The sequence below is a fragment of the Caloenas nicobarica genome, chromosome Z (assembly GCF_036013445.1).
Source record: "Caloenas nicobarica isolate bCalNic1 chromosome Z, bCalNic1.hap1, whole genome shotgun sequence".
NCBI lineage: Eukaryota > Metazoa > Chordata > Aves > Columbiformes > Columbidae > Caloenas > Caloenas nicobarica.
The window spans coordinates 22781240-22925418 of NC_088284.1; the positions used below are offsets into that span (position 1 = coordinate 22781240).

At 41.6% G+C, this 144179-nt stretch overlaps 1 protein-coding gene across 1 annotated transcript; it reads right to left on the reverse strand.

The window, feature by feature from the left end:
• Window positions 1–32444: 32444 nt before the first annotated feature.
• PLCXD3 (phosphatidylinositol specific phospholipase C X domain containing 3) lies at window positions 32445–116431 on the reverse strand. The gene is made up of 3 exons (XM_065657283.1): window positions 116329–116431; window positions 56560–57268; window positions 32445–32601 (listed from the first exon to the last, which is right to left on the reverse strand). The coding sequence occupies exons 1-3, from the start codon at window positions 116429–116431 to the stop codon at window positions 32445–32447; spliced, it is 969 nt and encodes a 322-aa protein (XP_065513355.1).
• Window positions 116432–144179: the final 27748 nt, after the last annotated feature.

Genomic DNA, 144179 nt, shown 5'->3' on the forward strand with positions numbered 1-144179 from the left:
ATGTAAAGCGAGAGAATACATCCATGCAAAACAGACACCGCAATGACAAGCAGAAACCAAGGAAGAAGTTTGCCCTAAAAAATAATCAAAGTCTGGAACAGAACCCAAACCTCCCAAATACCTGATGTGCATCCCACACAGAGGGCAATGCTGCATTGAATCCCCATTCACTCCAGCAGACTGGCAGAAATGTTTCAAGATGTCAGAGTCTGCAAAATATATTTCCTACTTTGTTGAGACCCAAGGACTTATATTTCTTTGAAAAAGAAAAACAACTCAGAGCTTCCTGGATAGCTTCATTTTCCACTTGCCTTTGCAGGTTTTGTTTTGATTTTATTCTTTTGTTTTAATTCTGAGTTTGGCCAAGGAAGTGTTGCTAAACAACTTGAGGACACAATTAGCAAACTGATGTTCTGCTAGATCCTTATTATATCGTGTGAAGTTGTCATAACAAATCAAAATAGTCATCACTCTGGCTCCACAGTTGCTGCTGGGTGGGATTTGCAAAGTTCAGTGAAAAATACTGTCTTCCATCTTCCAGAGGGTATCTCCTGACCCTCAACACTTCCAGCTCACTGAGGGCAGCCCCTTCAGCCTCTGCAGCCCCAGTGGGGCCTCAAACAGGAGATGCCTGGCTTCTCCCAGTCTTGCAGAAACAAACGACAGCTGTGAGGTGCAAATCAGTGTAACACTATAATGCAAATGGCTAAAAGCATGTAGCTGCGAAACTACTTTTACACTTGTTCTTAACAGGAAAACAAAGAGTTCCTAAAGAGGTCTATAAATTTTAAAACTATTACAAGGAAAAGGGACTTCACACAGTCTACAAGCAGTGTGTGCCATTCATAATCAGAGAACAAGCTAACAGAGAAGCACCACAGTCAGCATTAATGGAAATGTCAGATGAAGACTGGCACGGGTAGACTTCGCACTTCAGTCAGGGCTTGAGGACAGTCTAAGTACATCCATGGTGAATCCTTAGATGGGGTTTCATGTGAACTTAACTCAGTTGCCTGAGGCTGATGTGCCACAGCAGCAAAGAGCACTGCTTGGGCCAACTCACATTTTGGCAAAGCTGCATGCAACTGCTGATGTGCCTCAACAGGCTGTCAGCTCACAGAGCGTCTGAACCACAAAGATGGCACTCACGTAACCAATATAACTAGAGAAAGGAGCTTTTCCCAAGTGTGGCAGATCACCTTGTGACACTGCAAGATGGCTCTGCATTTATTTTCCTCAGTTCCTCACAGGCTTTGTCTATAGAGTGATCTCTTTCTCTTCTGCCCTGGCTGGAGATCAGCACTTGCATATGTGCATCCTTCCCTTATAACATAGGATGTGTTAGGGCATCTGAACAGCACGTGATATCTAGTGCTGACACTCCATTTCATGTTGAATTTCAGTCCTCACAGTCAGCTACTCACAAGGTTTCCTTATGACCTTTTAAAAGCATGAGAAATCAAATAAGTCTGTTTAGGGAAATAAGCACTTGAAAATTTGGTCAGCAATATGGCAAGCAATTGCTCCTGCAAACAATTGTGCCTTCTGAGACAGAGTTTCACATGGAAAGCCTGATATAGCCTGTCAGAGTTCAAGGAGCATCTGGGCGATGCTCTTAGTCATATGATTAGTTTTAGGTAGTCCTGTAAGGACCAGGGAGTTGGACTTGATGTTCCTTATGGGTCCATTCCTACTTGAGACTCTCCGTCATTCTACAGAAAAGCATGAGCATCAAAAGATGCTCTCCCTCTGGAGGGCAGTCCTGCAGGGCTTCACACCCATGTGATGCTGTGCCTTGCCAAGTCTCTGGTCTCAAGCACTGGTGCAGTATTCCCCAAAGGCTGAAGCACTATCACTGGAATCAAACTGGGAACAACGAGGAGAAAGGCCAGTGTACAGATGCTTGCCATTTCATAGCACTCAGACTTTGGGAGTGTCTACGTACATACCCATGATCTCAGTTTCACTGTTTTTACAAGGAATATTTCTGCCATAAAACAAACATAACATCCTTCATCTCTGCTACAATGTGTTTATAAAAGGTCATTTTTCAAAGAATGAGGAAATGTTATCTTGAAGGGAGCAGAGAAATCCAATGGGTATTCTGCCTGAGATTGCAGCATTTCTATCTGGGTTTCACAAGGTCACATCTCATCTATTTCATCCAATATCTAATTCCTCCTAATCAGAAAAACCTTGTTATCCTCCCAAGTCAACCTCTAACCCTGATCTGAGAGAAGTTTATGTTCTCACCCCAAAGCTCTGCTCAAGGTAGAAACTCTAGAACTGTGAAGTGGAAAAAGTAGAAGGAAGGGGGCAAACACTACAACATTTTCTGAGAGATAAGCAGAACAAAAGTCAAACAGGTCTTCAGTTTAAGTCACATCCCTTGGTGCTTTCCAGATCCCCTAGGTGCAGAGACAGAGAAGACTATTCACCCTGTCCCATAAAGTTCACGACAGTGGACTGTTACCACCTACCTACAGTTCTTGGATGATAACTAGAAAGAGTTTACTGAAATGCACCCCTCATCTCACAGACCTTGCAGATATGGCTTCAGCTGTCTGCTCTCTGACAAAGTCAGGAGTTTCAAGAGCACAAACTGATCCTATTCACTAGACTTTTTTTTCCCCCTCAAAATCTTCCAGAAAACAAAATGCAAGAGAAATCTATCATCCCTTTGTGGCAGATTAAAATTTAATATCAGGCTGGGCTTGAAGGAAAATACGCTTTGCATTTAATTCAAGAGTTCACTGAAGTATTTTTCCTCTTCTTTAAACTTTTATCACCCTATATGCCTTCCATAAGAAGACATATTGAAACAAAAAAATCAAGACACCTTCAAGCACGAAAGACCATCTGAGTGGCTTCAATGATGAGCTGCTTTGACATACCCTGTGGCAATTAGAAAAGTGAACCATAAAATATCTTATTTGCTCCGTCTGTCACTGGGCCATCTGATGACAAGGGTGGCACTGCCCCGGCACGGCACGGCGGTGGCGAGCAGCCTTGCCTGCAGCCAGGCACACCGGGAAACCCGCGCCCCTGCTGCCTCCCTGGCTGCCACCACTGGTCTGAAGGAGGTGTGGGATCAACGAGCAGAGGAAGAGGCTGTGGGAAGAGGGGGTTGCATCAGCACAGAGGATGCTGTGAAACAGCAGCACCTGCGGAGAAAAACAATTTCTGTTCAAGGATTGTGTTAGTGGATTCAGATTTTCTGCTGTGGGATTTGAAAGCGCTGAGTTGCAGCTGCCCTCTCGGGCTGCTTTGCCGAACAGTCAAGTATTCCCTTTCTTCTATAGAATTTGCTGCTCCTTAACCTTAATTAACGAGCTGGAAGTATTTGGTGCATCAGCAGTAGCCCAGGACTCAGGACTTCATTGTGGTTGCGGTCAGCACCAAGGTCACTCAGGGGCAACAGCAAGCAAAACCAGCCACTGCTTCTGAAGACATGTGCAGGTGCCTTTGCTCCTCTTCAGGCACAGTTCAGGGTGTTTAGCTCTGAAAAGCACGTTAACGGCTTGCATCATAGGAAGACCCAGCACAAGCCTTATTTTCTGAGCCTCAGCCCTGCTTTCTGTGAGGTGTTTGTATCCCATAGTTGAGCAGGTATTCTAGACAAAAGACGGGAGAAAATACATGTAATTTTGCAGCTGTATCAGTGCTCGATGTAGATGGCTGCACCGTGAATACCTGTGAGCATACCTGGAGTTCAGGAGGCAGAGGTTTGTACCAGAGCTGATTTCCCCCGTATTTACCAGGGCTACTTCTTCCCATCAGCAGCAAGGGAGCCAGGATGCACATCGCACGCCAGCAGGCTTTAGAAACTCCCAGAGAACCAATTCTCAAAAGCTGACCTAAGTCATGGAAAGTACATGGGAAAAAGGCTTTGTTCCAGGCCACTGGAAACACACTTTGTCACGGCAGGAGGCATCTGCTGTACTGGGCTTTCTTGTACTGGGAGGGAAGGTCTAGTATTGTGTATAGATAAGGCAAACACTAGAAATTGAAGTTTTCCTTTACAAGTTCCACAGACTGATTTCAATTTGCTTCCAGTCAGTTTGCTAGCAGGTCTCAACTTCCTACAAGAGATAACACGGTGCTGAAAATGCTGAAGGCAGGAAGATAATATCCTGCCTGATAGTAAAAAGTATAGAAAAAGCTTCAAAAGGAACAGTGTGAAGCAATAAGGATCCCTGATAATGAACAGTACTTGCAATCAAAAAAAAAAAGTTTGATAATCATCAGTCAAATCATCTGGTGATCACCTCATTTGATTAAACTATTGGTCAAAAGCCAGCCACAGAGAAGAGGTGAAGGGAACTGAGTGGATCCCTCATCACTACTCCTATCCCAGTGCTTCCTCTGTGCAAAAAGAGATGATCCTGACTCTGCTGTTTTCTCTGGGGCCTTTCAAAGTACTGGGATGATTTCCCTTTCTCAGCAGAATCTAAACCATCACAGTGAGCCTTGTCCTTTACTGGACTGGGATTAGTTTCCCTGGGGTAGAATCATCCCACCGCCTCTGCGTATGTGGTGCTGTGGTCTTCCCTTTTCTGCAATACAGCCTTGGCAACCTTTCACCTAAATGAACCTCAGCCAACACTGTTGTGCTGGGCTTGAGTGTTTGACAGTGTTGTAATTTCAAATGTATATACACATTATATATGCTTTTATATATTACATACATGTATTTAAAATATAGCAGATCTGAATGTACAGATTGCACCAGCTTCTCCTTTTGTTCTTTCATTTGCCTGCGTAGATATAAATCCCAGCATGTGCTGGAGAAATCCAAAGGCTTTGTGTGGTTGGTGCTGGAGGAGACTGACACAATGAGGATTTACCAGTGCAAGGCTTTGTCTATCAGCTCAGGCTCAGAGTAACTCCTGTACCATGGCTGGCAGTGGATGGAGGGCAGAAGAGACTCTTTTTAGCTTACCTACCGTTGCCCATGGCTGTGGGGTTTCATCCTCTCTCAGATATTTCTCAAGTTGGCAAAGTTCAGCCCAAGGGAAAGTCAAAGGTTGATGCCAGTTTGGCACTCATCAAAGTCCATTTGGCCAATGCTTTGTCCCCAGCCTGGCACATTTATGGGGAGAGAGCCATAGAGCCCAGCCCAGGAATGACCACCCTACTGCGAACTGCACCCCTTGCTGCTGGAAACAGATCCTGGGGATGGGTTTGAGAGCAGAAATATTCTGTGTGTGTGTGTGTTTCTTCCTGACTGTGTTGGTGCCTGGCTTTCTGTCTGATACAGAATGAGAAAAGAAACAAGAGTGGCATATCTCACATTATTTAGGCAAGTTTATGTAGCATATTAATACTAAGGAGAGAAATGAACAAAACCTAAGAAGGAAAAAGGATTTCCTTCACTGTTCTGTATATTTTTCACATCATAAAGACCTTGTGCTACATGAAAGCACAGTCCTGCAAGCACTGATACTTCTGAATGACTTTATACCCCCAAACAGGCTTCTTGAGGGTCTTAAATTTAAAGCAATTCATTCGTGGAATTGCAAAATCATTAGCTAAATTCCTTCAGTTTTTCTGCATGCAAACTTCAACACTAGGGAGCACCAACAGACAAAGTTTTTTAGCTTTTATGTATTGAAAGACAAAGCTTTTCTATATTGAAATCAAACTACAAACAAAAAATACAGAGTACATTTAACGCTGACAAAATAAATATTTTAAACTGCGATTTTTTTAAAACTGCCCACTGAGAAAATATACAAATCAGGAGTAATGAGGCAAGAGATTTAATTTATTTGATCCGTAGGCAAGGTCTGTAAATTGATACCAATCAAGAGCTCTGCTGGTTCATCTCTGCAACTCATGGATTATTTTTTTGCAAGTTTCTGTATGATTGGTCACTTTATCATGGTTAAAAAAGCTAAACTCCAGCACCAAATGAGTCTTTCTCCACCAGATATGAACCTTGTAGGTCAAATCCAAAGTACATTTTAGCTGAGAAAACAAACAGCTTGGTTTTTTTCCATGGCAAATCAGGATCAGAGGTTCCTGACCGTGTTTGTCAGTGACTCAGAGGCAAACGGAGAAAATTCAGAGCTGTAGCTCAAATCCCAGTCTACACAGCAGAACCGACTGATCAGAGATAGTTGCTAACAACTCACCCCGCATGTCTTCCATTCCTCGTCATCTTGCCAGAAGCAGAACTGTGTGTCCTCCTTAGCCTCTCTTTCTGTCTGAGTTGGACACAAAACATCAGCATTGCTGTCACGTCTGTGCAGAGTGAGGTGACATTAAGGACGATGTCACACTGTGCTGTGAAACTCTCTGGCTGTTCTGGTCTTAGCTGTGTGCCACATCGTCCAGGTTCCACGGGGATGTTCAGGACCCTCAGGACATTTAAATGAAGGCAAGGCTCAAGTTAACACAACCTCAACTCCTAAATGTCTTTGTAGATACAGACCAATGTGCATAATAAACTGATCATTAATGTAAGATTTCACATCTCATCTTCTGCTTCTGGCACTAGAAGATGGGATTAGCCTTGATTATTCAGTGACTCAGGAGCTGTACAAGTTGCAGCTCTTCCCTGTCTTTGTTTTCCCCATCAACCAGGACGTGCGCTCATGACAGAGAGAATTTGGAAAGTTGCCCTCACATACATCACACCAATTCCCTCACAACAGAGGAGGTTTGACTGGAGACCAGCCTACAGCCACTGCTCACCAGGGGCTCTCCTCCATGGCTGGAGCCATGACTACAAGCAAACTCTCTAAGCAAATATGCACATGCCGTAGCTGTCAAAAGACACAAGATGCAAAGCCCTACACACAGCTCTGATGCAGTGGATGATGGCACACTGAGCTCTCTTACAAAAACTCTTACGGTTATTGTGTAGAAACTAAACTGCATTCATCTAGCCTGCCATGGTATCCCAGTTCCAGTTGGATTAAGGATTTTCCCTTCCCTGATGGCATGTTATTTCATATCTTGTTGTTCCCAATAGTCATATCACTGAAGTGAATGTGTTCTAAATATCAAGAGAGGTAAGTGTATTCAGCAGGAAAACTCCAGTTCACTTGTGCATTGCAATAACATTTAAGGTGACATTCCTGACCATGCGCAGAGGTATGGCTTCTGCACATTGGTGATGCTGGGACAGCCCAGGACACCGCTCCCCAGCTCGGGCACTGTGTGTTTGAAGGTAATAGGGATTGGGCAGAAGTGGGGCAGCTGAGATGAAATTCAGCTGATGTTTGATGGGGGGCAGATGTGCAGGAACAGGGCCCAGAGCCATGAGGGGTCCCAAGGTCTCTGTTGCAACTCTGCTGTGCTTTGACCTGTGGTATTTCTGTGCGAACCTGAAAATCAAACCATGGGTCTTGTCAGTTGAGATGCAAATGCTCAAAATCAGTGTTCATGAACACTGTCAGTCTGTAAAGTTCTTCTGACTAGCTGGTACATACACAGCCCAGACTCTTTGCCTCTTCATTGCAGGGCAATGCTGACTGCTAAAGAGCTGAAGATCAGCCTCAGCTTTGCACAGAGCCCTGCTGTATCTGACAAGACTGCTTGCCCTGCAGGGTCCCAGAGGCAGCAAACCCAGCTTCAGCAAACTGGGGCATGAACAGCAAGGTGCACATGCAGGCAAGCTTACCTCTGCTCATTTGGACTCACGTCCTGAAATATCCGTGTATCTATTGACATACCTGCTTGCAGTGAAGCTGAGCATCAGCTACCAGCACTTGCTAACAGTCAGTCTTCTCCAAAGGAAGTGTTGGATGAATCATACTGCGTCTTTCCAAGGACACAGTCTCCCCTTGCTTGCAACCATCCCAATAGGAAACAGGGAGATGGGCTCAGCCCAACCTTGCAGAAGCCTTTGTCTTGCCCAGGCCACCTTGTGTCCCCATCCCAGCAGCAGAACCAGAAGTTGGCCCTGGAGGCAGACAGTGCTCGGACACATCAGCTGTAGCAGGACCGTGCTTTTTTCCCAGGATCCAGCACTGCTGAACCTTCATTTCAGGAAAGGCATAAGAGAACACAAGGCAGCCCTGACCTGAAGCTAAGGAACTCTGTCATGACTGCATTGCTATAAACAGTTTCAACACCATTTAGCTCAGCTGAGATATTTTTGTTTCATGCTAGTGCAAGTGGGAAATGTCGAACTTTAATGTGCTTGCACTGATTGACAGGCTCACGAGGTGAACCAAAGATATCCCACTATCAATCTAAGACAGCTTTTAAAACTGAGCTTAGCGTAGTCAGTCCTTCTTTAGAGACTTAATGAGTTTAACGATCATCCCAGTAGGCCAATTCTTACAGAAATAAACCCAGAGGATGGAAAGTGAATTCAGGTAGGTTTCAGCCACTTAAGCCAGTCCCACTGAAGACAAAAGATGATTTATGGTCTACCTGTTCTGCAGATAAACAGGAGACCCAAGGCACTTCTGTAATTATGCATGTGCTCTCCTTTGGAAGCAGTGGCTATTTTATACCACAGCCAAATAAAGGAAACGCAAGAGGCATCTGTGCTTTGTTTATAGCTCCATTAGCCTTTCTTGAACTGTAAATTACTTGGCAGTGGCTGAGACAAAAGGGAAAGACAGGGCTGGATGCCAGGGGAAAAGTTTGAAGTTCACAGCCACTGCCTAAAGTTACAGTCCCTTTGAATAGATACCCCATAATTATGAAACTCACTAGTGGAAATTGATACATTTAGTACATGTTTAATTGTAGAACAGACTACTGTAAAATACAGTTTTTATACATAAGTGCTTGAAAACATTTCAGCTATGACCATTTTCCATGGCAGTCTTCACCCTTGTCTCCTTCTTGTTCTTCATCAGGCAGTAAATAGAAAAGAGAATAGACAAATAAGTTTGGGCTCTGCCTAGCACACTTGAAATTCTCAGTGAGATGGGTTAGGCACAATAAATTGTACTTTTCTCCTATTTCCACCCCCGTGTTTAACCACAATGACAACACTAGGAGAACATAAAGGCTCAGCCTGCAAGGGCCAGTAGCAGGAAGCATAGTGCTGTAATGGCATCTGGAGCATTATCAGTAGCACAGTTGTGAGTAATTACATTAATTGCCTTTAATTACACTCTGTGACCTGAAACAGGCTGCTTCCAAGAAACATGACACACTACCAATCAGGATGGATTTAGAAAGTGACTTGAACAAGTATATGGTTAGACCTTTCTAAAGAGAGCAGTAGCTGGAATGACAGATGTGTTCATGCATATTTTTGTGCTTGTTTTACAGGTCACCCACAACACAAGTAGAGGAGCAAGCAGCAGGTCTTTCTTCACATAGGAAACCCTATACAAATTATTCCCGGAAAAAAGGGCAAATCTGGAAATGGTGCTTTGCTTTCCTTTTCCTGGGACTAAACATAAGCTCTACCTTATTCCATTAGTGTCTCTACCCCTATAGAAAGGCTTTAGAGGCAACAGATTACACCACAGTTCCTGCTGGATGGCAATATCTTTGTCATGGGCATAATGTGAGTCGTAAGTTACCACAGCTTTCCACAATTCCTGAAAGGAATTTTGTCTCAAATACAACTCTGTCCCCTTTTTAATGACAGTTCTGCAAACATGAATAAACATTTACAGGCATGCATTTTTGCGGTGAGGCCATTCTGTCTAATTCTGGACAGAATTTACTAGTGAAATCCAAAAGTCAGTGGAGGAGTTGCATTAGAAAGCCATGGTTTCAGCTCTTCATTCAAGCCTTGAGATGGACCTAAACTCCCTGCCCAGCATCCCACCAGCAGAGCTGGGAGCTGTGGCTGTAGTTTTATCTAATGGTGGTTTGCAGGACCACATGTGCCTCCGTGGCAGGCAGACAGTCTCACAAGATGGCTCTGCTGACAGAGCCGAGATGACTGTTTCTCTGTCACTCCCCATATCCTACAGTGGGGTGGAGTTGGTGGTGGTGTTGCCATGCCATCTTTGCATCGCTCTCCTGCAATTACTGGAGCTGTGATCTTCTCCATGACTCAGAATGTTTTATTCATGATCCATCTATGGTAAGACAAAGCACAGGGGGTTGATGATACTGAAACTCCTTTGCATGCTAATGGCTAGGTTTTCAGCTGTGTGTCTCTAATTCTCATGCCTCATGCTGGCATTTGTGTGTCTGAAGGAGAGTTGCATGCCAGACTTGCTGCATGTGCATTTACCTGCTTGTGACCTGCATGCAGAGCACAGCTGGCCGTGCAAATTCTATGTGGGTGCCTCTGTATCCAAGAATAACTGTGTGTGAACACCTGTATGAAGATGGGAGAAAAAGTGTAAGCTATGTCATCTGGCCCAGACAGTCATTCTACCAGACACCCTCATTCTCGCCCTTCCCACTGAGCTCCTTCAGAGGGTGTGTTGAGACCCTCAGACTGACCCAATGCCCAGCTCAGCCACATCTGGAAACCTTAGTCTCCTGAGCTGCACAATAAATCCTTCCATATCCAGAAGAATAAAGGTGGATCTCCATTATGCCTACGTGATCTCTACTCAGGCTGCTAAGTCCTCTATAGCAGATGTCGGTGGAAGCCCGCACAGCTAGACTGATAAAGAGGGAAAAACAGCTCTTCCCTTGCTACCCACTGTGGATGTCCACAAAGTCACAGGCTGTCCCTTCCCCCAGCCAAGGTGTCGGTAGGTCCTTAGAGACTCATTTTTGAGTTTATGAGCTCCAGCCTTACCTCTATTAACACATTTTGAGGCATTCAAGAGGTGGATCCAGTAGGTCATACTGTGATTTTGTTGTAAGTCTGCCTGTCACACTTTGGAATTGTCTTAAAAACGTACTGTAGAAAGTATATGTGCATATTTACACGTGAGAGAACCTGGCGGCTATGTGCAATGGTTGACAAATCCAACAGCCAACTGATAGCTCTACCAGGGTCCACATGATTCTTCTGACCTCCTAGTTTGCAAGCAGGAGGAGAATAAAAGAACTTCAAATTCCCTAAGCCAACATTTATAAGTAACAGATTTGGCTTTCAAATACCTTTTAAAAACAGCAAAATCACTCTGGAAAGCAGCAGTGAGTCTCTGACTCCCTCAACTGTCTTTGAAAATCCCAGCCTAAGGTCTTGCTCCTGTTCCCATTGAAGTAATTAAATTAATGAAATTTCAGATAGGGCAGCAGAGGGAACCATAGTCCAGACAACCAAACACAAGGTTAGGAACTAGAAATTACAACACCCAGTCCCATGCCTTCTTTTCTATGGATTATGCCAAGTCATGTACTTTTCTTGCCCTTTTCGTCATCTGTTTTTAGACTCAGGGGTTTATTCACCTAATTAAAAAAATAGATTTTTTCACCTCTAAATCCACTACGCAATCTTCAAGTCATTAATTTTCTTGGATAAAGACATTGCTGACAATCAGCTCTGCTTCTCATCACACGTTGCAGCACAGCTGAGTGCAGCCTGAACTCCCCTTTCTGCTCCCTGCCAGCTGCACAAAGTCACACTGGAGAGAGACAACAGCGCTGTGCAGAGGGGAGAAAAAGTACCGGAAGGGTTTTTGTTCTGTACTTGTGAGCCACAAGGATGTAGGATGCAAGAAGGCTGCTGATGGAGGAAGCTGGTGAAGATGCAAGCCCACACCGATTTAACTCTGGAAGGATGACCCATGACTAACACATCACACTTAGGTCCCCGGTGCACCGGTATTGCTAACTGCAGGCATTTTGAGGCTTTCTTTCCCACCTACAATTTCTCCACTAAATCCTCTTGTTCTCAGTGCTTGGGCACAAACAGCCCTGGCTCCCAGTTTCTGTATACGTTGCCAGCACATGACCACCCCAGCTGTGATGCTCCTCTTTACCTGTCCAGTTTACAGAAATTACTTGCCGCCACTGTCCTCCACTGGTCCTATTCTCTCCATTCATCCCATCCATCCATCTATCTATCCATCCATCCATCCATCCCTACATCCACTCACGCACCCTACGTGCACAGAGGCTTGGCAGCACTCCAGGCTGCCCTGGTTATGGTTTCTCTACCACAGGCTGCTCCAGACTGCCAATGTATCCCTCCCCACTGAGGCATCACAAGCTTCTTCACAGCCAACTAGATGGGCACTGGAGTTCCGGTGACGATGACAGGAATATTCCAAGATCACAGCTTTGGCTGTACAATTTCCCACTTCAACGTTTGAAGTCAGTCTTGGTGAAAGAACCTGGAGTGAATTAAACAATTAGCTTATCATCAGCATATTGCAGTTGCCATACCACTGTACATTACATGAACACTTGCTTAACAACACCTTTACCCTATAAAGATACTCATAATGAGAGGCTTTTCAGCACTGCTAATGATGGTGGGCCCTGTGAAGAAAGCTGACTGTACCACTGCAGTAATTTAGCCCAAGGGAACCTGTAAAAACAAATTAAGCAACATATATCAGAGATTTGCCTTCTTTTTTCTCCCATTCACCCGAGCCAAAAAGGTCATGCAAAATATCTTTCATTTCATTAAAGGCAATTTAAGTCATTAATGTCCAGCTGACACTGTAGTGTTAATTCTGCCTTGCAAAGGTGAGAAAATGGCCAGTAACCTGAATTATTTAAGCTGCATGGAAACAGCATGGTGCAATTACAATGCTACAGCCATGGTTACCTCCATCTCTAGGTATAAACGGGCTATTTCTGCAGTTAAAAATTAGAAAATGTCAAACTTAAAGCAAGGTCATAAACACAGCATTGGTAAGAACAGTAAAGGACTCTTAATTTTGAAATTCTTCTGGTATTTCATGATCATAGTGGCCGGAGCTTTTTAAAATTGAAAAAAAAAAAAAGCGCAAGTCAGGTGAGAAGCTTCCCTTAGATGAAATGTCAGAGATTCAATGAGTGTAACAGAAGGTGAGTATGCTGAGAAGGGATTAGTGCCGCGACTAGAGCTGGAAGTTTGGAGAAGAAGATGGTAGCAAAGAGGACCGTGTTCTCTTATGATCAAGCTCATGGAGGGATTATAATTGTTTTTGAACAAGATATCTAAATTAAAAAATTAGGGTTTTGGTATCACCACATCAACACAGATTCATTTTTCTTATGAATGAGCGAGGGGAGATTCAGCTTCACTGGCAGGAATCTGGTTTTGTTGTTTTGATTATTATAAAGGTCTTGTGGAAGAATTGGAACAGTTGAGGAAAATAAGGATCTGTTGCCTAAAAAAAAGATAATTACCCAGAGTGCGGACTATCTAATTAGACATGATCCAGCTGATATCTCATAGCAGCTGTGCATAAGGACTTTCCATTTCTAGAATCCTCACAATCTGACTAAAATGAAAGATGGTGTGAGCGAGAGGCAGCTTTTAGGGTTACTAAATTAAATAAAGAAGAACAGTACTGAAAATGTATATGGTGGATTTGTAGGACACATTCGGCTACAGGTGAAGCAAAGGAACAGTGCTGTACAACAGAGAACTTGTGCTGAATGCTCTTCCAAGGGAAATCGCGACTTAGTTAATACAAATGTTGCCTCATGTATATGTGCATATATTTGTTTATTATAGCTAGCTTACTGGTTTTTGCTTAACACAAGGCGAGACTGCTGAAGAGGTGCTACTAAAATATTGATTTAATTTTTTAAATATCACTTCAAGCCTAATTGCACTGTTCATTTCATAATTTACAAACATGAGCAACAACTGACCTTTTTCAAGTCCTCAGGGATAACCATGAAAACTGGATTTGTATTAATTAATCCACAGCAGAACCTTCGTATCTTCATTCAGGTGAGTGATTTGCAGTTGCACCATCAACCCTTGCAAGGGGAAGCAAACGTTGCCATTTAATGCTTTAATGTATTCAGTGCTAAATTCAGGCTAACCTAAGCTGAGACTGCATGGATCAGAGTTGCAGTAAGAATTACTGTGGTTTATAATTCATGACAATATAACTTTTAGGTCACAACACTGCTGAATCAAGCAGCAGAGCCTTACAAAGCAAGTCATATGATCCTTAACGGTGGCTGACACTGGAAATAATATTCTGCACACTCACAGGGCAACAGTTATGGACTTTAGGACAAAACAAGCATGTCTCATGTTACATGTGTTTGGCTCCTTAATGTAGATTTTATAGGTTGTTAAGCCACTGTAAAGCACTCATCTTGATTTAAGTCTTGAATTGTTCAAAGTATCACACAAACACATTTCAATGTTTGACTAATGGCACTAAGGTAAATTGTCCCTACAGCCTCACAGCTGCCCACATTCCACATTCATTGTTTGTTTTCCAATAGCCCATTTTCTCCTGATTTGGTCCTTGAGCAACAGCATGAAAAGAATTACCAGAGACTGATGCAACCCAGATCCTCTAAACCCTATCAAACTTTAAGCCTAGGAGTAGCACACCAATGTTTGAGGAATGGTGAGCTAGCAAAGTCCTTTGGTGTGCTATCTCAGTGGAGGTAGGGGATGGAGATCCACGGGACAGCAAAGATGCAAGTGTTGGTGTGTTAGAAACCACGGAAGCACCCAAGAAGATTCACGTAGGAATTAGGGCTTCTCCCCTAAAAGAGATAGTGGGATCAACAGACCAACTGAAGTGCACCTACACCAATGGACACAGCATGAGCAACAAACAAGAGGAGCTGGAAGCCACTATGCAGAGCTAAAACAACAACAGTTGCAATCACAGAAACATGACGGGGTGACTCGCACAATTACAGTGTTGCAATTGATGGCTACAAGCTCTTCAGAGGGGATAGGAAAGGAAGCAGAGGAGCTGGGTTAGCCCTGTATGTTAGGGAGTGTTTTGACCTCCTAGAGCTTGACAATAGTGATGAAAGGGTTGCATGCTTATAGGTAAGAGTCAAGCGAAAGGCCAACAAGACAGCTATCCTGGTGGGAGCCTGTTGTACATCACCCAAGCAGGATGAAGAGGTAGAAGAAATATTCTATAAGCAGCTGGGAAAAGTCTCACAATCGCTAGCCCTTGTTCTCATGGAGAACTTCAACCTACCAGATGTCTGCTGGAAATACAACATAGCAGAAAGGAAACAGTCTAGGAAGTTTCTGGAGTGTACAGAAGACAAGTTCCTGACACAGCTGGTCAGTGAGCCAACTAGGGAAGACACCCCACTGGACCTGTTGTTTGTGAACAGATAGGGACTTTGTGGGGGGCTTGTTGGAGGCCATCTTGGGCACAGTGATCATGAAATGATTCAATTCTCACAGAAGTAAGGAAGGCAGTCAGTAGAACTGTTACCTTGGACTTCTTTGGCCTGTTTGGGAACCTGGTTGACTGAGTCCCTTGGAGGCAGCTCTGAAGGACAAAGGAATCTAAGAAGGCTGGTCATTCTTCAAGAAGGAAATCTGAAAGGTGCAGGAGCAGGCTGTTCCCTGTGCCAAAAGATGAGTCAGTGAGGAAGAAGACCAGCCTGGGTGAACAGAGTGCTACAGCTGGAAGTCAGGAAAAAAATGACCTTTGGAAGAAGGGGCAGGCCACTTGGGAGGACTACAAGGTTGTCATGAGGTTATGCCTGGAGAAAGAAGAACCAAAGCCCTACTAGAACTTAATCTGGCAACTGCTGTAAAAGAAAATAAAAATGTTTCTATAAATAGATTACCAACAGAAGGAGGGCTAAGGAGAATCTCTGTTCTTTATTGGATGCGGAAGGAAACATAGTGACAGAGGATGAGGGAAAGGCTGAGGTACTAAATGCCTTCTTTGCCTCAGTCTTTAATAGTAAGCCCAGTTGTGCTCCAGGTACACAGTCCCCTGAGCCTGAAGACACAGACAGGGAGCAGAATGAAGCCCCAATAATCCAAAAAGGAATGGTCAGTGTCCTGCTATACCACTTAGACATGCACAAGTCTATGGGACCAGATGAGGTCTACCCAAGGGTACTGAGGCAGCTGGCAGAGGTGCTCACCAAGTCACTTTCAAGCATTTATCAGCAGTCCTGGCTAACTGTGGAGGTCCCAGTTGACTGGAAGTTGGCAAATGTGACACCCATCTACAAGAAGGGCTGGATGGAGGATCTGGGGAACTGCAGACCTGTCAGTCTGACCTTGGTGCTGGGGAAGATTATAGAGCAGATTATCCTGAGCGCCATCACACAGCACAGCCAAGTGATCGGGCTCAGTCAGCATGGGTTTATAAAAGGCAGGTCCTGCTTGATCAATCTGATCTCCTTCTGTGACAAGGTGACCTGCTTCGTGGGTGAGGGAAAGGCTGTGGATGTTGTGTACCTAGACCTCAGTAAAGCCTTTGACACCGTATCCCACAGCATTCTCCTAGAGAAGCTGGCAGATCATGGCCTGGATGGGTGTACTCTGCGATGGATAAAGAACTGGCTGGATGGCTGGGCCCAAATAATTTGTTGAATGGAGTCAAATCCAGTTGACAGAGAGTCACAAGTGACGTTCCCCAGGGCTCAGTACTGGGGCCAGTTCTGTTTAATATCTTTATCCACAACATGGATGAGGGGATTGAATGCACCTTTAGTACGTTTGCAGATGACACGAAGTTGGGTGGGAGTGTTCATCTGCTCAAGGGTGTGAAGGCTCTGCCGAGGGGTCTGGACCAGCTGGATTGATGGGTTGAGGCCAGTTGTTTGAGGTTCAACAAGGCCAAGTGCCGGGTCCTGCACTTAGGTCACAACAACCTCATGCAAGGCTACAGGTTTGGGAAAGAGTGGCTAGAAAGCTGCCTGGTGGAGAAGGATCTGGAGATATTGGTCAACAGTCAGCTGAATGTGAACCAGCATTGTTCCCAAGTGGCCAAGAAGGTCAACAGCATCCTGGTTTGTATTAGGAATAGTGTGGCCAGCAGGACTAGAGAAGCGATAGTGCCACTGTACTCAGCACTAATGAGGCCTCACCTCGAATCCTGTGCTCAGTTTTGGGCCCCTCACTACAAGAAAGACGAGGTACTGGAGAGAGTTCAGGAAGGACAACAGAGATGGTGATGAAGGGGTCTGGAGCACAAGTCTGACGAGGAGCAGCTGAGGGAACTGGGGCAGTTCAGCCTGGAGAAAAGGAGGCTGAGGGGAGATCTTATTGCTTTCTAAAGCTACCTGAAAGGAGGTTGTAGCACGGAGGGTGTTGATCTCTTCTCCCAAGTAGTAATAGATGGGGTGAGAGGAAATGGCCTCAAGTTGCACGAGAGGAGATTTAGATTGGATATTAGGAACAATTTCTTAATCAGGAGTGTTAGCAAGCATTGGAACAGGCTGCCCAGGGAAGTGGTAGAGTCACTATCCCTGGAGATGTTTAAAAGACATGTAGGTTAGGTGCTTAGGGTCATGTTTTAGTGGTGGACTTTGCAGTGTTGGGTTAACAGTTGGACCCAATGATCTTAAAGTTCTTTTCCAACCTAAGTGATTGTATGCTTCTATGTTTCTCTGATTCCATGATTCCCAGGGGGCTGGATTCAGTATGACTGAATATTAAGGAGAGACAAACATGGAGGAGAGCCAGGCAATAAGCTGGTATATGTATCTGCTTCTTTAGTAACATCAACGGGACAACATGGATTCAGAGTAACCAAGAATTTCTTCCTTAAATCCTGAGACTTATCCAAGCCCCAGGTCTGGTCTGAAGAAGCAGCTTATTTCAGAGTCCTATGTCTCATTAATTTCCTGCAAACTCTTCTTTCTTTCATCAATATGCAAATACACTCAGAATTGCATAGTTCATCACCTTCAAAGTAACGGCGTAAATGTAGCTTGCAGACAGTGTTTTAAATAAAGTATTATGTCTGCCATCTGGACACACAGCTGCAACACAGATGCACCTGGACGTGTTATGGATCCCTGCTTATATTCTGACATGGCTGGGAACTATCATAGAGGTTTTACCCATACAGAGAGTCAGCTGCGCCTTTGAAGGAAAACTTTGAGATACAGCAAAGAAATGGATGAGCTGTTTCCATCTATCATAAAAATGCAATTAACAGGATCCCAAGTAACACAGCTTAGATACAACAGTCAGACAGATGAAGAAAATGCTGTTGTTTAAGAACAGCTTGAAGATAAAGAAGCTGTCAGTCATATTGTAGTTTAAAAGGGAATCCTTTGTGACATGATGTAGCAGAGGTCACCTTCTCCAGTGGCTGGGAAGGATGTTTCTGCTCACCCATGGGCAGCTGGGCACATGCTGGACTCAAAGCCTCCCACCACCACCGTTGCCAACTGCTTGCAAAATCCACAGAGAATCTTTCATACACAAAGCTTTACACTTCTGCCAAGTGAATATAAAGAGCTAACAAATTAGACCTCCAGTATCTTACTCTCCCTTTGTAGAGGTATAAATGTCAGGCAAGCTCCATGGTAGTGTTCATGGGGAGCTGCCTGGGGCTGGAGCCCAAGGGTCCTGCACTGCAAAAGTATTTGGCTAAAATGATAGAGGTTAGCAATTTTGTGTTGAAAAATCATATGTTTCAGGAAACAAACTTCAAAAGGGAGAAAAAGTTTTAAAAAAAGAAAAAAGAAAACAAACCCAAAAAACCAAACACAACAAAAGCAAACCCACAGGCAAGTATCTAAAATATAAAAACATAGGACAATTCCTCTTCGGGGGACGTCCTCTGTCTCCCCTTTAAGTGCATGTTCATAGGCAAGTGCTCATGCATACAAATGTGTGATGTTTAGAGGGCAGAATGACTCTTTCTGTTTTTCTCGGAGGATAAAAATATATAGATTTACTGACAAATCTTTGTAAACACAATTTGGCTCAGCTCCTTTACATGGTTTCTCAAAAAAATTGATGAAGTTCTTGCAACTCAGTATCATAAATTCTCAATGCATCGATATAGCACTCAGATCATTAATGCTACATTATTTACCACTTGCTTTGAAGTAGGAGAGAACATGTGCAGACCTGTAAATAAATCCAATTTACATTTTTAGAAAAGCTATTTCTGAGCATGCACTGAATCCCACAAGACACACAAGACCAGAAGTTACCACTGATATTTCACTCCCAACACCTCCTTCCACTCTCCTGATTTGATTGATGCAAGAAAAGATCTAATAGGAGCTCCAGGACATTGGTATTAAACACCAGTGGTAAATGGTATCATGTTTTTGTCTACGATGGTCAAGAATGAGGAAAAAACAGTTCCTTGCAGCAGTAGCAGGTCAACCATTTAGTCTGATCTGAAAAGTGAGACATTCCGGTCCAGTTCTCTATTCTTCTGGACAATGCTATGGGACTAAAAGTTACTACAAAATTGTCAGTGTAATTCTCCAAGCTATTTATTTAATTCTTCTAGAAGGTCAAGAGCTTTTTCTGAATGTCTAGAAAAAGGGCAAATTAAAAAAAAAAAGTAATAATTTTTTTAGTAACATGTATACAAGTTCTCACATCAGTAAATTGGTCTTCTAAATTAAGCTCCTTTTTTACTATAAAATTCGTATTTATTTAATCCAAAATCCAATCTTATCTGCACAAACAGAACATCAGGGGAAAAGCTCCTGAGAGTTTTGCTGTTTTAAATGTTATGATCACAGGCAAATTAACACACTTTACACATATTGGTTCACTGCAGCTTTTGCACAACTGAAACTTTCAACATACGGGAAGAGCAGCCATGGAAGTTGAAAAGCTGCTTCACCATGAATTGTAGATTTACATTTCTTATTGTCAAGTCCTGTTAGCAAGACCTTAGTAGCCAGGCTTTAGGAAAAAGAAAGCAGAAGGAAGATGACAAATATTTGATAGCAGCAGCAGCCATGTTTACTCCCTTCACCAGCAAATGGCCTTACCTGGCTCCAGGGAGGATAGGGTTACATTTGCTTTCATCTCCTCATATTTCTGGTTTTAAATCAACAATTTGTCACTGTTAGGCTAAACTGCAGCCAGGTTTTATAAAACCAGAACCATTCAGTTTCACACAGAAAGCTGAGATCCTACCTGATGTGCTTTCCTCTAGACAGAGCGGTAGGCTAGCCCAGGGCACCAGCTCTTAATGAATCATTGCCAACAAATCTCAAAGGCTAAATTTGTTGTATCTTAAGTACTCCATAACAGCCGTCTGGGTGGTCCCCGCTCCTCTTCTGGAGTAAATGCAAGGAGCCTTAGTCCTCACTAAAAGAGCAAGTGTACTTCCAGGACTAGCTGGCCATGTGTGTTATAACAGCCCCCATTAATTTTCACTAGTCTTGAGATACACCAGCTTTGCCTTGCTGTATTTCAAAGAGGAGACAGCTAACTCCCTCAACCATTCCCTCGCTTTCAACTTCGATTTTGATATATGCAAGCTAATATCCCAGTGTTCAGACTATATAGTTGGTGCTCATGGGAGTACTGTGGGATTTTGCATGCAGCTTTTCAAAAGTTCTCCCTCCCTTCCCTGTTACCTGCAGACCAATCATGTAGAAAAAGGTTCGGCCACTTTAGCTTGCACATTTAACTGTGCTAGTAAGGAGAATACAGATTACCTGATTTTCTTGCAGAGTACATTGTCTGCACAAACAGATGTAGAGAGTAATAATCCTCATGTTACAAAAAAGCACATGATCTGGCCATATTCAATCTTTAGTAACACAGTAATTCAAGCAGGCAACAGACACATCTCTAAAATATTTGATTAATTGGAGCACTGCTATTTTGTGCAAGTCCATGAGTAGGATTACCTATTTGTATAACTATGTAGTTAATCATCCAAAAGCATTCAATGTGGAAGCTTGGTTTTAATTTGGAAAAGGCTATTGTGGTCTTTATTTCACTGGACATTGAGCATGAAGACACAATAGCTTGTTAGATTGGACTATAGAGACAAGGCACGCAGGTCAGTTTGGTACTAGACCCTGTGACGAGCTGTGACTACAGCTGATGAAGTACTCCTGGATCTCCACTCTGCTGTGAATTATATGCACAAATCTTTAGCCCACAAAAATCCTATTACACAAATGCATGTTGGGTGAATAGCCAGGCAGTCTTATGAAAATATGTAGATCAAATAGATGAAAAAAAAAGCATATCAAGATATTTTCCTCCAAGATAATGCTTTTAGCATCTGATAATCCTGTCTAGCCAAGGGTATTAGGAAGGATTAAATATGGAAATAGATGAACCTGAATTATTCCATGATCCTATGATAACAAATCAGTGGGGTGCTCAAGGATGAGCTATCCAAGCAGAGTTTACCTTCACATCCATAGAACAAGAATTAACTTTTTTCCTATTCATCACTAGACAAGTGTTATCAGATTTTGATTTGTGTGAAAGATTATACTTTATTTACAAGTCAAAAGTAATAACTTGCCTTCCTGTTATGAAACAACAGCTCCTAAGCACCCTCCCAGGCCTCAGCTGTTTGCAGTTTAGGAACTCTCTGAGATTAATCCACTGCCTGTGTATTAAGTAACCTTCAACAAATTTCTTTTTCATGAGCTTGCCTAGTCTCCCTTTGGGCTGATGAAAACATTCAACACCCACACCAGCATCCCTCAGCAAGGAGCTCCTTGGTGTAACTACATAGTAGGTGAAAAACCTCTAATTTGTGTGCACCTCCTCATATCAGCCTCTTCTCCAGTCTGAAGAGTCCTGACCTAGTTTTTCCTAAGGTGGAAGTTAGCCACAACTTTTCTCACCCTTGTTGCCATTCTGAGTCTTTTTCAGATTTGTCGCATGCTCCTTAACGCTGGGTAACCAAACTTGAGGTGGAGATGCTGCTTAGACCAACACAGTCCACAACGATGTGCTCTGGTTTGTTCCTGTTTGTTTTTCCATGATCCTTACTGTGATTTTCTTTTTTGACCACCAAAGCAAATGAATTTGATTGATCCATTATTTACAGTGCTGACGCTAACAGTCCAAGGGTCGAGAGGTAAACAGATGACATACACACATTTCCCAATAGCCTGGAGAATAGGCTACAGCCATTCCCTGTCTGTGTTCACTGCTAATTGCGTCTCTAATTTCGGTTAAAATATAGAATCAGACACTTATTCTGGAAACAATCCAATGCCAATGGTATTATTAAAACATATTGCCCACTTTGGAAACTTGCAGTGACTCTATATGAGCTACAAGGCTTGAGCATGTAAAAGTATGTCCAATGTGCTTTATTTCTGCCCACTTCTCATGCTTTCTATTTTTTAGTATTGTAATTATAGGAAGAGCAGAGGTGATTTTTGTAAGGCAGCATATGCATGACACAGTGGAAAAGGTGTTCACTCAGTATTTGGGTCAAGTGTTTTAATGAGCAGGGCCAAAGTCTTCCCATTACTGTAGGGAAATAAAAGATGATTTGCTATCAAGAAACCAACCCTCAAAAACCTTTTGCAAGACCTTCGGTGGGTCTGGTCAGAAGACTGTCATGTTGATGAGCACAGCACTACAGAAGGATGAAAGCGCTAAACCCTGGCTGGCACTGATGCTCTCACCCACAGCAGGGCGTCCACAGGCTAGATCTGCACTGAGGCAGGCAGGGCTTGGACCTGTGAGAATAACCAATTCATTCCGGAGTCACCCAGTAACATAATGCACTCTCCTCCTGGATTTGAATACAAGCTAACTGATGGGTTTCACATTTTTTTCTGAGTTGCTAGAAAAGCAAAACCAGAGGACTTAAACAACTGGCTAATAATAGACTTTTGTACTACAAGGTAAGACCTATACTGGCTGTTCCATCCATGTGGTACTGGACATATCTAAAATATAACTTAGTTCATGCCCTCCAATTCTTCCTTGCAAATTGTCCAAGTTCTATTTTAAGGTGTTTCTGAGTTTCAGAAATATGACAGCTACTTGGGGAATAGCAAGTGGTTTGGTCAGACAATAGCTTTGCTAATGCAGATGACGAACTGCACAGGAACAAGAAAACAGAATATATCTGCGTAGATCATGCGGCACTAATGAGCAAGGACATGTGCATCATGCAAATCAAGCATAGGCGTTTTTAAAGCTCTTTTCCTTTCAATTTGAACTCTGTGAAGGAGCAATGGCACTCCTGGAGCCCTGTGAGCTCCTCTGTGCTTGCTGCTCATTGTTTAGTCTGAATATTTTTCTATTTCCATGTCTCAGTCTGGCTGGAATATACTTATTTGAAGGTGAAGGTGCTCAGGTATGTCTTTCAGGCCATATTAACTGGCCTGAATCTGTGTAATCAACTGGTCAGTGTGTCTACATCTTCATGTCTCAGAGAAAGAAAACACCTAGAGCATTTGCTGTTGCATTTTACGAAAAAACAGACTCAGTCCCCTCCCATCTGATGCCTTCTGAGGCAGTAATTCTCCTTAGGTGAACAAAGAGCCCCTGTTTTTAGGTTTTCCCACTTACTCATTGAATCTCCCCAACAACCCCACATGACATCCTGTTTGGAGCCATCCTGTGAAATTCATCCCCATGCTTGGGTCCCTTCCAGCACATCATCTCTTTTTGTCGTTTGTGCCACCCCTGCCACACTCCTCTCCACCAGCACAGGAGGGAAATTCTCCCTGTCTCCCAAGAGCTGCAAATTTTATTCTAGCTGCCCTCCTTTCTGCACAAGTTTGCTAGCTATTAACGACTATAAGAAAACTGGGTATCACTTCCATCATTTTAAAGGAGAGGTGGAAGCTTTGTTAATCGAGACTGATACAAATTAAAGCTTAGATTTTCTAACTGTAAAATAATTTCTACTTTGTTCACATTCAAACATGAGAAAATATTAAAAGCTGAGTAAGGTCCCCAGCTCTAAGCACCAAGGAATAAAGTTTCCTGAAGTAAGTGACTTTTTTGGCATGTGGGAACTTGGCAGCAAAAATCAACAAGTTTTCCTCTCTATAATTCAATAATTACGTTCTCCAAAGCTGAAAAAAATTACTTAAAAGCCAGAAAGACATCCCTTTTCTGCTCGTCTATGAAGAAAAAGTATATGCACATTTTTTTGGGCCTTTTGGTCCTAAAAAAAGAAGATACTTTGATAATGATAAAATTTTTAAAAAATCCTACTCAAATCCTTAACTCTAGATAAAACTATTTTCATTTAGTAAATTACTTTCCATAGATTTCAGCGTTCATATAGATTTTCTTTGGGATCCCACATATTTAACTCCATTTTATTAACGAGACTTCTTTATGAGCTATGTTGCTGATTTTATATATGTTAATTCACTCTCATAATCTTCAAGAAAAAGCACAAAAAACCTCAAAAAATTCTTTTCATAAATAAGAAATGCCTTTTTCTGTTTCGTCACAAAATAAATGGTGAAATAACAATTGACAGAAATGTATATTGAAACAGACATTTGTTTACCCATGTGTATAGCTTACCCTACTGTTTAGCAAAGACATAGCAATAGTAATGCGCTGTCTCACTAAGCTGCTAAACCAGGTCTTAATGGTTACCTGTAAGGATTAACTTGTCTTTAGACAACAAAAGGCTACAATTAAAAAAGGGAAAGCAAGACTAAAATTCATTATTTAAATCACTGTTTTGTACTTGAAGATTTAAACCTCATTAAGATCAGTTATTTAAGTTACTTTGATTTCAATCAATACATTCACAATTTGATTATTTTTTCCTCAGAAAAGTCACAGTTCCTGGGAGAAAAACAAAAATAAATGAAGAATGCCAGAAACTGCAGTTAGGGCACTAAGGAGCAAGAAACTGGGCCAAAAATGTGGAAGTCCCACTTATCGTTTATACTCTGCCCATGCCCACAAACTACTTATTTCCATAAAAACCATTTAAAATTGACCTTCCAAGAGAATAGTTGCATTTTGATTGAACTCTCTTATCACATTGAAAACACATAAAACTTTTTTTTTCCTCCCCTCCTCTCAAATCCAGGGGGTTAATACACAGTTACACTCTGGAATCAGTACCATTTACTGAATACTTGTCACACCTAGTATTACATACGATTTCTTACAGGCATCAGCATCTCAGCCCTTGTATCATCAGACCACTATATTAGTTAGGACAGAGGTAACCCATATGTGGAATAAAGTAGCTATGGCAACAGCAGAGAAAAGTTGGCCTGTTGATTCTTCTACTGGAGCAGTTTAGAAAAAACCAAAACAAATCAAACCAAACGAAACCAAACCAAAACAAACAATAACAACAACAACAACAACACAACAGAGAAAAGAAACACTTTTTCAATTAGGAAAATTCATTCCGTGTACTGAGCAACCCATACTCTCCTGTTGGCAAGGCGATACTTGTGGGATAGGAATAGGAGGGGAGACATTTTACACCGCAGGCAAATTAAATTCACAGGTTTCTGCAGGGAGGCACTGAGAGAGAGGCCTCCCTGGCATTGCTCATCTTCCATGGCATCTTCTTCTGCAACCCTGGCAACCTGCACCTGGCTCCTTGACTTCAAAGTGGGCCCAGTGAGGGGACATGAAGGGTACGGGAGCAGAGCACTTGGGTTGGGGTTGCCTGTGAATTGGTAGGAGAGGTGAGCAAAAAAGGTCTGTCCTGGAAAACAACACTTCTGGCTTCACCAGAAAGAAAAAATTTGGATTGTAAACTCTCAGCTGTTGCCACGCAGAAAGCTTTTAGCTTCTAACACAGCATGGCAGGATGCTGCAAAGCCCAGCCTTGCTGGCTGTGCTCCTGGGTGCAGAGGGCTCTTGGTGCAGGCCTTGTCTGCATCCCCCTCTGAGGAGCTGGTCCCCGAACTCCACGGGAAGCACCAGGCAGATGATGGAGGAAACTTACCTGCTGGCTGCCATATCCTGGAGCCAGGCTTGAGGCAGCAGCTACTGTGTTCCAGCAGCACCTGCAGGCAAGCTGAGTTTGCATCAGCGGTGGGTGCTCCTCACCATGCCTACGTGACCTGCAGGCAGCACTGCTGAGAGGGCCCAGGGGAGCAATGGAACAGGCCAACATTTCAGAGGCTTAGTCCTTCTTTCCGTCTCCCTCCTTCTTACAAAATACCACCAATGGCAGAGTCAGCACCATGGGTCATATGCTTTGGTGCTTGAGGCCAACTGGGGCTGGAGAGAGCTGTGGGGGAAAGAGGCACCCAAGAGCCTGCCGTGTCTCTGGCAGCACAAACACATCACAGTGTCCTGTGGGGTTCACGGGTGGGAACAGTAATCTTGCTGTGATGACCTCATGGGGCAGTTGACATGTGTCCATAATATAACAGCACAGCCTGGGTCTAACATTCGTCTCCATTCCGTATCTCAAAACTCTGTTTAAGAAGCCTCCTACATGTAAAGTCTTGAATGCAGCAATGAAGCTATAACACATGAATACAGGTACCAGAGCTTTATTAGATGTTTCACTGGATACAAAGAAACTGGATTTTATATAACTCTTTCATTACATTAAATACACATTCTTGTCATAAAAATTCACATTTGCTATACAGAACTGTAGGCATTTTTTACACAACATTTATTAAAGTACCATTGAATAGATCCTAAAAAGAGAAGGTGCAGCTCTGTGAACCTTTGTGGGCACAACACACGCGGAGCTTCATGTCTCAATATTACCCAGTCATCCTCCCCACCAAAATGGAGAAAAGTCATTCAAATGCATTAATGCTCACTGGGAATAATAAGGCTTCTGTACAGAGATCCTGAACAGTGTCAAGAGGCAGTGTGGCAAAAATATCCTAATCATCACCTATATGATCCTAAAGTTACTGATGACTGAGACAGTCATAAACTTGACAACTGTCCTGGCAAGCCCAGATATTTCTTCTTTTTAAAATTATATTTTTAACCATGTATTTTTTTATTTTCAGTAATAATAACTACACATAAACCCAGGATTCTGCTTTAAGGATCCCAGCTTTACAGCAAAACTGATTTCAGCTACTCAAGGAATCTCTCCCAAACAAGCTGACTTTTGTAGGACCCAGAGCTGAGGGAAGAGACTAGTACATGTAATCTCACTGAAAAAAAACGCCTAAGTGTACCTCCATCTGAGGAGATGCTCATTGGCATATCATCCAACCTGGTTTTAATTTGGAGGGAGAAAGTTTATAACTGAATTCTCATTGGCCAAGGTGAAGCCCATCCAAGAGGATGTGTGTACCTAACTTGGAGTGTAGAGATAAACCATCCAAGGACATCACATGTAGGACACTGCCATCTTTTAGTCTGTACTTAACATCTTGTAAGAACTTGTGGATTGCTATGGTGTACTGAGGATGACAAACAAATGATACTCACTTTGAGCAGTATTGCTCACAGCTGGCAGTTAAAGGGATACGTATGCAGAAGTTAAGATAAAGAGCAGTGAGTAGATGCCAAAGAGAAGAGTGGGAAGATGCTGCATTTTAACTAGACAAAGATAACAGAAAAGGGTCCAAAATCAGACTTCTGCCTTCACTCCATCACTGTTCAGGTGGGACTGACTGAAGCTGACCCCACACCAAACTTACCATAGGGCAGGCAAGCACTGCCTACTCCAGTTCAACCTGCCAGGCACAAGGTAGACCCTGCTGGGTTGAGTATGTCTTTCAGAATTACCCTTGGCATCAGGCAGAGGCATCTCAGACAGAAACCATGGAAGGAGAGCTAGATCCTGTTGCAGGAATGCTAGAGGGGTGATACCTGTGGGCAATGCAGAGATTCCTTAATAGAGCACTAGGTCCTGCAAGCCACTGGGAAATTATTATGGCTTTTTTAATTAAAGCTGCCACGGCTCCTGAAAGCAGAATGATGCCAATGGGCAGGCCAGGCCAGGCTGCTCAGCCTCTAACATTTCTCATTTTTACATAAGGATTTTTACAGTCTAACCTAGACTGCAGTAGAATTCAAAGCTCTTCCTGTGAATTTACAGCTATTAATAAGTTCCAGCATAGTACATGAGCATTATTGCATAGCATCCAGGCACTTCCCCAAAGCCAGGGGATCGCCGCCCTCCTATCGTGATTGTATCCCAGAAGATTAATTTTAGGCCATTCAATTACATGATCACAATACCCCCTTGCATCAGCAGGAGCTGTGTACACACAGAAGTGATTTGATCTGCATCACACTGGAAACCATGTCTTTGCCACCTTGTACAATCAAGGCAGTCCATCGGCAAACATCCTGTTCTTTATTTACCAATATGTAAGTGAGCTCTAAGTAACTTCAAGTTTAACTCCTTAGCGCTGAAAAGTGAGGAAGTCAGCCCTGGACAATCCTCAGTAACGTTTGAAATCAGAACTGATAATTATGGGATTTAAACGATACTATGTGAATGCATTAAGGCAGGTTACATAACTGCCCTTTTCCTTTAGGATTATTATTTCCTTGTACATTGTAGACAATCCATACTCCCACACACACACATACCTACAAAACAGCAGCACAGTAGAAACTAAATAGATCACTGAACTCCAACATACTTGTAATCAATACATTGCACATACTATACAGCATATTTTAACATCATTATTGATTAAACATATACAAATCTGAACAACATTGTACGTAACACATAAGCTACCACTGAGATATGGCAAATACATCATATACACTATCAGCTTTTACTTCACTGAAAAGGAGTTTAGAAGTTTAAAATGGTGTTAACTGAACTCTTGGAATCACCATATACCCTACCCAGTTGCTAATATCTAGTGCTCCATATACTATATTCAGCATAAACAGCACTGGAGCTGTGTTTTCAGGGCACTCCACCTTTTTCAATATTGTGGAGTTTAGCTCCACAATTTTAAGTTTCCTTTTCAACACAGCATATACTTACTACACAGTGACTATCTGCTCCCTCACATCCCCAGATAAAGGCTTAGTAACTACTTTGAAGTTAGCAGAAATGGTCTAGATTTGTATCAGTATGACAAAAAGACTTAGCCCAGCATACAGGATCATACATTCCCTCTCACACACGTATGCATATACATATATATATATACACACACACATGTGTATGTTTAAAAGAATGGCTTGAAATAGCAGGACCTACAAAACCAGTAATGTAACCAACAGCTAAGGAATGCAAATAACCCACTGATTTTCAAACTAGGCTCCTGTGATCTGACTCTGTCTTACCCCTCTCCACACAAACCAGGAATCAGATCATGGGACCAGCTGCTATTTGGTCCAAATCACTGCAGTTTGACTCAGTATTGAACGAAGAGATCTCAGCTTGTGTAAACTGAAAAATGGAGCCAGGCAGGTTTACACCAGCTGAGACACTGCATTTGTTGTGCAGCACAGTCACATTTTTTCAAGTATGAGTGAGAAGAATGGATGGAGTACCAAGTGAAAAACATCAGAAAACAACACTACTTCATGAGTATACAATTAACATAGTGAGGTAGAAAATGAGCACAGGAAGAAAAAAATGTTTTGGTGGAGAATGGCTTGACAGTTTGAGTAAATAATGCCTATGAAGATCAATAGTGTAGACAGGTATTTTTCCTCTGATGGGCTGATTACAGTCACCTAACCTCCCAAGCAAAATTATTTATAATACATGTGTAGAAACCTCTCAAACTAATCAGGTCGGAACAACTCACCTGACCCAATCCCGCAAGCATATTTCTGGTTGAAATCAAAGAGAGTTTTAGCTGCATATGGGTGGCAAAACTGGGTTCTCAAATGGTCCAGTTGTGCTGCATAGTCCTTTCTGGCTTGTTCTTTTCTGGTGAGATCCCCCAAATAATATCAACAGGGAGTACATCCCTATCAGGACTTAAAGTCTTGGGGCCTCGCAGATGAAATCGCCAGAAAAGCATGGATAGTATGTCCCCATACACTCTTTTTTTGTTTTAGTAATTAAGGCAAGTTTGTTTACCTGTCCCTAACATAAAGTGCTGTGCTTCTTCAACAGAAAGGAGATCAACAGCTAAACAAAAACATAATTTTTCTGACCAAAATTTAACATTTTGCTGAGTTTCTCCATTAATGAAGAAACTATTTGATTTGTCTATTACCCTTCTTGTCAGAGGATTTTTTTTTTTGCTTTATTTTCCAGCACCCAAATGACAACTAGAATATAACTGACACTAAGCAAACATTTCGTAACAATGCTAACAAGCTCAAGATAGCTTTATATTTATTCATATGTAGAGGCACACACAGATACACTTTTCTTAAGTACAGGAGAACATCTGCTTTGAGTACACCTCTGTGTAAGCAAAAAGCTCAGTGTGTCCGCTGTGTGTTTGAGCAAGGGGTCCCAGGAGGAACTTGGTGTTGTTGATGCTCACAGATTCAACAGAATTTCAATCAGAATTAAAAACAAAATGACAAAAAAACCAAAACAAAACCAAACCAAAACAAAAAATCAGTTTTTTTCTACCCAAGGATTCAGGTCACTTTGCTATATTAAAAACATGGTTAACTCTTTTGACCACTTTAAGTAGCTGAAGGATGACAGGGAGAATCTGGAAGCAAGCAAATCCAGCTCAACGGAAGAAATAAAAGAACATTTCACACCACATCACCAATAAATAAGCAAACATTTCAATGTTTCTACGTGGGACACCCACATAGGGTGGGTTAAAAACATCCCATATGCTCACATTTCATTCTATGTGTATGTTACATGAATTTTGCTGCCTGTGGAAACTGGAAACGGAGTGCATCAACCCACCCCATATCTGGCTTACTCATGGATGAAAGCACTAGAGTCCTACCCCTTTTTCAATGCAAAGAGTGGCTGTGACTCTTGGTAAATTTTGGGAACAGTTTGGGTAAACTTTTAGTGCTGTAAAAAACCTAACTGGCTTCGATGACAGATTTCAGTGGGGATGAATCTTACAGTCCTAACCTATATAGATGAAAACTGCTACTGGAGGAGGTATCATAACTTCATAACACCTGCACAGATTTTTTCAACCAAATTTCTAACAGACCAGTCCAGAAACCCAAGTATCATTATGCAAGTGTGCATGGATGTCTTTGTATCATATACATACACCTAAATGTGTCATTATACTACATATATACTTAAATGTTTCTTTATAGTACACACACACACTTTTTCCAAGGCACCCTCTCAGTACAAAATAGCAGCAAGTGTTCATTTTATTCCACTTCTTCTTAAACTAAAAACATCAAAAGCCCTACCATCCCCTGTAACTTACCTGTTTGATAAAATAATTTTTGTTTTTCTAAACTCTGATGGTAGATTGTATTCCTTATCATCTGACAGAAAATAACAAAGGACCATATGATGCCATTCTCTCTTCTCACTCAACCAAAAGTTCTAGTTATATCAATGGAAAATTGAGATTAGTCTTATCCCCTAGAGCCCTGCAATATTGTAGGACATTATAGCATCTATTATTTTGCGCAAGTGAAATATTTTGCTTTCCAAAGTTGTGTGCCAATGCATTAATGTGCCCAGTAGATATGACTGATTATATTGAATCCAGTTAGGTGTTATACAGTGGCAATGTTATCATTTTATAAATCACTAAGTTTTCCATGTATTTGAGTTTTATATATGTTTCATCAAAAGTAGGATGATTCTGCTGCTAGAACAGTGCCATTCAGTAGATTTCCAGTCTTGTGTTCTGCAGTATTATATCCCATAAACAATTTAAGAACTGTATTGTTATTAGCTAGAAATTGCTCTACTACACTCTTTAGTACAGCAATTTTTCACTGATGGAACTGGCACTGATTTTCTTGTAATCAGCAGAGAAACATTGTGTTCATAGCTGCCTTAAAGAGAACCTCAGACTGCATCTATTTTTTTTTAAGTGCAGTTTTAGTCTTGCAGAAAGCAGGCTTCCACTATGGGACAAAATCCTGCCCACCTTACGGTACACACAGTTTACTGATCCTATGCCAAATCCATGCTAAAGACAGGAAATTTTCCTATTAAATTCAGTGGATGTTGGATCAGGCTCTTACAGAAGATTAATCCCAGGGGGAAGTCATGCTCCAGGCTGGCCTAACTTTGTTCCTGCTAGAACCAGGGAAAATATGCACTGGCAGCTCCTAGTACAGAATTAGGCCAGCACCACATATCTGCTGACTTGACCTGGGGCAGAGACATTGGAAAACCCCATTCTGAGAACGAAAAGCAAACAGGTCTGCTCTGTGCAAGCTATGTAATACATCATGTTGACTGTCCACTGATTACATGTGTGTTAGAGGCATGACTGGATTTACTTCACAACAGCATTTCAACCTGTAGCTCACTGATAAATGTGATCAGTTAAACCACCTAACAGATGAAGTTTAGTGGCTTAAAAGTTTTGGGCCAGATATATTGTCCTCAGTCTCTCAGTGTAATGCTCAGATCATCGGGAATCCTGCTGTAGGCAGGCAGAGGACAATACACATCCCATTGCAGTTCATAACCATAGAAGACACATGAATTGCATTTGGTAACTCGCGGAAAACATGTAAATGGCCTTCTTTTATCAAACACTGTAAACATGTTTAGTTTTGCTTTTCACATGAAACACAAATGTAAAAAATGATCGTAATTGATTAAAACATTTCCCCGATGCCCACCCACTAAAGCCCTAAACACCTCAGCGTGTTATAGGAAGATCAGTGTTTTACAAGATAATTCTTTTAAAATGCAATTTTTTTTTTAATTCTAAATATCGCAACAACACATATAGTACTATCAAGTAGTGTCATCTTCACCTTCATCCAGCGCGTAGTTGAGCTTTATGACTGTGCTGATAAAGTCACCAAGTTCTACAAAATCTGCAGTGATAATATTCACACCACTTTCTCCTGGTTTCTGAGTTCGGACCCATTGCATCATTGCAGGAAGAGCCCTAAGGAGAAAACAGGAACAATAATTACTTATAAAGCAGCAAGACAAATACATCAAGGCAGGATTTACCAATAGTTACTCTCATTGATCTTACTTGGTTTCTAAGGGAACCATGTGAGAAAGGACACAGGTTACTGCTCAGGCTTTCTGAAAACCCTTCTTTTGATAATTTTCATTCTCTGTGGAAATAATATGTTGATTGCATTTCAGCTTCTCAGTAGAGAAGAATGAAAGGAAGATCCTACGGGCTCACAGTAAATATTGATCTTGCCTAGGGACAAGAGTGTGGACCAGATACCTTTTCAGTGTCATCCAGCCATATGACTCCATGGAAATTGTTTACGGAGAAAGAAGTAACAGACAACTCAAGTCATTTGCAAAGCATATTTGACACATTCAAGGAAATACTGAAAATAATATTTTGGAGGACACTGGAGCAACCATGATTCCTACAGTACAAGTATAGCACATACTGAATACCTTTTCTTTCCAAGTACTAATATCCCAGCCTTGAATTATATTTAATCATAAACCAATGGTTAGTAACTGAAACAAAAAGCACCACAATTATATTGACTCTTTTCTGAGATGGCGTATTTTTACTATCTCAGACCTTTAGCATAGGAATACTGGGGTGTAGAAGATGTCCACCTAACTCGGTTTGTGAGTATAAACAATTTCTTTTTGACACCACGAAAATATAAACTAATTATCACGAGAAATATCTATGGGAAAATGAAGGACTCCCCAGTCCTACTCAGGAAGTCAAGCAGCAAGATCCAGTTTTCAGAAGACAGAAGTTAACAGAGTTCCAAAAAATAAGGTACAGATTTTTCAGAGAGAGGGTATTTTTCAGAGAAAGGGTAATTGTCCATTGGAACAAACTCCCAATGACTCCGACAAACTCTGCAGCACTTGGAGTCCTTAAATCAAGCCTAGATGACATTCCAAAAATACACTCTCAGTCAACCTCAAGATGCTGAGATAAATAAAAGAATCTACAGACTGGACAGGGCTGCAGCCATTTTAGATGAATGTCATGTTCTCCTTTTGCTCTAAAAATCTGTAAATCTGTGATTCCCCCTCAGCCAGCATGTTGAACAGCCTCCTTCACAGAGGCAGGGTGCATGTAACATGTTGATGTGACAGTGATTTAAATCAAGCTGAACATGCTGAACTTCAATCTGCTCCCAAAAGATTTAGGGAAACAGATCTAAAGAAAACAGATCTATTAGGAGACACAGATTGTAGTTGTCGGTAGCCACCAGAATCAGTCATTTTAAAAAACAGTTTAGTACGGAAAGAAACCAAGCAGTTATAATTAGCTCCCTCTAAGATTATACATGAGGATGCACAACACTAAGGTTTTGCTTCAGGAAAACATGCTTAAATCCATTGTAAGATCCACTCTTAAGCCCAGCAACACATTTATTTCACTCATTGATTCGAGATGACTGAAACACACGTAGGTATGCGCACCAGCTCGTAAAACTAAGCTTAAGCACTCTGCCATATAAGAACTCAGCCAGAATCTTTAGATTTAAGTTTATGTAATCCTGAAAAGTTACGCTCCGTGGAACTGTAACAGGCACAGGTCAGGTGTTAAGTATCAGGCAATGCCTGGAGTGTTTGAAAACATCTGCAAGCAAATAGAACCAGCACAGATCTCAGCAGAACAGCAGCGACTACCAATGTCATAAAACACAGCTCAGGGCAGTTGAAAACTCTACTGCATCTTCACATGCAAGAGATATTGCTGAACACTGGACAAAGACACAAGACTGGACTTCTAAGATGGCAGCATGTTGCCTTTGTCTTTCATATCATCCTATTTAAACTCAAAGAGTTTAAAGGTGAACTGATTGATTGCAGGCAGACACACATTTTTTCGTCCCTCCTTCTGCATAAGTTGATATCCTTGATATTTTACTCTCCCTTGAGGCATAATTAACTTCTTTTGGTGTCCTTTCTTTGTTCTGAAGCTGGTTCTGATGTGGTTGTGTCTCCAGACCACAGAGTTTTCTGTCTATATATTTAGCCATGTAGACTGAAACGCTGGTTTCTTTTTCCTGCTAAGCCACCTTTTAACAGATAGAGCACTAATAAAAAGGAGGCATGACTATCTTAAACTCAGTTTGCCCTGCCATTTCATCTCCAGTTAGACTTGGTAGTTAAATGGGTTATTTACATTTTACTGCTATTTCACACAGGACATAGTTTCACATCCCTTTGCTTATACATAAATTGTTAGATAAAGTCATAGAAATATTTTTTTTTCACGAGATGAGAGAGCATTCAAAGATAAGTCAAAAAGTGAACCAGATTATCCAATAAAAAGCTTATTTGCACAGCAAAGACAAATAACACAATCCTAAACAAACAAACAGACAAACAAAAAACCTGAACAAAAGATTCCACTCACATTTAATATTTGATCCAGGCTACGCAACTCCGCTTATGATAGAAATTCACAGAAAAAACCCATACAGATAACTTTCTTCCCATAGTGCCATCTTGAAAGTGGATTACATCAATAGCTGTAAGAAACTATGTTGCTCAGTTTTAGTACAAATACCCCACAATAATTATCAGAATAAGCTTGCTTTAACATTCCTCAGGGTGCCTTTGTGGTAGCAGCACAAACCTTGTTCCCCCTTCCTTGTAATTTCCAGTCTCTGCATGCCTCAAACTAGTAATTGTTCTCATTAAGGGTTTTAGTCAGAGGAACACAAACCATGCTGTGTGGCAGCCACCTACATGACTGTGCTCACAGAAACCCAGTACATGCCATGGTCTTTGTAGATATTATTGCAATGTTGATAAGAAATTATTTTGCACATGAGTATGTGCCAGCCTCTCAGCTTGTAAACCCCAATAGCATCACCGCCTCTGTGTTAGCAGGTCCTGGCTCTCCTATGGAGGATGTTGATGTCTGTGCTTAAGGGTCTCACTGGAGCTCTGGCACCAATGGTTCAGATCCCAGCTCTGTAAGGGCTGAGGACAGCTCAGCCAAGTAAGTATGAGCCACATGTGTACATACTCAAGGTTAGTAATCTTCGCTGTTACCCCACTGACTACTGCGGTGTAGTCATACTGCAACTACCTCCACAGCTCCATTTTGCTACTGTAATGAGTTTTCCTAATAAAAGTATCATGCTGATAATAATGACAGTAATGCCATCATTAAAATTGCATGTAGGACAGGCTCTAGATCTCTTGAGGGCAAACTCAAGTCTTCTAGCCCTGCCGTGCCTCAGCTGCCTCCACTGTAAATGATGCAGTGAAAGCTGCATGAGTTGAGCAGGAGTCCTGCTGGCCTCAGAAATGGGCTGTGAGGTTTCAGTGCCATGAATAAATGTTCTGAAGGGCATACAAGAGGAAAACTCCTACGCTAATGCACTACAAATGAAGAAGCAGGCAGCTGGAAAAGCTGACAGATGCAGAATACTGTCAGCCTTTTAAAACTCACTGAAGCCAGCTTCATCCCACAGCTGTGCAGCCCAGACCTTGCAGCCACAATCCCAGTTCTTGGAAGGAATCATTTCTACTCCCTAGGGGTTACAGAGGCCACCAAGTAATGCTCATCCACGTACCCAGAAGGGTGCTGCCTGCCTTAGCCTACAGCCAAAGAGGAGAGAGGGTGTGTTTGTCAGCAAAACCTGTGCGGGGAGAAAGAGAGGAGTCTCCTCTTCTTGCCCCACAACCTGGGGCACTGTTTTCATCCTGCTGCAGCTCCACCAACCTGGGTCAGGGCTGGCCTGATCTGACACTGCCAGGCCAGTGAAGCATTGCCACACAAACCAGCACCTGAAGTCAACTCCTTTTTCCATGCCCCTGGCAGGAGGGGAGGGCTAGCTAGCTGCAAGAGCAGGGTAGGGAGGAGAAAGACACAGAACTGGAGATCCTGAGTGGTGGTGAAGGAGGCGAAAAGTGTATTGCCTGGGCCTGACTATGTATTGGAATCAGTAAACATGGCGAAAAATTTTCTGTCCTGGGGGAATATAGAGAATGTACCATTTATTCTCACTGCCTGGGAATTATGGTGTACCAGGCTGCTGCCCCTCACTCACAGGAGAGCAAGAGAACAGGCAGAGCAAAATGATGTGACCAGACACAATGTAGAAGGACCTTTTGGGAAGGACTGTGGACCAGCCCCAACCCACCACCATCGCACGTGGGCACCAGGGGCCAGATCCAGCCCACCACCCCTGCTGCCAACCAGCCTCCTGGGGGGCTCTCAGACCCACGAAAAGGTCTGCATGAGAAGGGGGACAGCAGAGGAGATCTGGGCAGTAGGGACCTACCTATGCTGTGCAATGCAGTGTCATGCAGATATAGTTTATTTGGCTATATTTCTTCTGAGACCAAAGCTTTTATCTCTAGGTGGTACCTCACTAGGTCAGTAGGGGTATTAATCATTTGAGCGTGGCTTAGGTATCAGGATGGCTTATATCAAATATGCAAGCATGCCCTACATCACTTTTTCCAGCCTTTTTTTGTTGAGGAGCCATATACCTTCTCATATATCATTGCTACAGTGATTTTAATTTACAGTCCAGTAAAATCTAGGCTCAGCTTTGACAGTAATTACCTCTATTTTCCCTGTTCTGTTTGCTTGCTCATATAAACAGGAATGTGCGCAGATTTCTTTTTAAGCTTTTCACTTCTTCCAGTAACCCTTTTCCAATGCATTAAAGAACTCAGCTGAGAAACACTGCCCTAAACTACAAAACATGCATAGCCCTTTTCAAAACTATTGAATATTAAAGACCTTTTCTTTAATCTAACAAAGACCTTAAGTGCACTCGTATTGAATTTTGTTTAAAAAATAATAATTAAACATTCAAGTAGCTTCAGTTCTAGTAGCAAAACTGTGAGTCCCGTTATGATCTTCCCGAAAGAAAATATGACCCACCTAATTGTGTTAAAATTTGCTTTAAAAAATTTGCTCTTAGGCTATTTTAGTTCTGAAAGAAGGGTGGTTGATTTTTTTTTTTTTTAATGCCTGAGTCATCAAATCCTGACAACGTGACAGAAGACTAATGACAGCAGTGCTCCAAGACAGGACCTCCTGTGGCGAAACAGCCGTTCCTCTATGCAGAGCTTTCAAAGGAAAGGAGAAAAAAGCAGCTTCATAAACACAAAAAACCAAAAGGGCTGCTCACTGTTTAATGAGAGTTTGATCACTCAAGGCAGAGAACAAGTTTACTTCTGGAGTGCAGGGAGCCAGTACAACCTAATCTCGAGTGAGAAACTAGTCTCATTGACACAGTGCAATGCCGTCAAGCATTAAGTGCCCATTACCAGTAACACCAGCGAGAACAGGTCCACTTGCTCAGGGCAAAGTGACATATGGCTTTTCTTTCCTCTCCAGCAAGGCACACAGCCTACTTCCCTGCAACCTTCTGCAAACGGGTGTTACTGTTAAAGAAAAACTGCACTCCTCTGTAGGAGGATGGACTTACACAAGCCTGAACCCGAACCCCTATACTCTTTAACTTCCCTCCCACCCTACATCAGATTTTACCCACGTTTGGAAGAACGCTGATTAATTCTGGAGCTGTAATTCAGCACATGCTGACTTTGGCTTTTCAAGGATGCTGAGAATTCATCGCTCCAGTGGGAGCAGTGGATGTCTCATGTGTCACCGAATCATAAAAATCATGACTGGGAAGGACCTTGAAAAGTTGTTCAAGTTCATCCAGGTCATCCTGGGTAAAATCAGCTACACAAAGATCAACTATAGAAACCACTCCTGGCAAATGTTCAATTTAATCAGTTCTTACAAGCCTCTAGTGATGGATATGCCACAACCCTCCTCTATATTCACAGTATCCCTACATAAATATCCTTGTACATCCTCATTCACTTCAGCTGGAGTACCCACAAATAGATGCCACCAAAAATAATGGCATTAAGGTGTGCTACTCAAGAGTGTTCACCATGTCCTCACCCTGTTTCTGCTAAAGGTTTATTGTTCATCAGTAAATAGTCTTCCCTGCAGAATATGAAACTTAGGTACCATTCCATAGTCTGCCATTCTACCATAATCCTCTTCTCTGGCAAAACTAGTTTGAAAAGTCCTCCTCTTTTATGTGCCAGACATTTATTTCTGCCCCCTGATCAAAATTTAGTATTCTCTCAATTGTGCTAATAGACCTGTGGGGACAAAATTAAAAGCAGCACATGGAAATGGTCTGGATTAATGGAAACAAACAATCCATTTTTGCTCCCCCTCTGTCCCAAATGGCCCCAGTTCATTGATGAGATTTAATTTACATGAGGACCTCACAAAATGATGAATTGGCACAACCAGAGGACAAATGAGGTTAAGCACAGAGGTTTACATGAGCTCATCATGGACAGGCTGAGAAGTAATTCCTTGTATTCACTTCCTTAGCCCTCAGATCCACTCTAGGTAGCAGTAGTGCCATCATAAAATTGGCACTACAAAGGCCAGACTGGCTAGAAGCAGAAAAATTTGGGCAGCACTGTGGAAATTTCTTTATTAATAATCTCGAAGGCACACAGGTGAGAATTCCTTTCCCCAGATCCCAAATGTATGTTCCACTGCCCACAAGCCATCATGTTGCAAGAACTAAGTATATTAACATCCAACAGGCCTGCATTTATTTTTCTGAAATGCTTATCTATAATTCAGTCTTCTCCAATTGCTTTATACAGTTTAGAAACACATCTAATCAGGTAACACAGACTACCGTGCTGGGGTCAGATGAATATTTTAATGTAATTGATCATAGCACTGTAGTCTGTGGAGACACCATGGGCCACATGTCTTCACTCTCCTATTGAGCTGTTGTTGGCTTTCTGGGTTTCGTTTTTAAGGGGAGGCAGAAATTAGCTCAGAAAGGCCTTTCCTGCCCTCCCTTCAAAGAACATTTCAGCTGAATTTATTGAACCTACACCTCTATGCTTGTACAAACAAACCGCAATGGAATATTTTAATAGCATTAAATGATAGTTCTGGAGGTGATTAACATGCAACATTCAATTTTTTTCCCTGATTCTGTGGTTTTAGTCATTGCACCTAGAGCATTAACTAACAGCACAAGGAATGCAGACAGATGGGAAAGGACTCAGTGGGCCCTGTATTATAAAATATCATATTAATGACGCAATTCTACTATTTTGGCTACTGGCTTGGTCAACGCAGCAGGAAGTGGGAAATGCCAGAGCTAAAAGCTTAACCAGCTACCACACAAAGTGAGACATTTAGCTTTTACATACAACTGAAGAAGGCCTTGTAACACACGTAGTTACGCCAGTATGGACAAATACATGGCAGTCCATGGACGAACAGGAAAACCACTGCCTGCCATGAGGATGCCTATGTTCAAAGCCTGGCTTTTTTCAGCGATCCAGTAGATTCAGTTAGACAAGTTTATCAACTGCTTTTTTAATCAGTTATCTCTTTGCAGATCATCTGGGGAGAAACATCTCCCATTTTCATAACAGTGTTGCAACTCTTAAGCTATGAGAACTTAAAGAGAGATCTAAGTGCTGTTCAGACATTATTCCTTTCAAGCTTTTGTGGTCCGAACAGAGATAAGCCTGAACACTCATTTACATAGGTGCCTGCATATGTTTACCTGTTTGAGACAGTCACTCCTGGTCCCACTTACAGAGAGAAATCTGACTGTTCAAGAAATGCCAATAAATTCGCAGAAATGACAGTAAGCATGGACTATGGAAACAGGAAGAGGAATTTACTCCTCATTGTGGAACAATGAAAATCTCTGCTTTCCAAAAGAAAATATCAGTCACCAGTTGAAGGAGTATCTATGGGATTGGGGATTCCCCCCCCCCCCCATTTTTCATACACTCATTACATTTGAATCACTGTATTAAAACAATTCAAAACAGGTGTTAGAGTTGACTGCAGAGCAGGAGCTGCTTTGTTCAGGTGTATATTGTAGCCAGTACCAGACCATTCTCTGCCAAGGTTTCCTCCAGCAAACTTGGCGAAGGGCATTGTTTTCTCCAAGCGCTGCCACTATGTGTGGCCACTATGTGGGACCTTTCAAAGAGCTCTCCTGCTGAGGAGCTTGGCAGAGGACTCCAGGTACAGAGCTGCCCAGCTGCCCCCCATAGTTCACCATTTGACTTGCTGCTGATGGCTCAGCTTCTTGTTATAAAACTCAAATTCTTAAGCATGTAACATTTTAATGATGTAAGAAAGAAAAGAGATTAAAAGCCAATTAATTAAGAAACAACAACAACAATCCAAACAAACAAAAACCAAAAACCAACAAACAAAAACAAAACAAAAAATAACAACAAAAAGAAAAAAAAACAACAGGTTGTGCATTGAGGAAATACTCTGAAATTTAGTGTGGAAAACAATGAAATAGGGTTTATCAGAGCAAACAACAACAAGTGATTTTTACCAGTGTTTAGCCCTGCCCAGAACCTTGGAACACAGATGAATTAGCGTAATGATTCTGGAGGAAAAACAACCAACCAACCAAACGAAAAAAACCCAATCAACCAACCAACCAACCAACCAACCAAAAAACAAAAAAACACCACACCACAAACAAATAAAACCAAACCACAACATTTTGTGTAACTACAAAAGTTAGTAAAAAGGTATGTATCACTATCAGGGAAAGCAGAGCAGCTACATGGAAGGAAGAGTTAATTTAAGAAACTTCTGGCTGACAGCACTATCACTCCACTATATAACCTGTGACAGAATTTCACACATCGTTGCACAGTTTCCACTGAAATAGATACCATAATAAATCTAAATTACTCAAATAGGTAAAATATGGAATTTTTTTTTAGTCTAATATCATAGCCTGCAAAATTAATGTTTTCTCCCTGCAGATGCTTTGAAATTAAACTAAATCTCACCTATATTTGAATCCCTTGCTACAGAATACAGAGCAAAGCAATTTCCACTTTCTTTCAGATAAACAGCTCTAAATGGTCGTAATTGTTTTGTTCCATTAACTGGAGAGATAAAGTCAGAGCCTGCAGTAGTAGAGAACAGACAACCAAAGTAAACAAAACTGCATGCAGCTGTTTGCCATAGTATCTTGCTTAGTATATTCCACAATGCATTATTCAGACAGACATACTGTAGAATAATTCATATCGAATATATAACATTGAAAAATGCAAGGAAAATAACCATACTCAAATCAGAGAAAGTCACAGTAAAGAGATCGGCATTCCTAGGAATTTAACACTTTGATTCTTCAGAGAAGGTGGAAATCTGCTTCATTTGTGAAACATCACCAAGTAGATTACAATGCAACAATCCACCTAACAAAGTTTAAATGAAAAATTATAACAAAAATAATTGCCTTTGAAAAAAGGTACAGGGAAATAGTCATTTTTCAGCACTGCTGCTATCTGGACAACAAAAAGAAGCTGAGACTATAGTAAGAGCTTCAGGCTCCACATCCAAGTAATAGAAATTGGGCATAATTACATTTCTGATTTGAATGATGTTGTGACTAGAACAAGTCAGGAAATGAGATGGTGTGGGACAAAATTGTATTGGAACATACAGTTTTCCAGTTAATTAAAAAAATTAGATGTCTAGTTAGTGATCAACATAGCCAATTAAGTATTCTTTTCTTACTTTTTTTCTTTTAAAATTTAAATAGTTTTAAATTAGGTGTCACTTTAAAATAAAGTTAGTTTGAAACTGTCAGAGCACTTCAATATTTCTAAAACATTAAGTTAGAAAATAACAAGATGAAATGTTTTCCTACATACTTTCCTCAAATACAGTTAGTCATCAAGTTTGACCCAATTTCACGAAGAGTATGAATAGTGCTCACAAATGTCTTTTTCCAGCAAATTTCTGTTTAGCACCAAAATTCCTCTCTGCTGTAACTCTACCCATCTGAGGCATCACATCTTCTGCCTCGTGTTGTCATTTCTTTTTATTATATTAGCAACTACCTTTTTTCATGGACTGAACTTCCTCCACCTCTTTCTCCACCAAGCCTTTCTGTGTCAAGCTAGTTTTAAAATTTCCCTTGCAAGGTCTGTATCAAAGAGATACACAACACTGAGGATCCCTATTGCAGTGCTGCTGTCATTGCCACCTGGGGTTTTGCCCCCCGACATCCCAGCCCGGCACCCGGGTCACAGGCTGCAGGAGTCTACAGTTGTCACACACCCTCCAGCTCCTCCACAACAACTGCTTCATCTCACCAGAGAGGGAGACTAAACTGCTGATTATCCTTTATACATTTTCTGGCTTCTAGCTCTGGCCTCACACAGCTAAACCAGCTTTGTTAACCAGCTGGATCCCAGAGGCAATATCCTCCTAAAGAGCATCCTGGGCATTGCTGCGAGTCATTTACTAGGAGCAGCCTTCCCTGAGCTTCCACTTGTTTTCCTCACAACCCAGTATTAAAAAGCCCAAAGCATTCGTACGATAAACCCTGTATTATACCAATTATAATTATGCCAAATACAGTACTCAGGAGGTACTACGGAATAATCACTGCTGTTTCACAGTGAGAAATATTTGTTCTGGCTACAGCCTGGAGTCAAGTTCACCAGGCTATCTTCCTGCCAAGGTGGTCCCATGTCAGGAGGATTTGTCCAGCTAACACAGACATCTCTGGCTCCTCAGTAACCTGTGGGGCTACGAACAACTACTACAAGGGCACCATCCCTGGGTGGTGGTTTCTCACACACCTTGAGACCAGACTGCTCCGGGTGCTCCTGCGTGCAGCCTGGGAGCAGCTACACCATGCGGTGCTGTCCTCCCATCTCCACTGACAAAGCAACCGGCATGGACAAGACCATGCACAGCTGCCTCTGCAAAGGCAGGCTAGCAGCCGTGCTGTCCTGCCATAGAAGGAGACCTGGGAGGAATCTGCCAACTAAGGATCTCTGTTCCTTTTTCAAAAGCTGATAGAGCTCATCTTAAAAGCAATCGGCTTTCTCGCTCCTGCTTTTCCAGCTGTAAGACTGTTGGAAAACTCCACTGCTCTGATGCCAAGAAGCCCTTCTCTCACTTCCAGCCTAAATTTATTTAGTCAGTGTATAACTGTTGCTCTTGTGACAACACTGGCCTTTAGCCTAAACTGTTCTTTTCCCTCCCTGGTGTGTATTGCCCTGTGATATTTATAGACAGTAATCACATAGCCTCTCAGGCTTCATTGTGCTAGGATAAACAAGACAAGCTCTCTCGATGTCTTCAGTGATTCATTCCCTGATTATCCTAGTTAGCAGTCACTCCCTGCATCTATTCCAATTTTAATCTACTCCCCAGAACACAGATGATCAGAATTCCACACGATATCCAAAAAGACACCCTATTCACACCTTGGGCAGTAACACCACCACCAGACACTGCTCTGTTTCCCAAGTGCTTTCCACTGATGGCTCAGCTTTAGCCAGCCATGAGTGATATCCAGCATCTGCCTTGCCTGGCTTCCCCAGCTGATGAGATCTCACCTTAGCAGAGAATGCTCCCATTGTTACAAGCCTGCCTTTTACACCACGGAATTCCAGCTCACTTCTAAATACTGCAGGCATCCAGTTCTCACTGTGTATTACCACTCAGCTTTCCTCTTTTATGATGATAGCCTCTTACTTTTTGTTATCAGCAAACTTCACCAGCAGTCTCCTACAGCTGAATACAAGGTCCTTTATGGAACTGTTAAAGACAACCAGGCTCTTTGAGGAATGCTACCATTACCTTCTCTTCAGTCAGGTTCTTCAAAGCAGTCTCAACTCCATTTTCAGTTCCCAAATTCCATTTTGGTTTATAATATCCTAATTAACATTTTACCACCTGCGTGACAGAAATACCAAAATTTTCCTGTAAAATTTCCATAGAATTAGTTACAAAAACAAGTGAAGATTGTTCAACACCATCCACCTTTGGCAAAACCCCATCAGCATTTGTCCTACTAACCATTAAACTGTTATCTCTATTTATCACTTCTTTCCAGTTAAGCTCTTCAGTCTCACCTTCTCCTGAAAGCTTGTGGGGCCTCAGACCATTCCCCTGCCATTTCTAGATATGAGCATTATGTTTGCTGATCTCCATTCTAAACCACTGTCTTCACAGGTCTGCTTTGATGTGTGCAATGCTCATGCCAGCCCTTCGGCAATTCTGCTACAGAATTATGCAGATCACTCTCTGCTTGAACGTATTCACTTTACAAATATCACAAAGAAGGCTCCAAGAGTAATTCTGACAATTCAACATTGGATGAAAAAATAACTTCCAAGCTCCGCACTGAATATAGCAGAACTTAACACGAAGATAGGCAGGATTAATACAGTTATTTTCACCAGCTCGCAAGGGTCTATCATTAAGGTAGCAGTGGCATAGTTTACTTAACACACTGTTCAAAGGAATCCACTGGAAAGAATAAAATTTGCTTGTTTCACTCTGGTAGATATTTCTGCTGACCTTTGAGCCATCCTTTTTAGCATAAATTACTGGCAGATATTGTAATTGAATGCTAACAGTGATCTTTTCTTTTAACTCAATCTTACAGCCAGCAGTCTCAAAATGTCTAGATGATACCATCAACAGCAACATAACATGACTTACGGCAAAATTCAGATCAGCTGTAAAGCTGAGTCAGACTCTCCCACATCGCATGGTCCCAAATCCCTGACTCCAGACCACACCTACCATCATGCTGTCTGCTTTGACTTCAAATCATTTAAATTTTAAAAAAGGGCAGTTGAACTGTTTCACTGTTGGTGAAAATAATGAGGTTGAACTTTCTTAGAGAAAAATTAAAAACAAGTTCTGACTCATTTTGCCTGCAAAAAAGTAAAGGTCCTGGAAATGTGCCACAGTATGACCTAGACTATAGTGTCTCCCTGAAAAACTCTATCATCTGCAGTGCTTATTACCATGCACACATTTGAATTTTTGTTGTTAATAATACTGCTACTTTGCTTCACCAGTGGTATTCACCCCATAGCTAGTGGATAAAACTGTAATTTCCAATAATCATAAGCAAAATTAAAATGGACATTAGGAATGAGAGAAAAAGTATGATGTCTGCAGACTGTCACTTGATCAACAGTGCCACTGAGGGGCGAGTAAAGGCTGGGTACTTTGGTACCAGGCACCCATTGTGGTATTAAACAGATCTGTTCTGAAACAAAGAACTGCTGTTCTGTGAGAAACTCCAGCATTTCAAAATGTGATTTTGTTTCAAATTAGAAAGTAAGTACAAAATGTTAGCCTTTCCTATCAAGTTCAAGACCTATTTCTGAATACAAAAATGAAAAGCTACGAACACAGAAACAGGATTTAATATTGCAATTAACACTGTAACAGAAATCTGAAGACAGAATTAAAAGTAGTACAAAGTTGAAATGTTTTGACATAAACTATTTTGCTAAAATAGACTTCTCCCTGTAGAAAAACACTGAAAGACGCATTCCTGAAAAAAAGAAGTAGACTTTAAAATACATTTGTTTTTCAATAAAAAGCTGCACCAATGGGAAAAAGAACAAATGGGTTTGTAACTGCTGGGATGGAACAATTTACACAAACATGCACTTGCTGCCACACGTAACAAAATGAGCAACTGTAGACCAAACTCTTGAAAAAGGAAATAAAATATTAACCAAAATACCACTGATGTGATCTCAAATTAGCTTTAAAAACAAAAATGTTTTGATGATTTGGAGAGCTCTTACTGGTTATGATAAGCACTAAAAATAAGCAGACATTGTGAGAAGTCTCATGCTTCCAGTAATACTGGTAACTTCTGAATTGATCTCATATTTTATTTAAAGAGACCTCCACACTGATGAACTAGGGTTGCATATACCACAAATGAAACAAACCACATCAAAGACCACCAGGGAGAAGGTAAATTAAAAAATGCATTATATAGCTTGTAAAAATATAGCAAGGGATTGCAGTGGATGCATCAATAATAAACTACAATCCTCCTGAAATGAAGCCAGGATAGGTATTTGTTTAAGACATGCCATAACAAAGAAGTCACAGAATCATTGAATAGTTTGGGTTGGAAAGGACCTTCAAAGTTCATCTAAGGCTAAGCCCCCTGCAATGAGCAGGGACATCTTCAACTAGATCAGGTTGCTCAGAGCCCCGTCCAGCCTGGCCTTGAATGTCTCCAGGGACGGGGCATCTACCATTTCTCTGGACAGCCTGGGCCCGTGTTTCACCACCCTCATTGTAAAAAATTTCTTCCTCATGTCTAGCCTGAATGTCTCCTCCTTTAGTTTAAAACCATTATGCTTTGTCCTATCGTAACAGGCCCAGCTAAAAAGTCTGTCTCCATCTTTCTTATAGTTTCATTTTCAGTACTGAAAGGCCGCAATAAGGTCTCCCTGGAGCCCTCTCTTCTCCAGGGTGAACAACTCCAACTGTCTCAGCCTGTCCTCACAGCAGAGCTGTTCCAGCCCTCTGACCATTTCTGTGGCTCCTCTGGCCCCTCTCCAACAGGTCCATGTCTTTCCTGTGCTGAGGGCTCCAGAGCTGGACACAGGACTCCAGGTGGGGTCTCACCAGAGCAGAGCAGAGGGGCAGAATCACCTCCCTCAACCTGCTGGCCACGTTACTTTTGATGCAGCTTAGGATACAATTGGCCTTCTGGGCTTCAAGCGCACATTGCCGGCTCATGTCCAGTATTTCATACACCAGCATTCTCAAGTCCTTCTCAGCAGGGCTGCTCTCAATTCCTTCATCCCCCAGCCTGTATTGGTACTGGGGGCTGCCCTGACTCAGGTGCAGGAGCTTACATTTGGCCTTGTTGAAACCCATTAGGTTCACATGGGTCCACTTCGAGCTTGTCGAAGTCCCTCTGGATGGCATCCCACTCCTCAGGTGTGTCAATTGCACCACTCAGCTTGCTGTCATCTGCAAGCTTGCCAACGGTGCACTCAATCCCACTGTCTATGCCATTGATGAAGATACTAATCAGTACTGGTCCCAGTACAGACCCCTGAGGGACACCACTTGTCACCAGTGTTCGTCCAGACATCATGCCATTGACCATTACCCTCTGGATGTGATCATCCAACCAGTTCACAGAATCACAGAATGGTTGGGGTTGGAAGGAACCTCTGGAGATCATCTAGTCCAACCTACCTGCTAAAGCACATTCACCCAGAGCAGATCGCACAGGAATGTGTCCAGACAGGTTTTGAATGTCTCCAGAGAAGGAGACTCCACAACCTCTCTGGGCAGCCTGTTCCAGTGCTCTGGCACCCACAAAGTAAAGAAGTTTTTCTTCATATTCAGATGGAACCTCCTGTGCTTCAGCCTGTGCCTGTTGCCCCTCATCCTATCATTGGGCACCACTGAAAGGAGTCTGGTCGCATCTTCTTGACATCCACCCTTGAGATATTTATAAGCACTGATGAGATCCCTTCTCAGCCTTCTCTTCTCCAGGCTGAACAGACCCAGATCTCTCAGTCTCTCCTCACAAGAAAGATGCTCCAGACTCCTGATCACCTTTGTAGCCCACCACTGGACTCCCTCCAGTAATTCCTTGTCCTTCTTAAACTGGGGAGCCCAGAACTGGATGCAGTACTCCAGATGCAGCCTCAGCAGGGCAGAGTAGAGAGGGAGGATAACTTCCCTCAACCTGCTGGTCACATTCTTCTAATGCACCCCACAATACCATTGGACTTCCTGGCCACAAGGGCACATTGTTGACTCATGGTCAACCTGTTGTCGACCAGAACTCCCAAGTCCTTCTCTGCAGAGCTGCTTTCCAGCACATCTGCCCCTAACCTGTACTGGTGCCTGGGATTATTCCTCATCCACTGAACAGTACACTCATCAAATCCATCTCTCTCCAATTTAGAGAGAAAGATGTTGTGGGGGACCATGTCAAAGGCTTTACAGAACTCCAGATAGATGACATCTGAAGCCCTTCCTTTTTCCACTGATGTAATCACTCCATCGTAGAAGGCCACTAGGTGGGTCAGGCAGGACTTGCCTTTGGTGAAGCGTGCTGGCTGTCTCGAATCACCTCCCTGAACTTCATGTGCCTTGGCATAGCTTTTGGGAGGATCTGATCCATGATCTTCCCAGGCACAGTGGGGAAGCTGACAGTCAGTAGTTCCCAGGGTCCTCCTTTACCCTTACTCAAGCAACATAGTACAACACCATATATGCAGGAATTATGTGGATTATGGCATTGCCTCATACCTGCATTGAACACTGGAAAAGGAGATAAGCCAGTTTCAGGCTTCAGAGTGTGTAAATCCAAGTAGGAAGGGAATAAAAGCCCATAGCTATCCATCTTTGCTGTACAGCAGCAAAATTAAGGAGCCCATCACTCAAGATCTGATTTCATTCTTGATTTACTACATAACAGTGCTTGTGGCACAACTGAGAGTGTCACAGTACTGTTTGAAAGATGAAGCTAGGCGGGTTTCGATACCACACCAACAAACAAATGATTATAAGGTTTCTCCTTAGTGCTATTGCTCAGAAAACAAAAATTTTCAGTGAGAAAGTGCCTGCACCTCACCATGGCTCCTACTACAGTCTAACTGCTCAGCCTCCTTCATATCTTAATGCTATTTTATGATACAATACATTATGGATGACAGTTGACTAATTACAAAACTCTCAGATCAACTGCTACAATATAAAAATCTTGCCGGAGGCCCAATCCCATTGTATGATCATTCAGTGCCTTGAAGACATGTTTTTTATTATTTTTCTTAGTGTGAGAGACAAATACTGAAAGACATTTTACTCTGATAGGCTGTGCTACATTGAAACAACTCTACAGCCTGGGACAACATAGACAAACTCTTACTATACTCTCTGACTACATGAAATCTATATCCCAGCCACCAAAAAAAAAGAAAACAAAAACGTAATCAATCCTGAAAGAAAATGGAATTATAAAACATTTGCTTAGGAATGAAGTTGTAGATAAAAGATCAATTAAATTAGGTTAACCATTTTCAGGCTTTAAGAACAAAAGAAATCAAAATAAGCTTTATATTGTGTCAAACCAGCATCTTTCACAATGACCTTTGCTTCCTATGAAAGAATTGCATTGCATCCCACAGACATTACCGCATTCCTAAGGAACAAACTTTATCATCTGTTTTAATAGAAGGAAAACATGGGCCTTTTTATAGCCTATGCAAGTTCTGCATCATGCAGAAGGTGCTACATCACCAAGACCTTTCGCCTGGCTCCTTCCCTATTTACAAACCCTTTTCCACTCCCGCTGTTCCAGCCATTCCTTTCGTACAAATGTGGCACCATGGTGCCAGGATCCCTTACTGCTTTCTCTGCATGCTCCGCCCTTGTACAAATCTGGCTATAGCACGTATACCTAACTGCTTATTCACCCCACAAAAGCTACTCGTTTGTAAGCATGGGAAATCATTTAACAAAATTAATTGCAGGCTCAAGGTACCTTCTGACAATGGATCCTGGTGGCTTTCTGTAGCTAAGGCTTCCTTAGCCTAACACCCAAGTGGAGACAGCCACTGCCGAAGTTGGGATAGGCAGGTGGCTTGTTGAGGGAAGGTGTGGATGCATTCTCTCTAGATTACAACTGAAAACCTCTAAGGCCTTGGAGGATGAGAATTGCCAAAACCCATCAGGAATGATACAGCATGTGCAACAGGGTTTTAAGAACCGGCATGATTTTTTTTACGATTTCCATCCACTTCCTACCACTCCTGGGCCACAGAGCAGCTACAGGAGACTAACAATTCGAACTTCTAAACATATAGTGACTGCATGTTAGTTAGTCCAGAACTGCCTAGTTCTCTGCTTGAAAACTGGCAAGGATGTGTCTATACATCTACTTACTCATACAGTCCTGAAGGCAATGGTTTGCAGCATGCAAGTGCTAATACAATGTAGACACACGGATGCTGTCATACCTGCTGAATTTGTATTTGCCTCAGTTTGTATTAAATGACTGAGTATTACACAAAGTCATTACCAGCTCAAAAGCCACTTTGTGAGTAAATCTGGTAAGGCTTGTTTGTGTAAATCCCTGTGCTCATTTTGTACCTTATAAATGAAGAGGAGAATGACCAACTCATCAAGGAATCGTTCCCTTCACAATGAGGTAAAAGCAGCTAGGCAGACGCAGCATGAACAAATCCATTTCCCCAGGCTCAGCACTTGTTAGCATCTATTAGCTGTAGAGTTTCCTTAGTGATCTAAGTAATGTCAGAAAGATCAAAGAAAACCCAAGTGACTTAATGAGCCATTTGTTATTTCACTACAGCAGCCATGCAGACTGAAGCATGACATTTTTGAGACAGACATTAGTGACAGCTCACAGCAGCAGGGCTGGAGGGACAAACATTTCCTTTTCATTATGAAAAACAATTGCTGCTTTCTCTATACGCAGGGTCAGATTGACCTGAGTGTGATGATGGGCTCGCATAAAATGTCTTTACAAGTAGTCACAGAGCCTATACTGTAACTGCAAGCAGGTGTTTTAGTGCCTAACATGAAAGTTACAAGCAGCCCAAATAGAGGAAAAGATTGTGAGACACTCCCACCTCCTCCACAAGAAAACACCACACCAACTACCCTAAACCAACACCCCAAAGCCAAGCCCCCAGTAATGCTGGTGGTCACAGAGCTGGTGATCACCATGCAAACTTCCTCTCTGGACTAAATCCCACAGGCTACGAATATGTATGTAGATACATACTTTTCCCTAACTAAGCATTAAAAATCCTGTGCCCTTGTATTTTGTGGCATTTTAATACCATTCCAGGCTCATGACCAAAGCCATCAGACACAACCACGCAGCACTTCCCAAGGGAACGCTAAACTAAAGTCCTTGTGCAGACAGATGCTCCGATGATGAAACGCCACTAACACACCTGCTCGCAAAATCAGTCTGAACATACACAGCGCATTCGGCATTTTATCGTGCAAGTCTGTTGATGTGCAGATAGATGCTTCAAATGAAACCAAGGCCTCCCTGTGCTGCTCTGTGTGGAAATATGGAGATTGCCTCTCAGGTGGAAAAGACTAGAAAAGAAATAAGGATAGTTTGAGGAAGAATAGGTATACTAAGGATTTGGCTGGATTGTTCATGGTACTTTCAAACTCTGTAGAAAAACAGAATGACAGCTTGAGCCTTCTCGGGTCAGATCCACCCCAAAACAAACAAACAAACCAACCAACCCAAACAAACAAAAACCAAAACCACCACCACAACAAAAACACACCACACGAACACACGGAACAGCCACCTCCAAAGTCAAACGCAGTGAGGGACAAGCGTGCTTGTATCACACACATCAGTGAGGGACCACACTTGCCTCTGGGCAGTTAAAGAACTCACACATCCCCTGTGCTGCTACGGCCCGAAACCCAAACCAGCTTGTCAGAGCCTGCTGCTCCCCTGCAACCCGTAAGGGAGGCAGACATCAGGTTACAAGCAGGAAGGATGTCCAGACAATTAGCAAAACACGGTTGTCACAGTTGCCATCTCTGTTGTTGTTTTTCTTCTTCACATAAAATGGCTTAAGAATGGCATAAGTCAGGACCAAACAGGGATCAAAAACATCATAAAATCCCACTCCTCCAGCAACACAGAAACTCTTAAAAATTCAGCTGGCTGAGATACAATCTGGAGAAGGACTGTACTCTCAGTAACTGACTAAAAAATCCCACTTCTTGCAACTTCAGGGAATATTTTTCATATAATACCCACCTATTCCCTACTTAGATCTGACTCCATTTAGTTTATGACTGGACTCAAAGAAAGCTTTTTTTCCAGACAGCTTCTATAGTCTATTTACCACACCTTTTGTTAACAGTCTGGCTGCTTTGCCTCCACTTCAAAGGTTCATTCTCATGTGCGGGATTTTTTTTTTTTTCTTTTTTTAAAAATCTGCTTTGGTTGCTAAGGGGTAAGATTTACCATGGCAGGCAAGGATTTAGTTTCATGTGAGCTACAGGGAACATTATCCTTGGAGTTTAATTTGGAAATCAAGTGACAACTGGTTGGGTGTTTGTTTTCTGTTTCTCAAAAACTTTAAAAGTAACACAGGATTTTTGCATACTCTGAGGAGATCTATTCTCCTCCATTATAATTCAGCCTCAAAGGCAACAAAGAGAATATCATGCTTGCCTCCAGTGTCAGAAATAAAATTAGTAATTTCACCACAAATCAGAAAACAAACTAGATTATTATGAAGAACAGCTCTACACTCATCAAAAGGTTGTTCCACAACTGCCTTTCAGATATACTAAAGGCAGCAGCCTCACTGTGAAGTTAATTCAATAAGCAGGGGGAACGTAATTCATTTGATATGTACTGTTTGCTAATCAAAGAGTATTTCTTGGCATCTAAACTGTGCATGACAGAACGTTAAGCCTGAAAACATATTGTTAGTCCTCAAAGTATTTCATCAAATCCAAGAAACATAATGTGCATGCATGCAAGTGATTCTTCTCATTCAAGTAATGAAGATGAAAGCTGTGTTATAAAGTTTTGTAACTGTGAGCTGTGGTTCTAGGAAGAGCTTATGAGAAATTGCTTTTCCTTCTTGTATTTGTGCAGAATAGAAAGCTTGATGACTTATGATTTCTCCTTCTTTCAAATTATTGTCCCACAGAGCATTACCCGTGACGACAGCAGCAAAGCCTGTGAGCAAGCATTATGACTGAAAAACAGTTCTGGTGTACCTTCTACGGAATTCAGTCTTAGGAGCAGGAATTTTTTTTTTTTAATTTTTTTTTTTTTTTTTTAATCAAGGTTACCAGGGCCCTCCCATCCTGCATATCTGTGCTATGGGGAACAGGTTGAGAAATAACATCTCTTACCCTTCTGAAATGTAGCTCTTTAGGAGACTGCTCTATTGCAGTTTGAACATGTGGATCTCTACCACCAGAAGCAGCCACAATTAAAAGTTATTAAACCAACCACCTTGGCTATGGAGGATTATTTCACTGTGCTGTCTCACGGCATGAGCTACAAAGCAGCAGAAAGGAGCGTGCGCTGCCGCACGCTGTCTGCTTGCAGGTTTCCTGCTCTGACAGATGCTGCAGCTGAGAGAAGCAAGGTTTTCTGTCTAAGGTGGCCACTGTTCTTCAAATCCTAAATAATCTCATGACTAAAAAACAACATCAGAGACCAAAACCTGGTATGTTTTATTGGATCCGAAAGGATCTAAACTTTATTCTATTTTCAGAACTGAGTCAATATTTAAATGAAAATGGCCACCGTGCAGAGGGGGGGTGGGGAAGAGAAGGCTACAGATTTTATTTGAAAATGCCAAAGGAACATATCTTAAGTGTAATATTTAACTTAGGGGAAAAAAGTGCCACACACCAGAATTTTAAAAATTTAACCTTATTCCACATTTGCATTCAGATCTTTCCAAATTCAATGTGAGGGAAAAATCACACCCAAGAATGGTTACAAAACAGCTGCTAAAAGCAAGATACTGCATTTTTAATGCAAAGCTCTTTGCCAACATTTATTAATAAACAGAAAATCATATAAAATGTATAAATCTGGCAGCAGCAACTGGCAACAAAAGCATCTATGTTATCTACCTGGACACAATAATGGGATTTGATCTTTGTATTTATTCAGAAGAAGACAGAATAATCTTTTTAGAAATAATTAAGAGATGGTTCAAAGTAGCAAACAGCACAGCTGCAATATATGCCCCAGTTCCTTTAGTATGGATTACATACTTTTAAGTTACTGAAACATTAATGCCGCGAGACTGAAGAGAATTCTCTAAATTCTACTAACTGTGCTGCAATCTTTAATTGCTCATCTATTTATTTTTAACAGGATCATCATGACATGAGGAGCAATTCTGAGTATTCTTGATGTTTACATTTTGGGCAATTAATATACAAGTTCAGTTTCTACATAGATTAACACATATTCCTAACCTGTGTCTTCCTGCAGTATATTTCTGTAATAAAAATACGAATAAAAAACCCAAAATTAGATGCCACACTTGGAAGACTAAGTAATAGCTTAGGAGATTATTTTAAAGGTCTATTCCTTTTGCAATATTTGAAAGGGTTATGCAAAAAAAAAAAGAAAGTATTTGTGCAGCAGATATGATTTCACACTTGTGGCTCATGAAAAAACTCAGTTGTAATTTGGAAAAACAACATTTCCAGGTACTCCAGCCCAATTATTTACTGATATTTCAAGTTAGTTATGATCTTAAAATTTGCTGTAGAGAAAGGCATACTAACAGTTCAAAGGCTCAAGTTATTCAGAGCTCAGCCAAACATATCCAGAATCCATTTGAAGTTTTTATTTTTCCAAACAGCTTCGATGAAGTACATTATGAACCAGAGAAGTAGAAAAAGACTTCTAATGGCTATTTTACCAATGCAGCAAGTTTTAAGAAGAACCTTGGTAGTTTCTTGATTGTGCTACTTCATATTCTAAAGAACACTCAGAAGGATGTTTACCAGGGAAAACAAATCCCTGAAAAACAAGGTGAGTGTTTAGCAGTAAAATCCATCAACAAAATAGTATTTCAGTTCAGAGAAGTGCTCTTCAGACTCACCAGAAAGAGAGATCCCTAGTCCAGTGGAGCCTATCAAAATATATATATACGGAGGATATACAAACAGCTGCAAGTGCAGTCGCACAAGAACTTCTGAATCATATTCCACTGCTTATAAAACCTTCTGTGCCAGTGTTTTACCATTTCGGGTGAAGTTTTTCTTCGTTTTTTCAAATTAACAGTTGCTTGGGAAAGCTGCCATAAAAATTGCTCAACTTTTCTCAAAAATGAAGCACATTTTCTTTGCAGGGTATAACGTCACAGGCACTGTGTCATTTGTCTCATAGAAGGGGACAGTGTTCCCAATAGACCTTCCCGGCACAGACACACCCGTGCAGAGAGCAGATCATTAGCAGGCCATTGATCCCTATTATAAACTGTTTGCACTCTGCAACTTTTCTGTTCTTTTAAAAGGAAAAAAATAGCTCCTGTGTCTTGGCATCAAATTTCAGGTTTCCTACCAACCTGTCAAGGGCATAGTCACACATATATGCCTTTAAGCTGAAAATTGGCTGTGATTTATCAAAGTCAGAATGGTATAAATAATGCAAGTCTTGCAGAGATGGCTTTTTTTGTAACATAACAACTAATGGCCTGTCAACACAGCATTCCCTTTACAGAACCTCAACGACGGCCTGCAGTCTCTTTCCTGAAGGTGTGTTAGGAGGCAAATTCACTTTAATGGTGTCGTGATATCTTTTATATAAAGTGTGATGGTATGCAAAGAGAAAAGTCATGTATCTTTAAGGCATGCAAAGGTATTTAGGGATGCAAATTCTGTAGTGTCAGGCTTTGCTGATTAGCCAAAGGAAAAGATTATTTACCCAATACCTGAAGCCTGATGCATAAATAAAAACTTAAATGATCGAGATCAGAGATGTCACACTCATTTTCACTGGGGGCCACATCAGTCTCGCGGTTGCCTTCAAAGGGCCGAACGTAATTTTAGGACTATATAAATTTACATTTATAAATATATAGAAATATATATTTATATATATAAATATATAGATATACTATATAAATTTACATTTATGCAGCCCTAAAATTACATTCGGCTCTTTGAAGGCAACCGCGAGGCTGATGTGGCCCCCAGTGAAAATGAGTGTGACACCCCTGACCCAGATTTTTCCACATCCAGTAAGGAAATCTGAAACAAGATGTTCAGTGCTCATAGTAAGAAAGATATTTGAAAAACAAAACAAATCGAAAAACCTGCATTCAGAAAAAAAAAAAAAGCTAGGCAAATACCGTAAAATCTCATTAGGCTCTAGCGCCAGATTCTCCTTCAATGTGTCTCTCTTTAAACATCTTAGGATTCTGCTCAAGCTCTGACTGACTCAGTAGCATGGAAAAAACATCTGCTGGATTTTCTTTAAAAGCAATTTGAAAAAAGCATTGCCAACTCACACATTCAGCACAGTCCGCACGTTACCTGCCAGAAACTTACCTTTCTGTGATTGTTTCTCTGAGACCACTAGCAACCCCTTTCACCACCGTACTAGCCTTTGGCGTCAGCACTACTTGAGATATAAAAAATGAGCCCTTCTTTCTTCTTTCAGTGATCGATGCCTGGAGGAATTGAATCAGTTTTTCCGGATCTGTTGTGTTTGCCCAGGGAGCTGGCATCATCTGGCCTGGCCAAAGAAATGGTACCTCGAGAGCCACTGGACTGTGGTAGAACACGAGCACTTGGTGTTCCTTTTCCCACAGGTACTGGAGGCTGACTTCATGGGCAAATATAGCAGGACACATTTTGTTTCCATACGTGTCTTTGAGCATTTGAACAAGCTTTTCGTGATGGTATTTCTGCATTCCATAAAAGTGATTGAAGTCCAAGAAGACCACTTCTTTCGGGTGGTCAGTGAGAAATGCGTTGATCTCTTCCAGACCTTCCTTGACCTTGGCACTGAACAAACCATGAGCAAAGTAGAGTTCATTGTCTGGGTCTCTGGGCTTGGTGGAAATTCTAAGGTCAAAATACCGTATACCTGCCCCCAGCTGGCTGGTGAAGTTCATGGTCTGTGTAGCCAACCACTTCCTCATCAGCTTTTTAGCCACAGTCCCAAACACAGACACAAAATTCTGGACCGTCTCTGGCTGTTCAGGCCCAACTGGAGAGGCTTCATCGATGTAGAAGCTAAATGAGTCATGAGACCCTAAAAACACAACAGAGGAAAACAATCAATATTGTATTAACGTATTTAAAGATATTAGTGATTCTTTCTCAATAAACGTAATTTTCAGACTTGTACCAACACTCACCAGCAGACTCCTCCCCTGCCCTTTTTCTCAATACACTACATTTTTCTGGCAGCATTTACCCCATCAGCACCTCACAGAAACTTGAAGGAAAGGTAGTGCCTGTTTCACTGCTTGTCTGGGCACTCCCTCACTCTCTTCTAGCTCTTACTTATGCCATTAAGCTCACTGAAGTCAGCAGGCTCCGAACATCAAAGCAATCCTGGTGTAACTCCAGCAAAACTAGTCACATAATAAATCCCTAAAGCCAATGAGGAGGGTCTGGCCCTGCACACTGAATCATGCACTGTCTAGTTTGCAGAACCAAAGAATTAACCAAACCAATCCAACAACATCTCCCATACACTTTTATAGACAGCTAAAATATGAGTTGAAAAATACAAAGGACATGAAACTTTGCAACTTTTATCTTATTTCCAGTCTGATCTGGTCATCAACAAGGTTACTGAATGTCGTTTTCCTTCTTAAATTGACATCTAAATTTTTTTGCTTTCCTTTGCTACGTAAGTACAACAGATAGAGCCAAGGATAACACTGCATTCTACTGATAAAATACAGAAACTTCACTGCATGCTCTTGACAAGAACAAGACATACTACTTAGCATGTCTATGTACAGAAGTTATCATTTTCCATAACATAACAAAGCTGAAAAGAAGTGTGTAAGACAATTTGCTACACAAAACTCCCTCTGTCTCAAGGTATGTCCACTAAAAAAAACAAACCAAAAACCAAACCAAACAAACAAAAAAACCCCACCACCCTAAAACCAAACCAAACCAAAACCAAACATATTTTGCTCAGCATTTACATGAAAGCAGATGGTGAATCTAAGAACAAGCAAACACATGATCATTCCTCTGTAAAGGACTTCCTCTTGCTTTATGGAGAGATGAGCTGACCGTAGGAGATGCTCATCACCCTTGCCTACCATCAGCTTTCTGAATACCTGGTAGTGAAATCTGGCAGTTTAAACAGAAATACTGTCTGGCTGCAGACAGAGCCACACTCCTGCTGTCCCAGCCGAAGGGGATGCTTCTGGTTAGACTTGATATGGTAAGCATGTCTGCTCCTCAGCCTACATCACACCACTTGCAGAACTCCTTCAAGGTCAGCTGGACTTGTATTTCTGAAATGGACTGTAGCACTAGGCCCTCCGAGATCCAAATCCTAGCATCAAAATGAGTTCAGAGCACAGGTCTTGCCTGCTGCTTGATGCTTTTGTAGGTGTTTTTCAAAATTACTTTCCAAAGCACACATGCTGTGGCAAATAAGTATCACACTAATGAAATCCTGCTAGTCAGTCATTTCTGATGGCAATGCTATTTTAACTGAACTAGAACAAACCCTGTAAACTGAAGCGACAGTATAACATTTTCTTCTTTAACAATAAATGGAGTCATGACAAATCATCTTAGACTCTGGCTTGGATTTGGCTTTGTTTAATCTCAGAAATGTCTTAAAATTTTGCACACCCCTGCTTTTCATGGTTGTCTCTTTGAACTGCATTTGACTTTAAATATTAGATAAATTTTCCATTTTGATGAAGATTTCCACTGCTAAGTGTTAAAGCAGTAGCATATTCCTTGCAAAACCTGATTAGATCATTGAGTATCTGGTTACACACTGATACTCCAGGGGACCAGATCTGCATGCAGAATTTTAATGGTAAAACAAATGATTAGAGCAGCCACTTGTGTTTCAACAGTATTACAGGGAAAATCAATGAGATACATTAAATGTTCTGCTCAATGTAACCCACACTAATCTAGAAATCAAAGCAAATCCAGTCTTGTTTAAAATAAGGCATAGTTATTGATATTAGCAAGGGATGGGTCTTGGAAACTCTCACTTTGGCCGTTGAAGTCCCTTTTATTTCAGTAGGATTTTATGTCAGAATAAGTACTTGTGTAAGCATGATCAACTGACTGCAGCAGTAGGCTCAAAATGGTATTAAGATGAATTAAACTATTTGTTCTTTATTGTATATTCTACAGCCATGGGACTGCTTAAGTTAAGAGAGGCAGGACAGTTCTCACAGCAGAAAACTAAGGTGAACAACTTGTCAGCAGGTAGCTTTTAGCTACTGGTAATGAAAAACACAGAGAAATAGAGTGTAGTGGTGGGGAAACACCACAGTTAGACACAACTGGGCTTTATAAGAAGGACAGTTTAGAAAAATATTTTTTTCTTAATTAATGTCTTCATGCACACATTTGATCGTAAAAATAAGGATTCCTATGTGGAAGGTACAGAAAAGAGCACACAGTGCACTAAGAACGTTCATGTTTTGTAATGCAAACAAGGAAACCCTATTAAATAGTACAAAAAGAAAATGTCTTGACTTGGCTGGCAGTGAATGAAGCAGATGTCAGCTATTCAAGAGTATGTAAAGATTCCTCCTGATAGAAAAATACAGCAAATGTTTTGTCTTGCTATATATATATGTAATTTGAACAGGTCATTTAAATATTTATTTTCATCACGCACACATTCACATTTCCTTTTGCCTTCATCCTGTCCTCTGGCTTAACCAGTTTACTGATATAATTGGGGAAATTCAAAATCCTTACACTGGGCAGAGCAATTTAGAGTATTTTTGTATGTTCTTTTCCACTGTCATGCTGAAAAATCAGTGTGTTCCTAGTAATGAGAGAATTCTGTACAAACATACACTTGTTTTTAGCAACCAGGTTTCCTTCCAACATTACTTTGGTGGATGGGGACATTCCCATCCTACTTTGCCACTGGGAAGTGGACTTTCAGGTTCTCTGTATCACCAATCCTCACGTCCCATGAAGACAGGATGCAGGGTACATTCAGAAATATGCATTGACACCTCCAATATATGGAAGCCAGCAGTGCTTGTACATCAGCTATCTTTATCATAGTTGGGCAGGGGATACATTGACCTAATGTACGGGACAGTCTCTACAAGACTTCACTGCAAGCACATAGAGCTTGTCCCAAGTCATGCAGGGAGGAGGAATAAGCTGATATTCCTCTTGTGTGCAAACATATTTTCTCACCAGTTTACTAAGTGTCTAGCACTTCCTTAAAATATCGCACAGTGTTTTCTCACTAGTTTAACAACACAACATAATGCTGATCCAAGGAGTCAAGGATGAAGGCTCGTCGATCAGGATCACAGGGATGGCAAACAAGGGGTAGACATGGTGTGCATATGCTACAGACTACGCAGTCAAGAAAAGAAAGTGGACAAAGCCTTCTTTAAAAAAATGGAAGCCTCACAATTACAGGGCTTGTTTTCACAGGGAGACGTTTGCTGGAAGAGCAGAACAGCAGGACACAGGCAATCTGGAGAGCATCAAAGACTTTTTTTTTTTCTGCAGGCACTTCTTTAAGGCACAGTGCTGAACAGGGTATGAATTAAGGAAAATATGGCTAGGGACATGAAGGCTGACAGCAGCCTTCACCAGAGTGAATATGAGGTGATACAAGAATTTAAAATACTGAGGAAAACAAGTAAGGCAAATAGCAGAATAAAGACCCTACATTTCAGAGAAGCAGTCTTAGCTTGTTCAGGAAATTGGTAAGGGGTAGCCTATGGGAGAATTAAGTGCCAAGGGACTCAGAAGAAACTGTTGAACTTGAAAGACAATGTCTCTAAAGCACATGAACAGTGTGCAAGAAAACAAAAAGGTAAGGCAGGAGGCAAGTTTGGCTGAATTAATAACTCCTGAATGAACTCAGACATTAACAGCCACGTACAAAAGGTGTAAGCATGGACAGACTTCCTGGGAGGAACAGAGAAACAATGTACAGCGGGAGTTAGGAAGGGCACAGCTTAGCTGGAGTTCCTGCAGGAGATGGGAAACACAGCAGAGAGCTCCTGCAGATACACCAGCAGCAAAAAGGAGCAAGAAGAATGCTGGGTCACTACTGAACAGGGCAGGAGACCTCATAATATGGGACAGGGAAGGGGACACTGAAGTACTTGGTGTCTTCCTTGCCTTAGTCTCACTGGCAAGGTCTGCTCTTGAGCACGCCATGTCTCTCTGCCTAGCACTATATCTTTTTCAAACTGCTTCTCATTAGTAAAACATCACTGAGTTAACAATTACTTACATAGATTAGACACACATAAGTAGTTGGGACAAGACAGGATTCATCTGAACATGCAGAAGGTGCAGGCCAGGATCACTGTAAGGCTGTCATCTCTCACCGTCGGCAGGCCATGTTACAAAAGTTACAACCATCTTTGAAATGGGAAAGCAGGAAAGCAGCCTGGATTCATTTCAGTCCCAGGGAAGATCACAGAGCAAGTCCTCATGGAAACCATTTCCAGTTTATGAATGGTAAAAAGGTGACTGGGAACAGCTACCACAGACTTAGCAAGAGCAAATCATGACTGACCAACCTGACTGTCTTCTAGGAGAGAATGACTGGCTTTGAGGTAAACAAACTTTTCCTTTTACTTCAGCAAGGCTTTTGACACAGTCTCCCGTCATATGCTTGCAGTCTAACTGGGAAGATACCAACTAGGCAACTGCACTATAAGGTATGCAAAAAGCTGCCTGGACCATCAGACTCAAAAGGTTGTGACTGAAGGTTCAAAGTCTAACTTGCAGTGGATTGCAAGCTAATTCTGTTTAACATCTTCATCGATGACACTGACAACATGATGGGGAGCACCCTCAGAAAGTTTACAGCTGAAACCAACTTGTGGGAAGAGGTTAATGCTCTCGAGGGGAAAGCTGGTATTCAGAGAAACTCCAGCTCAGGAGAGCAGCTTGATGACAGGAACATTAAGAAGTTCACAGGCAAGATGGACCCAGGGCAGACAACTCCATTCAGTAGCACAACTCGGGACAAACTGCCTAGAAAGCCACACTGCAGAAAAAGACTTGTTCACCTGGACATCAGGAAAAAACAACTTCCCCACAAGACTAGTTAAGCCCTGGAGTGGGAGCCCAGCAGGGCTGGACTCCATGCCTGGTTCTCAACGCTTGGCTCAATAGCTCATCTAACTTGGAGGCAGCTCTGCCTTGAGTAGGGGATCAACCAGGTGACTTCTGAAGCTCCTTTCCAACACAAATTATCCTGTGTCTCTTTATTCCCTCCTGCCACAAGATTAAAAAAAAAAATTAAAAAAAAATAAAAAAGATTTGTTTCTGGTTTCTCAACCTTAGGAGCAATTATCAAGAGACACTTAAAATGTCTGCACCAGCCATGATCCAAAGAACAAAACTGGCCAGTTTCAACCACCAAGACATAAAAATTTCATGAACTTAGATGTGGCCAAAATAATTTAGATATTCAAGAGTAAAATGTGCAGTATCACTTAGACTGCAAGATAACAGCTGCTAGTACTTTTACTAGGGAGAATGGTCTCCTGTTTTCTTTACAGAATTCCCTTAGCAGGACAATCGGGAATATATAATCCACTACAGCTCAGCTATGGACATATTTACGGCTTCCCTGGAGGGCCAAAGCCCCCATTTAAAAAATAATTGGGCTCAGAGTTGAAAAAAGTCCCTCAGGGAGAGTGTGTTTCAGTTCAGAATTGTTTCTTCAGTCCCATGGAGATTTACAACAAGGCACAGCAAAACTACTATTTTTGGTGGCTAAGATTTAATGTATCATTCATAAAGCCGCCAAGCGTAGCTGAACTCCACTGTGCCCTCTCCTCGCCTCACTGTTGGCTCTGGCCATCCCTCGTCACAACAGCCTGGTAAACCACCTAAAACAGACGCAATGAACCGAACAGCACTGCCTGACAGTAATCACACCTTGGAGATCCACAAGTCACAGAAAAAACACAGAGAAGCAAATTTTAAGGTTTTGGCATATTTTACTCTCTTCCCCTTCTCCCACAGATTTCAAGATCCTCTTGTCTCTGCATCAGGAGTTATCCAACAGCTGTTGCAAGTGGAGTCTTTTACTGCTGCTTTGGGCGTTGTTACGAGCTTTAGCTGCTGTTGTCTTCCTATCCTGAGGAGATGCCATTTGGTGGCTGTCCCTAAAATGTCACGAGGTGCAGCCTAACATTCTTGAAAGCATCCTTGTCAATGAGGGCTCTACAGTGACTGACAGCAGATCAGAAAACATTTCTTCGATGCTGTGGACAACAGCTAGGACAAATTCCATGACCTCTGGTACACAGGAGACCAATGCACTTGTTCTTGTAGTTCCATTTGATTTGTTCTCACTGACCTATTTGGCCTTAAAAAAAATCAAGCAAGCATGGAAAAAGACCTATGAATCTTCACCTAGTCACACTGCAATTTCAAGGAATAGCAAAGCCTAGTCGTGAACACTAGAGCTGGTCCACCTCATTATTGTGTTTCCACCTTTTTAAGATTGTTGAGCACTGTTCTATCCATCAAAGCCACAGCACATCCCAGGAAATCAAGAGGTATGGCCAAGAGCAGTGCAATTCAGACTTCAAAGTCCAGTTACCTTTAGCATTCAAACCTTTTGGATGATACAAGTTTTATTTGATAAAAAGATTACCCAGGAGAGCAAACCAAAAACAACTAGGCAAAAAAAGAGATTACAGATCGTGCAGAGACGCAGCTTCCCCACAGGTAACCACCTCACTTATCAACTGTTCTTCTAGTGTCCATCACCAGTCGTGCACCCCTGACACCAGCCAAAGATCACAGAGCTCAGCCACCTATATACACTCAGCTCTCCACGACCCAAAGGCATAGGAAGAGAGGCAGACACTATCTCAGATAGTTAAAAAATCCAGAAAATAAATGAGTCAAAGTAAAAACAAGAGCAGACGTATGACCCATTCTTGTACCGATAGGCCCAGTGGCTATGTATCTGATCCCAGGGAGATATAGGGAGAGAAAGCAATCCCCAAAACTTCTCTTATGTTTTGTGCCTGAATTAAGAAGCCTGCAGAGACAGAGCTGGCCAGCTCCCAGGTCTCACCCACCCAAATGCCATGGTCACAACCAGCCAAACCTCTATGGTTAGCCAAGGGTGCAGGTACCTGGCGAGGAAGCTCATCCAGAGTCTTGTTCCCCCAGATAAACCTCCAACAGTCACATGGGATTTCTACAACTCCTTACCCACAAGCAGTTCCCTCCCTGCCCATGAATCAGCCCAGCTTTTCAGGCAAGGTTGCCTGCAGCACCAGCAGCATGACACCTACCTTTTGGCTTTCTGAAGGCTCAGAAAACCTTCTCAATGGAAAGCAAGAGCAGTGGATGCTCTTTCCAGAGTCCTGGCCAGCCAAACCACCACACATTCTCGTAACTTAGTCTCACTGTGGAAATTGATATTTTCATTAAAAATAAAAAAAATTGGACTTTTCTTTACATGAGAGGAATACTTTTAAAATAGGTAAGAATGTCTGTGTTTTATTCAGGTGAATTGTCTGATCAGAAAGTGAGAAAAGAACATTTTATAAGCCTCCATTTTGTAGGTGGTGAGCTAGCCCATACATAAATCAAACTGAATCACCCCCTCTCAAGCAGTGAAAGCAGAAGAGCTATTTCGCTTTTTGTATATAAAGCCATGAAGTTTCTATTGAAAAAAAGACAAACCAAAATGAAGACATTTTAAAAATAAGCCCATTAAATAAAATTGAAAAGTCTGTAAGGTTACATGAACACAAATCATTCCACTTCTTAAATCGAATCTTTTTCCAGGTCATTACAGCACAAACAACTTTATATATAGACCACTAAATCTTCCAAACTCAACATCTTTAACGTGTTAAGTAAGCATTTTAATTCTTTCAAACTGTAACTACAGGGATGAATTAACTTTGGTTTTCAATGGAAGATTACTGATAAAGTACAAACACAGAGCCCAATTCTAAGTATGCTTAACTATTTGAATGATTTTAATTATGTGCACAAGTGTCTGCAAGAAAGAGCCTCATTTTGCCTTAGCTTCTTTCAGAAGAACAGAATTCCAAATTGCTTTGGAGTTACATTAACACCAGATAAATTGAAGTTATCAAATACTGCAGAGCAAGAAGAGGCAAGCAGTGACAAAAGAGAAAATGTATTCTGGTCATGTTTGAGAATGTAAGCAAAAAAGGTGACAGGAGTGACAGAGAATGAAGCTATTAAAGTAACATTTGTTATATGACTATTAAATTCACAAGAATTTAGGTTCTGCTGCAAATAGAGCACAATCACAATTTACTTATCAGATATCCATTCCCCAGTCTGTCCACATCCTCTGTGCCAGAACTATTGCCTCCAATAAACTCTTCTCTTTCTCCACCTGTATCCCTTTCTGCCTTGAAGACCTCAGTGACAATGTGAGAAAAGGAAACAGTTGCTTCCTTCCTGACCTTTTGCATCACAGAACCAGTAGCCTCCCCCTTAACCTCCATTTCTTTATCTCCTGGAGGAAATAAAGGTCCATTTTCCCCTTCATCACCACATGACTCCTGGACCAGTCATCGGAATTGCACATAAACATAACTCAGACCTTGGTCCTGTGCCTAAGGCCATGACATCAGGAGCCTGTGCTGTGCTGCCTTATCAGGACTGTTATTGCAGGCCAAGTTGTGTGCCAAAGGGACAATCTGAGCAACCAGATAGGTGCACAGTAATTAGTATGCAAACATTTTAACATGGTTTGCTTGCAAGGGTGAGCAGAACTACTTTGTATTAAAAACCACTTCAAAGTCATATTTTGATAGCTTCTGCCAGGCATGGTTTCTAAAACTGCTTCTGCCATAGGTGGAACTCTGCATTTCTCAGCCAAAACATCTCAGCTAGTCACAGGACAGGACAACCACAGATGCACTAACTACTGGATCAATGGACACGGCCTAGAGCTACACGTGGCAAAGTACAAAACATTAAAAACCCAGTGTATAGCAACTGCTCTTTGATCAATGTAATCCAGAACAGACAGTTTATCCTTCAGAAAACCACAAATTAGTTGAGTTTGGAAGAGATCTCTGTAGGTCATCTGGTCCAATCCCTGCTTCTCCTGCATCCAAAGAGAAGTGAAAGAAAGAAAGAAAAATATTTGCACAGATTACTACAAATCATTGAAGACTGCTCAAAAAGAGCTGTCTGAACCAGCTTCTTAGCTAGGAAGAAAGAAGAACTGGTAGTCTAGAGGTGGCATCCCATATCTAGTGACCACCTTTCAGAACTGGAATGACTACGTTTTTGTCCTCTCTATAAACAAATACAATTTTCATGCAAAAAAAAGGACTTTAACTACTTACTCTTGTTCTTCTGGCATCTCCTTATCTATAAAATACTCATGAGTATCATTTTGGTTTGTGCTTTTGAACACAGCTACAATGGCCTTCAAGGGAAGCCTACAACTGTTGACACTGTCAGAAATCACCATCACCACGACGAACCACACTTGACTCAGGCCAAAGCTGTTAACAATTTAAGTTGTTTTCTGAGAGACAGCTTGTGGACTATGGCAGTGCCTGCACTGGGGAAGTGTTTCTGGCCACTAGACTGAGCCAAGATCATTGCCTCAGGCTTCTTTCCTATAGGAACCCACTTCCAAAATCAGACTTGTTGGAAGGTGGGGAAGGATTTACTTGGCTTTAAGGCCCAAGATAACTGGCAATTATCACAGTATGACAGGGAAGTTTTGCTAAAAATCTGATTAGGTTACTTATTATTCAATCCATACTACATTTAGTGTACATAAAAGTCTCCACATTGAGACTCTTACAGATCCCTCCTGCAAACACAAAGACAAGCTCTTGTTTCTCATAGAACACTACATCAGTTAATTCCACATTTCAAACTCTCAGTACTCTGTTGAAAAGTAAAGAAATCAGAAAAAACAAACTGTAATTGTATTTCTAGCTCTCCAGTGTGAGCACGTTCACAACTATGGACAACACGAGGCCAATTCTGCTAAAGAAACTATTATTTAAGAGAAAATTAGCACATGCTGCCCTCCTGAGAGCATGTTTCCTCTCTCACGTAATAACTTCTTTACTTTCCTGTTATTATTTGTGTAGGAGAAGGTGCTGTGATGTCTTCTGAGACACTGCTAATTGTAGATAGCCTCCTACCTCTTCCCAGTCAAACCACCTCCAGAAATATTTTATTGCAGGCTTCATGCAGCCAGCACACAGGAGGCAGCACGGTGGAGCAATACATGAATGGCAGGCACTTTCCAAGAGCCCCAGATTACACTACTCTAAAAGTTCGCCATGAAGTGAATTATTAGTTTCACCAAATGTTGGCTCTAAACACAACAGCCTTTACTCTGACAAATGTAGGATTAACACCACTGGAAACCTGAAAAGGGGCTGCAAGATCAAGCCACAGCGCAGAGCTGATCACGCTAATTCTCACATTTAATCAGCCCAGTGGAGAGCCAAGCACAAGGCCACAGCAGCAGCAGGGCAAGCTCTGAGCAGCTGCACTGCTCACCACCTCTCTCTATCTCCACGGCCGCTAGAGCCAAACCCCACTGATCTGTCGAGCGCAAGTCAGATTTCCTGCAGACATCTAAATGCAAACAGCATGGGGAACATTTTTGCATTAGAGATGTAGAAGTCAAAATGATCATGTTGAGGACTGAAAGGATCAGCTGGTGTGCCTTTCCCAATATTTTTTACAAATGTGATCTAAACCTCTCAGCTGTACACAGAAGAAAAGGTGGAGGAGGAAGCCAGTAATATCACCTGTGCATATACCAAATGCAATAAACACCCCAACTTTTGGAGGTTTGTGCACTGCAGTGCAAATTTTAAAAGGTGCAAAAGCCTTAAAACTTTTAAAACCTCTCCTACAATAAGCCAGAAAAAAGTTAATTTTATTTGTTTAGTCAAATGAAACTGTAAAGATAATTTCGCAATGGCTTCTGAGCAGATACATAGCAGAAATTCTGTAGTAGAAGGTGGCTCCCTTCACCTATCAGGCTAAAACCCAGCAAGATTCCTGGAACAAGAACTTCAACTTGAACTCACAAAAATCAGTAAATTGGCTCTTATTTCTGGCACAGCAAGAGTAACTACCAATTTTTTTAAATAATCTTTGCATCAGGATTGACCAGACACCGAGAACATACAGTTTAAGATCATCAAAAGTTGCATCTTCAAGAGCAGACTGGACACAACACTATGGCTTGCATGATGCAGGTCAAGCGCTGTGACAGGCAGACTGGCATGGCCTTTTCATTTATGAATTTGACTGCATATGTGAAGATTGAATAGAATATTCTGTATCACATTAATAAGCACCACATACAACCTTGTATTTTATGGCCAACTATAATCTGAAGATGAATTATTTATCTAATCACTTGGAAATAAAATACTTGCAGGCAGAGCTGTAGCTACTATCACCAGCACTCCACCAATGACAATTTGTCCATGTTTTTGCTTTTTTGGGAACACTGCAAACACATCTACATACTGTTTGTTTCTTTTTGCTCTGCAAGCTCATGGCTGTGTGTTCAGATGCACCAGAGATCTCTATCAGATCTGACATTTTAGTTAAATGCTAGTCTCAAAAGTACCATATTATCTATTTTTCTTCATAATTCAGAGACTAGCATACAAGAATGTGAACATGCCAGGGAAGAAAAAATAGCAATAGGTATATCTGATTCTAAGCATAAAATTAATGTGCCAGAAATAGTTTGGGGCATATTTTATTCCACCACCAGCTCAGTCTGCCTGAGTATGTCATCAGCATCTGAGTCCTATCTCCTGGGGCAATCAGCAGCACTCGAATTGTGAGCCAATAGCTTTGGGAGTAATGAGAAGCTGTGATGACCCCAGGCAGTTCTGCTGAGCACACAAAATGGCATCTCCACACAGCCAGTGCCTTCCGATCATAGTTCTTGTTCATAATCCTAATGCTACCACTGACAGGACAACCTTGAAGGGCAGTACGCAACTTTAAAAAAAAAAGAGAGCAGGCTGTTGATCGGTTCATAACCCTTCCTCTCCATGCACACATAAAGCAGTACTTATTATGTACAGCCACAAGTATTTCAATGTTCACACTCTAAAATAGGATCAAACCAGACAACCTCTGCTTTTTGTGCTTTTATTTATTTGATACATTTTAATGGAAAACATCCTTTAATACTCTTGGTAACAAAATACATTTCCCTTGAAATAATTGTTTCTGATTACACAGATCTCTCTTTTGCCACTTGCAACACAGAACAATTTGGATACTTGATTTTGCATTTCCCCCATCTCTTGCCTCTCCCCTCTTCTTTGATATACTTTTTTTCTCTGCCATATATGCAGTAGAGCCCTTTCCTAAGTCTTGGCTGCATTGATATGTGTATTAGCCTCAGTATAGTTGTTATTTCATTGTGCTCTCCCTTCTCTATCTTAAAAAAAAAAGTGCAGTATTTGCGATTAAATCTAAGCATCACTATGGAAGAGTTCTAGTGATCTAGCTGATAAAAGTTACTTGCACAGCATATGCATTTTCTGCATCTTTACCTATAATTTTAAGGCCAAGAAAAGGAAAAAACAGGAGGTGTGGCTGGATAACATGAGATTGCATTGCAAAGCCAGTGGAAGAATGATACCTTAAAACAGGTTTTCTGTTACTTTGAAGATCCCTATAAGAAAGCCACTGCCATCTTACATGGATCTACACAGAACTTTAAAAGGGAAGATCCTTCTAATTGTTTGAACAAGCATCAAATTCTGCTGCAAGGATGCCTGCAACACAGAGAATAAGGACTCCTCCAGCACTGTAACAAGTGTACTGACAGTCAGTTTATCAGCACTCCAGGATGGTCTGTCCTAGGGATGATATCGACAGAGTTTTCTATTACCATGCAAGAAATCCAGGCTAGATTATTTTTCGTTGTCTCAGTCACTGAGTTTGAAAAGCTGTGGCAAATTTGAGCAGTTCATCTGACTCTTGTGGGAGAAAGCTGGGAAAACAGGTGGGAAAAATATTATTCTCTTTTTTGAATCAGTTTGCAAAGGCTTTCACATACAAACCCTCTCAAAAAACACTTTTAGTAAGCTGTCCATATAAACTTCGCTGACTGACCACACAAAAGCTAACAAAAGATAACAAAAGGATGTAAAATACTGCAAAGGAAGGGCAAGAAGAAGAAGGCATGTAAAGTGTTACCACTCCCCTTGCTCTGCACCTTTCCTTATCCTTTGGTTGCCTCAAATCCTTACATTAGACATTGCTCTACTTTTGTTTATTGCCTGGCACATTTGACAAACTGCTGCAAACAAAATAACTCCCTTAGCCACTGCACTGAATGCAAGACATGTCTCCCGAGACCAGATGCTCTAGAATAAGTCTCTCTCATGCAAGGTCTCCTCAACTATAAGCAAAAACACTGCAATGTTTGGCTTCATGTTCACTAGAGGAAAATAATGAAATATTATCCCTGGGGCCCTGAGACGTGAATGGAAAACACTATGTCATCTTTGCCAAAGCATTTGTTCCTGCAAAAAATCCAGAAAAACAGCCCTAAGCACTTGAAGGAAGTCACCAGTTATGTACATACAAATATAGCATCCCTCTAGCCCACGGGGTCCCCTGCAGTCAGTTTGCTTTACTGTAACTCAACAGTGTGCAAGACAATGGGCAACTGGAGCAGCACTGCCATGAGGAAGCACATGGACTCATTCAGTAGGCCATAAACAGAACCCTCCCACCACGTAACCACACCACGGTGTCGCTGGCTTTCTTAAGCCCAGAGGTCTGCAAATATAGCACAGCTCTATTTCACTACGTATAGCCACTGATTTACCACGACTCCCAGGCAAAGCACTACAGAGGAAAAAACCTTCCTAGGAGGTCTCACTGTCTCCTCCACATAATCAGTATTTGACTTTTAAGCCCAACTGCAGAACAAGGAAAATAACCTCAAAGATTTTGCATGTGAGAGTTCAAGACAGTTGTGGCTTTCATAAGATGCTGGCTGCAAGACATCATGAACCATCATACAATGACACACCCTGAGCATGCTGGCGCCCAGAGTCTGTGGCAGGTGTCAGAGCATGTCCTCCTCACAGCCAGTGCTGCCTTCATGTCTTTCACCACCTTCTTGCAACACACTTTGCCACTCAGATTCTCATGGGAGATCTCCAGTCACATGTAGCCACTAACCTTTCTATAAGCACGCACAGAAGTTAAAAATGTGACTGGCTGCACATTGAGTGAAGAAAAGCAACTACAACACCTGTAAAACCCTAGATCAATGGCAGAAAAATAACCTCGTGCAGTGAGACTAGAAGACAATGAGACAAAAGGCATTACAGAGGTGAACAGTGGAAAAAGGAAAATGCAGAGAACAAGGTAATAAAACTATTCATTTGGTCACTACTAAATGCAAACATAAACAAAGATGAGCTGCATTTTCACTCCCTGACTGCGAAGTGTGGATAGACAAGACACCTCTCTGCAAAAAATCAGAGAGGTTTAAAAATAAAACCTATCCAAGCTGGGTACGTTTGCAGCCCAGTATGGTCCAAGTAAGCACTGTCAGACCAGCCACGCTCTGATGAGGCAGCATCCCCTTTCTGACAGGGGTTACACCTCAGCAGATGTTTAAGAGCCATCCAGACAGAGGTATGGGATAATCTGCCATTGCCTCTTCCCCACAGGTTCACAACCTGACTTCTGAATAAGGATAAACCCTAAAAAATGAGGCTTAATAATACACTTTTCCAAGGTTTTCATGCTTTCAATTATAACTCTGAATAATCTTCCTAACCACGCAAGTGACCTGTTTCATTTTTTACCTTGAGGACCAAGAGATAACACAAAAGCAAAGAATCATAGAATAGTTTGGGATGGAAGGGACCTTCAAAGGTCATCTAGTCCAAGCCTCCTGCAGTGAGCAGGGACACCTTCAACCAGATCAGGTTGCTCAGAGCCCCGTCCAGCCTGGCCTTGAACGTCTCCAGGGATGGGGCATCTACCACCTCTCTGGGCAACCTGGGCCAGTACCTTACCACTCTCATTGTAAAACGTTTCTCCCTCATGTCTGGGCTGAATTTTCTCTCCTTTAGTTTAAAACCATTACCCCTTGTCCTGTTGCAACAAGCCCTGCTAAAGTCTGTCCCCATCTTTCCTACAGGCGCCTTTTAAGTACTGAAAGGCTGCAAAAGAAAACACAGCAAAACACCAGCGGCCTAAAGCAAGGTCGCAATCTCAACCAACAGGCAGAAAACCACCTCACTTGGATGCTATTTTGGCTGGTAGAGCAAATAAAAAATAAAAATTAAAATTAAAAAAAAAAAAAAACAAACCAAAAAAAAAAAAAAAAACAAAAAACCAAACAACAAACAATAAAACCCCACAAACAAACAAAAAAACCCCACAAAAAAACCCACACCACTCTGTAATACAGGCAAACATTACAAGTGCCACTCTTGGAAGACTCTTAGCTAGAACTGCAAAATGTCACATCACCTGGGGCACATCCTCTCTGGTCCAGGAACATAAAGAGACTAATAATTTCATTTTGTAAACAGAATGGCAACAAATAAAGATACACAGAATAGAGAGGATTCAAACTGTCAATCACTGCCTTTTACTCATCTCTTCTACCATCACTGAACAGGCAGTTTAAAGCCCCACATGATCGATCAACCTGGAGTCCTGTCAAACACACTGTGCCTAGCAGTCCAACTTCCATCCAGTTCTTCTTGCATTATTTGTTGCTAACAGTATCCCTGTTTGATTCAATACAGCAATCAAATAAGCCACTATACAATACATAGTATTACAAGAAATGAATGAAACAGTTATAAAATAGCAGTATTCCATTTCCTAAATTTCCAGTCTACAGTCCACACCAGATTCCCAGTTGGCATTTATCAGTAAAGCTCTAATGACCCATTAGGCCAATTTAGACTGCTGCAGATCTGGCTGTTAGTGTTTACCATTTAGCATTAAGAAGTGAATGAAAAAACACAGGCAGTACTATTGATTAACTGAATGAACACTCAGCTGATTTGCACTTTGTCCAGGCTCAGGATACATCTAATTTACACTAGATATGCTCATGTTTTTAAAAACAATAATTAGTTTAGCTGTTTCATACTAACAGTACATAAATACAACATTTCATAGTAATTTCCTAACATGTAACTGGATACTAGCCTCAGCCTTTCTCTAACTCATTTCAGCCATTTTCATCCCCCTGGTTCAAAAGACAATTTTGATATACTAAAACTTACAAATTAGTAAATGCATTTTAAGGACCTTTCAAAGCATCTGAATATGGCATGTTTTCAGTCTTGAGCTCAAAAAAGCTACATTTTCTTTGAACATCATGGCAGTGACTGCAGTCCACCTAGACTGACTGTGTTTTGCTGTTAACATGACATTTCCTCAGCTTAGAAGTCAAAATATTGTTATCTACAAGAGTCCCACAGCTGGTGATAATGGTAAAGCTGACACTTCCAGTGCAGTGATGATGCCAGCACAAATTCTTTCATGCTTCCTTTGAATTCTCTAATAATTTCTGCATCACTCTTTTCTGCATAGAGATTGCCCTTACTACTCAGGCACAAATATCACAGATCAAACTGCCTGAACATCCCCTTCCCCTTCACCCTCTAGCTCTGTGTCATTCTGGTTATTTCAAGACTTTTGCAAGGACTTGCTCAAGATGGCCCATTTCTGATCCAGTTGTGAGATAATGCGAGTGCCCTGTGTGAAAAGAGACCCTTTGCTTTAAAGCATTAAGTAATTCTTTAATAAAACGGCACCAGCAGACAGTGTCTCGGTTCGAGAGCCCCCTCTACAGCCAAACACAATAGCAGCTGTTCCATGCTGCTATTATTGCTGTTTTTCAAGGAGACTGTCAAAGCTAACTTTTTATCAGACAGTGCCTTTTTTTTTCTGTTTTTCTTCCAGTTATAGACATATATATTAATTCAAGAATTTGACAAATTTTGAGTAACTGAGGTCTTTCAAAAAAAAAGTCCTTGTTACTTCTTTTAGGAACAGATGTACTAGGAAAAAAACAACCCAGCAAGCCGCTTGCAATTATCTAAAGGTGGACCGAGTTAGACGGAGACCTAGATCTCCATATTTAACTTTGTTTAAAAAGCTTTTTAACAGCCTTAACCTCTTTGTTGGATGTAGAAGTGTCCTCCTGCTGGGACATCACTGAAGCTGTGGAGCACATAGAACCAAAGCTCCAAGGACACCCCATCCCTCTGACACACAACTGTGACCCAGAGGGTGGTGTGGAAGACAAATTTAGCACTTTGGTGGAAATCTCTTCATCGGCCAATTGTCATTTTTGCAAAACAGACAATATTAATACACTCTCTCCCATTAGAAGTCTCCTAGTAAGAAGTGCCACGTAGGAACTAGGCATTGCTGAATTTTTAGTTCAGGCTGGACCTAGTGCAAGTAGAGTCTCAATCAATGGCTTAACAGGCTTGTTAAAGCCTGTCACACACCATAAGGATATCCCACTCGCTCTCAAGAGTCACCACACTGCATTGCCACCCTCCAGCCCACAAACCCACAGGGAGCCAGGCACAGCGAGGCCAGTCCAGCAAGCCAAACACAGCCATGGCAGCAGCTGCAGAGCCTTTATTTCATCCTCAGAGGCACAGGGTGCTCCAGATGGTGCCATGAGGAGGACATTGTCCTTCCCTCCTGCCCTGGTAGTGCCATCACTGGTTGGACAGATCCCACGTACAACGCAAGAGGCCTTTTTGCAGAGTCTATTTTGTTCTGTCCTCACAACTGTGAAACTTTCAGTGAAAACGTTCAATGTTTTAAGAAGAATGTATCAAAATAATTGTATGGCAAATTATTTCTCACCTATGACAAACACCTAGTCCAATCTTCTGTTACTATCATAGCAACAGTACTGACATACAAACAAAGAATAAATACCTCTTATCAGAGGGCATGTTTTGAAATCTAAACATATTCATCAAAAATTAAAATTTGCAGGAAGCTCCTAAATCTGTTCCTGCAACTGGCAATCAGCCATTTTGTACATTATGTTGCTGACATACTTTAATTAGCTCTAATTTACACATTATAATCACTGTCTAGAAAATTTGCAATCACTTGTTATGAAGCATTTTTACATCTTTATCAACATGTCATTGCTTTAATGTTACCAAAGTCAGTAACACAACAAAAAAGATCTCTTTTCGCACCATGAATTATGACATTTCCATCTTCCAACTAAGCACACTGTTTTTTTGAAAGGCACATGCAAACTAATTGCTAAAAGTATTAAATCTCGTTTCATTGAGTATATTAAAGACAAAAGCAAGAAATCACTCCTTTGCTACAGAGACTAGTATTTTTTTAAGTACATTTCAACAGGACACAGAAAGTAATCTTCTTCACTTCTTTTGAAGAGCCGTCCAAGCACATGCTTCTATCTTTCTGTCCCTAAAGACCTTTGAAACTCTGACTAGCAGTAGTGTGCCTGTTGCTGAGAGTCAGTGACATCCAGGCTCTTCCAAGCGAAACAGACAATTTTAAGCCCACATCCAATATCATTGCTACTGAAGAGGCAGGCATTTAAAATTGAAATTAAAGAATTCTACCCTTTAGAACAGTGATGTAGCTGTTGGCATTACTAGATTTCAGATCTCATTACCATACAGTTCTTCAACATCCACAATTGATTGCTGAGCGTTTTTCCAGGCAGGTTTAAGCAGCCCAGTTATCAAGTGTAGAGATTTACGAATTTGCTCTATCTGCTAGGTGAACTGTAATTCCCCCTAAGTAATAAGAATAAAAGGCAAACTTGGTGCAGGTGAATGAATGCCAAAAGAATAATCAGCACAAAACCTTGAGAAGAAAATCTTTGGAATTGCAAGCTATTTTGTCTGAGCAGACTGGCAATACAATGGCTTCTTTATTTGCTGGAGTGCACTTCGAGCACAAGTACTTCTCACTCCAGGTGCTCAGCTGTCTAAAAAATAATAATGCTGAATTGCACTGATTCCCAAGCAAAATATATATTAATTATATTCACTAACATACCTCTCTGTGCAGAGGTACAAGTCCAAATTAAACACTAATTGTTTCCTTCTCCCACAAGTGACCCTCCTTTTAAGAACTCCAGAAACAAGATAGTTCAACTATTTGCATAAAGAAAGCCAGATTTCATGGCACTGATTAATTTTCACCAGTCAAGCAGCAACAAAGAGGCACACAAGGGCATTGCACTCTGGACAGTAAATGAAGCATTCAAGTATGACGAGACAAGTGTGAATGTAGATGCCAGGCACATGTTTTTGTGTATGATGCCACACATAAATGATCCATAGAGAGGAACGGGAGACATATGCCAACCGATCTGTGCTGACCTCCATCTATGTCCACTGCATGCTCTATTTAGTGGTTGTATACAGGCACATCACTCAAAAAGACCGCTCACCCCGTGTAACAAGAAGAGCTGCATCGGAGGCAGAATCTGCCCCTCAGTGTAGGAGGAAAATGAGTAGTGAGTACAACAGCAGTCCCCACCCTCATGCCACTAGTTAACAGTTTTGCTGGTATGTGACCTTTTGTTCGCCATCAAATCATCTCCCTAGCAGTCAAATCGTATGTTTGTCTATTCATCAGATCCTCTGAACATTCAAGCCACCTGTTCACATACACAAAGGCTGTTTGGATTCTTCCTGCCCTCTATTGTGGCAGCTCTACAACTAAGATAGGGAGCTTCCAGCTGGGTATGAGCAGCAGAGAAACACTGAACAGCCAGAAGGGAAAGAGATGTTGGCAGACCACACTTAAAGAGGGAGAAAATTAGTCTGAAAACTCAGCAAAAAGTCATCCCTTTTCTTTTGTGTGTCACTAAAGAAAGATGCTCAGAATAATTACTACAAAAGCGATGTTAAAATGTTAATTTGTACAGTACACTGTGGAGCATGCAGTTGTGATTGACGTTTTGGCTGGAAAGGGAGCCTTACTTAGCAATCTCTGTTTGCTGAATTAAGGTACTAATAGAGACAGTTTGACAAAAATGATGTCACCCTATTTGAAACCAAGCAGAAGGAAAGACTTGTTTTTATGATTTAGCTCCAGTAACTGTACAGTGATATTTAGACAGAGAAGATTTCCAGGATCTCAGTATGGCTGGATTTGAATCCTCAGCATTAAAAATTGTGGGAAGTCTCTACAAAATTCTAGCAGTAAAACCACTCCAGCTGAACACATGCTGTTTGCAGGAGCAGCAACACATTGAGTATTTAATTGCATCACACAGGTGAACATCCACCTAGCTGGTCCATGTTTATCACCCCGACCTCTTCACTCAGTTGTAACCACTTAAAAGTAAGCTTCTCATCTAAACTGGTACTAGTTATCTAAAGACGGGAGATGAGAGAGAAAGAGAGGGAACTCTAGTGTATACTTACCTCGTCCACATATAGGTGTCTAATACAAGTTAGGATAAATCCCTAGTGGAGGTGATTCTTTTTCTCCACTCTTTAAATGAGACAAGCAGCTCACTTCAGGCAGCTAAAATTAGGCGAGATAAATTAAATCCCAGCATATATAACTCTGCCATTAATGAATGCATCTTTAAAAGGGAGAGAAATATTATCCCTGTATTACTAATGGGCAAGTTTGCGTCTTGTGAGGCTGAAAGTCATAGCTTAAAAGAATGTAATGTCCCTCTACATGGAATTTAGAAATTTAAAGCCTGCAGCTGTGACCCTGAAAACTCTTCTGTGGCAGACAAGCGAAGAGCAGAAAGTCTTTCTTCTTACCACAGCATTTCCCAAGCAATGAGAGTTGCCCAGAAATGAGTCAGTCTCATGGATGAACAGCTCAGTGCCCAAAAGGTATATAATCCCTGTTTGGATGAACAAACTTAAAGCGTCCTTGCTCTAAATCCCTATTTAGGAACTAAGCTGTGAGCACACACAAGAGAACATCAGAAAGACCTGAAGGTGGTCAGTAACTCCCAACATCAGGCCACATGGTCCAGAGGAAGGAATATGGTTAAAGGATAAGGGGAATGTGTTGTGAGGGGGGAGAAAACAGCTGAGAGTGCAAGACATCTAGAAATCCAGGCCCACAACATTTCAAACTGAGCACTAGAAAAGTTCAGTTTGTTTTGGGTTTTTTTGAATTTTTAAATCTACTCTACCATATTCAGCAATATCTCCATTTATTTTCTCTCACTGAGGTACAATTATAGCAGTGACATCTGTATTAGGATAGCCTGAAGAAGTTCTCATCAAGAAGCATGGCTGCCTTGCTCAAGATATGAGTTGGAAAATCTTTCACAGAGACACATCACAGACAGCCTGTATCTCTGCAAGGATCTAACCACTGAAGGATATAAAGAAATACATGAAGTAGAAATAAAAGCAAAAGAGAAGAACCAAAAGAAATACTAAGATTATAACTAACAGCATAAAAAGAAAAGGTCACAGCTCATTAACTACTTGCTAAGTGCTTCATGCTTTTACATCACAGCAGAGCTCAATTTTAGGGAAAGCCTGGAATAAGACTCCCATTCCAAAACAGTGTTTTGCCCCCTCAGAAATACAGAAAAAAGCATAAGAGATAAAGTGATGGTGCTTGTGGGAAATGCTGACTCAGGTTCTAGAGAGGGGCCCAATTACTACAGAACGCCGGCAAGAACCAACCCTCCATGGCTCCCAGGACTCACCATTTGGGATGAGGCAAGCTGGACTCTGAGACCAGGGGTGAGCACGCTGTGTTTGACGTGACAGGTAGGGAGGTGGGACAAGGACAAAAGGAAGGACAGCCTGCAAAACCAGAGTTGCCATTAAAAGTCCTGCAGAAGCACCCTTGGGAAACGCATCGTTCTCTTTCTATGTTTGCTCTACATGAGCAGTGTGCAGAGAAGAAGTTACAGACCCCCACACAGCCCAGACAGAACCACCACAAACCCTATGCGAATGCTCTCCATAAAGCTATGAGACAGACATCTTAAAGGGAGAAACAGCATATCACCCTGTAACACTGTGTGGGATAAACTAAAATTACACAAGCCGTCTTGGTATTTCTCTCTCCACAACATGAGAACAGTGACCAGATGGTCAGTCCGTGGTGGTCTAAAGGAAAGCATCATTTGGGATACACTCAGCACAACTCAGGCTGGAGCCCACTTGATATACAAGCAGTGACACTTTCATGTTTCACAGACTGAGCTACTCAGACTGTGTTTATTCTTAGATAGCACTAGCATTAGATTAGTGTCAGGTTGTATTTTTGTACTTAGCTTGAAGTCTGCTGCTTCCATTTCAGGCCTGGAGAAAGGTTTCTATACCTAAAAGTTTATCCATTTTTTTTCCAATTATAGCTGCTGGTCCTCAAGAGATATTATCTTTTCTACATGCCTGGGACTATCACAGCGGTAAGGAAACTACCACAATATGGGAAGGTACTGAATTTCGTGTCAGATTGCCCAAAATGAAGAAAAATGAACCCACATTAACATTTAGTTCTCAAATTTACATGACATACCCAGAAAACCTATACCCCCAAACCTCTAAGTATTATGCATTTTTAACTACTATATGCAACTAGGTAAAGAATTTCAAACACTGAGAAATCATCCCTTTCATGCAGCTCCACAGGAAATACTTAAAACCCAGAAATGTGCTCCAACACACTAAAAAACCATTCCTGAAACAAAACCAAGCACTCTACAGCAAACCATAAAATGCTGCCAAAATAATTTGGGAAAAGGGAAAAAGGACAAGGAAAAAGGGGAAGTCTCATTAACATGATGAAAACACCACTAGCAACAAATTGATCTGGAAACCCTATGAAAGCACAAAGAAAAGTAATGATAACGTCAGATTGGACACAAATTCGGAGTGAAGTCCTTAAAAAGACTATTTCTTGAACAGCAGGAGGCTAATAAAAACCCAAACCTCTTACAATTTTAATAATTTTGTGAAGCCCAAGTTTCATCATTAAGCTAATTCCATTAACTCCCGATCAACAGGTAACATACTCAGCTGCCAGCTCCTAATGATACAGGAAGTGGCACTTGGCAATTCGTGGCAGTCATTTACCTTTTCCTCCGCCAAGTAAATAGCTATTAATCTCAGACTGCTCTAATATCTACAGCTCCATCATTAAGATAAGAAAGAAACCCCAGAAGCTGTGTGAACTGTCTTGCTATAGAGGTGGCACTTGCTCGGAGGTAAAGCCACCTCTGCCCCAGCCACCTCCACAATCCTTCCCTGAACATTATATGCTGTTGGCATCCAGGAAAGACACACATGTTAACAGGCAGCTCATAGTCCAACAAAAAGGAAAGATGCCTATAAATAAAAAGCATTACACATAGACGAAATACCAGCACATTTGCCTGTGTGCTTCTTTCCACCTGCACAGCATTGGAAATCAACACTTTCTAAATTTAATTGTAGAAATGCATAGAAGGTCAGCTCAATCTTGTGCTTTCTTTGGGTTACATTTCCTGACTCGATGCCAAACACAGTTTAGTATTTCCAAAAATATGGAAAGCCCCTCTATGTCTTTTCATGAAGTCTCATAGTGAAGGGCTGGACACAAATTCGGTTGTCCCTGTTCCCAAAACCAATTATGTTCAGTGGCACACCCCCTCCTATACACTCCCCCCACATCCCTCTTCACTCCCCCCAACCTTCTGTTAGCAGCAAAGAAACAAGAGGAGATTATTAACATCAGGTACATTTCAACTGAAGTCTATTATAGCATTTTCCTGTAAAGCTATCAGTTATTTCCTCATAATTCTTTATTTATGCATTTGAATCCAAACAGACAATAGCCTGTGTCACAAATGGTGCACAAAGCTGACAAGAGAACTACATGGTTTCTTAACATGGCTTTCCTGCTGCAAAAGGTGGCAAGTGTAACAGGCTTTAGTTTTGCAGAAAACAGTGCAAAGGTACAATGGTGAAGTGAAAGGTCAATCTGACCTTCATTTTGACAGGTTTTAGACATTAAAGTCTAACAGGCACAAAAGATGTTAGCTCCATCTCAAAGGCACCTTTCCAAGCACTCATTTGTGTACAGAGACAATGTTCCTGCATGAGCACAAGTGAGACTTAAAATGATACTTTAAATAGCTTTAGATAAACCAGTGCAAGCCTCTCAGAGAACACTTGCATTGATTCAAGCAGCTCACACTGCACAATTGCTGTAAGAGAGATGGTGTCCACACACTGTTCTCTCTGCCCACCCCAGAGTAGTCTGGCAGGGATGTCAGACCTGCCAGGGCCGGCACAGGACAGAAATCCAGGGGGGTGATGCTTCCCGCTGCCTCCTGAGCCCTGGGTGCCCCCACCACATGACAGAAACGGCATCATTAGTGATGCACCATAACCTCATTTTTCTTGAGTAGGGTTCATCTTCTTTTTGCTAGGGATGCAGTGATTAGCTAATGGGGAGGAACTGCCACTGTTAAAAGACTGAGCTGTAATGCAAGGACTCGACTGGCGTGAACTGCATTTCAAAACCTGAGTAGAGCCATATAATCTCTTGTTTAATGGAAGACATTGAAACTCTCCATTGCACTGAAATTTCTGCATTAGCATCTGATATTACAGAGTTCCTACATTTCTCCCCTGCCTCCCCTCCTCAGTAATATACACCTCTAAAGGAACTGAGAAGAGAGGATCAATTTTCAGAGGCAGGTGGAAATTTAATTCCACAATACAGAGAAATTGTGAATAGAATATTTTTATCTAGGTAATACTCATGAGCCAGAACACTGACAAGGACATATTGTAAACTGCAAGCTAAAAAAAAAAAAAAAAAATCCCATTCTAAAATAGAAGCAGCACTATTTAATTACTTCACCGATTTCTCTTCTGGCAAAAGCATCAGCTAAGTAAATAAATTTTTTCAGTGTAGAGCTGTGATTCCTTATGGCTTTGGCCACATTGACAAATAAAACTAGCATAAACCTCAAGACCTGGGAGGCAAACGGTTCTCATTAAAGTGCAGCACATTAACTTGCAGCCATCAGCAATGCTGCATGCTGTGCTGTGAATAAATTAAATGCGAATTCAGAAGAATTCTGGCTGGCTGTGTCTGACTTGACTTTATTACTGTGCATATACCAGTAATCATCTCCCCAGTTTTGCAGGAAAAATAATACTTTAAGGAGGCAAGAGCAGGAGAGTCCAAGTTTATCTTCACTGGCAGTGGAGCGGCTAAACTCAGAATGGCAGAGATGGCCTCCCATTAATGCTTTCATGGGAAATACACAATGGAACTGGTCTTCTGGAAAACCAGCAGTGAAGCGGGTATTTTTGTGACCTACCATTAGCAGCTTCTCCTTGTGGCTGTACCTAATGAGTGGCTGCTGCTTATGCAAACGCAGTCCATGCTGACTCAAACAGAATGCAATGCGAGCACCAATTCCATTAGTTTTGGCCCAGTCAGGCACATATCACAATGGCAGTCACTGAATAACCTATATTCTTGAGGCAGAAGGAAACATTTCTCCATCTTCTTCACCACTATTTCGTGTGGTATTATTAAGCTCCTTTATCGTGGCAGCATAAAGAGGCCATAACATGTTAGTTGTATTTCTTCCGTTTCAAAAGAAACATTTGGCTTTGAAAAACAATGATTAACATTTCTTTTCTACTGTACTTTAGTAAGTTCTCTCCCACTAACGAAAACCAGAATTTGTGACCATCGTTCTATACGTCCAACTATAGACGTAGAAATTTGTGAATTTTAATTAGGCAAAACAATCAGACAACCAAAACGTGAATGAGGACAGAAGTGAGACAACCCTCACTCTAGCTGACTCAGGTCTTCCAAGCCACAAGCACAAATGCAGGCATTCAAGACTGAAGCCATAGCGGGTCAGTGATCCAGCACAAGAAGGGAATGTATAAATACACACCAACAGGTTTGATATCTGTGCTTACTGGATATCGTTTCAGATGGGCTCAATATTAATTTATTAATATATGATCCATCACATGAGTTCTTGAAGACCTTGTGGCTAGATTAGCTCAATGGAAGCATCATTATGTGATGACAGTAGAAGAATATGCTAGAGCAGAATTTAGGCCATTAGCCTAACTACAAGTAGAAGCACACAAAACCACTTTCTTCTATTAAACCTAACACCTTTGTCTCCAGGAAAGTACAATCCTGTAGCTCCACGCTTGTTTAAATGCGCAGACACATGAAACCATACAAAGTCAGAAAGTCTCTAGGACAAAAGCACATCAAATTCCAGTTAGTTCAGATTGATAGGGAATGAAAAGTTAACTATTTATTCATCAATATTTCAAAGCCCTATTAGGTTCCATTCTGTAGAGAACATCCTTAGCACACACCCAGAAGCGTCCTACAAAACAAGCACAGCAAAGCTGGGGAGGATGACAATCATTTAATTGCAGAAAATAAAAGGATACAGAGTTTGCCTATAGCCTCCAAAGCCAGTGCCCATTTCACTGACGAAAGTTTAATTCTACTATTATTTTCCACACTTTGAAAAGTTCTTTTACCTCTAATGAATCCTGGCAAACAAGGTTCCTGTGTCCATTTTCTTTGGTCTACAGATGTAAAACTTTCAATTCAAATGCAGCATGACAGTGAAATTAAGTAAGACTCCTCCCTCAGTCCAACCAATGATATGTGCAGTTACAGAGACAGCATCCATTTCGGCTTGAAAATGCGGTCCATATACCCTTTGCGGACTTCTGGCCTGGTACACATTCATCATCATATTGTCCCTGTAGAGGTGACTGCTCTCTCCAAAACCATCACCGTTTCTGAAGCCCTTCAAACCCATGAGAACAACACTAGAACTGGAAACAAACTGTGGTACTGGGTGAATATGTGTAATCTGACTGCATCATCTTACAAATTCCAATCTCACTGTAGCAGCTCTCTGAACTGCTCTTAACTTTTACTCCATGCCTCTTTTCTCAAGAAGGGAATCGAAATATCTTGATGTCTGTCTAGAGAAAGTACTTACTGATCCTTGGCAGTGATGACTTCTGGCCAAAGATGACTGTCTTGCTAATGGTTCCTAACCACTGTACCAAACACAAATATTAAGCAGCCACAGATGAGGGGTGAGGAGAAGAGAGCAGAGAGAGAAAATCTTGAAAATCACAGTTTGTGAAAGGAAAATGGAAGAAACCTCAAAAGAAACTACAGGAAGAGACAATGCAATTAAGCAGATCACCTATAGCAGAAGAGACAAGAAGACAAGGCTATGCAAGGGGACAGAAACAGAAACAGAATGATAACAACCTTGCCGACAGTGCAGGAGATTTTCAGCAGAGCCAAGGATACATAGAGGAGGCTTTGCATATAGACATTTGTCACTTTGCTTCAGATGGCTCACACTTTAGTCTACAGGTAAAATATGTGTTCCAGAGAACCTTCTGTGTGAAGCTGCCATTTATGGTCAGAGTCATGAAGGAGCCAACTCTTAACAGTGCTGTCCACACACAGATGGGGCTTTGCCAAAGGCATGTTTTAGCTACTGAAAAGGCTTCCAGGCAGAGAGATGGCACTTGACCTGAGGCCCTAAATACCATAGTTTTAGAACCTAAAAGGAACTATTAACACCAAGTTATTCACAAAGAATATGCCCCCAAGACAAGGTTACTGAGCTTAAGTGTAATCTTGCAAACATGCAAGATCAAAGCATGGGGCTGGTAGCCACCTGCAAGGGCTGCAGCTCTCAGATGCAGAGAAGCCAGGGAATTAAAGCCATCCCGCACCAGAACACAATCCACACTTCTTCAGGTTTGCTTCCTGCCAGCAGCTTTTTGCAGCCAAATAAGATAGATCATGTACAGATGTTGAGGGGAAAAAAAAAATGAGAGAAAGGAAATAATTGCCATTTAAATACCTGGGAGATGTTCAGACACTCCAGTAGAGTATCTGTGCAAAGATCTGGTAATTGAACCTAACTTTTCTGGCGTACTTTCATGTACAAGAGGTAAAGGTATGAACTATCTAGCAAATAAAAATATTTTACCTTGGCAAATACACTCTTTGTCAAACAGTACAGCAACCACTACTATAAAGTACCTGAGCAGGCACAACTTATGTATGTTCTCTGGGAGTTACCATGTTGGTTCTTAGCAAAGCAAGACAGGTATTGGCGCTCAACTGCTTCTGCACCACCCGGTGTAAGGCACCCACGTGTTCACCAGTGCCACATGTGTGGAAAACATTGGAACAGAGAATTGGAGAAGATGGTGGCAATGTTTACTCTGCAAAATGACTCTTCAGCTTCTGAGGGTTTCCTAAAATGACATAAGAACTTTCTAAAAAAGCTTTCCTTTTCTACCGTGTTCATCTGTCACTTGATTTGTCCCATATACCTTGTGCAGCTTGAAAAATAAATTCTAATTTCATCCCTTATGAACTTTCAACAGGGACTTGCCACTTCAATGAGCAGACACAGAAAAATATACGTATATACAAACATGCACACATATGTATTGGAGTCAAACCAATGATTAATGCATGTCCAAATGATTATATCTATTAACCAAGTGACTAGTCTAGCATCATGCGAAACCTAGCTCTTTACCCTTTGAAGGGGTAACCTGCTTTCCTGAGAAGAAAAGTTTTGCCTTGTTTTCAAAAAGGCAGACCTTTAAAACAGCCAGGATTTAGCCCAGGATAGCTTTTCAGTTCTTGAGACCTCTGGTCCCCCTCACTCACCAAAAAAGCCCACCAGGCAATGCAAGATGGAGTGTGGTTCTTCACCCTGTTTTGTTTGGGTTTTGGTTCGTTGGTTTGGTTTTTGTTTGGAGTTCATTTGTTTGTTTGAGGGGTTTTTTGTTTTAGAGAATTTACGATTTTACTAAAATTACCCCTATGTGGAGCTTAAGCGTGCTAAACTATGTGCAGCCTCTGCCCTGGACATCACACAACCTAAAACAGGGACAAGAGATGGACAGAAAAAAGAGTGCAAAAGAAGAAAAAGACAATGCTGTGTAACATAACTGGTGGCAGCCATGAGTGGAGAGAAAAACCATTTTCTAAGCCTTGTTCATGTTTATGTCAGGTTTGCATATGTGTTCTCAGTGCAGGAAGAGTAACATAGGTACTGCAAGGGACACCCTTGGCTCTTCTGCCTGAAGGGTTGGTCTAACAAGTAGCTGACTCACAAAACTAACCTCGTGCTGGTCTCCAGCAAGCATTTGATCATGTAACTGTACAAATTCAATAACACTTTAAAATAACACGTTTCCTAGCTACTCTTTTCAGCATGCGAAGTCTTTGCCTAAATACATTGCAGAGCAAGCCCAGACTGTTTAATTTTCAAGCCCTTTGAGTATGCACAGTGGGGAGAGGGACAGGTCAGACCAACCTGCCCCAGGAGCCCGTTTTTAACAATGTGTTTCAAAGAGCTAACTTGCAGAATTCAAGAAAGAAACCCCAGTCACTAAAGCATCTCTCTGGAGAAAAGGTAAACGAGTAGTCTTTAAGTCCAGATACAAGTGATACTACTACTTTCCCTCACCTTTGAGGAGGTAAGTTAGCTACAAAGGCCTATGTTCAGCTGGTTACAATATTTGATGAAGAGAATTTAGTCTTTCAGGTACTTTTAATAACCACCTCTCAAATCAGTGGCACAGGCACAGCTGGTATCCAACACAGAACTAAGGACATTGAATATTGCTAGCTCTTATGTACCAATTGAGTAGTGATGAACTTTGAGCAGAAAAGTCATACTGTGCTTTTACTTCTTTACCCTGAAGACCTGTACACAGAGGGTAACTGAGAAGATCACTGTAGGTGAAAGCCTAGCTCAACAGTTAGGAAAAAAAACCCGTGAATTTTTATATATATATATATATATATATATATATATACATTTTTTAAAATATATCTATAAAATAATATTTATATTTCATTCATATATATATGAGCGAAGAACTGTGCAGGACTCCTTTGAATGGGAGCCTAGTTACCTTGAAACATGTACAGCCACCTTTAAAAGGCTGTGATGGATCCTTGCAATCATTTGTTACATCTTAATCCTATTCACTGCCCTCTCCAGGAATGCAAGAATGTGTTGAAATCAGGACACTCAGACAGAAACAGACAGTACTTTACCCTGCATTATTGAGGGGCAAGCGTTACAAACATGGTCATATGATGGGGACACATCCACACTGCCTTGAAAACATAAAAAACTTGCTGTCCTCAGGGGAGCCCATATGCAAGCACAAGGTTCAAATGTGCTAGCTTTGGGTAACATGTACATGGATCTAATTCTGACTTCTTGAGAGCATAGTATGGTGAATTCCAGGTGCATTTAAAAGGTCCATATTTAAACTTTTACCAGCTCTCATTATAATAAACTCATACACACATCTCACCTAAGCAAGCACCAGCAAAAATGCCAGACTAGCAGGTATGCACTCGTTAAATATGTTGAATACCACAAAAAAAAGTTTGCATTCTTTAAATCACCACCTAACATTAGGCACGTAGAAGCCTGAAAAAGTATCTACAGATATCATTTGCTTTGTGGGAGTCCGGTGCTTGTGTCATAAAAAAGGAATTAAAAATGTTTTCATGAAAATTATCTTTGTCTTTTACCGATCACCTTTTGAAAAGATTCAATGTATTTATGTGGCTTACAGGGTTTTTTCATTACCTTGTAGATCAACTGTTAATGCTTCCAGTCCTTACACATACTGCAAGCATACAGATTGACCCATCATATTATATAACTTAGTCCATAGTTTGCTTTGAAATAGTGAATTTGGCTGGGACTAATCATTTAATCATAGAATCATTTTGGTTGGAAAACACTCTCAATCAAGACCCTATCATCAAGACCAACCATTAGCCTAGCACTGCCAACTCCACCCCTAATCCATGTCCCTAAACACCACATCTACACATCTTCTGAACACCTCAAAGGATTGTGTCTCAATCACTTCCCTGAGCAGCGTGTTCCAATGCCTGACAACCCTTTCCAGGAAAAAATTTTTCCTAATATCCAACCTAAATCTCCTCTGGTGCAACCTGAGGCCATTTCCTCTCATCCTATCACTTACTACTTGCAAGAAGAGATCAACACCCTCCATGCTACAACCTCTTTTCAGGCAGTTGTAGACAGTGATAAGGTCTCCGCTCAGCCTCCTTTTCTCCAGGAGCAGCCCCAGTTCCCTCAGCTGCTCCTCATCAGACATGTGCTCCAGACCCTTTGCCAGCTCTGTTGCCCTTCTCTGATCTTGCTCCAGCACCTCAATGTCTTTCCTGTAGTGAGGGGCCCAAAACTGAACACAGGATTCAAGGTGGGGCCTCACCAGCACTGAGTACAGGGCGGGGATGACCATTGCCCTGGTCCTGCTGGCCGCACGAGTTTTGATACAAGCCAGGATGCTGTTGGCCTTGTTGGCCACCTGGGCACACTGCTGGCTCATGTTCAGCCAGCTGTCAATCAACACCCCCAGTTCCCTCTCTGCCAGGCAGCTTTCCAGCCACTCTTCCCCGAGACTGTAGCGCTGCCTGGGGTTGTTGTGACCCAAGTGCAGGACCCAGCACTTGGCCTTGTTAAACCTCATACAATTGGCTTCAGCCCAACGATCCAGCCAGTTCAGATCCCTCTGTAGAGCTTTCCTACCTTCAAGCAGATCAACACTTGGGCACACCTTGGTGCCATCCGCAGACTTACTTAGAGTACACTCAATCCTCTTGTCCAAATCATAGATAAAGCTGTTAAACAAGAACTGGCCCCAGTACTGAGCCCTGGGGAACACCATTTGTGACAAGCCACAAACTGGATTTGACTTCATTCACCACAATTCTTTGCGCCAAGCCATCCAGCTGGTTTTTTATGGACACTATGTCCATTCAAGGCATAAGCTGCCAGCTTCTCCAGGAGAATGCTGTGGGATACGGTGTCAAAGACTTTACTGAGGTCTAGGTACACAACACCCACAGCCTCTCCCTCATCCACTAAGCAGGTCATCTTGCCATAGAATGAGATCAGGTTTGTCAAGCAGGACCTGCCTTTTGTAAACTCATGCTGAGTGGGCCTGATCACTTGTTTGTCTTGTATGTCCCGTGTGATGGCACTCAGGATGATCTGTTCCTGACCTTCCCCAGTAGGCAGGTCAGACTGACAGGTCTGTAATTCCCCAGATCCTCCTTCCAGCCCTTCCTGTAGATGGGCATCACATTTGCCAACTTCCAGTCAACCAGGACAGTTAGCCAGGACTGCTGATAAATGATTGAAAGTGGTTTGGTGAGCACCTCTGCCAGGTCCCTCAGAACCCTTGGGTGGATCCCATCTGGTCCCATAGATCTGTGTGTGTCTAAGTGGTATAGCAGGTCACTGACTATCTGCGCTTGGATTATTGGGGCTTCATTCTGCTCCCTGCCTTCCAAGGGACTCTGTCAAACAGCCTCCTAAACAAGCCAAAGTCTGGCCTCTGGATGTCCAAGGGAGCAGTTCTCCTGAACTCTCCTTACTTCTCCAAGAATAGAAAACTCCCGCATTTCATGAATGCAGTGCCAAAGGCAGCCTCCAACCATCATATCACCCACAAGTCCTTAGCTGTTCACAAACAACAGACAGAGTGAGCACCTTCCCTCATTGGCTCCCTCCAACTGTGTCAGGAAGTTGTCTTCCACAGACTCCAGGAACCTCCTAGACTGTTTCTTCTTTGCTGTATTGTATTTCCAGCAGGCATCTGGAAGTCCTCCAAAAGAACAAGAGACAGCGATTTTGAGACTTCTCCCAGCTGCCTGCGGAATATTTCCTCTACCTCTTCATCCTGGTTGAGTGGTCTATAACAGACTCCCAGCAAGATAGCTGCTTTCTTGGTCTTTCCCCTGAGTCTTACCCATAAACACTTGACCGTATCATCATCATAATTAAGCTCCAGACACTCAAAACTCTCCCTAACCCACAGGGCTACCCCACCTCCTCTCCTTCCTTGCTTAGCATTTATAGCCATCCAATGCAGCACTCCAGTTGTGTGAGTGAGCCCACCATGTTTCTGTGATTGCAACTATACCATCATTTTCCAGCTGACCAACGGCTTCCACCTCCTCCTGTTTGTTGCCCGTGCTGTGTGCATTGGTGTTGATGCACTTCAATTGGGTTATTGATCCTGCTGCCCTTTTGGGAGGGGAGAAGCCCTAATTCCTATGTGACTCTTTCCAGGTGCTTCTGGGGTTTCTAACACATCAACAACTCTTGTGTCTTTGCTGCCCCATGGATCTCCATCCCCTGCCTCCACTGGGATGACTAAGCTGCTGCGCTTACTAGTACAGAGATGTTTCAAATGTGTTCTAGTGTATTCAGAACATGATGTAGCAGAGTGAAGGACCTCACTAGTGCACTGTCCCTCTATCATTGTCATGCTGCTCCATGGTTTATCTCTAGTGAGTCTGGTTTCAACCCTTTCCCCCTTCAAATCTAGTTTAAAGCTCTTTCAATGAGCCCTGCTAACTCTTGTGCGAAGATCCTTTTCCCCCTTTGAGAAAGACATACCCTGTCTGTCACCAGCCAACCTGGCATCAGACAGACTGACTAGTAATTGACAATTCCAAAATTCTGTTGGTGACACCTGTCTTGGAGCCAGGTATTGATCAGGTGGATCTTCCCATTTCTTCCAACATCATTCCCTGCAACTGGAAGGACAGAGGAAAAAAAAAAATCAGTTGTGTTCCTGATCCCTTAACCAATCATCCCAAGGCCCTGAAGTCTCTTTTGGTCAATCTTGGACTTCTTATTGTAACTTCATCACTGCCTATGTGAAAAAGCAACAACGGATAATAATCTGAGGGCCATACCAGGGTATGAAGTTTTGTGATAATGTCTTTAACCTGGTCCCCAGAGACACAGCAGACTTCCCTAAGAAGTAGGTCCAGTCGACACATAATACTGTCTGCATTTTGCAGCCTGTTTATCAGTCAGATTCATCAAGCTGTTCTCCTATGAGTTGTCCTTATAGCACATAGCAGTGAGTAAACACCCACAGATTAGTTTCCTATACACAATTGCTTCTCTTAAGAAAGGTTATGTGCGTGTTCAGAGAAGTTCACTGGGTCACTTCATTCAAGAAGCACCTTTTCATTCTTTTAATTTACTATATCCCAAATGTTTTTAACCTACTGAACCAGAATCACAGCCACATTGTACTCTATTAACATTTTGGCTTTTCTGAAGTTTTTAGAATTTGAGCTTTTATAAATTCATTCTAAATTGTCCATATTTGAGATCTTACTCTGCTGCAAGGAAAAGAAACATCCAAAGGAAAGCTCCTATCAAACATTACTTTTTCTGCCAAAAAATGATGAAAATACAAAAGAAACTACCTCATTTCAATACTACACAATAATGGTTTGATTTTTGAAAGACTGAAAACAAAAAATTTCATATATAATGTTCAAAGACAGTAAGAGTAACAGAAGTAAAAATCGCATTGCACTATTTGTTGTATAAGTCAATTAAGTAAGTGTAATGAAGACAAAGGAAGAAATAAAGTGAGGGAAAAAAAATCTGGTTAAAAGTTGTAGCCATGGTTAAACACGTCTGATTAACTGTGCCACAATTATCACTCCTTGTTTGATCTGGAGAGCAATACTGTGTCAGTCCATGTATTATCTACACATCATTTAAGTGAGTGTTTTCAGATACCACTGTTTGCATCCTGTTCGTAAAAAAACCCAAACTTTTGCTCCTAAAAGACAAAAAAAAGGAGTCATGCTTTAGGACACATAAAAGTAAACCAGTCATTTAGTCATTCGGGTAAAATTCCTCCTGAAGGACACAACAAAATTGGCATTGCAGTGAAATACTCTTTCATAACTTTGTCAGGAGTAGCCTCTGCCTATTGCAGGATTTTTTTTTTTTCATATAAAGAAGTGATAACAGCTTAGTTTCTGACAGAGATCTCAGAAGCCTCTGCAAAGTGGTGATACTACCACATTTTCGAGGTCTTGCAGGTAAAAGAAAAAGTATTATTTTGTTAGACATAAACTAACAAGACATGTTGTCCATTCCATAATATATTTTCTACTACTTAAATCAGTTAGAGATAACATTAATTTTTTATGTGTGATCACGTATCAGTTCAAGCTTAGACATTTTATTGTTCAAGAATGCCTGCAAGGTATTTTATTAAAGGAAAGTAATCTTACATGGTTGGTTTACAGAACAGAAACACTCGAAGGAATTAAGGGACAATATCCACAGATTCACACAGAAATCATATTAGAACTCGATATAGGCTGTTCAACAGCAACAGCCTACAATAGCAGCAGCTCCACAAGGCAAGTAGATTTAAAACACTGGAGGCAGAAATTAACTTAGTTCTCAAGTATTTCCAACTCACCTTCGCTCTTTGTCAAGAGTTTCCATCCTGCAAGTCCTACTTCTGATCTAAATCCATACTCACCAAAAACTGAAATATGTAATGTTTCGGGGTTTTTTAAATATATATATATATTACCAGTGTCACAGAAAGGGAAGCTTTCAACTAGATATCTGTTTATTTTTGAAACAGGTTTAAAATAGGGGCTTAATATGTGTAGTTTCAGTGCAGTATGGTATTCTGTACAGGGGCATTCAGCTCCCTGCAAATGAATTCTTTACAAGAAATATCCTATTTATAAAATGACACAAAGAGAAGTTAGGAAAAACTCATAGAATAAAGAGATACTTCAACCTTAGAGGCTTTTTGAACAGAACTAGCTGAATGTTTTTCATGGTCTTGAAAAAGCATGGGTCTCTACATCCAGCATTACCAAAAGATTTAGAGATGCATAAGTATTTCAGTGAAACAAAAGCAAAGTTTATGCCATTTTTAGTAGCTGTAAACTGCAAGAGTACACAGGGGAGGTAGTAGATCTGCTTGACCCTGTTCTTGCTCTTCGCTACGACTGCATACAGTCACTTCTGGAGAGCAGGACAATGGGGAGATGGCAGTACAGCACACGGTGCTTCAAACATAACATCAAGGTTTGAAATAAATCCTCAGGGTTTGATATATCTTCCCATTACTGAATTAATACATCTGAATAGGCTCATGACTAAATTAAAACTTTGCGTTCAAAAATAAAATGAGAAAATGCCTGGTTTTCCATCCTAAATAAAGCATTCATTTTTCATTAGTTTTTGTCAACTGCTAATGAAGAAAAGCATCTGTTACTTTTTCTGATAATATAGAATTTACTGGAAAATAGACAATGACAGCCTTAGGGGATTTCAGAGCAAGGTCTTTTTACAGACCTTTCAGGTCACAATAAGTAATGGTTATTTATGTTGGACTGTTGCATAGCACAGAAGAAGAAATCAGTTCAAGACACAGAATAATCCAATTCAATAGACTCTACAGCAACCCTAAAACCTTGTGCTGAGATGGAGTGTTTTTTCTGGAAAGAATTCTAATCTCGCTTTAACAGATTTCACTTCTCAATCTATCAGTTGTGCTAGCAGTCTCATGGGTAAAAATGCATAGTTTAATTCCAAGCTGAATATATATGGAATAAAAATGACATTTATATTTCACTTCTTGACTACCCCCAGAGCATGGTGTGATAGTTATGTTCCTACCAGAGAGCCATCCTGAAAAAACATTGCTCATATTCTTTAATCAGACTCAGAAACATTTTCATACTCTGTAGGAAGAGATAGTTCCATCAAAAATATGAATCTCACAGGGTCTCTAACATCAACCTTCTTCATGGTTGTGATGTAGCAAATGGTCTCCTCAGGATTTCATCATTTCTAGTGTCAGAACAAAATGTGTCATGAAAAGCTTTAAAACGGTAGCTCATGGAATAATTTACAGGACATCATCTTCAACTGACCCCCAAGGATTCTGAGACTGAAATGCAGAGGAGCAGCAAAGATTTCAGCCTCTTCTTCTGGTATCACCAGCTTCCCCCTCCTGCCTTTGGCTGAAGTATGCCATTCCTCAATATTTTCTCCTCTTGAGGCTTTGAAATCCTACTCTGACATATTATACAGCAATACCCTCTTCTTAAAACCAGACAACTGTGATTATGGAGCACAGCAGCCAGGACACTCAGCTGATAATGCGGTAACTTCCCATTTTACAACAAAGCAGTCTTTCCAATCTACGTTTAAAGAAGCACAACAGGATCATACCTCATTTCTTTTATTTGAATGATGTAGTAAAATAATCCACCAATACCTTTTTTCCTGTTCCTGTCACTGCATGCTGATCTCAGCCCCATTTCCAGAGTTGCACCCAGGTACTTCACTGCTCCTCACACTGACATACTATCTCAAAGGGCTTTGTCACTTCACTTCCATTTCTGTCTGTATTTCCAGTAGCGATGAATACCATACCTCATTTGTGGCCACACCAGACTACCATCTCTATGCTACACGCTTGGGAGCATACTGCTGAAACCTGCAGTGGCGATTTTTTCCCTGCTGCCTTGCATGTCAAAATCCCAACCACTGCTACCCTCTAGGTCTCTTCCAGAATTACTGTGTTTTAAATTCCTCTTCTGAAAAAACAATTAACTTTTGAATAATCCTGCATTTCAGCCCCAACCTATTAGATTATTTTTATCCAAATGAATTTCATTTCACTGTGGTGCAATATGGGCTTCTGTTTTCCTCATGTGATTCTTCCAATTGTAATTACTCACATATTTCCATAATAAGCTTGTTCTCACCTAGGTTATTAATTAAAAACATTAAACGAAACAGAACCCAACCATCGCAGTAGAGAATAAACACCCTGCCCAGAACCCAGCTTTACCAATTCAGTGCTGTCTTCACCTGAAAGCCATTCAGATTGATTGGATGGAAACACCACTACCAAGAATTTTTTTTTTTTAAAACAAGTATCAAGTACAACAGGACAACAGTAAACAAGTTTTAACCTGTGGTTTTGACAAAGACTTTCATCAGCTTATTTGTCTAAAGTCAACATAATTCTCTGTCAAGGAGAGCAGCAAGTGGCATGTAACAGCAGGTACAAGCTACTAGCAAACGTCATTTTAGGCCCTCAGCAATTCCATATCCTGATTTAAATTTGGTAGCTATATAAAAAAAAATTCTTCCATCAACAGTTTTCACTTTAAATATCCTAGCTTGGCACTTGTGGAATATTTCAATGCTGCAAAATAGCTTGATCTCAGAACCGAATCATCAGAACAGAGCCCTGTTCTGCTAGGAGTTTGCAGAAACCTTTTTCCTGCGTGGTTTATCATCTACTTATACTTCTCCAAAGCAAATTCTGTCACTTTCACATTTTTTAAAGAAAGGCCTGGGCTGCGATGGTATACAGACAGCTCTTTTCAAACAGACATCCTAAGGAAAAAAATTAATAGAAAGGGATATCACAGTGATACCTATTTTCAGAAAATACATAAAAGCAACAGTAGTAAAGCAGCCTTTTCAGAGCCCACAAAGGAACATGAGCAGCTGATGAAGTGCTGGGGTATATCCTTCTACTTAGCAGTAAAACATGTTTTTTATTACTGTAAATTTCACTTATTTTCTTAATAGCAGTGTAATACCTGTGCCCCCTCTTTCTGGGGGCATACGTTTTCCTTCACTTTTTCTCAAGTCTTAGAAGCCAAATCATTCAGCAAACCACTCCTGGGCTGTGCTCTAGATGCTTTCTGAGACAACACTGTGCAAAGACAGAGAGCACTATCTGGCAGCGCCCACACCCTAATCCACAGGCAGGGATTTAGGGCAGTAACCTAGATGGCTTGTCCCCATCCCTCCAGCCTTCAGTGTATATATATCTGCTTTAACTTGCTATATTCTCTCTCTCTCACATCATTTTGGGAGAATGGATAAAATTACTGGTGCCTTCATGTTTCCAGACAGTATTAGAAAGATGCTTCCGAGCGCTCAAACTTTCTCCCACTTCCCATTAACATTTACTAAAGACTATAACGACATGTAACCACGCTGGTTTTGCCTGGAATAGAGTTAATTTTCTTAACAGTAGCTGGTGCGGGGTCACGGTTTAGATTTGTGCTGAAAACAGTGTTGATAATACAGGAATGTTTTAGTTACTGCTGAGCAGCGCTTACACAGAGTCATAGTCTTTTCTGCTCCTCACACCACCCCACCAGTGAGGGGGCTGGGGGTGCACTAGAAGTTGGGAGGGGACACAGCTGGGACAGCCGACCCCAACTGACCAAAGGGATATTCCACACCATGTGACATCATGCTCAGTATATAAAGCAGGAGGAAAAAGAAGAAAGGGGAGACATTCGGAGTGATGGAATTTGTCTTCCCAATTAACTGTTTCATGGGATGTACCCCGGCTTTCCTGGAGATGGCTGAACACCTGCCTGCCCATGGGAAGTAGTGAATGAATCTATTTTGCTTTGCTTGCATGCACGGGTTTTGCTTAACCTATTAAACTGTCTTTATCTCAACCCATGAGTATTCTCACTCTTACTCTTCCAATCTGCTACCCTGTCCTACCAGGGGCAGGGAGTGAGGGGCTGTGTGGTGCTTAGTTGCCAGCTTGAGTTAAGCCACAACAACTTGCTCAATGACCTTCACTTCAGGAAACAAACCACACTCTGGTTCTTTTCATGGGTGACTGAAGGATGCAGATAAAACCAGCTGGCTATGGTTCACCTGCTGAAAGGGGAGGAAGTGCTGCCAGATGGCACCAGGAAACACCTAGCGAAACAGCAAGGCAGTGTTTGCATGTCACTCCGACGGATGGCACATGCCACCCTTAATGTAACTCAGAACTTACTGCTAACTCACCAGCTCTTCCTCTGCAAACCTTGCAAACCTCCCATTTAGCTGAACCTGCTGTAACACTTTTTTTTGCTTTTCAAATGAGGCCAGAAACTTCATCTCCTGGTGCTCACCCTCTAACCTGAGAGGAGCTGCCACCAATCACTTATGATCTGGTCTGGCCTCTGACTGGTCCTTCTCTTCAGAGACCACCTCAGAGGGTCTGTATGCAATCACACCCTCTGAAGACTAATGAACTTCTGTTGCTCTCCTGTGGGAAATGTTTCTTTTCCTCACTAGTATAACAAACTGCAAAACACACAAGTCTCACATACAAGACATCAAAACCTAATGAGTCACTGTCATGCTAAGCTTTGGATACCTTGTTTGTCCTCTACTGTAAAACACTGTAATTCACTGTCAGAGGAGAACACATCAATTCTCAACTACACTACTATTTAGTAAACAGCGTGGTTCAAAAGCTGTCACTAAATTAAGATCTATAAAACTCAGGTTCACTTCCTAATTCTACCTCAGCCTCCCTCATTTTAAGCAACACATTTGGTTTTCTGGTCCATGAAACGAGGAAAACATCCTGTCATAACACAGAATATGACTCCTTTACAATCTGGTTTTAGTACAGCAGCTATGGAGATGGTTACATGATGCACACATTTTCAATGCTCTGACTGTTCCTTTTAATAAGTTTTAAGTACATGTCTGTGGCTATAAGTTCACTTTACTGAATTTGAACTCACACCTCCCTCTGGAATCATCAGCCAAAGCCAGAAATTGGAAGACTTGTCCTAGATCGGCCATACCACCAATCATCAGTGCTTTTGCACATTGACGCAGAGATGCTTTCTTCGTCTACTGCACACTTTGGCTGGGCTAATATCAAAGTCACCCAGTCTGGTCACTTGCACTGTGATGTCTGAAAGACTCCAGATCTACTGCTTTACTCAGCGCCCAGTTCAGACATCAAAAATATTCATAAATCTTTACCTTTAATACACAAAACCGTGCCGTGTTTCAGACAGCTGCTCTTCTGTTCTCCCCTTGCACCTCATATCACTCAAACTACTTGTTTTCAAAATATCCCACAGTTAGTATCACCACACAAAAATCCAGACAAGATCAGAGACTACAGCAAGAGGATTGGTCTTTTGTAAGAAGTGTTCAAAAGAAATATGAAGAGACTTGTGTTTCAGGGCTTCAGAAAACAGACCAATACTGCTGTCATGAAACAACTACATGTGGCTTCAAATACTCCATGGATATTTTAAAGCCCTTTCTTTGAGAATATTTTCTGTTTCTATGTGTATCTCAAGTCCACAGTAATTCCAGGAACAGGTCACTACTTTTGGACTGGGAAACAACACCCAAAAATTATAACCTGTACCTGTACCAAGAGTTCTCCAGTCTTCAGTTATATGAACATCTTAAAAGATATGTTAAGACTTTGAATATAAGCTAGATTATTTTGGAAATACCTCTGCCTAGACATTATAACATATTATTATAAATAAATGTTAATGCATTTCAAAGCCTCATATATTTTCTTAATTTTACAGTAAAAAGGAGTAAGTCTGTGAAAGGCCAGCTGACTCCAGCATCATTACAATGCAGACCAAAACCAAAATACTACCTAGTGGTATTTCAATAGTGCGCTGTCTCAAAAAATATTAGATTGCATGCTATTTCTTCCACTTCTGCATGCTCCTTAACTCACTACAATAACAAACTAAGGGTGTGACCTAGCACTGTTAGTCATCACAGTGTGTCTGTCAGTTGGCTTCAAAATGCAACAGGTAAAATCCCAAATACTGCTTTTCTCTAGTTGTTCCCTAATTTATATTTAGGTCATAATCAAAGACAATGGAATTTCTAGATAAGGTGAATTGTAAAGCTTTTGATTTTTTCACTTTGAAGACAGGTTATTTTTTCTTTCCTGTAGCTATTTAATAGCGGTTCACTTAAAGACTGAAAGCAGCATAAGCTTGTACTCATCTTCCTGACAAATGAGTTGCATTGGGTATTTACATATTTAAGTCCATCATCTAATCAGCATTGCTTTCTTTAGCTGCTCAAAGCAATTTATCCATCAAGAGCTAACCTAGATAGACTCAGTTCTATAACACATAGTGCACAAAATAAAAATACGAAGTTACCGCTCCAATTTAGAGACACTTCATATAGATCTGCATTTAAACATGGTACAAGGCAGTGGAAAACCAGGCCCAGTCAGGCTAATGTCAGAATTTATCCTCGCAGGTAGTGAATTTTATTATCCAATAGAACACCCCAAACCAAACCAAACAAACGAAAAAATCCCTAACATCACTATGAACTGGGTTGAACTCAGGCAAAAAACTTATTTCAAGCATAATATTTCCTTCTCTCCCTCCTGAGTCTTTCCTAGTTTCTCCATAAGTTGGTGGGAGTTTTGAAAACGCACTACTTTGCCATCTAGATTAAAACAGTGTTCACAAATTACTCTCTAAGATAGAGAGACACGATTGCCAGCCTCTCTCCACTTTCTTTTAAACACAACTGCTGTGTTAGAAGAGTATGTCTCCACATTTCTACTGGCTTTATGTTTTCCCTAACAAAGTAGTTTTGGCCTGTATACCACATTTAAAACCGAGTTGAAACGACACCTGAAGGAAAACAGGTTGTAAAAGGGATTGCGTTTAGCTTCTTGGCTTCTGTGTTGCAGGAACGGCATGCTCTTGTAAACAACCGCCATTTCGAAAGGAAAAGGCATTACCTCTCACTTGACTCAGGGAAGCCGCTTTCAAGGCATCAGGTTTCTTTGTTGGTGCTTCTGAATACCATTCAAAATACGAAAACACCTATTCTTAAAACATTAAAATGTGAAAAAAACAACATCACCTCCCCTCTTCCTGATAAAATTTAAGCCGATTCACAGCTTAGAAAGGTGCTTTTAAGATTAAGAAACCTTATCTCTTGTGGCACACCTGCGAAAACAATGCCAAAGAAAGATTAATTCCAGTTGTGAAAATTACACCTGTGGCTTATTGTTGCCTGAAGGCTTACTTGAGAAGTAGACTGGGCTGGAAAGGGGCCACCACAAATGTTAGTTCCTCTAGGGTAAGTGGCACAATGCATGTGATTCAGAAGGATGTATTCTTCCTCCAGATAAGAGAAAAGTTGATTTATAAGGACTGCAAATAGCCAGAAACTATTGAGGATTGGGAGAACAAAGAGGATCTCCTCCAGCCACCTCCCTAAATCTCTGCAGCTGCAGGTAAGATTCATAGGCCCCACGGGACCACAAAGGAGACCACCATCCACGCTTGGCTGGGAAGGAGATGTTCAGGCTGCAACCACTGCGCCCAGCACAGGTTGTGTTGCTCTATCCAGTATCTATACAGTGACAAAAATCCAAGCAGTCCCAGAAGCAGAGACTCAGACTTGTCTCAGTCCTCTATAGTCCCAGTCAAGTTCTCCCATTCCTGACCCACAGTGTCACAAACCCCTCTGTCCTCTCTCCCCATGGCCACACAAACCTTGCACTCTCCAGCAACCACAGGGAATAGGGAAAGTCTCTAATCCATCATTTACAACCTAAGAGATATAGATGTCTCTTGAATACCACTGCAAAAGCAGTTCACCAGCGGTTATACAATATAATAATCTGGATGCAACCTTTTGGTGAAAGAAATCCACAGGCCAGAGAGTAAAGGGGTATGTGGGGGGAGAATATCCCCTTATTCTCACCTTGTCCTTAAGCCTCTCCCTGACACAGGCCAGAGATTAGGCCAGTGCCAGAGCACTAAGCTAACTGCACCTTTGATCTCCTTCAGCACAGCATTTCTCAGCCTGGCCTTAGATGTTTGCCCTTGCATCTCCCACACCACACAGTCCTGGCTCACTTTAATCCTCATTGCATTTATTTGTCCATGTACCAACAGGGCTTTCCTGCAAAACTGAAGTCACTTTGCAATAACAGAGATTACCCCTGTTTATGTGAAGTATGCAGCCTCAAAGGAAACTAATAATAATGTTGAGGCACGGAAATGACCTTACAACCTTTGAGATTGTAAAGGAGGTATGTATTTACAGCGCTGGACACACAGAGAAATAATTCCACCTAAGACGTGTGCAAATTTCCAGTAGCTGTGAGCTTGGTTAAATGCTGTAAAATGCTACATATTCATGAAAGTTCTAGGAACACCTATACATATTCATAACCTGTCCCCAAGAAGGCGGTTCTCATTACAATGAGTTCTGGGAAATCATTTCCATAGTCTCCACCTCCGGCTCCTCTTGGTTGTGCCTGTGCAGTGATCATGAACCGGGGTCGTCTTCTCTGTACACCTTTACCTTCGGCCTGGTGTGCTGAGTTGGCTGGGACTCAAACTGATGAGTTGGTTAGAACTGGCATATTTCCTGTCCTGTGCCCAAGTTTTTGTTATCTAGTTCACCCAAGGATGCACCAAAGATGGACCCAAGGTTTTTTATCTTTGCAAGGCCTGTGAAGTCATCAGCGAGCTCCTGTTTCTCATACAATAAGTTACACAAAGCTAAGCAAGGCAAGGCAATTGTGATGTGGGTTAAGGTTTAGCTCTCTAAGTGTTAGCTCCTTAGTTCTGTAAGTGTTAGTTCTTTAAGTGTTAGTTAGTTAATTCCCTGTATCACTGTGGCGTAAGAAGTACACTACTAAACAGCTACAAACCTAAACCCTAAGGTGGATCAGACCCGCCAACCAACTTGTTTTGACCCCTGCAGAGCAGGAGGATGCAACAGGGCCAAACACCTAATGGCAAAAAAGCAAACCGTTTCTCCACCAACACACCAGCCCAAGCTCCCAAACAAGTCAATGTCTGGTTTTATCAGTTCATACTCACATAATTTCCAAACAGCAGAGCCCGCATCACTGATAGGCAGTTCATTAAAACTGACTTTAGAAATTGTGGTTTTCTTCATATTCCAGCTGCGATGTCTAAAGGGATTCCTGCTTCTTGCACACTAGAAGCAACAGTATTCATCTGTACATGCAGCATTCATATCCTTCACAGTGTCCCTTGGCTTGTTTCCCCTGTAAGACAGCTACGTCCAAAAATTACTGAAGCTGGCTTGATTTCTCCTTATTTGTTGTCAACTTATGAAATGTTTCTCAAAACACTCACTAGGCCCATGCACTAAATAACACTTGGCTAATGGCACAAGTCCAGCTCCCTCTCATAGCAAAAGCCTGCGCTACTAGATAAGCCTTGAAGCATGACTAGAAGGTCAAAATACATGTGCTCTCTGTTCCCATCCCAGATAGGACTCTTCTGAGAAAACCTCTCCTATTGGAAAATGAAAAGGCGGTCAATTTTGCATCAGAAGCAGGGTAAGCCAGAAATCCAGCTGAGCAATTCTGTGAAGATTACAGTTCATTAACACTGAGTATCTCTGTATCATTGGACAAGCCTCCATTTCAGCCCTGGAGAGGGTGAGAGAACTACACCAACTGGGTGGAAAGTTGTGGCATTCAAAAAACCAAACCACAAACACTGCCTGAAACAAAAAACTCCAGACTTGGATTCACATACTTAAATGGTCTAAGTCATCCTGAATTTAGATATGCATTTTTTTGACCAGAAAAAAATGCACTGTTGACTCCTGTGATGTACTATGAGGCCTATTACACACAGGTAATGAGCACAGCTAATTCCAGTGCACACCTGCTGAGATGATGTTCTGGGGATCCAATGATGCAACTCCCAAAAAGCACATTTTCTAGTGCAGTGAGGACTCAGAGATGGATATAGATAATGGCCAAGTTAGATCTCTGCTTCCAGGAGAACTTTCAAATCAACATTCCTCTCTTCCTTTTTGTGGCTGAGGGTAACTGAGGAATTTCTGTTCAAAAACCCCTTTATCCATATCGAGCTCACCTCAGCTATATGAGTAATGATTCACTCCTACAGCAGAGCAATACAGATCACCACTGTAGTCCTCATTGCCTTCCAGCAATGAAAAAGCAAAAAGCAACAGGCACATGCCTTCTGCAGTAGGTTCAAAGTGATCTCCTGATCTGTCCATCATAAATAGCCAAGCCAATTCTGAGATGTCAAATCAGACACTTCAAATCTGAGGGAATCAATGCAAGACATTCGTGCTTTTGGATCAAATGATGGGAACATGCATGTGGACATATTATATTTAAGGAAGGTCACCTCACCAACTTGTATGGCTTCTGAGACACTATTTGTGAACATGAGCTACATTATTAGAACAGACTTGCAAAATTTAAGGGCTTCGACAGAAAGAAATAAGACTAAGTCTAAACCAGCAAATATTGGGACTCCTCTGCTAGTAACTAGAATCAGCACCTACTCAAACTTCTCTGCTGACAAAGCAACTTCTGGGGGGCACTCAGATCTCTGGAGAGTAGCACTCCACCAAAAGCTTGTGTGAGCTTTGCAGTTGAACACAGCCTTTCTCCCAAAGCACTGCCTAGGGGTCAGTGAACTGTTCCACAGCCCAGTTCTCCTCCTAAGAGCAAAGCTAGTCCCAGTATCAGCAGTCTTCTGGAGACTACCAGTCCTTGTCTACAAAGAAGAAAACTCAGTAGAGTTTTCTAACAGCTTTCTTGAGATCATACAGCAGCTTCACAGATAATGAAAATTACTAAAACTTCTCCATTTCTCTTCTACTCTTTAATTGCAGGCGTCTGAGAGAAACATCAGAAGATAATTCCAGCCATACACTGGTTCAGAAGATGTACAAACATGTCATTTGGTTTTGGTGTGAATATCCAGACTTAATTTTAAGCATGTATTTTTGAAGAATACAAAGTCTTAATGAAAGGATTTAGAAAAATCCTTTTCTCTTGCAAAACAGGTATGAGCCCTTGCAAATGAAACCAAACAACAACACTGAGGGAGGTGGTTCAACTAAGTTGGAGGTGCCGCAGAGGATAAGTCACCCTGCACTCTCATCAAAACAGCTCCCACAAAGAAAAAAAGGCAGGTTGTGGTCATAAGAGACTCCCTTCTAAAGGAAACAGAAGGCCCTATATGCAGGCCTTAGGGAAGCCTGCTGCCTCCCTGTGGCCAGGGTTAAAAACATAAAAAGAAAACTTCCTGCCCTACTTGGGTTCTCAGACTATTACCCCCTAATAATTTTTAAGGTAGGCAGCGAAGAAACTGAAAAGTGAAGACTAAAGACAATCAAGAGAGACTTCAGGGCCTTGGGACGCATAGTCAAGGGAACAGGAGCACAAATAGTGTTCTCATCTGTCCCCAGAGTTGCAGGGTATGACAAGGAAAGACGCACAAAGACCCACCAGATGAATATCTAGCTGAGGGACTGGTGTCACCAGCAGAATTTTGGGTTTTTTGATCGTGGGTTGGCTTACATGGCACCTGGCCTGCTAGCAACAAATACAACACACCTGTCTCACAAGGGGAAAAGGATCCTGAGGCAGCAGTTAGCAGGGCTCATTGAGAGGGCTTTAAACTAGGTTTGAAAAGGGGAGGGGAGGAAACAAAATGCGGCAGAGGCATACCTAAGGGTCACATGCCAGCATTTGAGGGTAGTGCTGGCAAGGCCCTTAGGTCTGCCATCCCTGTGGAGGCAGGGGATGGAGGGCCATGCAGTAAGAGAAATACAAGGGTTATTGATGTGTTAGAAACCATTGAAGCACTTGAGGATGGCCACAAAGGAATTAGGGCTTCTCACCAGAAAAAGGTGGTGGAATAAATGGCCCAGCTGAAGTGCATCTATACAAATGCACCCAGCATGGGCAACAAACAGGGAGAGTAAGGCAGAAAAACTACAATACCATTGCCATCACAGAAACACGGCAAGATGACTCTCATAACTGGTGTGCTGCATTAGATGGCGATAAACTCTTCAGAAGGGATAGGCAAGGAAGGAGAGGAGGTGGGGTAGTCATGTATGTTAGGAAGTGTTTTGATTGTCTGGAGCATAATGAAGGTGATGATAGGGTTGAGTGTCTATGGGTGAGAATTTAGGGTATGGGCAACAAGGTGACATCCTGGTGGAGGTCTGTTACAGACCACCCAACCAGGATGAAGAGGCAAATGAAATATTTTGCAGGCAGCTGGGAGAAGTCTCCTGGTCATTAGCCCTTGTTCTTATGGGGACTTCAACCTACCAGATGTCTGCTGGAAATAAAACACAGCAGAGAGGAAGCTGTCAAGGAGGCTCCTGGGGTGCATGGAAGACAAGTTCCTGACACAGCTGGTTAGTGAGCCTAATAGGGAAGGAGCCCCACTGGATCTGTTGTTTGTCAATAGAGAAGCATTTGTGGGCAACCTGTCGGTTAGAGGTCGCCTTGGGTATAGTGATCATGAAATGACTGAGTTTTCTATTCTTGGAGAAGTTAGAAGAGTGGTCAGCAAAACTGCTACTTTGGACTTTCGAAGGGCAGACTCTGATCTGTTTAGGAGGCTGGTTGGCAGAGTCTCGTGGGAGACAGTCCTGAAAGACAAAGGAGTCCAGGAAGGCTGGTTGCTCTTTGAGAAGGAAACCTTAGAGGCACAGGAGCAGGCTGTCCCTGTCTGCCAGAAGGTGAGCCAGCAGGGAAGAAGGCCAGCCTGACTGAATAGAGAGCTTTGGATCGAACTTAGTAATAAAAAGAGAATTTATAACCTTTGGAAGGAGGGGCAGGCTACTCAAGAGGAATACAAGAATTCTGTGAAGTTTATGCAGGGAGAAAATTAGAAGGGCCAAAGCCCAACTGGAGCTGACCTGGCTACCACTGTTAAAGACAACAAGAAATGTTTCTATAAATGTATCAGCAACAAAAGGAAGCCTAAGGAGAACCTCCATCCCCTGATGGATGCAGGAGGGAACATAGGTCACAAAAGACGAAGGAAAGCCTGAGGTACTAAATGCCTTCCTTGCCTCAGTCTTTAATAGTCAGAACAGTTGTGCTCCAGATACCCAGGCCCCTGAGCTTGAAGAAAGGGATGGGAAGCAGAATGAAGCCCCAATAATCCAAGGGGAAATGGCTAGTGATCTGCTACACCACTTGGACACCCACAAGTCTATGGGGTGCGATGGGATACATCCAAGGCTGCTGAGGGAGCTGGCGGAGGTGATCACTAAGCCACTTTCTATTATCTGTCAGCAGTCCTGGCTAACTAGGGAGGTCCCAGTTGACTGGAAGTTGGCTAACATGATGCCCATCTACAAGAAGTGTCGGAAGGAGGATCCAGGGAACTAAAGACCTGTCAGTCTGGCCTCGGCATCAGGGAAGATCATGGAGCAGATCATACTGTGTGACATCACACAGCACATACAAGAAAACCACGCAATCAGGCCCAGTCAGCATGGGTTTCTGAAAGGCAGGTCCAGTTTGACCAACCTGATCTCCTTCTACGAAAAGGTGACCCACCTAGTAGATCAGGGAAAGGCTATGGACGTAGGCTTCAGTAAAGCCTTTGACACTGTATCCCACAGCATTCTCCCGGAGAAGCTGGCAGCTCATGGCATGGATGGGTGTACTCTGCAATGGATAAAGAATGGGCTGGGCCCAAAGAGTTGTGGTGAATGGAGTGAAACCCAGTTGGCAGCCAGTCACAAGTGGTGTTCCCCAGGGCTCAGTATCGGGCCCAGTTCTGTTTAATCTCTTTATCATTTATCTGGATGAGGTGATTGAATGCACCATTAATAAGTTTGCAGATGACACCGAATTGGGTAGAAGTATTGATGTCCTGGAGGGTAGGAAGGCCATACAGAGGAATCTGGACTGGCTGGATCGTTGAGCTGAGGCCAAGTATATGAGGTTTAACAAGGCCAAGTGCTGGGTTCTGCACTTGGGTCACAACCACCCCAGGCAGTACTACAGGTATGGGGAAGAGTGGCTGAAAAGCCACCTGGCTGAAAAGGACCTGGGGGTGTTGACTGACAGCGGCAGAACAGGAGCCAGCAGTGTGCCCAGGTGGCTAAAAAGACCGACAGCATCCTGGCTTGTATCAGAAATAGCGTGGCCAGCAGGACTACAGAAGTGATGGTGCCACTGTACTCGGAACTGGTAAGGCCCCACCTTGCATCCTGTGTTCACTTTTGGGCCCTTCACCATAAGAAGGACATGGAGGTGCTAGAGAGAGAGTGCAGAGGACGGTGCTGAAGCTGATGAGGAGCAGCTGAGGGAACTGGGACTGTTTAGCCTGGAGAAAAGGCTGAGGGGAGATCTTATTGCTGTCTACAACTACCTGAAAGGAGGTTGTAGCATGGAGGGTGTTGGTCTCTTCTCGCAAGTAGCAAGTGATAAGACAAGAGGAAATGGCTTCAAGTTGTGCCCGGGGAGGTTTAGATTGGATATTAGGAAAAATTCTTCACTGAAAGGGTTGTCAGGCATTGAAACAGGCTGCTCAGGGAAGTGGTGGAGTCAGCATCCCTGGAGGCATTTAGACGAGGTTCTTAGGGACGTGGTTTAGTGCTAGAGTTAGGTTATGTTTGGACTCAATGATCCTGAGGTCCTCTTCCAACCAGTATGATTCTATGAAAAATGACAAACTAATATACTTAGAGGCCCTAAGCCAACAGACTGAAGGAAGAGATGCTGCAAAGCAGCTCCTTGGAGTATCTGGGGGTTCTGGTCAACGGCAAGTTGAATATGAGCCAACAGTGTGCCCTGGCAGCCAAGAGGGCAACCGTGTCCTGGGTGCATCCAGCACAGCATCGCCAGCCGGGCAGGGAGGTGATTGTCCCGCTCTGCTCTGCACTGGTGCGGCCTCACCTGGAGCACTGGGTGCAGGTCTGGGCGCCACAGGATAAAAAGATATAAAGCTACTGGAGAGTGTCCAGAAGAGGGCTACAAAGCGGGGGAAGGGTTTGAAGGGGAAGGCATATGAGGAGCAGCTAAAGTCCCTTATTTTTTTCAGTCTGGAGAAGAGGAGACTGAGAGGAGACCTCATGGCAGCTGCAGCTTCCTCACAGGAGGAGTAGAAGGGGCAGGCACTGAACTCTTCCCTTAGTGACCAACAACAGAACCCAGGGGAATGACAAGAAGATGCGCCAGGGGAGGTTGAGGTTGGACATTAGGAAAAGGTTCTTCCCCCAGAGGGTGGTGGAGCATGGAAACAGGCTCCCCAGGGAGGTGTCACAGCTCCAAACCTGACAGTGTTCAAGAAGAGACTGGACAACACCCTCAGACACATGGTGTGAACTGTGGGGCTGTCCTGTGCGGGGACAGGAGTTGGACTTGATGATCCTTATGGGTCCCTTCCAACTCAGGACATTCTGTGATTCTATGGGTCTATGAGTTTGCATAGCACTACATATAACTCATATATTGTACATTTTTCCTACTCTCACTTAAGTCCCAGTTTAGCAAGCTTTCATAGTTTTAAAACCAAGTTACGTGGCTGCCGAAGTGTAAATACAAGCCAGATGTTTCATAAGATTAAAAAAAATATATCTTCTACTGAAACATGAATACATCATGGATGACAGCACAACAAGGTAAAGCATAGCATACTATTCATCTAACTGGGTTTCGGTTTTTTTGGGGAGTGGGAAAAATCTGTAGAATTTATTTAAAGGCCAGGTTACTTCAGAGCCCTTTATCCTGGCTTTTTTAAAAATCACAAGCAAAATTTATAATCCAATAAACTTCCAAGAAAGGTTTTTGCCTTCATAGCACCAGCCCTCACCATAGATCTCCAACCACCTGAAACATCCCAAGCGTCACACACAGGGGAGCAAAGCCTGGAACCACAACTAAGGAAATCCACTTTTTTTCTCCCCTATCTTTTTCTAGCTATTCTGCAATATTTTATTTCATAGTTGAAACACTAAGATAAAGTACCTAAGCATTAGGTATGCAAGCTAACCAGACAAGGGATTAGATGAAGCAAAGATTAAACTTTATTTAACATGAACAGAGATGTTCTAAAAGGTGGCAAAGCCTCTGAAAATCGATTGAGTGATTTGTTTTAAATTAGATCATCATGAAAACTGTGAGGTGTTTTTAAAACAGACAAAAAAAGACCAAATCTGTACTTCCAAATGGAGAAAACTATATATTCCATTTCACCTCAACAAAAACAACTTCTAAGTGGCTATGACATTTTGCTACAGTAGGAAAAGCACACAGTGAAGTTTCTGTTGGGATACTTGGACCTGAGCTGATGGGAGACTGAGGACCTTCGGGTTCCAAGGGAGCTGGCAGCACTCAGCACCTTTTAGCATTTAGCCCCCATCTACCAGGCACTATTCTACAAGAGAAGATCCTCAGACTTGCCTCAAGCATTTTGGACAGATTACAATTTAAGGAGGGGTTACTACTGGTATTATAAACTGCAATTTATATTCTTGTTGTTTAGCCATTCTTCCATGTAGCCAATGGTAGGAAAAAAAAATTATCAGAACTCCAGATTAGCCAACCACTTCTTAGCACAAACTATTTCTTTGCTAGCTATCTACACCCAATCAGGAAACTGAACCCTTTCTATAAAAGTGTGAAATATGTTCTCAAGTGGTCTAGCTGTGCAAACGTATGCAGTACCAGTACAGTTTTCTATCAGAAGTACAAATACATGAAAATAAGTACACAAACTATTCATCACTGAAATCCCACAGAGGAAATCACTAGAGATTCCCATTTCTGGCAGGCTACCTGAGAAGGGAAAAGAAGTGTTTCATTGCACTTGCTTATATTGATTTACCCCAGTATTTCTGTATAGTTACTAGCTGATACAATACAGCCATTCACAATAATGGAAAATATAAGATCAGACTAAGGTATGCTACAGTAGCTCAAATGAAAAACCATTCAACTTTGCAGAAGTTTAGATTAAAATCTAAACTTTCAGATTTTGAACAATCCTTCTTGCTAATTATATTATTTGCAGTGTCCCATGACCTTTACTGTAAGGACTGCACAAGCAGATCTGTTCACAAATTATAATTTGTGAACCTATAATTTGTACCTACTTTGAAAAAAAAGACAGGATGGGCATGGAGGTTATTGTCCCTGGAACTTGCTGCTCTTTGAAGGGCAAATTTGTTAAACACGAATCTGTTTACTAAATCTGAGAAGTATTTATTAAAGACATACAATCAGCTTCTAATTAAGTCTGTGCACAGCAGCAGAAGAGATCGCATAACCCTCTTAGGGGGCTTAAAGTTATAGTCTCCAAAACTTTGTCTACTTAGCATCTCCATTTTTTATTATGTGCACTGTTGAGTCTGTCTGAGCACCTTCAAATCAAATACCATTTTGTGTGAAAGACACAGTATAAGTTGCATTACAGTAAGAACCATAGAAAGTTACCAAACATAAAACACACACCAAACACAAAGTTAAAGATTGTAAGAAGGTAAGGGCATACATAGTTATGAAGTTTTCTAGCCAAGAGACGAAATTGAAGGAGAAAATCAATGAAGTGGAAAGAGGAATAATTCCAGACGGTGATGAAGCCGTTCCCTTGGCCGCAGCTGCCACGGTGACGGGATGCAAGGCAGGTCAGGGAGGAAACCAGCTCTGCTGGAACCGAGCCGCAGGAGACAGAGGGGACAGAGATTGCTGGACTGAACAAAGAGCTTCTGTTGGGAAGCCAAGCAAAAGCGGTTTCAGGGTAGTTCTTGTAGCAGATGGGCAGGTAACCGAAGGACTTGAACTGTTTTTTATGGCAGTATGAGGAACCAAACAGCTTCATTCTGTGCATGCTATAAACACATCATGGCAAGGGAAAATAATGGTGAATGCCAGAGGAAACTGCATTGCACAGAAATATTTTTGAAAGGCTTGGAAATGACACAGTATCATGTGCAGGGCCAGTGAGAGTCTAGTTTTTCAATAAAAGTGATGTAAAAAGAAGATCATCAACAAGGAAGAATACAGCTATCCTTAAAAAAGTAAGGAAAGTTGGTTACTTTATTCATTTTCTGAGCACAAAATGAAGCATGAAGTACTTATTTCAGGTAGAAAACCACTGAAATAGAGTACACGGTGCTCCGGAAAAAAAGAAACACTTCTTCCAAGATCCTTATATGCATGTCAAAAGCTAAGTGGGTAATGTACATTGTAGGTTTACTTCTAAGTTTACCTGCATTGTCCATTTACAGTTCCAGGCAGAGCTGATTTTGTACAGAATCATATCCAGGTACTCTGTTGACTGTGGGTGGACAGCCAAGGATGAAACTGGTCCCAAGCACTTCCCAAATATAACCACTCTTCACTCCAAGAACATCCAATTTATCAGCTACTGAAGCTCAAAATTAAAGAGCTCCCTAATAACATTTAAACAGTGAGAATGCTATATATCTATATAACCACCAAGGAAGTATTTCTAGCCATTTTTAATATGAAAGAATTTCCCTGTGGGGCTGGGAATGGGAAATGTCCACCCAAGAAGTAAGCACTTGAACATTTGCAAGGTATTAAACAGAAGCCAAGAATTTAAAATACCATTTGAAACAGAGCTGTTATGTCACCTCAGCAGTGCTGTCACTCACAAAATGGCTAAAATATTCCAGCTAAAATAACATGAATGCTTTTCCCAAGTCTCCATGTACCACCTCCCATCTCCCAATACAGGTTTAACACTGACACACACCTTCCCTTTTTTGTAAGCTAATTCTCTATGAGGTCTTGTTCTTTCTTTTCAAAGTGTGATGATGGTGGGATAGTCGGAAATACAAATTTCAAGTCTCAAAGCCTCTTTCTAAAGATCTATAGCATAAAAGAAAAAAAAATCCACCTGTCAACAGATTCTTATTTAGAACGAGCCAACTTTAGCTCTGCTGTGCCTAGCAATCATTTTCTGGCTGATGGATAAGGAACTTTATATTTATGGTCAAAATGCAAAAAAAAAAATTAAAAAAAAAAATCTCATCTGAGAAACAAAAGAAGCCAGTTATGTCCTGCGAATTTGTCTTAAGGAACTACATTAAGCAAATATAGCTGCCAAGCTGGTATCACTGTGAAAACAGTTTGCACTGAGAATTGTATTGCTCATGATGAATCCTCCAGCGGCAAGAGCACATGCTGAGGCCAAAGGCTTCATCTGCTCAAAGAAAGTAGAAAATCTTCCTATGAAATGAAAGGCCGAAGAGTCCTATCTCTCAAAATTATCCACTCGAGGTATATTTTGGGTCTCAAATTCATTCAGAAGATTTTATCTACACTATATGAAGGACAGATATCCCTAGCCCACATCAGGATTGCTCATATAGCAGATCTTAGGCTACCACCAATTTTAGTGGAGAGGTTAGTTACTTGAGAAGGAAAATACTTTTCTCCATCATAAGTAATTCTTCCAGACTTCTCAGAGGCTTGGAATATTTGCACCAGGGGAAAAGGCAACATGTATTATATATATTATTTGTACAAAAACTCACACTGATCTAAAACTAGATACATATTTACAGATTATCAATAAGATTAAGTTAATTGATCAGTAAGTGGGTCAGTTCATAAGGAAATGCTGCCTACTGATGTCTGTTTTACTGCATTGCACATGATTCATATCCTCAACACGGATTAAGACGGCATTAACACAGCAGAACATATAGATTCTCTATACCTCACCTTCTAGCCTCAACTTCGGGGCGCAAAGATTTCTGTTCTGTAAACATACATTATCTACAAAAAACCTATTTTTTATCATGGTCAAAGAGGCACAGGCATTGAATAAAACTGCACTTCACCAACTAGCGAAAGACGCTCCCCACAAAAAACAACAGAAATAATCCACAATCCTCCACCTTTTTCTTAGCCAGACTGTTGTGAGCTCAGCCAGGCAGATCTTTTAACATAACAGGCAGTTTACAAGCACCGGGAGACATACACCTTGGGCTGAAATGCTAAGAATATATCCTTTCATTGTTCTAATTGTCATAGCAATAGAAGGTTAAATATGCATGGTATTTTCTGGAAGCTAAGCAATTATGTTATTTCCAAATAGTGTATACTATTATTTGCTACTGTTGTACTTCATTTGAGGAAAAACTGCCATTTGCAGTGCAACAGAACACAGCACAATGGAAGAAGAAAACATCATGGTATAACGCCTCATTCTTGTATTTGGAAGAAATCCAAATGGAAAAGTTTCTGATTGACAAAGCTGGCTCAAGTTATACTAAAGATCTCTGCCTCATCTACTGGATTCCTGGTCTCAGGAAAACAAAAGTATGTGGCTGGAACTGCAGAGAATGAAATGAATAAATGAATTTACTGGAATACAAACAAAACCCAGAACTGACTATGGAAGCATAAGTGCTGATAAATAGTATAAATTTGTGCCTGCATAAGCTTAACAACTAACCAATTAAAAAAGAAACAACAACCAAAAAAAGTTTATTCAAACATGTTTTTAAGCATAATATGAACATAACATACCTTCAGCAGTATTGTTTAAATATGATAAAGACAGAATACCATGGGTTTTGTGCTTCTCTTTGCAACAGTTAAATATTACACATCTGTGCAAACACACAGTGTATCGTCTCATTTCCAAGCACTCCTTCTAAACAATGAGAAACGTACCAATGATTTCTCATAAAACAACAACAGTTTTCCCCTAGTATACTGGAAAATCCTCTGTATTGGGTAAGTGATGATACATTCATTTAGAAAATTCATTCTAACATTTTCAAGCTAATAGTTTGTTTTCTTCAACATTAGCATTGGACCATTATTCTAGCTCCAAAACTAAATTCTATCCTGCTGAATTGAGGTAAAAATCAGTATTCCTACTGCTGCAAGGGAAGCTTACATCTTGCTGGAAAAAAATAAAAAGGTACTGTTAACTTATTTTGGTAAGGAAAAGAAAGTGAACAAAAGCCCTATTTACAAAATATAGCACTAATTCTACGAATATATTAGTAATTAAATGCTAATTTTCTAAAACAGTTAAATATTCACAAGTTAAAACTATAAAGATTTGGCATACAAGGTTTTGGATTCTACACATTCCTTGTATTAACCACTTGAATAGCAGTTATATGTTAATAGGTACTACACGCGCATAGCATTAATGTTCAACTGTGGTCATATGAAAGAAAACCTCCAAATAAACATTATGAATGTCTCAAATGTTATTTCTTCTTAAAGGAATAAAACAATCCCACGTTTGCCTTTGTACTAAGATTATATATTTCTATATTGTATGTTGAATATAATAATAAATTTACTGTATGAAGATAATTTTTAAACTGCAGTGATACCTACAGCCTATATGCTTGGCTCCCTAATGGACAAATTCATATGAAATATATTGCCCCCCTCCCGATATGGTTCTATTTGCCAAAGTGGGCATTTTAAAAGTGAGATGGGCTGGTAAGTGAGGTCTGTGTCAATTTAAAATAACAGAATGGCAAATTTCAAAGGTGTTAACACTATGCCACTCAAGTCATAGAAGTTTTGCTGCTAATTACATGAAAAGCAAGACTGTGTGCATGGCTGTTTCATGAGCAAAGCCGTTCTGCCAATGCAAGGGGTCAGTCTCTGCACTGACAGGCTGTAGAACATGCCCACGGCTTCAAACTGCACCAGGATTAACCAGCTCTTACAGTCCACAGCAGGTTTGGTTTTTTTGGTTTTGTTTGTTGTTTGGTTGGAGGGGCAGGGAGGTGTGTAGTTTGGGGTTTTGTGCGTTTTTTGTTGTTGGTTTTCTTAATTTAAACATGTTAGCAAAGTGTGAAAATTTATATTATTACTGCCAAAGCTATGAATAAAACCTGTCCACTGTGAAAAACTGTCCTGTATTTCACAAAGAGGCTATGAGAAAGTGACTGAGAGATCTCAGTGAGATAGATGCACCACTAACAGCCTCGTGATACTACAGTCAAGGAGGCCAGTTAAAGGTGATGCATATCAAAGGCAATTTCTTACATCTGGAAGCAAGTAAGTTTGATCATAGAATCATTTTGGTTGGAAGAGATCCTCAGGATCATCAAGTCCAACTATAATGCAACTCTAGCACTAAACCATGTCCCTAAGAACCTTGTTTAAATGCCATTTAAACACCTCCAGGGATGGTGACTCCATCACTTCCCTGGGCAGCCTGTTCCAATGCCCAACAATCCTTTCCATGAAGAATTTTTTTCTAATATCCCATCTAAACCTCCCCTGATCTCCTCGAAACTGAGAAAAAGTCTCTAAAACAATACATTTAACCTGTAAAGGCCCAATGAATTGCAGACTCATTTCTCATCGTAGCCAATATTCTGCAAGACCATTCCACAACTTGTGAGTTAATGAAAAGTTATTAACGCCAAAAGCTTTTACAGCTCCAACATTATTTGACATAACAGTTACAGATGCTAGATTCCTATGCCTTGAAGTGACACCATTTTATACAAGATATATTCAATCAATAGCAAGAAACAGTGTAGCAAGTAAAATACTAGACATAGCTTGTGTATACTGTAAGAAACTAGGAGACATATCATTTTAAAAGGGCACACCTATGCTTAAACAAAACTATAGAAAACACATTCTACCAAACAGCTGCTACAATTATATTGTGTTAAAGTATTTTTTCCTAGTGTTATTAAAATTGCTGTAGCAACGAGCAGCTTCTTCATAAAACTTGCAGGAAGTCAACATTTCTCATAAGGAGCTTAAGAGACATTACAGCTTCAGCATCTCTGAAACCTCATTCCTATTTGACATCTCAGAGGGGACAGGATGCTGGTAAAGAGGTCTTGCAAAATTAGATTCTCCCTTTAAACCACGAATCAATCCGAACCAATTACTGGTTTGGATTCTGGTACGTATTTTGTATATGTCTACAGTTATAGCTAATATCTTACAAAAAAATTTTTTTTTAAAGTGGAAGGTGCAGGAAAGAGTTCATAAGTCAGAGCACCATGACCTGCCATTTCTCATCCTACTTACACTACTGTTGAGATCGCATGATTTCTGAAGGCAACAAGAAATGAAGTCGCACGGCGGAGCGGTCTGCCTGCCCTGACCACAGCCGGCAGCCCCGCATCCCCCCCGGCCGCCCGAGCTCAGACCTTCAGAACCAAGCTGGCGACACGCGTTTACGAGGAAACAGGCAATACACGGCATTTTGCTCGTAGATGAGGTCCGGTAAACGGCTTGTTACGCCAATAAAGCAGTATAGGAACGAGCTGCTTTTCCACACAAATAACAGATCCAGCCTATGCGCTCTGACAGCCATCGCCTCCAAGTTCGTCTCAGTCTGGGGCCGCAAGCACCTTGTCCTGCAGGCACCCCTCCGTGCACCTGCCTCGCTCGCTCAGGTGGGAGGCAGCGGACGGGAGCACGGCACAGCATCTCAGGAAAAGAGCCACAGCAGCGCGGCGCCGGGCGCGCTGCCTTCCTCCGCGGCATGGAGAGTGAAAGGCGCTAAACGCTCCGCTCTCCGCCTGCCGGCGCATCCCGGCCCGCGGGGAAGGGAGATGGGGGCACCTACCTGGGATGGCCAGGTTGGTGAGCGGGGTGCGGTGGATGCTGCCGGGCAGCGCTGCCATCCAGTCAGCGAACCGCAGCTCGTTCTTGCCTTGCGACGAAGCCATGCCGCCGCCGTGCCCCTGCCGCTCTCCCGCCGCCGCCGCTCGCTCCAGCCCGCCTGGCCCGGCCCCGCCCGCCCGGTACCGCCCCGCACCACTTCCCCCCGCCCCGCCGAGCCCGGGCGCTGCCCCCAGCCGCCTCCCTGCGGCGCGGGGCCGAGTCCTGTGAGAGCCCTCTGGGTACCGCGGCCGGGGTCCCCGCTGCTGCTGCCTTCTCTCGAGTCAGCGGCGGGTGCTGGCGGGGCCAGGCGGCATCACCGGCGGCACAGCCCGGAGCGCTCGGCGGGGCGAACCCGACCTAAATAACACAGGGGACTTGGGGGAGGGAGCGAGGTCACGGACAGGCCCTGGGCAGGAGCCACATCTGCATGGGCTCCTCGCAGCCGCCAGCAAGACCCTCTCCGGCCGGCCGGTCGGTTCGACCGCATCGCCGCGCCCCTGGAGCGGGTGGGCGCAGCAGAGCCACCGCCGAGCTCGGCCACGGAGCTGTAGCCGACAAGGCACCTGCTCCTGGGATGGCGTTTAAGGGCACTGGCTGGCTACTGTTCCCCCGCCTCGCCCTGAGACTTCGCGATAACCTCCCTGAGCTTGGCCAGTAGTTGCTTAAATGCCTTCTCCACCGAGACCCGGGCAGGTCTGGCAGCTGATTTCTGGGTCAGATTTGTCTGTCTCTGATACAAATTTCTCCTTTTGCAATAGGTTATCACATTAAAAAAAAATTCTCCTTACTTGAACACTCTGAAGATTTTTGGCAATAATTTTTATTGTCCTTTGAGGATGATCCAAAGTAACACCTTCCATTCTCATTCCCAACTTAACTGTCTTTGGAGAGGCATCTTAAATGTTGGCATTAACAAAGCATTTATGTTACTCCCTCCAGATCAATGAATGAATGAAACTGATAAAGCTCTGTGAGCAATCTTTAACTGTTACAACAAGCCAGATCTTTTGACTTCAGTGTGACTGTTTTTTATCAAAGCCGTTGATATGCGTGTGGAAGTTCACCTGGTAGATCTGTCAAAAACAGTGCCTAGAGAGAGCTACATCTGAGCCAAGTTCAATTATCAGTTCACTTTGAATCGCTAGCAGGGTCAGCTGTGGGCCTGACTCAACATCTACAACACTTGGCTTTGGAAATAAAGTTGCAGGGAACAGTTGCTAATAATTTTTTTTCTCTTTCTGTCCCAGTTTCCAGAGCAAGTATGAAGAAAAGCTCTTCCTTCAGCCACAAAATAAAATAACAATTTATTGGAAAATAAGTTAATATTTCTGAGGTATTTAAATAAAGGAAATTTTGCTGACTCACTTTTTACAATATAAATAGTTCTTAAGGTGGAAAATGACTGGGGAAATGTGAACAGATTGTTGGCCTTGGGGAGATATTGAATCTGGATTGAGTAGTACAAGGAAAAAGGGGAGAAGTAAGCAAACAGTGATGTGAGTTTAATTTTTGCAGTATTCCTTCCTGCCTGTTAATATGCTAATCACCCCCTTCTGAAATCCCTGGTATTAGTAAACATGGAAAAAAAAAATGAATCCACATTTTGCATACAAAGATATAAAACCTTATGACCTAAAGATGGAAGATGTTACTTTACATCATCTTCAAAAGACAGGAAGAAATTGTAGTAAAAAATAAAATCAAGATTTCTAAAGAGCATCCAGTAAGGAGTAAAGAATGTTTTTGTCAACACGATTGGATCAAATCAGTTTAAGTGACGAAGTTGTTAATTGATTTCACTGGTTACCTGGAAAAACGCTGCTGAATTTTCATCCATTCCACTATGTGTTCTATCTTTTCTGAAATATAACTGAAGTATACAGCTTTTTGAAAAGTTAAACATGTTCTTAATATTATTGTTGATCTCTTCCAGTCTCTAAAACTTTGGATGTAGCTCAGAACAAAATAAAACAAATACTTGGAAAATCCTGTAATTTCAAAATGTATTCTTAGGTATAATAATGCCTAAACTAACTGATGTCAGGCCAGGTCTCTCAGTAATGCTTTCTGCTTTAGTGGAGAACTGTAAACATCCTTCTCTGTGCTGACTAGAAACTTATTGGCCTTTGCTTCCACAAGTAATTACAGTTTTTCTATCTTCCTAATGCCCAAAGTAAGATTCTTCATAGTCTAAATTTTCAAACCATGGATACTCTACTTTGTAAAAACCAGTCCCCTCTAACAAGTCTCACACTAATTGTGTTTGAGGAGGTTTGCCTTTCTTTCTAATGCACTGTAACTGCTAAAACAGAAGGCTTAAAATGTGTCACTGAGTCTCTATGAACTTGTGCTAACACAGGCTTAAATACTTCAGAGGGAAGTGGGATAGGAAAGCGAGCTGTTATGGAACAGAAAGTAGGAAACACTTCTACAGCAACCTGAAGAAACATTTATGTGGAAGTTTTGACTTTAAAAGGTAGGTTTTTTGAGCTTTTCAGTGGTTTGAAACTTCAGCATTTGTTTAGACATATGCTCAGGAGGAGTTTAATAAAAAACAGAGCAAACTCTTCACTTACAAAGAGCAGCTTACTTTGATTTAAATTGAACCTGCCATTTTACTAATTTTAACTGATTTTTAAACAATGACAGCCTGTAAATCAAAATCAGAACATCAACACAATGATTTGTTCCTATTTAAAAATAGTTTTAAAAAATAAAATCACATTTTTTTGTCAAATTACTGAAATCCCTACACATAACAAGTCTGAACTGTCAAAGAAGGTGGATTCCAGGAACCAAATACTTTAAAAGTTTAAGAGAGACCAGGTACAAAGAAAACGAAAGGCAGTGCCAAGATACTGAAAAATACCATCTTTGCTCTTCTATTTTTATTCTATTATTAATATTATTATTTTATATTTATGCTGAGCTCACTGAAGATGCCATGAAGAGAAGGAAAATTGAAGTAATACCATCTGTTTATCATGTATTGTGTTCTCTCCAGTCTGCAGCTATAACTGCATGGATGAATAGTGACACCTCTGCTTCTATGGAACAGCAAAACAGAGTAATTTAGTGAGTAGGAATGTCACTTCAGCACTCAAGATTAATTTCATTGCTAAAAAGGCTTTCCATTGGTTTTATTCTCTTAGAAATTATCATTTTAATGGTAAATATTCACTGTTATACATTGTCGTTTCAACAGTCAGATACTTTGCCTTTTCGTGTGTCCTTGGCATCTATTTAATCATGTGAATAACAAAGGAGAAACAGGATCTTTTTCGCTAAATTGCATAAAGTACATTCCACTCTGAAAGGTAAAAGAAAAGGTGGCTTAATGGAGCATTGTCTCTCTGCAGTTTTCCTATTATATCTGATTTATTTAGAGCCTACCCTAAATCTGTTGTTAAAGAATTCAAAATGAGGTTTTGAACAGAAGAATTACTATTGTTTTAATATTTGGATTTTTTCAGCAGATTCTGCCTCTGAGGTTTGATCTCTTCCTCCTTCCTACTGCCCATTTCTATTAATAGAAGTTTTTCAGAACAAATCCTGGCTGTCATCCCATGTTTGCAGCTCTCATGGCTTTAAATGACGCCATCAGTCACATCTAGGCAGCAAAGACCTTCCAGTTTTTTGCAGCTCAGTTCCCAATTATCTTGTCGTTACCTGAGAACACAGTGGATCTGCGTTATTCTCAACTTTGTTATTCCTCACAGCTAACAGGTGTAGAAAGTCATTTTTATGTGTAAGATAAGCACATATAACCCTAAAGGGTCAAAGGAGTTTGACTGATTGAGAAGCAATCGCTTTTTAAATGATCGTATGGTTGAAGAAAAGATATGACAAGTATATTTGCTGTTACTTCATACTTCATCTGGCTACTTTGACAATCTCACCTTGCATTTATTAAGCAATCTCTATTTAGCAGTATTCATCCTGTCAAAACAGCTTACAAAATTTCTGAGCAGACAGAAAAAAAATCCTGGTAGAAACAGGGTAAATAGTCTTTTCTTCACTTTATGGGAAACAATGTGTTGGTTTTTGCTTCTCAAGCAGAAGAAAATGTGGTTTATTCTGCACTCTGATTTGTTATTCTCTACTAAGAAAATGTTAGCATCCTTGCTGGTACTGATATTGAATCTGAGAAGGAGCTGTATTTGTTCTGGGCAACTGACAAATGTCACGATGTTAATGTTATCCCCACTCTTCATTATTGTGAACTTGTCATGGTTTAATTCCAGCCAGCAACTAAGCACCACGCAGCCACTCGTAACTCCCCCACTGGAATGAGGAAGACTCAGATGGGCAAAAGTGAGAAAACTCATGGGCTGAGACAAAGACAGTTTCATAGGTAAAGCAAAACCCGTGCACACAAGGAAAGCAAAACTACAAATTCATTCACTAATTCCCTTGGGCAGGCAGGTGTTCAGCAATGTCCAGGAAAGCCGGGGTCCACCACATGTAACCGTTACTTGGGGAGACAAATGCCATCACTCAAAATGTCCCCTTGCTTATTTTTTCTTCCTCCAGCTTTATATACTAAGCATGATGTCACATGGTGTGGAATATCCCTTTGGTCAGTTGGGGTCAGCTGTCCCAGCTGTGTCCCCTCCCAGCTTCTAGTGCACCCCCAGCCCCCTCACTGGTGGGCTGGTGTGAGAAGCAGAAAAGGCCATGACTTTGTGTAAACGTTGCTCAGCAGTAACTAAAGCATTCCTGTATTATCAACACTCTTTCCGTCACATATCCAAAACAGAGTCCCACACCAGTTACTATGAAGAAAATTAAGTCTATCCCAGCCAAAACCAGCATGGAACTACAGAGACTGTGAACAGGATGGGTTAATATAAAGGTCCAAGGTTTTTTGTGCTTGCACATTTTATAACCAAGGCAGAGATATTACAATAATATACGGAGCCGAGGGAGTATATGCGTCTTAATGCAAACAAAAATCAAGTCCAAAATGCATACTAAATCTAATATTAATATAAAATAAAATAATTAAAGTGTATGACAAGGTACTCATAGTTAACCAAATTCTGGAAACTTGAAATAAAGAGGCTAAAAGATGAATGATTATATTTGTATCCAATTCTTAGGTGGAAATCAATTTCACCATAGCTGCTCCTCTCTGAAGAGTATTTCTCAGGTTTCTAGAAGAAGGTTTGTTTTGTTTTGTTTCTGGAAGAAGATGTTATATTTTTTCTTTTTGAAGTTTGCCACATGGAGTCCTGCTGTGTCTCACCTCCAACGCTTGCTTAAAAACACAGCAGTGCCTAGATTTTTTACCTGGTTAAAAACAATCATGTTTGGCTATGTTGGCATTACTGCAAAGACTCTCAAGGCATTACCAACAGCAGCAATGGCAGAACATTAACAGGTTGCCCAGAGAGGTGGTAGATGCCCCATCCCTGGAGACATTCAAGGCCAAGCTGGACGGAGCTCTGAGCAACCTGATCCGGTTGAAGATGTCCCTGCTCATTACATTGGACTAGATGACCTCTGAAGGTCTCTTCCAACCCAAACCATGATTCAATGAAAAGCTCTATTTTCTAGCCAGTGCTGTAGGTTAATAACAAAGTATGCAACTTTGGTACAGGAAAGGATGAGAAAGAGGTTGTATTTTTACTTCTAAACAGACCTGACAATGTTTAAACATTTTCTAGAGAAACTCATGAACATTTTGTCCTGAACTAGTGTCTCTGTGACTTGAAAGCCCCACACTTAACTTGCAGACAAGGCTTGACTCAGGTGTAAATTTCAGTACATTAGCAAGGTAGAAAACATGTTTTAACAAAAACAACAGCTAAATAAGCTAGGTGAGTGGTGGAGTTACCATTGGCAATGCAGAAGCAAGCTCCAGTGCTGATCATAATCTGTGTAGCCACCCAAAGTACTGTTGATGTGGTCACAAAAGCCTTTATCAATATGAAAATATCTGACTTTGGTTATAAAAAATAGAGTCAAAATACCCAAACCAGCCTCTCCCATCCTAATGCTTAAGCTTTCCAGCAGCAGCAAAAAGCATGAAAAGTTTTCAAGCCAGTCAGATAATCCCATGACTCTGTTTAGTTTTGTCAGAAAACAGAACCTTCTGTACGAATAGAAATTTTTAACTGTTATCTGTGACAACGGGTAACACACTCCAGTTCAGATTGAAGAATTCAGATTGTCTCGGTGCTGAGATCTTACCTTTGGGGTTGTAGCTAGCATAGACAAATTAATAATGTTCAAGGCAAGGTAAAAACTGTTAAAAATGCAGAGCAGGACAGAACCAAGTCAGGAAAAAAAATATTTTCATTGACAATATTTATTATGTTATTACATGGTGGTAAGAAAGACAAATCCATACAAAGAAAAGTCAGTAAAGGTAACAGGAATGAAATGGATGACATAATCAGAAGCAGATAGTGTTTGCAGGATTTTACAGTAGACCACCAGACACAGAAAATGCAATCTGTTTGTCCATGTCAGCCATTTAGGATGTAGTTCAAACCTACTAGGCAGAGTGGTTAGCAACTGAGGGAGAAGAAGAAAACTGTTTCTCCAAACAGATAGTAAAGTACGTTTTTCTTTTTTAAAGTATGGAAATTAAGTGCTATAAAAACTGATTCTCAGCTTTTACAACTGTTTCTTTACCATCAAGATATTCAGAATGACATCTTGTAATTGATCTTGGCTATGACTGAGCAGCACATATGCATTACTATGTAGTTGGCATTTCCTTGCTGTAGGATTATATTTAAAAAGGCAAACATCACTCAAACCATTCATGTTCTGTAGTAAATGTTTTTTAAAAGAAGCTAAAAGAAATGGCAACTGCATTAAATGAGAAAATAGCAAAAGCAAATAAATGTATAATGGCTGCTTAGCAATGAATATTAAGCAATAATAAAAAAATATTGCTGTGCCTGTTGGAGAATAGTCCAAAATCAGTGAAGATGATGAAAATATTCCACTGAATTCAGTGGGATTTTTTCCCTTGGATGGAAAACTAGTATCATTTGGTTAATAGCTGATGCATTTACTGTGCTTATACTGTAAGCCACTAGAGATGAAAAGTCTTTTTCTGTTTTTTAAATAGAAAGGATGATGGGTACTTTCCAAACGGAAGCTGCAGAGTGTTAACAGTGGTCAGTTCCACTCTTGGCAACTTGAGTCATGTCTCATGTCAGATGGATTTCTGCATCCTGTATGAGGCTTTCCAAACAGACTCTTGCTGTTTGTATGGTAAAGAAGCACTCCCAGAAGGTGTTGAAAGTAGTCAGCACGACTAATGAGATTTTAGCACACAATGTGAATTGGTATGCTAGCCACCTTTCACTTGCTGCCATCAGTGTCTGCTGGGAGGATAAGAGGTAATGTTCCTTTTTAATTACAAACGTAATGATCAATGTGAGAGGTGCAGTTGCTCCATCTGGGTATTTGCAGGTCAGGTTGTACAGGATGCAGGGCAGTGTCTCAGGACCAAAAAAAGGGGTGATGCACCCAGCTTTTCTAGAGGAAGAGCTAGGAAGAGGTTGACATGGATGCTAGAGGAACAGAGACGAGAACTACTTGTGGGAAGTCAGCATTTCTGTGGTATGCCCTACTCCATCGTGTGATGATAAGGAATACTACATGGTCATTGCTCAAAGGTAACATACTGTGCAACAACACAAAACTTCTTACCTAAAACCAGTGATATTTGTTCTACCAACCCAACAAAATAAGGCGAGAGAGAAAGAGGGACAGAACAAGAGAATGGAAAAAGTAGGTTGTAACAAAGAGTGGAAAAGTATCCCCCAAGGACATGGAGAAAGTTGATATTCAAAGGTGACAGTATTGCTGAAATCATTGCTAGGCCACTCTCCATCATCTTTGCTAAATCGTGGGAAATGGGAGAGGTGCCTGAGGACTGGAGGAAAGCAAATGTCACTCCGGTCTTCAAAAAGGGCAAGAAAGAAGACGTGGGTAACTGTAGACCAGTCAGCCTCACCTCCATCCCTGGAAACGTGATGGAACAACTTACCCTTTGTGCCATCTCAAGGCATATCAAGGATAAGAGGGCCATTAGGGGCAGTCAACATGGCTTCACCAAGGGGAAGTCATGCTTGACCAGCCTCATAGCCTTTTATGAGGACATAACGAGGTGGCTAGATAATGGCAAAGCAGTGGATGTGGTCTATCTTGATTTCAGTAAAGCATTTGACACCGTCTCCCACAACATCCTCACTGCTATATTGACGAAGTGTGGGCTGGACGATCAGGTAGTGAGGTGGACTGTGAACTGGCTGAAGGAAAGAAACCAGAGAGTTGTGGTCAATGGGGCAGAGTCTAGTTGGAGGCCTGTATCTGGTGGAGTGCCTCAAAGGTTGGTACTGGGACCAGTACTATTCAATATATTCATCAATGACTTGGATGAGGGAGTAGAGTGCACTGCCGTCAAGTTTGCTGATGACACCAAGCTGGGAGGAGTGGCTGACACGCCAGAAGGCTGTGCTGCCATCCAGTGAGACCTGGACAGGCTGGAAAGTTACGTGGGGAAAAGTTTAATGAAATATAACGAGGGCAAGTGTAGAGTCTTGCATCTGGGCAGGAACAACCCCAGGTTCCAGTATAAGTTGGGGAACAACCTGTTAGAGAGCAGTGTAGGGGAAAGGGACCTGGGGGTCCTGGTGGACAGCAGGATGACCATGAGCCAGCACTGTGCCCTTGTGGCCAAGAAGTCCAATGGCATCCTGGGGTGTATTAGAAAGGCTGTGGTTAGCAGATAAGAGAGGTTCTCCTTCCCCTCTACTCTGCCCTGGTGAGACCACATCTGGAATATTGTGTCCAGTTCTGGACCCCTCAGTTCCAGAAGGACAGGGAACTGCTGGAGAGAGTCCAGCGCAGAGCAATGAAGATGATTAAGGGAGTGGAGCATCTCCCTTATGAGGAAAGGCTGAAGGAGCTGGGTCTCTTTAGCTTGGAGGAGACTGAGGGGAGACCTCATTAATGTTTATAAATATGTAAAGAGTGAGTGTCACGAGGATGGAGCCAGGTTCTTCTCAGTGACAACCAATGATAGGACAAGGGGCAATGGCTACAAGCTGAAACACAGGAGGTTTCAGTTACATATGAGAGGAAACTTCTTCACAGCGAGGGTGACGGAACACTGGAACAGGCTGCCCAGGGAGGTTGTGGATTCTCCTTCTCTGGAGACATTCAAAACCCGCCTGGACGCCTTCCTGTGTAACCTCATCTGGGTGTTCCTGCTCCGGCAGGGGGATTGGACTAGATGATCTTTCGAGGTCCCTTCCAATTCCTAACATTCTGTGATTCTGTGATTCCGTGACAGTATCACTAAGAGGTTAGAGATCAAGTTCTGGGGCTTATCTCTACCTTTGGTAGAGCTGGTCTTGCTTTTCCTTCAGAGAGCAACTGCCCGTCTGCCACAAAGTTCCTCCCAGTTTCTGTGGACTCAGCTCAGCCTCTGTGTGCTTCGAATTGCTGCCTCACTCTTGACCTATGTAGCAAACTAAATTATGCATGTAAGACTTTAATTGCCTGACCACATTTCACCTAATGAACCATTCCAATAGGCTGTAAATACTTCTAGCTAGAGCATGGAAATCAGGCATCAGTTTCCAAAAAAATTTTCTCCCCAAAGGATTGGGCCCTAATACTGTGCATCATATCTTGCTACCAGAATGAAAAGTTGTTAAAAACAGTTTCATTAAATGCAGTGGATTATAACGATAATTAAGTTTGAAAATGTAACGAACTCTATGACACCAAGCATATTAAAGATATGAGGAATTCCTAATAAAAATACAATCCCCTGAAGATTAAAGCTCATTATTTTTTGCAAAATAAAGCCACACATTTTAGCCACCAGGCTGGAAAATATTTGCTTAATTCTCTCAGGAAAGACCAGGGTTGAAAAGGCCATCAGAGACTTCTTCCCACATAACCAGCAACCACCATAAGCCAACGCAAAGGGCAGAAGGTGCAGTCTGGCTGTGGCCAGCCTCCTCTCACTGCTCTTGAGCAGGCGGGACAGCCTGCAAACTGCCCTGCCATGCACTGCGAATGCTGCACACCTTACAGCCTGCCAGTATTTTAACAGTGTTTACCCATTTTACCTGTTTTTAACTATTTTGCATTGGATGCGGTAGGTTAGAAATCATAATAAGGCCTTGTTCCACTGAAGGACCTGCATACGGTCATAGTCTAACAAAGAGGGTTTCAGCACTTGGTTTCTGGATTCAAGATCTTAAAGTCTGGTCACGTTTTCCTGACATGCAGAGCCTTGTTGAAAAATACACATTGGCCAAATTAAAATCACTCCTTCCAAAGTTGTCTTTTGCCAATAACTAAATCGATAGGGGCCAGGGAAGATGTATCCCAGCAGGATGGAGGTGGCCATTTGGGACGAACAGCTGGAGCAAAAGGCAGCGCTTGTGCCCCTGGCAGCAGAACTGGAGCTGGGAGCATGGCTGTTCCTGCCTCACCCGCACAACACCTGCTGCGAGCACTAGCGATCAGCTTTTTCTTTTTTTTCTTTTTAAGGGGAGAAGGATGTCTCATCAAAAGTGGAGTCCAAATTCAAAGCGTCACTTGCAAATCCAAAGAATCACTCCAATGATAAAACAAAGCCCAGTGTGTCCCACAAAAGTGCTGGGCAGCTCCTTTTCTTGACCCATAGCCTGAACTCAATGTACCTTCACTTTGCCTTAACACACATCTGATTGTTTAGTTGTTATGTTTTTTTCAGGTACTCAGTTTTATCATTACAACCTTTTGAGGCAATGGGGAAAAGCAAACCTTTACAGCAATAAATATTCCCTGTCCTTTCCACAAACCAGCTGCTTTCAACTCTTGGTTTTGTAAGGGCTGAGCAGGTTAGAGCATGACTGAGCTATAATGTGCAGAATCTGCTCTTCCCCATGTTGGCTCCAGACCCCATGGAGGTCAGTGGGGACGCATGTGGACAAGACAACAAAAAGCAAAAGAATTCTGCAGTAATCTGCACACAGACCTACAAACTTCACTGAAGTATTTCTTCTTGTGTGTGCAAAGCAACAGATCTCCAATTTCTGCTGCTATGGGAGGCAAATACTTAATCCAGCCAGTGTGCCTTCTGTATGCTTTCGCCTAATGGGAGATACAGAATATTCCCATTGTGGTAATTACAGCTTTGTGAAGCCCACATACCTGAGGATGAAGCTAAACTAACCTCTGGAGGAGGCTGGGAGGAATGCTGCTGGGAATGTTGGTGTCAGCAAGCTGCGGTGCAAAGAAAGCTCCTGGGGTGCTGGGGCTGACATGGAGCGTGGGGCTGGAGAGCCAGGGTACGGTGGGGTTGTGTCCACAGCTGGAGAACCATCAGATGGCTGGGTTGTGTCTAGAAGTGCTGTCAAGGCTGTCCCCAGCACCAGGAAAGGCACCATGAGATGAAGGAGGCACAGATGGACTTGGAGAAGAGGGAGGAGCTGGAGAGAAAAAGCCCAGAGTGCAGTTTCATCACTCTCCAGACAAATGAAAATACTTTCCTGAGCAGAGCACGGTAGCAGAACATAACAAAGTATTTATTATATGTAGGCTTAATTAGTGTAATTTTAAGTGCTAGGTTAAATTTGAAGATTTTTATGCAGACTTTTCTTTTAACACTTTGTTTTGTTTTAACAAAATCCTTTCTGGTTTGAGGGGTGGTGAGATGCAGTTCTATGTAAATCAGCAGATTTATGCAAGTGTACATATGTAGGGATATGAAACTCATACAATACATATTAATGAATTGAAGAAAATGTACATTGCTTCAGTGCATAAGTATTTTGTTAAAAATCTTTTTGTGGAACTGATACAGCATATTCAGCAATAGCTAAATTGTAAAAATAGACTGATAATGTTTCACTGTTATGTTAAGCTTGTGCCATCTGAAAAACAGAAGCGTTGATGTGTTATTCCACCAGCCATATAAAGTAAAAAACACAGCAAAAGTCAGTCCCATTTTCAGAATTTCATTTTTGGAAGAATTTTCCACTGCTGAAAGAGAAGCAGCAGGAAGAGGTTTGTGAATGGTCTGGATGATAAACAACTTGAATCATGCACAGACTGAACAGACACAGTGGGTAAAATCCTCACCCCTTTGAAGTTGATGGGAAGCTCAGCACCGAATGTGAGAGAACCAGCCTCCAGAATTGCTGTTTGGGCTTTCCTTGTGGTGTTTCAAGAGCTTTGGAAGTCACGCTATTGGCTAAATAGCCAGAGTGTTGTGGAAGGGGAAGAAAAAGCAGGAGCTGCTTTTTCCATTTGTCCTGGTTTTGTTAAAAACAAGACCAGTTCTCTTTTAGTGAATTTTCCTTTCAGCTAAGTTCTTCTAGGTACCTTCTAAGTAACTGCATGGTTTTTTGGACACTGTGCTCCAAAACTGATAAGGGCAAGCAATGGAATGCAGGAGAGGCTTATGTTTAGATTTATTGCTATAACAACTAAGAATTCTGATAACATCCCATAATTGAGAGGGATGTATTTGCAAGGAGGGGCAGACAGAACAAGTGACTAAAACTGACCGAGTATTCCATCCCATCCACATCATACACCCTATAAAAGAGGAAGATCACGAGGGCCTCGCTCTCTTCGACCACGGCCGGCATCTGAAGAGGACCCTGCCTGTCGTGCCTGCAAATCTGAGGCCTGGATCCAGACCCTGCATCCCTGAATCCAGTTCCAGTTTTCTGTGAAGTCCCACCTAGCACTTCCAGGTGCCTGCCCTGCAGCAGCTGGAGTGGCACCAACTCAGCTCCTGCAGGCAACCGTGTGTTACTCAGGATATTCAAGATTGGTTTTGTATATTTCGTATATTTTCTCTATTTATTAGCAGCATTAGTAAAGCCTTTAAAACCTTTCCAACTTGAAGTGTCTCTTCCTTATCCTTCTATCACTTTTTACTATGCGGAGAGGGTGGGAGGGAGTGATTTACAGGGAGCATCTGCCACAGCTTATTGTCACCTTGCAATAAACTTTGACACCATTCCAAATGAGAATCAGAAATATGCACTGATCTCGTGCATCATTCTTCTTCACTGGAAAGAAACTTGGGATCCCAGTTTGAAAATTTTATTGACCTGTGTGGAGACAGGTGTCCTTATTCCCCCAAACTAAAGACATTCCAGAGGGAAAATGAAGTACTTTGAAACCTTACTGCCTCCAGGAAAAGCAAAACCATTTTGAGAAACCTGCTTCATGCACGCACACTTGAAGTTGGAAGTCCAGCTGGGACATGATGCATCACCCACACTAGAGGGATTTCAATGCTCTGAGAGGAGAATATCTATTAGTTTACCATCTCAACTCTCTTCTCCAGTACTTCTCACTATACAATACTCTAGAAATCCTCTTTATTGGGAGAAGCTGTTTGAGCAACTTTCAGTAAGTTAGAAAAGTTCAGATGAGGTTGGTTTCAAGTGCCACCTTCTTTCTGGTGCACATAGAGGAGCTGTAGTACAATAAAGAAAGATAATTAAGAAAAATATGAGAGCAAAAGATTTGAGAATCTGCATGTGTGCCAGCAGTGGATAAATGGTTTCCTGACCAAGGAATAATAACCTTCGTAAAAAAAAAATCACCACAAAAGTACATTGGTATAATCTGAACGTCCTTTTACTGCACACCCAGTCCCTGGAAAAAAGAAATCCTGCTAGATATAGAAGGTACTTCTGTCATTTCATGTACACACAATCCATAAAGAAAATATTTTAAAATATAAGTATGAAAAGGCAATGAATCTCTCTGCTAAAACTGCCTGTGTCTGTGAGAGATAAGAGGGCAGGAGAAGGAAGAAATAACAGTAATTTCTTTTAAATTCATCTTTTAATTCGCTTATACCACAGTACCTACAAAACACCTTGCAATGGTTAGGCAGATGCTCTGGCAGCACTATGTGCTAACCTGACCAAAAATGCCTTGCTATCTCTTCACTTTTCCCTCTCCTTGCAGCTCTACTTTAGTAAATTCATCAGCTCAGATGTTCACAGTGACATGCTAACAGAGACCTCTACTCACTAATGCAATACAAATTAATAACCTGAAGGAATCATTAGCATACTAGTCTTCAGATGGTCAAATGTAATGTGAAATCCTGGGTGGATTTTTGTTTCGGCATTTCTATGCCTCACCTAAGTGGATCCCACAGCTCCAAAGTGCCCCGTGGTGGGGAAAGCTGTGGGACCCACCACCTGCCGGACCCTCTACCAGCCACCACTAGGACCAGCCACTTGCAACATCAGCCCTTGCCCTGAGTCAGAGAAGAGGAATCTCTGGGAAGAATTTGTATTGTTTGACACTTGTGTTTTGCCTACAGGCGGGCATTCTGGTCAAGCCTACAAAACCAATTTCCATTTCCTGAATTTTGAAAGCAAAACTTCTCAGCAGTATATAACAGTGGGCATTTAAGCTGGGATCTTTAAAAGATTCATAAGAGGGAATAAATGTTGCTTCTACTTTGTCTGGTAAAGTCTGGGAAGTTTAAGACACATCTCAAAAGTTATGAGGGATGCTTAGGGACAGGGATATTTTCTTCCTTATTGGTTGTATAAATCAAAATAAATGAGACAAAGAAATAATTATGAGACTTGTAAATCAGTGCCAATATTGGTACCAGACTCTAAATCTTTAGGTACCTCTAAACCTCTTAATACCTCTCAAGAGTAAAATTTCCAAGGATGAGTTTTCCTGTAGAAATAAAATATGTTTCCAACACTATGCAACACATAGATTGGGTGTGCTATGATGATTAGGGACTTACACATTTTGCAAGGGATAAAAGATGACAAACTTTGTCTTACTTGAAAAAAAAAAGGCAAAATGACACATGCTGTACATTGTGACAAGAAGGGAGCTATTTGCACACCGCTGTCACCAAGGGGAGAGGATAATTCAGAGCAGAGGGTGCCCAACTCTTTCCCGCTTCTCTGAGGAACCAGCAGCAGCAATAGGTCCATCTGACTAGCCTTCTTCACACTTGTGCCTCTTCCCAGTTTCCTCTCAAGAAAGAAGCCTAAGGGAAAGTTGTGAGAGACAGACAAATGTATTCACAGATTCTTCACTTTTCCCCAATTTATTTTCTTAGCTAACTCTTTAACAAGCATTTTGTCAAGGAGAACTGAAGTATGCATCTCTGATTCTTCATTACCTTGACAAACTCATTTCTCTTATGGTTTTCCTGAAGGAACAACTAGCTTCTCAAGTCCAATTGTCATTTTTACAGTCAAGCTTCTGGTAGCAAAAATGTCTTTTTTTTTTTCCTTTGAAAGCTCATGAACATTAGGGCGAGAAGCAGGCATCACTCTGCAAGTTTAAAAACCCTTCAAAAAGTTTATTAAGGTTTGTACTCTAAATCCAGATTGTATCTAATTATTCTCCTCCATCACACAATGTGTTCAGATCCTGTGCTTCATGTAACCACCTCTAGAAGAAAATGCAGTATTTGTTCCCCAGGAAAGCTGTTACAGATGTGCATTACGTAGTTTCCTTTTCACTTTTCCCAAATTAAAGCGATATTTTAAATATCCTGAATACGAATTTTGTTTGTCTCTGTTATTACAAGGCCTCAAGGAAAAGCAGGAGACAGTCTTATTTCCCTAGCAACAGAGTCAGGTGTGATTTATGACACTGTGCGTCCCTGCAGTTGTCTCCAAGCAACAAAGCAAACTGCAGTGCCAACTGTTGTATGCACAATCTGTGGAGGGGGCCAAGGGAAAACTCTGGAGACTGAATACCTATCTCTAGTATCAAACAGGAGGCAAGACTGAAAAAATACAGGATTATCATAGAAATTGAAATCAATCAAATAATCTACGCATCACAGTGCAGACTTCCAAATGCTCAGTATGCAAATAATATTTTAAATCAGTCAGCACTTAGGTGACAGCTGTAGATGTGTGCTAATACTTTACCAAGTCTTTGCCTTAGCCTGTGGAAGTGGTACCACTGCGTCTGCTGTCCCTGAGCTGGCTCAGCAAGAGTTCTCAAGGAAAACAGCATAATTGCATAGCAAAAAATATTTTCAGTAATAATTCACTGTTAAAGTAGTTGCCAAAATCTGCCAAACTTCATTTGCCATTTCAAAGCTGTTTCCTCTTTGAAGTAAAGAGACTTACATCTACGATTGTGTTGTGTTGGCAAACATTGCATTTCTAAATAACAACTGTAAAGCTAGTGAGGCTTGCCAAATGCAATCATTACAGATAGCACTATTTTCCTGGCAAAAAAATGCTGTTTTATTTAAGGTGAAATCTGCTTTGGAAGCTGAGGTTTTGTGAGTGAAAGTTGCTGTTTATGCATCAGTCTCCATGAGTTAATACTTTTCAGGTGCTTTTGGGGGGGCAGAGCTAACTCCTGTGGGTTACCAAAAGCAAGCAAGCACTTCCTTATGTCAGCATTTCATGCCCACCCATAGTATACTCTCATTGAAAATCCATAAAACCTCTGGAATACCAGTGTTCATTCCACTGCTGAAAACACAGTGATTTGTGCAGGAAGTGCCAGATCCTGTAACACTGAAATCAGGGAAGACTTGCCGACCAACAGGGGAGGATGAAGCACGGACATGCTGGGATCTCCCTAGAGGTCACCACCTGCTGGTGCTGGAATCAGTGCACCTGGCTTTCACACGCCTGAGCCCCTGCCTGGCCTGACCCAGAGGCAGAGTGGGCAGAGAGCATCACCTCTCTCTGGTCCTTCGCTGCCACATCAGCATCGGGATGAACTTTTGCTCTGTGAAGAGGGTTTTCTTCCAGTGCTTTTTTAGGGATCAGGCTCTGAAATTGCAGGGACAACATGGGTGCATGAAGGTCTCCAGGGAGCAGTGTGACTGGGATCAGGTTTGTATGACTACTCAGTCATGGTTTATCCCAACCCAGCTAAGCATAGTTAGCCACAGTTCCTGCCTTTCCCAGGCAGGAATTAATTTACCATCACTCTTCTAGCTTTCAACTTCTCACTTCTTGGAGTGCTACATGAGTGGCTGTACACTGAATCCAGCCTGCCTAATTTCAGTATGTTAGGCAACAGCCGCCTTGCTTCGTGCTTGCAAAAGATTCTAGACAGCTTACGATTTTTTCACTTGCATAGGTTTCTGCAAAATGGTATCCTCTTTCTTTTTTTTTTTCTTTGGCTTTTCTTTAGGCCTTATCCTTCTGGAAAAGTAACAGTGGAGTCTTTTTGCAGACCATTTCTTACTAAATAGGGCATCATTATTTACCTCATATTTTTGTCCTGATTTTAAAAGTTGTCTTTTTGTAGAGCTTCTCTAAGAAAGCTCTCACTTAAAACTTTTTATTATAATCTACCAAAATTCTGGTCAGCTGGCAGCCATTCCTTAATTTCAAAAGAGCATAAAACTGTCAGGCATAACATTGAAATTTCTTTTTATATACCTTTTTTTTTCCCCCCTGAAGTGGTGAATTCTTGCAGCGATAGAGGCCCATATTTATGCTGAATTAAATAAAAAATAGGATTTACACCTCTATTGACACTGCTTCTGTAGCTCAGGTCTCACTGAAATTTTGAATATTTAAAAAGAAAATACAATTTTCTTTGAGATCTAATACAGTACCAAAATCAGGCTTGTTCTCTCATTCCCCTTTTTCAATCCACCATAATCAAACATAGATTTTTACATCAAACAGCAATCCTTGAAGAGGGTCAAGAAATGCTAGGTAGCCCTATCACTACAAAATAGTAAACTTGTATCTAATTTCTTTTACGAGTTACAGCAGAACCTTAATCATGTGAATAGTATCACCGAATCTATGGGACTAGTTGCATGCCCGGTGCTATCAACAAGTTCAAATATCTGTTTCTTCAATTTGGGATGCAAATTCTGACTCAATTTTATGGCGTGTACCTGTCTTCTGCTCTCTGCAGAAAGGCATGCTGCCTCCCCCTGCTAAGTGTCACAAGGTGCTAAAAGCGAGAAGCTGATCCTCCTTAAAACACAAGGAAAGGCTGCCTGGGTCCTTCTCATTTGGGCAGCCAAACCATCTTTATGTCCTTCTAGAAAAGTGAAAACCTGAACGTCTCTTTTGTATATGTAAATATACAGAAGCAAATATACAGAATATACAAGCAAATAAGGGTTTTCTGGTATAAAAAGGAGAACCAGACCGATGGAAAACAAAAACCCATTTCAGTTATTTTAATGCTAATCTGCTTGTTATCTGTATATGTATTTTTACAAATTTGTATATACTTTTAATACGAGGTTTGAAATTATCGCAATGGAAATAGACCTCTGTAATTTATGTTTTCCTTGGATTGCAGCTATTTATACTTTAAGGAATAAAAAAAAATGGTTCAGGAAACCCAAACTTTGATATCCATTCTTTACGGAAGTATTTAAAGGATAAGCTCTAAATGCCAAAAGTTTTATTATTCATCAGCAATCTATCCTTATTAGCTATTGTGCCTCATGTGTGCTTATTTGCTTCTGGCAAGCTCATTTTAAATGGCATAACTTTGTTTAGGTTTGTTATTTTAATTAAAGGAAGTAGCCTGTGATTGTTAGAGATAAGTTTTTCTCCCAATCTTTTACCCTTTAGCTTTTTCAAAAGTACTGGCTGCTTCTGCATCCTAGTGAGGCTGCTAATGGTTTTTCAGTGTGTTTAGTGCTGCCCAGAGAAGCAGACAGACTATGGGATAATAAAAGACTGAATTCGACAGTGACTTGCATCAGTCGTAGTAAAACTAATTAAATTCAGAGACAAAACAGGCTGTCAGTGGGTCTGCACACTGTGGGCCCCTTAGAGCAGTTGAAGACGGTCTTTTCCACCAATACTCTGCAATACCACCCCAGTTCTAGGAGTAAGTGGATGCAAAATAGTAATGACTAAATCTACTATCTGAGAAGCTCAAGAGGAAGATGAGTTTAAAGAAACCCAGACACAACCATGGGGTCTTTATGGAAACGGTGGGGCTGGACGGCAGCACCTGGGGACCTGAGCACTGGCCAGTGTCTGCAGGTTGGTGGACGCCAGCTCCAAAAGTACACATTCTCTGTATCCCTTCCTCTCCCTTTCACAGGACTCCAGAAACTAATCTAAGGTCCACCAGACACCCTTCTCTTCCTACAAATCCACAAAGCTAGAGTCTCTCATGAGGGGAGAGGCCAAGAGAGGAGTCCTGCATCCCTTTTCTTTGTTGGACCAAAAGGATCAGATGGGATGATGGCAGGCAAACACTCTCTCTCCTGGCGTGACTCACTGTACCTCCGGAAACAAACAGTGAACAGACTGCCCTGCTGGACCCTTCAAGGCAGCTCATCCTTGGGCTCCTTATGTCCTGAATTCTGTATTTTCCTTCCTCCCTTGCTCCCTTCCTTCCATCCCTCCCTTCCTTCTCCCCTTCCCTCCTTTCCCCTTTCCCCCCTTTCTCCCTTCCTTCCATCCATAGGAATGGAAAAGCATCTGTGAAATGTCTATGCTTGACGTTTCTGAGATGAGTCTCCAACCCTGATACACCTCTTCCAGCAGCAGTTATGTATGTGTCTGGGGGTTTGTTAATTTTTTTTTTTCTTCTTTTTCTTTGGTTCCCACTGACCTGTGGTGCGATTTTCAAATTTATATCAATGGCATATATGTTCTTTCCTGAACATTTTTCTCTGGCCTATGTGACTTGAAAAAATGCCTAATGAAGTAGTCTTCTGTGCCTGTACTCTACAACATAAACATATGTGCTAGCCCTACAGGTACCAATTCCCAATTGGCATGCAAAACCCATATGCAAGAAGTTCCTCCTTCTTTATTCACCATCTAGAAAAGTCATTTCCATTCCCCAGTGATGCTTTAACCAGTGAAGGATCACAATGGCTCCATTTAAAATTTCCCTAAACAGCAATAAAATATCATTAATCCCTGCCTCCACTCTCTGGTCCCAGATCACTAACAGCCGTCATAAACACAGCGAACTGGGCTATTTGTCTATGCTTCAGCTCATACAGGAATAATATTCTGTTTGATTTTTCAATCAGATCTGCAGACTTTCCATCAACTGCCTCTTTTATTCTCAACCCACACAAGTCAGTAAAATTGTCATCTTTTAAAAGCAAATATTGTACCTTCCCAGTTAAATTTTCAGTTAAAAAATAAATCAATAGAGTTTGTTACTGATAACCAGATTATGATTGCTTTTAAGATTCTGCTATCTTTGCCATGAGATAATCTGACAGCACAATAAAATACATCTGTTTATTATGAGGAACACTCACATATTCTGTTTTAAAAGAGACCATAAATGAGATTTAGGATTTTAAACAGCCTGAATGATTTTATTTCCTCTTAATCTCTAGCTGCTTGATTTTTATAAGTCCTTCTTACCTGAGAAGAGTTTTTGAGGATGATTCAAGACTTTTGTATATAAGTTAATATATATACATACATATATACATACAGATACATATTCCCCTACCCATGTAATGGAGCAAGAAACTTTGTGCTTCTTTCACAGAAGCTAAAAGGTGAGCCACTTTGCTCTCTGCAAAGCTCATCTGAAGATGTTCTTCTCTGCACTGTCCCTGTTTCTTCTCTACAACTTTTACTCCCAGCCCTAATAAAAACACTGATCTCTGTCTCAAAAAACTGTTCTGCGTTCCACCTGAAAGCAGATGCAAAGAGCATCACTAAAATAATTACATCCAATAGTGTCCCAGTACTGTTTGTTTTGCAGTGTGGGGCCATTGTGTTTTTGCAATACATGAAAAATGTTCTTTTCACTCTGGGGCTGGAACTGAAAAGTGTTAAGATTTGCCTCATGCCCCTGGGAATTACTGAGTGTTATTATCATAGAATCATAGAATGGTTTCGGTTGGAAGGGACTTCAAAGACCATCCGGTTCCAAGTTCCCTGTCATTGCCAGGGACACCTTCCACTAGACCAGGTTGCTCAAAGCCCCATCCAGATTGGCCTTGAACACTGACAGGGATGGACCATGCACGACTTTTCTGGGCAACCTCTTCCAGTGTCTTTCCAACCCCACAGTAAATAATTTCTTCCTTTTATCTAATTTAAATCTATCCTCTTTCAGTTTAAAGCTATCAGCCTTTGTCCTATCACTACATGCCCTTGTAAAAAGTGTCTCTCCAGCTTTCCCGTAGATTCCTTTTAGGTACTGGGAGGCTGCTCCCCGGAGCCTTCTCTTCTCCAGGCTGAACAACCCCAACTGTCTCAGCCTGTCTTCATAGGAGAGCTGTTCCACCCATCTGATCATTTTTGTGGTCTCCTCTGGCCCCTCTCCAACAGGTCCATGTCTTTCCTGTGCTGAGGAGCCCAGAGCTGAACACAGTACTTCAGATGAGGTCTCACCAGAGCAGAGTAGAGGAGCAGAATCACCTCCCTCAACCTACTGATCACATTTCTTTGATGCAGCCCAGGATATGGTTGGCTTTCTGGGCTGCAAGCACACATTGCTGGGTCATGTTGAGCTTCTCATCAACCAACACCCACAACTCCTTCTCCTCAGGCCTGTTCTCGATCCATTCTCCACCCTAACTGTATTTGTGCTTGGGATTGCCCTGACCCATGTGCAAGACCTTGCAACTGGCCATGTTGAACTTCATGAGGTTCACACAGGCCCACCTCTCAAGCCTCTCAAGATCCCTCTGGATAGCATCCCTTCCCTCCAGCATGTCAACCACACCACACAGCTTGGTGTCATCAGCCAAAGTGCTGAGGGTGCCCTTGGTTCCACTGTCCATGTTGCTGACAAAGATGTTAAACAGCACTGGTCCCAGTACCAACTCCTGAGGAACATCAGTCATCACTGGTCTCCTCTTGGACATCGAGCCACTGACTGCAAGTCTTTGAGTGTGACCTTCCAGCCAATTCCGTGTTTAGTGAGTGATCCATCCATTAAATCTGTGTCTCTCCAATTTAGAGACAAGGATGTCGTGTGGGATAGTGTTGAATGCTTTGCACAAGTCCAGGCAGATTACAACAATTGCTCTTCCCTTTTCCACCAACACTGTAATCCCATCGCAGAAGGCCACCAAATTTGTCAGGCACAATTTGCCCTTAGTAAAGCCATGTTGGGTGTCACCAATCACCTCCTTATTTTCCATGTGCCTTAACATAGTCTCCAGGAGGAGCTGCTCCATGATCTGGCTGGGCACAGAGATGAGCCTGACTGGCCTGTAGCTCCCCAGGTCTTCCTTTTTTCTCTTTTTATGAATGGGGGCTATGTTTCCCCTTTTCCACTCACTAGGAACTTTCATGCGGAGCATAATTGCTGCCGAAGTTACTCTGGGGTTATGCTTTACTACTAAGAACAGACACAAAAAAAGCAAACCAAAAAATCACTGAACTAGGAGTAGAGATGAGGGAAAAGCTGACTCACTTGTGGGCAGCACTGCCCTCATGGGAATCACGGGCATGACGCCTTGTGGGTGGGAAAAGTAATGTTGGCAATTAAAAATGTAATTTTAATGGTAATTTACTATTTTTATTCTTAATTAAAAATTACTCTGGTAATTTTAAATGTTTGCGTTTCATAGTTAAAATCAGAGTGTGACGGAGGCAAGCATTAGGAAGCAAGGAGACAAGATCTCTGACATCCATGCCCTGGAGTCTCCATGCAGAGAAGGAGGGTGTCTGCAAAGCGGTGGCAGCCCCATGGTCCATCTCCAGCTGAGGTGCAGAAACTCACACGCTGGTGGAGAACAGCAACAGCTAGCTTTCCTAAGTGTTTATGCTGCTCAGGGGGGGAAAAAGCAGCCAAAACCAAGCTTGAGTGCCATTACCATCACATAAGCAAACAGGCAGCAGGTGCTCATGAGCACCTAGATGTGATTTTATTGTATGCCAACATAGAAACATAAATAAGATGAAGAAAATATTGCTTGTAATGCCAGATTCAAATCTGCTGATCATCCTTATTCCAAAGGGTCTCAATGTTTGACTATTGCATTGCTGTTGCATTGACAATCTGAGCACAGAATGGAGGAAGGACACCATTACACTTCAACAAGATAAAACACATTTTATTTCATTATGTTTTTCAATCTGTGAACTTGTGCTGTCAGATGAAATGAAGTAGTAGCACACAGCCTTCTACTAATGCAACTGTAATGACAGCTTAAAAAGCTTAAATTCCTGTTACTCTCACATAAACAAAATCTGATAGTGATATTAATTTTCAGTTTTTCAGTTGATCCTGATTTTTAAGAAAATTTTCAGACTTCTGAGATTACGATCTGAAGCAACAGTTGGACTTGCAGTCAACACCAGATTATCAACTGCCCAGCCCAAGGGAAAATCTCAAGAAACAACAGCTTGTTACCATCTAACACCCAGGTATTCCACAAAGTCCTAGCCTTCACCCTGGTTTTGTGCATCCCTCGAGTGAGTCCAAGGGAGCTCTGAGCTTCTTTCTGCCCAAGTGGGCATCCTTCAGAGCCCTCCGAAAGGACATGACCCGCTCGAGCATGTCCTCTCTCCTGGGCACCAGGCTGCATGGCCAGCAGCCACCGTACTTGGTCTTCCTTGGGTGGCTCCACCTTGGTGGGACCACCAGCCTTATGGACTCACAGGGCATGTGTGACACTGGGACTTGAGCACCACGGTAGAGCTTTGAAGGCAGGCAGATATCGCAGCCGAAAACCAGACTGGGCTGTCGGACAGCCTGCTCATGGCTGCGATCCCACAAGCAGGACAACTGGCAGGCTGTAGCCTTCTTTGAAACCAGCCGTGGTATTTTGAGCTGCCACTGTTGTGTTTGAAGCCTAACTTTGCTGTTGACATTTTTTGTGAATATTTAGATACCATAATATCATGAAAAGCAAGGTGGGAGATGCATGCAAATGTATCTTAAAAGTTTTCCTGTAAGACTTAAAGACACTGTGTGTTTGCTCGATGTTTCTGCTTATCTTAAATCTCAGCAGATTTTTGTCATCAAACAAAAAGAGTTAAGTCAGAAGTGAGTTATTTTTAACGTTTTAATGCTACAACATTTTGTTGACAGAGAGACTCAAGTGGTAGCCTTATACTTGTGATTATCTCCTGCCATGGCCACAGAGAAGCTAGGTGATAGCATTCGCCATCCCACCAACATGTGGCCTGTGACCTTCCTGGTTCTTCAGGTTCCCTGACAGGGACAAACAGTGTCACACCATGGTGCTGAACTGTGCCCCTGCACAGCACAGCATTTAGTGTTAGCAAACAAATCAAGTGCCAAACTCCTGCTTTCACCTGCTAATCTGGCTGGAAAGACATTGTGCTTTAAATGGATAAAGATAGGAAAAAATATATGGTAGAAACTCGGATAAGTTTTCTATGTTTTCCTTTCCTTCCCTACATTTTATGCTGTTGTCATGACTGCAGATATTACTATCAGCACCTTATCAAAATCAGGTCAATCCCATTACAGTGGGAGCAGTACTTTAATGTCAGAAAAGGCCAGAAAGACGCCCTCCTGGAAGCAGGAGATTTCCCTGGAGCGAGAGACATCTTTAATTCCAGAGACCCCATGACCTTGGAGTTAAGCCACTTCCATTGAACTACCCAGCTAGAACAGGAACGGTCAGAGCACACTCCCTGTTGGTAAAAATTACTAGCTGTATGTATTAAAGCAATCCCAGGGCTGCACTCTGGCCCAAGTCAGCCCCTGTGGTGTTAAAACTCCGGGGTCAGCAAAGGCAATGTTGCTGCCAGTTTGTCCCCTGCCTCGCTGCTTGGGGCTGCACGGGCACTGGCCACGGGCAATGTTAGAGCTACTTTTACATCCACGCTTTCTCAGAAATGTTTTAATCAGAGATGAAAGTTAAAGATTGTTCAGTTTTGGTACTCCTCGTTTCTAGCAATTTTGCATCACTGCAGACGTGGACCCGCAATGGTTTCTAGCACAGTCGTTAACCCAACAGAGCCCAGGGGCTGTGCACATGGGGCTGCAGCATGTCCCACAGCTGCAGTGCCACCAGCCCCGTGCGTGCTGTGCCATGGGCTGGCAGAGGCAGCTCTCTGGTGTGTGACAAGCTCCATTAGCATCTTTCTTCCTGCAATTTCCAATGCTTGTTTTGCCTGCTGTGTTGGCTTTCTGGCTCCTTAGCAGGGTTAGGCGCATTTCTCTGCTACTTAGCAAAGACAAAGACACTCCTCACCACACTGGCTTTAGTGTATCTGACATTTTGTAATGCCCAAATTATGCCAGACTGGATCAAAAAGCTGATCTACTCAGTATTTTCAGGATTAATTGATATAAAACACCATACCAGCACCACAGAAGAGGTCTTCATTTGTGTTGTCATGAATTTTAATCTTGTTCTCTTTTTATTTTCCTAGAGAAAAGCTGATTCATGTTGTGCAGCTATAATTACATGTGACTTTTCAACTGCTATAGTTCTTTCAACTACTCTAGTTCTTTCACTAGATTTCATAATTCTTGATAACACAAGGATGCATACAATGTCTTCAGAGGACTAAATAAGACCGAATAACTATGTTAAGCTACATAACCATTTACAATTCAATAGCTGCTTACATAAATGTAAACAGCATATGCCCTGTCTCTAAGAAACTTCATATTTGCGATATGTCAAAGCAACATTTAGATGGAAATTGGAAGGAAGATAAATTAAATGCAGCAGAATTTAGGAGTAGTTTTATTCATTAAATTGCCTTGAATTTGCTGGGCACAAAAGAAAAAATAAGCTTATCAAATCATTTTCTACATTAAAAACTGATTTATTAAGAAATACAATGAACTGAACAGATTGTGTCTGGTGACTATGTCCTTCAAGATTTTAGAACCAATAAATTTCACTTCCATACTTCATTTTTATTCATAATCTGGAAAACAAGCTTGCCTACTTCTTTTAGTCCCAACTGACTTTTCATTTTTGAGGGAAATCATCTTTGGTAAAACTATTTGAGGAAAATGGACTAGTCTCTGCAGATGCAAAACAGTCTATTCCAATCAAACGTTGGTTCATCATTTCTTTTTTTTTTTTTTTCAGATGCATAGCCATTGCATAATGTTTCAGCATTTTGACATGCTTTAAAATGTTGACAACAAACACACACTGCTTGGCATGATTTTTCTTGTTGCAGTGGAGATATAAGCACATAACATATGCTGAAGTAGAATATAGGTGAGCAAGAAATTCAGAAATCAGAGATGTCAACTCCTCTTGTCTATCTCTGAGGCTACAGCAATAGCAAAAGGGGATAAGATGATGATCGTCCATTGAGACCTTAATATTTCATGAGACCAGCTTCAAAGTTAAACAAAAAAAATATTCTTTGTTTTTCCTTGCTGCTGCTGATGTGTTGGTTTCATAACAAAAAGGCCACTACCTTGTACTACAGTGAGCTTATAAGAAACATCTGTATGGTTATGGTCCTTTCATACCAGTGCAAATGTCCATACTGGAGGGAGGTACAAAATTAACTTCTTGGTTTGAGTTAGTACAAAACTTAACATTACTTAGCCCAAAACATGGAGCTAGATTAAAAGGCTGGTGCAAGACAACATGGTTGAATCAGAAAGGTAAGAGTTAGGACCATAGAAATAGGATCTTTCCTGATTTTAATGTGAGCCTGTTCTTTGCTCCCTGGGGCTGCCCATAGATTCCTTTTGCCTACATGAAATCAAGAACTTGGCTCAGCTCTCTTGCACTTCTCTCTTTCACCAGAATAAACTAATTCCGTCCTCACAGTGCCGCAAGGCAATTTACAGTAGTATAAAAGAGATTGCCAACTCAGACTATTGTCCATAAGTCATTTTGATCATGAGAGCTACTAGAAATAAAAGCTTCATTCCTGTACTCTTGACCCTGTCTAGAATTGGAGATGACAGCCTAGACCATTTGATAGGAACCATGGCTAAACCCCTGAGATACCAAATACTCAACTTCCCACTGAAATTAGGGATGCATGCCTTGTCACTGCTGTTGATCCGATCTGATCCCTAGCTTCCTTTAAAGATACTGGCCTTGCCAGTGCAACACTGAATAATGCATTCCTGTTTGTGGCACACGTACACACACATATATACGAGTGTGCTATTAGGTTATCTATACACTGCTATCAGGCGACTAGTCCCACTCTTCTTTGCCATTGGGAATGAGCTATATACATTTTTTATACTGAATGTGAATTCAGGAGGCCAGCGTGCAAGTGACTGGTGCGATCTATTACAGTTCTGTTTCTTTTTGCATGGTGTTGTGCTTCGTAACATATTGTTATGCTGTCATACCATTTTCTAAGACAAAGAATACCCAGCATGCCACTTGTAAACATACTGCATGCAACTCTATGTGCTGAACAGTTATGTGTTCTTACTAACACTGCCGTGTGTGCGCCAGCTGCAGCAATGACAGGGCTTTACCTCTCTTGCTGCAAACAGTTATTATTCCGCTTTTTCCCTTTAGTTTTACTTTAGCCCATTTCAGTTCTGCAAGTTACAGCTTTACCACCTTCAAATTAGTTCTCTTGCTATTAAGTAACTTCCATTTAAGGTGGTGAAGAGCCCGCTGCAGATAACTGTGCAAGGCACTTTTATTAGGTTAACCCTCTGCAGCAGGAAGGCTTAGATCAGACACTGGTCCTTTTCAGTCCAAATGTCATTTCCAAGAATAATTTCCCCTGGTTGCTTAGCAACTTCTCTTAATCTTTCCTTTCTCTCATTCATATCAATATCCAGTTCCTCAGCCACATCACAAAGCCAAGGCATGGTGTGTCTGATATGCTGTTCACAGTGCCCTGGTAAAAATAGTCAGAAACACGTACCCATTTTCATTGTTTTGCTCCCCAATACAGTTGCTTTTATGGTTGGTTTGCCCAAACAATATACAAGGCA

Excerpts from the sequence above, each read along its gene's own strand:
- PLCXD3 (XM_065657283.1), bottom strand. The coding sequence starts at position 116,431 with ATGGCTTCGTCGCAAGGCAAGAACGAGCTGCGGTTCGCTGACTGGATG. Across the intron at positions 57,269-116,328 it reads CACCAACCTGGCCATCCCAG|GGTCTCATGACTCATTTAGC; the intron begins GTAGGTGCCCCC and ends TTGTGTTTTTAG. Across the intron at positions 32,602-56,559 it reads AGAGAAACAATCACAGAAAG|GGCTCTTCCTGCAATGATGC; the intron begins GTAAGTTTCTGG and ends TTTTCTCCTTAG.